The sequence below is a fragment of the Panthera leo genome, chromosome B3, assembly GCF_018350215.1.
Source record: "Panthera leo isolate Ple1 chromosome B3, P.leo_Ple1_pat1.1, whole genome shotgun sequence".
Classification (NCBI taxonomy): Eukaryota; Metazoa; Chordata; class Mammalia; order Carnivora; family Felidae; genus Panthera; species Panthera leo.
The window spans coordinates 58,855,135-58,999,313 of NC_056684.1; the positions used below are offsets into that span (position 1 = coordinate 58,855,135).

Consider the following 144,179-nt stretch of genomic DNA (forward strand, 5'->3'; position numbering starts at 1 on the left):
GACCTAGGGTAGGTCTTACTTGAGGGCATGGTCTTTACTCCCAAGTTGCAACCTTTCTAATCGTTTATCTGGATGCCACAATTGTTACAGAACTCCACCTTGACAGGCCCAGAAACCTAGTGTCCTGTAGCACTGCTTTCATGCCAACACTTTTTTAAATTAATTTTTTAATGTTTTTATTTATTTTTGAGAGAGAGAGAGAAACAGAGAGACAGAGTGTGAGTGGGGGAGGGGCAGAGAGAGAGGGAGACAGAATCCGAGCTCTGAGCTGTCAGCACAGAACCCATGTGGGGCTCAAACTCACGAACCGTAAGACCATGACCTGAGCTGAAGTCGGACACTTAACCGACTGAGCCACCCAGGCGCCCTTTATGGCAACACTTCTTGACCTCTGGTATCTACGTTCCATTCTCAACTCTGTGGCAACTGCTATGGGGTAAGCATCAGGCGGTTTTGCTCTAATTATGTACAGTCCAGCCCTCAGCCATGAACTTGTGGGCACCCTTATAAGGATTTCTGGGGCTACCTCTCTGTATAGATAGCTCCCTCTTCTCTGATGTCCACCCAATTGATTTCCAACTGCTTCAGCTGCTCCCCACTATGATCTCTGTCGTCTCAGTTCAGCTTTTTTACACCCATAGGAAGCTGGGTGACTGTGGGGCTCAACTGCTTAAGTTTCCCTTATTTCAGAAGCTTAAGTTTTTTGCTGCCCCAAAACAGTCACTTACATCTTGTCCGGTTTTATAGTTACCACTAATTCAGAAAGGGCTAGTCAAATTAATCATAGTCAGAAACAAAAATCTCCCTTCCCTCATATTTTTTGGAGTGGAATTAAGGAAAGAAGAGCAGCTGTTCTCAGGTGGCAAAACTAAGAAAATGTGACCTGCTGGAAGTCTTGGTTAGAGTTTTGAGGGGAGAGCTAGTCTGAGTGAAAGAAAAGTAGCAAGTAGAGAGAAGCAGAAATGGGAGTTAGTGAAACAAAGTTGGCAGCGTTTAAGTCCTTGTGTCAATACAATTATCCTCAAGTCCAGCTGACTTCTGCCCTTTTTGCAGTTTATTTACATGGACCATTAAATTTCCCCTTTTTCTTTCTGGGACAGTTGTTTGAATTTTCATTTGGAACCCTTAGTGAGGAGAGTCTTAAAAGGAATTAGATATAGCCCAATTAGAACTGAATATTTATGTGAAGACTGAATAACCTAGACTTTGGAAATGTATTAAATAACATCACATGGTTTGATTGTCTTATTGAAGCCATGGGGTCAGACATGTGAGGGAACAGAAGTTTCCAAGGCTAGCCATTATGACAAGTGACTATCCCCCTCATAACTACACAGTTTTTGTTTTGTTTTGTTTTATAGATTCTCTGTCCTCATATTCTAGCAAATTTTATGTTTACAGGTGTATAAAGGACAAGTCAAAAAGGAACACAATCTTAAGATTTTTTAAAATAAAGGAACATATTTTAGAAACGATGTTGAAGTTGTATTCACATTTTCCTTAGAATCATCCCTCCATGTATATTTTGGATTTTATATTTTCTCTTTATGGGTCAGTAGCAAGTGACCTGAACTTAAAAGGTTCTACCTACCCTACCCTTTCCATACCTCTTCAGCCTCATTTCTCTCATGATATTCTAGCCTCATAATTATGTTTCAGTTAAGTTGAAAACCTTATTATTTGGAAACTTAAGAGACCTTGAAACCTTGGAACTTTGTTTTATTTTTAATAGTTCTTATCACTATTTAAAATTAGCTGGTTCTTGTGTTTACTTGTATATTGTCGGACTGGTCCAACTTGAATGTAAGCTCCATGAGAACAGAAACCTGGTCTATCTTACCCACTACAGTATTCTTATTACATAAGATAATGCTGGGCACATAGGAAGCATTCAGTATTTGTTACACTAGCACTACGGTAAACAACCCTAATATAAATTTTTCTGCAGTCTAGTTTAGCTTAGCCTAAAATGAATTCTAAATTTGCTCAAATTTTAGTGTTAAAATGTAACTATTTGCATCACATGAGTGTGATGTGTGTATATGTGTCAGAATCAGAAAAATAGTAAAACAAGTTTAATTTTAATTTATTAGAACCCAGTTAAGTGATGATTTTAAAAGCAGAGTTTCCATCAAATTAACACTTAATTCCGGGCAAAAATACATTTAAAAAACCTAAATCTTAAGGCAGAAGTAAAATATTATAAAAACCAGCATGTCTAATACAGACTGTAGAATGTCAGAATTTTAAGATTCACATAGTATTTTATAGCACTAAAATGTTAATACAGTCAGAAACATTATCAATTGGTCCAAGATCTCTCAGTTTATAAAATGTCTAGACTGCTAATTGAAGAAATTTTGCTATATAAGTAATAGCTACCATATAATTAAGTGATTGTTCTTATGACAAAGGAACTAAGGCAGGAAATTTCATGGTTTTCATTTGTAAAGATTTTACAGTATTAAATATAAAGTATTACTAGAAGTATGTTTTAGATTCATCTTCCCACTCTAATGCCCAAAAGGTGTACATCAATTCCCTTTAACTCCATTTTAAAAAATTCTGTGAACTATTATACCTATTCATTATAGGCCTGATATACTCAGCAAAGGCATAAATTGCCATTTTGATTTGGTAGAAATAACAATTTTAGTAAATCACTATATCTTTTCCTGGTCATTAAATAATTTCAAACTGAAGTCTAAGAATTTTTGCACTTCTAATAAATGAACAGCTTTTTTTACCTCTGTAAGTTTGAATTTTGACTAGAACCTGAGCACAAGGGGGAAAAAAACATTTCATGTTTATATGCAATTAACAGTAGTCCTTCTGAAAAACAGAGTTAACAACCTTAAATGTCTCCTTGTGATCAAAACCTTTTATTTTGGGGTGGATAAGATTTAAAAGATTTAAATCTGAAAACAGGGATTAACTAGCTTAAGCATTCTCCAGAATAGTGTCAAAAAAGACAAATGCATTTAAAATAATTCTGTAAGTCTAGCAAATATGAGGCTTATGGGTTCTTAACATATTAATTACAAAGATTCTTCATCTTTATTACAAACTCTTAAGCTATTTTAATAAAACAGTTGTAGACCTCACTGCACTTCTACTTATTTGTGTGTTAATAAAAATCTGTTAAAACTCCTTATAGTACTTCTGAAAAATTCTAGTCAAATAAGATCACTAAAACTACCAGAGAAGCTTTGAAATGCTGATTGCAGATTCATTTTGAAGTTGATTTAGCTTCTTTCAGAATCTGGCATTTAAATCATAAATATTTTCACCAACTTGGACTCTGAAAATATAAAAAATTTAGCCAGTGATGGTTATCGTTAAACAGTACCAGTATTATGTGAAAAAAATAAAAATTGAAAAGATATTGTCAATCATGCATTTCACAATTTCATGAACTAAGTAAGGTATAACTCATAAATATTGTTATGTCTTTGCAGGTTACCTCAACTTCCATCAGGCCTCAGCTAAAAGTTAATCTGCCAAAACACATCAGCACTCATGTAAAATAAAAGGAGTAGGGAAATGATTTTGCACACATGCTGCCCAATGTTTGGCTTCCAGGTTCCAACCCCTCTTTTATGTGACTAGATATAACTCCATGAAGAGCATGAGATGAGGGGTAGATAGAACAGAACACCTGTTGGGCTAACAAGAATATATTAGTGTATAAAAAGTTTTTCAGTTGAATAACTGTTCTCACTGGGGTTATGCTATGTGCAACATATAAACCGTACAACCAATTTTTACTATTTGTCCATTTGTGGAAAGAATTAGGCTCAATAAAATGTAAAATATACATTAGTTCATTTTAAATGCAAAGATTACAGTTTTGCTTACTTTGTTTTTGGCTCAACTGTAATATAACAAAAAAAATCTCTGCTTTAATAATACAATATGAAAAAGTTCACATATGTACATGGGTACATTTCTTCATTAAAATTTTTCCTTAAATCTATCTCAATGTATCTTTACAACGGATACAACTGATCTTTACAACAAAAGTCAGAAACAACAAAGTAGAAATCATTCCATTTTACAGCACTTTAGGTTTTCTGAAGTTTTCCTTTAGGGCTTAAAGAACGTCATTGAAACGTTGTTTTCCATAGTCTGCAGGATCCATTTGAAGTTCTCGTTCCTCATCATCTGTAAGGAAAATAATTATGTATCAAGAATATTATTTTTAAAATCACTTGCAGAAAACCAATAAAATAAAGCCTCAGTAGTTTTCTATTTGTTATTTTATACCTTCTAAAATAGCGCTTTATTTCTTAGTTGCTTGGCTAAACAGTGAAAAGTCTGTCTTCCAGTCTTCTAATATATTGGAAGATTACTTAATTTAACAAATCTTTTGATGATAGTAGAGCTAGATATAGTTAGCCAAACTTTAGGAACCCACAAACATTGAGGAGTTGGTTCTTCTATATAAAATACATTATTTCTACTAAATGAATTAGTTCTATAAGTTAGTTTTTGGAGTGCCTAGGTGGCTCAGTCCGTTATGCATCCAACTCTTGATTTCAGCTCAGGTCATGATCTCATGGTTGTGGAATTGATCCCCCCACCTCCACCCCCATCAGGCTCCACGCTGAGTGTGGAACCTGCTTGGGATTGTCTCCCTCCCTGTCCTTCTGCCCCTTCCCTGCCTGCTCTCTCTCTCTCTCTCTTTCAATGAAAATAAATAAATAAATAAAATTTAAAAATAAAAGTTTTAGAAACCGTTCTGTATACATTTTCATGCCCTTAAGAACCAAAACTTTTTTTCTAATTACAAAATCAATCCACACTCATCACATAAAAATTGGAAAATAAAAGATAGGAAAATAAAAGCTACTCATAATCCCAATATTTAACATTATAGTGAATTTCTTTGCTCCTCTGCAAAGAGCTTAGCAGCAACTTCTTAAATGATATACTAACCAAAATTTAACTTCTTCTTTACCAAAAAGAAAAAAAAAAATATTACATAATATTGTTAGTAAGATCCTCAAAGTCACTTTGAGTAGCTACATTAAATGACTCTTTAGAGTTTGACTTATTTGGATATTGACAGGTTTTTCTGGGTCCTTCTTGGCTATCATCTGCCACTTCACATTACTGTTTATCTCGCAGTAGCAATCCTTTTCTAATTTTGTTACAAACTACAGGTTTTGAAATAAGACCGCTCAGAATATTAAAATTATGTTAGAACAAGAATGAAAAGTAATTTAATCAAAGCAAAGAGACTTTCTTTCTAGTATATGGCTTTTAATGACATCTGTTAGCTCCTCCAGAGCCTTGTTTTTTTTCTTTTTTTCTTTGTTTGGTTTTCTTATTTTTTTCTTCTTTTATTCTTCCACAGCCTTGAAAAATGATTTTTCATACTTTATAGTTCACAGTTACAATTACCCAACAGCTTAGTTTTTGATAGATTGAGATGTTACTATCATAATTGTCCAGAAATATAATTTTATATAATTTAAAGAGTTATATGAGTTATAAATAAATATAATTTTATATATTTCAAGAGTCAGAATCCCAATTCACATGTATACTATAGCTTTCTGAAATCTGTCTTTTAGATTTGATAGGTTTGCTACCCTTAACTTCTCTAGTATATCCTATGGTAAAATTTTGTTCAAGAAAAATGCTATGTGATATATGTACTGTGTATTTTACATAATGATGTGTTCTTATTTCTTCTTTATTTATTCATTTTTAAAAATGCCAAATAACACAACTTTTTCTTTCCTTTCAATAACTTTCCTATTAAACTTACAGAAATTCTCATTTAGAATTGCAGGCAACAATTTTGCATCATAGGCCAACAAAATTATCTTGTATCTTTAATAGTGTAATCCACTAGCTGTGATAAGATAACCCCAGATCTGTTACAGGCAGAGGCTGAAATTGTATCCGTAATCACATCTGCATTTTGAAAAAATGCTAATATCTTAACATAGAACTTGTTGGACTTTAAAAAATTATCTTTGGTTTTAAACAGGAAAATGATCACTGGCACCTCTCCAGAAAGTTCTCCTTAGAATCCATGTTATGGGATATCACCTTATGGCTATAAATACATCTTTCATGACTTCAGTAATTAAATGAAGACTTAATCACCACAGAGGGGTGGGAAAAGCAGCTATACAAAAGAGAATTCCTAAAAATTTAACAGGAAAGTTATTGAAAGTAGGTATGTTGGAAGACTTTTAAATGAAAAATTATAAAGAGAAGGTAAGAGCAAAGCTCTAGGAATAAAAACACTGAATTCTAGTTCTGGCTCAGTCCCTTAACAAATCTGATCTAGTTTCTAAACCTCTTTAGACCTTTAGTTACCTTCTCAGTAGAATACGGATAGCAACTGTTTATCCTATATCAAAATAATAATAATAATAATAATAATAATAATAATAATAATAGTAATGTATAAGAAGGAGTCTTTACTTCCAAAGTCTTCTATAAATATACGGAGGAGTTTGTTGGTTTTATTAATTCATGCTTTTAATCAAATTTTAATACTGTGCCTTCACATTATTCAGAATTTCACAGGACTTTTGGAATATTGCATTTTTCTTACACTGAACTATTATTTACATTAACTAGAGTCCACTTTCAGTATAGCTATTCTAACCAGAATTCAAATTTCTACTGACAACCTATTTGCATGTACAGTATTTATAAAGTATGATGAAATTACCTAGTCAAATCTGATATAGAATAACAACCTGAAAACTAAATATATATATATATTTTTTTCATTTTACAAGGCAGCAAAATCTGTAAATAGCTCATTAACATAAAATGACTATTAAGGAAATAGAAGGACATTCATAATTTATTAAATAATTCCTAAATTCCCTCTGAAGTCAAGAAAGGATCACCTCCATAAAGCAAGCTCTACCAAATAAGAACATCTTGGGGATAATAAGGCAGTGAGGCTCCACTAAAAAGTACACGTTAATCCACAAACCAAAGTGTAATTATCCTCCAAAGCAGGCAATCCAAAGAAAAATATTCTGTATTTGCTTTAACTTCTTAAAAATTATTATTCAACAAACACTTATGTAGTGCTTACATTGTGGAAGACCTGCCCTAAGTGCTGAACAAATATTTGAGTCATATAATCTACATAACAACAGCTTAGTTAAGTAACTATACCTCTATTTTACAGATAAGGATATTGAGGCATAGAGTTAGGTAATTCACAAGGTCACAGAGCTGGTAAATGCTGGAGCTAGGATTCAAATCCAGGCAGTCCAGCTCCAGAATCCAGGCACTCAAGCATTAGGCTCAGCTTCCTTCCATAAGCACATAAATACAACCATAAATAAATATGCAGGTCATACTCTGTTAAAGAAACTTGGAACTTCTATGGGATTAAAGATAAGAGTAAAGAGAATTTATAAACATCCATCTCCTTATTACAATAAAGAATGAATTAAAAGACATATCCATCAGATGCAGAGCATTTCCAGAGGTAATCTTTTCATTGGGTCACTTAATTTTTTTTTTTAATTTTTTAAAATTTTATTTATTCATTTTTGGGAGAGAGAGAGAGCAAGAGCAAGGGAGGGGCAGAGAGGGAGACACAGAATCCGAAGCAGGCTCCAGGCACTGAGCTGTCAGCACAGAACCCGACGCGGGGCTCGAACTCACAGACGTTGAGATTATGACCTGAGCTGAAGTCGGACACTCAACTGACTGAGCCACCCAGGCGCCCCTCATTGGGTCACTTAAAAGAAGGCAGGAAAAAATTTTTTTTACACCAATGTAAATAAAATAATATTTTTTTAGGCTGCTTCAGGAAACCAAGAATTAAAAATCAAAATAAACCAGAATTGTAAACACAGGAAAAATAGGCCTCACTTAATTCTACAAGAAAACACTTTACAGATAGTAGTGTCCCAAATGATCAATACATATGAACAAGCATCAGAGATAAAGCTGGCAGATAAACTCTATTGGCAGAGTTGCTGCCCAAATCTCCATTGACCTTAGCTGAATCCAGAACCTCAGCACTATAAGTGGAATCTCTAATCCTAGGGACCCAACAGATTGAGGAAAAGCAAAACAAAACAACAACAACAAAACTCCTCCTAATATTAGAAAGAGTAGAGAAGAGCCCCTAATAGTATTTCTGAAGTACATGTTTCAATTTTAATTGAAGTTGACACAATGTCATATTAGTTTCAGGTATACAACATAGTGATTCCACAAATCTATACATTATGCTATGTTCATCACAAATACAGCAACCATCTGTTACAAGCATGTTTCAATTTTTGATATCTCTGGCTGCAGAGTCTTAATGGCAGTAAAGATTTTCTTTCCTGGGTTTGGGGGAAGATATGTTTCAGGCACGCTCAAATCTGAAACACATTCTCCCATTATACCTGTGTTGTATATAGTGATTCCACTGTGAATATGATCACAGAATTTTAGAACTGAGAAGGACCATCTATTGTAGTTCAACAGTCACATTACAGATGAAGAAACTGTGGCCTAGAGAGTTAAAGTGACTTGAAAAGCAATACTCAACGGCTGGTCTCCTAACCTAATGTTTTTCCCCCTACTCTTTTCTACTGCCTGCTTTGGCTACAAGTGCAAACTGGCCTAGGAACCCAACCGTTATTTCTACATTGCAACTATGAAGAAATGTTCTTAAATTCTAAATATTCTAACTTAATAATAAAATTTAGAATCCAAATTATTGAGGAACTAGGGAACAACCATAATTCCCCCTTCCCACTTTCTGGACAGTTAATACCATACCTAAAGAATCCCTGAAAGCATGTTTTAAATTATTTGGCTCTCCAATACTCTTTTTTAGTCAGTTCACCCAAACATCCCTCTTCACTAGCTGCAGCTGGTGGCTTTGTTCCTATCATAAAGGAGTCCCCTTGGTAGCTGTCCTATCCTTCTACTGCTGTCATCTAGTGAACCCCGAAATGGGATAAAAATGTAAGTGGCAACCCCCAGCTCGAGTAAGATTGAGTTGCAAATGAGGAAACCCCAAAATCTAACAATCCCCTCCCTACTTCACTGAGGGTATCACCTTAGGTCATTTCCTTATATTCCTTAGAACTGATGCATTTATTTCCTTGTGAAAGGAAAGGAAGAGCAGCATGAGGATACTGGTGACCTAAAGTGGAAAGTTACAATGAAAACTGGGGATGGGAGAGGGAAAGGGAAAAGGGTATAGGAGAGAGAGAGAGAGAGAGAGAGAGAGAGAGAGAGAGGAGGCACTGAAGATAAATGTACCTACCATGGATAAAAGCCATACAAAATATCTGAAATTTTGTGATAAAAGTCATTAACTTTAAGATAGCCAAAAGCATAAGAAATGTCTTTCAGTTACAGCTGAAATTATTTGCTCTAATAAAACCCTCAAAATTATCCAATGATATGATAGAAGCTCTTAGGAAGAAAACTAGAGAATGTTTAAACTATAAACTAAATTTATAAGACCAGAAGTTAAAGTAAAGTTTAAAGTTCTAAAACTCAATGAGAAAGCATAAAATTATCAGTTAACAACACTGACCTATGTAGGCTAAGTACTATGGGGGGTGGAGGGTGGGGTGAATATGAAGGCAGAAAAGGACACAAACAAAATATAAGGCAAAATAAGTGACAATTCCTGCCCTCCAGAGCTTGGTAATCTAATTGGTGATATGATATACATGCATGAAAAAGCCTCACAACAATGTTATAAATAATTGCAAATAAAAACAATTCAAACAAACACAAAACAATGAAAAAAAATGGTAAAATTTATGAAAAATGGATGAGATTATAGAAAAGGTAGGTATAATTTATTCTAAAGCCCCAAACAGCATTTGAGAAGTTCTCATGAATGTATCCTTATAGAAGTCCTAGAATAATTATTATCTCTTTCTATTCCCAACAACCATTCTTCCAAAACTAGCATGTACTATCGAAACAATCCTGCATGGAAGTCTGAGTCTCTAAGTTTCCCTTTTTCTATTAACTACAAAGTATCTGAGGATAACTATAATTTCTTTTCAGTTTTATAAAAACAACTCTTGTCAATGAACATAAGTAAGATGTGATTACTTAAAAAGAGTTAAGGAAGAAATTGAGAGAGTTTACATTGGAAAATACTTCATGCATCACATTATAAAATAGAATACATCACACATTATTATGTTCATAATCAACTTCTACAGAAAAGAGAAAAAGTTCCACAAAATACTACTAAATGATATAAGCAGGCAGAAAATAGGCCTAAAAACTCATAATAATGTAATATACTCTGATATGCATGCATGGGTAGGGCTGCATGCACACAGGTAGATTCTGAACTTTTAATAAGTTAAAAGCTCAGAAGTTACATAGTTAACAAGGAAAATATGTTGAATCTGTGTATTAAACATAAAACAGACAAATCTTTTCAAACTGTTAAATATAAATTTTCAGCCTCTCAGAAAAAAGTTCAAAAACAGCCTTCCTATACTCAATCAGTAGTGACATATCTTATCTTCAGTATGGAGACTATTCTCTTTGGGACTTCCTTTATAACAAAAAGGCTGTCTGGTCAAAATATGTACCTAGAATAACGAAATGTTTTCAGATAAGAAATTGGAAAAGAATTATTTTCTGGGAGTATTTGCCGTAGGTAAAGCCTGGAGACGTTTAAAACAATTTAAATCTAAAATTTCTGAATACTTTTGAGTTTCAAATTATAACTATATCAATAATACATATAACTAAAATGAAAATACTTAAAATAATTAAAATCTAAAAATATGACTATCATAAAATTGTTTTCAAAATAAAATTGAAAAACTACACAGAATCTCTTTGTATTAAGATTGTAATTCTGTTAATAAGTGGGGAAAATTCTACACAAATTCAACCAAAAAATTTAGAGGTGGGTTTCACGGTCACAGCATGGAGGCCAAGCCCACGCTCACCTTGGACGTCTTCCTCTCCACCATCACCATCTTCTTCCTCATTGTAAGCCAGCTCAGCCTGCTTGTCTGCCTCGTACTCACCTACGTTACCATCATCCCCATTATAATCCGCCAGTTTAGAGCCATGCTGCGGATCAACAGGGGATTCATTCTCATCAAAGAATCGGCCTGTGAAGTAGGTAGAGGATTAATTCAAGAGTAAAGAGGAAAAAAAAAGAAGGGACCTACACTGGATGCCTCCAGAAAGTAGACAAGTGAAACCTGGCAACGTTTAGAGTATTGGTTATAAAAAAGATACATTTTTGTGAAGGTTATCCAAGACAAAAAGAAATAAGAATGAAGACTGAAAATAACTTTTTAAAAAAAGAATTTCCTTTTGGTGTTCATTTTAGTCATGCTTCTTAAGGCTTGAATATTTTCTTAAAGAAAGGGTATCATTTTCGGGACTGCTTTCCTAATAACCAGTGACTTCTCCAAAGTAAGTATTTGTCTAATTTACCACTTTAGAAGAACAAGAAATGTTTTTATTACTAGATACAATATGTATTTGAAATTTGTAGTTATTTATTTGCTTTATAAAATACCATTTTCCATAAATAATTTTGATCATTTTTTTTGTAAAAATAAACAAGTACCATGCAGGCTAGTTTCTTTTTGGGTGCTAAGACAAATTAACACAACTGAGGGCTATCTCAAGTTCCTTCAGTGATAGTGACTGACTATAACTGTGGATTTCCAAGGAGAGATGGCATAAAGAATAAACTATCAGAACTCCTAGTGGTATGTGTTTTGAAAAAACATCCCAAGTAATTCTGATTTATTCTTTCCCATTTCCTAAACAGGACTTTTAAAAGCCAATGATAGAGGAAGCTTAAGAAAGTTGAACTATGCGAGGCTGTTATATTGCACACATTCATAACAGTAAGAAATCAAAAAGAGCAAAAGACATAACATCCACTGTAGAAAGCTATTCAGCAACTAAAATTGAAAATGAAAATGTTAGGCACACTAAGATCTGACTCAGAAACACAAGTTAAACTCTACTTTGACATTAAATTTAAGTAGCATAAAAGTAAATGTTATTCCAAAATCTAAAATATAAATAATATCAACTTACTGATGATGAAAGAATTTAAGACTTTAAAAAATTATACAAACTTTCTATGGATAAGTCTAAAATTTTTTGAATTATGTTTTTAAGAAGTAAATTGAAATGAGGCATTCAGGAAAAAAATTAATGACTTCTTTGCTTGGAAAGAAAGGTTAAGTACAAATGGAAAGAATTAAGGAGGTATTGGTCAATTTTACAAACAGCTCACCACATCATCGGGGCAATATAATTTTAATTGCTGAGTAAAGAGTCAATTGGGGAAATAGTTGAAGAACAAATCACACTTACATAGGCTTTCAAGGATGGGGGCTGTTTACAATAGGAGACTTAAGTAACTGGGGCCAATAAAAAGAGCATAAAGTCATCTTAAATCTATTCCAGAATAAGGTTGGGTATGTACAATAAATAAATAAATGGAAAAGTTGATAAAATAGAGTTAGAGAAAATAAATGGATATAAAAGAATTAAAAAGGAAAAACAGAAACAAGAATAATAAGCTATTTGTGAGAAAGACACCATGTCTCCTAATGATAGTAATACAAAACAAAACATTTTAGTGGCTTTTATTATTATTTCTTTTTCTAACAATAAAATTAATGATGCCAATATAAGGAAAAAGGGAGATTTATAGAAATCTATATTTTCTTTTTCTTAATATGCAATATTTACTATGGACAAATTTAACCTGGAGTTGTTAAATCATCTTTATGCAATGTAAAACTGCTGTTTTAAATATACGAACATTTAGGGGCACCTGGGTGGCTTAGTTGGTTAAGCATCAGACTCTTGATTTCGGCTCAGGTCAGGATCCAATGGTTCATGAGAGTGAGCCCTGCTTGGGCTCTGCACTGAAAGTGTGGAGCCTGCTTAGGATTCTCTCTCTCCCTGTCTCTCTGTCCCTGCCCCCTTCCAAAATAAGTAAATAAACATTAAAATAAATAAATAAACATTTTAATATGCTAGTTCCCAATGAATTTCTCAAGGTATACCATTTCCTCTAAGAAATTTTTAAATTTTTTAATCAGTTATAAAATATAGAAGACTAAAAAGTTAACCTAAAAATTTATTGTAAAATATAGTTAATACTATCAGACATGGTACATTAACTAAAAAAGGGTCCACCTATACCTATTATAATATTGCAACAGAACAATTTATAGTATCTTTCTTTTATAGGTGTTTGATAATCTGACTAGCCCAAATTCAGCCCTAAAATTATAATATTAAAATTAGAGACACTAGACACTAGACAGAGATAACAAAAAAATCAATAACAATGCTTGACCACAGGGGCAACTGGCTGGCTCAGCCAGCAAAGTATGTGACTCTTGATCTTGGGGTTGTAAGTTTGAGCCCCACATTAGGTATAGAGATTACTTAAAAAAAAAAAAAAAAAAAAAAAAAAGAATGGATGACCACACAACTGTCCCTTGTTAAATAAGTAATTTGTGCTATCATATATGCAGAATTTTCATCTTTGGAGAAAGAGCTAACCCTTAATACAGGATTTCAACAGCATGACAGACAACAACAGAGAAAAAAAGAACCAGCTATACAAAGATGTCTGTCAAGTTGGGACATCAAACTTCACAATAAACAGTGAATGACTACGACAGCATAAATAAAAATACATAACAATAATCAATACAACAAACTGCTCAATTATATAATTGTCAGGCAACATATTTGTAAAAAGTGTTATAGAAGGGAGGGGAGCCTGGGTAGCTCAGTCAGTTAAGTAGCTCACGTCATGATCTTGAAGTTTGTGAGTTTGAGCCCTTCAGCACAGAGCCTGCTTTGGATCTTCTGTCTCCCTCTTTCTCTGCCCCTCCCCAGCTCACACACACTCTCTGTCTCTCAAAAATAAACATTAAAAAAATTAAAAGTAAATCTGTAAAAAAAAAAAAAAGAAAAAAGGAGTTATAAAAGGGGGAAATTTGTGTGGGTTAGAGCTAGAAGGGAAGGTTTCAAGAAAGAGGTAAATATACTGGACCATGACAGAGAGAAGGAAAGAAACACCTGAAGAATGAGTAAGAAGGTAGATAGAGTATTCAGGAGACAGTGAACAGATTAATTTGACTGGATTTATTTAGAAAGTGGAAAGAGGAAGTTTAGACAAGCAAATTTGGAATAATTATAGAAAAACTTTAAAGTTAGATATTTTCAAGGGCATCCTATATCCACTTCACAGGGTCATTGTTAGAATGAATGACAAAGTATATGGAAGTATCTACAATACTCTTTCATCCAATAAAGACTCACTAACATATGTGAAAGGTATTGTGCTAGTACTGTCACACAAAAATAAACTTATCATCTCCATCTCTGGTAACTTATTATAGGAAGGAAGACAAACAAGTAAACAAATAATTAGAAAGTGATGCTATGTGTGCTATACCACAATGATCTAGAAAGTGACATCTTAACATGGAGACTATTGCTACTGTTGGTTTCTATTTGATAGAGGAAGTCTGAACTTTGTGTAGGAGGCAATAGGCAGCTGTCATAATTTCTTTTAAGCTCTCTGAGAACAGGAATCTAATCTGATTTATGTACTACAGCATTTCCAGTGTCTTTTCAGGTAAGAAGCTATGAGGACTTAGACTAGAAAGATATAAGAGGAAATTTTAGGAACAGGTGAATCAAATACATTTAAGAATGACAAATTGAATACATGGCACAGTGGAATGGAAGCACTCAAAAAATGATTCTATAATCCTAGCCTAGAAACTAAAGATACTTGTACCCAAAATGGAACAATTGAGAAGGTATGGAAAAGCAAATGCTTTAGGTATACTGAACTAAGGGTTACAGTAAGATATCCAAATGAAAATAGTTTATAGACACATGGAAATATGGAACTAGACTCTAGGTGCAAAGTCAGGGCTAGATGTATAGGTTTAAGACTCATAAATATAAAGATGATATATTAAACTATGAGGAGCTAATTTCTATTAGGAAACAAATACAGAAAACAGCTATTAGTCAAAGGAGTGATCTTAGGTATTGACTATCTTTAAGAAGGGAAAAAGGAAGTAATGAGGATAAAGTTATCACATGATGGTGTAAAACTGTGATGTCTCAACAAGAATTAAATATTGTACCTTATCTCTGAAGCATTTTACCTATTTATTTAAAGATTTTTAATTCAGTTCTCTCTCTCAGTAACCACAATGTTAAAACTGTGCTCAGCTAGGTGAGTAATATGGTAATTTTATTTAGTTTGGATCCCCCAATTTCCTTATATTTTTTATAAAATTCAACTGTGTACTTGAATTTTATTTTCATCCTGGTGGCTGCTTGAAAATAATTAACTTATAGCTTACCAGTAACAGGATACTAGCTTCATCCTAACAATTTAAACATGAGAACATGAAGAAAGAAACAACATACACTCTAGCTATTGACAGTCTTTGGGTGGCATCGCGTTGGAAAACCAAATCATAAGAGATTGTTGATACACTTTTCAGTTCACTTTAAATATAATAGAACTTCATACAGAATGATAGATATTCTGTAAAACACCTTAAACATCAGGCTGCAAACTCCCAAAACCAGTAGAAAATGAAACGATGATGACAAATAACTATAACATTTCTCAATGTTACAGTCACAAAAAGGCATTTCAGTCAAGAGAATTAGACTGTATGTTTTAATCCTGTACTGAAAATCAAACCAAGATAAGTCACTTTTTTGCTTCATTAGCTCCAGTTTCACTTATAGGTTTCAATTTCTCAATTATTGTATGAAAAACAGGTTTATATTTTTCTAGTCATTCTTTTAATATATTGTCACTATTATAAACAAAATAAATCAATCGGAAATTTTACTCCAAAGGAGGGAACCTCTTTTTCTAGCCTTCATCTACTGGTAGTATCCACTTCGTACCGGTCATTTGGAAATTAACAAATTCAAATGACTCTTGCATCATTCAATTTAACACCTACAATGTTGACTATTTTAAGTATCCCTGAGGGTCCATGACATGTGATAATTTATAATCTTCTGAGACATGAGTTAAGAGTTGTGAATGCTGGAAGGGTGAAGTGTGCAAATTTTGACAAAAATGTTACTGCAGGCTTTCCCTACAAAGCAACATATAGGGAAGACTACTTACTGGCATTTGAACTATTTACTTTGATTTCTTTATGAGGAACATTATGGGGCAAAAAGACCATACTTATTTTGCATCTCAAGGTATAGGACCGGCATGCAGTAGTAGGCACAGGAAGGAATCTGTTAATTGACTGGATTTATGGAAGGTAAAGAGAAACCAGGGAAATGAAAGAAACATGGTAGCTAGAAATTACAGCTAATAGCATCTGAACAATCACCACCACCATTTCACCCCCATTCCCAATGCCAAGAGGTTCAATTGCTCTTTCCTCTTCTTCACATTATCCACAGGCTGCATTTTTGTTATTTTTTTTATCCTTAAGACTAATTCTATGAGGGGAAGGGAGAAGAGAAGGGAAGCACATGATTTGATTTGCATCAGGGTCAAATGCTGTTCTCCTTTACCTCTTGCTTTCCTCCTCCACCAAACCTACTGGACTACTCCTAAAACCAGCATAAAATAAAGGGGACTGAGGTGGGAACCAATTAGCTAATCTTTGAGTAAGTAATACCAAGCATATGTCACATATTTATGACAAGTACATTAGTCTTATGTACATTAAGTGGTTAAACACTTCATTTCAACTTCAGTATTCAAATATTCTTTAACAGAATAAACAAAACTATAATGTAATTGGGTAACAAAATTCTTTTTTAAGTTTTATTTACTTATTTATTTTTGAGAGAGAGAGAGAGAGGGATAGAGCATGTGCATGCGTGCAAGCAGAGAAGGGCCAGAGAGAAAGGAACAGAGAGGATTCCAAGCAGGCTCTGCACTCAGTGAAGAGCTCAAAGCAGGGCTTGAACCCATGAACTGTGAGATCATGAGCTGAGCTGAAATCAAGAGTCGCACACTCAACTGACTAAGCTGCCGTGGCACAAATTCTTGTATGCCAAACTTGATTACTTTCTGAATTCACATCATAAAAAAAAAAAATGTCATCTCAAAACATTATTGTAGCATACTGAAGAACAGAGCAAACCATTTATTCATATATTTCACAAAAAATTTTTTATTTTTTTGAAAAGTAAGCTCTACACCCAGTATGGGGCTTGAACTCACAACTCTGAAATCAAGAGTCCCAGGTTCTACTGATTGAGCCAGCCAGGCACCCCTACAAAAATTTTTTCTGTTTTGCTTTGTTTTAAATTTTCCTTTTTTTTTTAATGAATTCTCTTTTTAAAGAAATGTTTATTTGTTTTGAGAGAGAGAGACAGAGAGAGAGGGAGAGAGAGAGCATGAGCAGGGGAGTGGCAGAGAGAGAGAAGGAGAGAGAGAATCCCAAGCAGGCTCTATGCTGTTAGCACAGAGCTCAAAGCAGGACTCAATCCCACGAACCATGAGATTGTGACCTGAGCCAAAATCAAGAGCCAGACACTAAACTGAGCCACCCAGGGGTCCTCTACTTTTTATTATTAAATATTTTCAGATACAGAGAGAAGTGTCTAGAGAATATAATGTCCATGTTTCCATCATTCAGAACTTAGTCAAATTTAAACATTTTTTTGCCGTATTTGTTTTAGAACTTTTAATAAAGAAAACATTACATATACAATTAAAGTTCCCTAGCACCTCTCTCTAACATGAGCCTCTTACCTCAAAGATAACCTCTATCTTAAACTGGGTGTTAAATATCCCCATGAAACTTTACACATTCATTAATAAATAGTATTGATTCATAGGCCTCTAAATATATGGCATCTGGGCAGGAAAGAGTTAACTGGGCATGCTTTGTTTGCTGAAACCCTGTACACTCTAAAGAAAGGTTTGTCTTTAGGACTGTTGCTTGGCTGGAAGCTGGAAGATAACTTCTGAGCCTATGGAATGTTCTGTCTGATATGTGTGTTTCTTGGGCCAGGCTATACCAGCATGATTAAATTAAGTTTATCCTAACAAAGAGATTTATGGTGTATATTTGTTTTTGCTAGGTGGGGCGTGGAAGGGCTAAAGTCTGAATAATTGAGCTCAGTTATGCAAGCACTGCATGACATGTGGGCAGGACATGACTGATCCCTGAAAAAATCCCGGGACCCCAAAGATCAAGTGAGCCTCCCAGGTTGGAAACACTTCACACATAGTGTCACACATCTTTGCCAGGAGGATTAAGCAAATCTCCATGCAACTCCACTGTGAGGGGACACCTGGAAGCCTGCATCTGCTTTCTCCTGGATCTTGCCCCATGAGCTTTTTCCATTTGCTGATTCTAATCTCTGTCCTTTCACTGTACCAAACCATAACTGTGAATATTAATAATTCTTCTGTGTCCTGTGAGCCCTTCGAGTGAATCATCAAATCTGAAGGTGATCTTGGGACTTCCAACATAGCATAATGTATCTATTTTGCAACTTGCTTTATTCTCTCCTCATTATACTTTTGAGATTTATCCATGTTGATAAATGTGGCTTTGTTCATTCATTTGAACTCCTATATATAATTCCACTGTATGTGTATGGGACATATCCATTCTCATACTGATGAACATTTGTTTCTGATTTTCAACCTAATAACAAATACTCTTGTACAGGTCTGAAATTGTAGGTACATATTAGGTGCTGAGTTGTAGGGTATGTGGATCTTCTCACACTTATGATTGACCTTTTAATTAATAAAATTCTTAATTTGAATTAAGTCCAATTTATCATTTTTTAAAATTCATGGTTACACTATTCACAAAAAATAAACTCAAAATGGATGAATGACCTGAATGTGAGACAGGAAACCATCAAAACCCTAGAGGAGAAAGCAGGAAAAAACTCTCTGAACTCAGCCACAGCAATTTCTTACTTGACACATCTCCAAAGGCAAGGGAATTAAAAGCAAAAATGAACTATTGTGACCTCATGAAGATAAAAAGCTTCTGCACTGCAAAGGAAACAATCAACAAAACTAAAAGGTAACCGACGGAATGGGAAAAGATATTTGCAAATGACATATCGGAGAAAGGGCTAGTATCCAAAATCTATAAAGAACTCACCAAACTCCACACCCAAAAAACAAATAATCCAATGAAGACATGGGCAGAAGACATGAATAGACACTTCTCTAAAGAAGACATCCAGATGGCCAACAGGCACATGAAAAGATGCTCAACATCACTTCTCATCAGGGAAATACAAATCAAAACCACACTGAGCTATCACCTCATGCCAGTCAGAGTGACTAAAATGAGCAAATCAGGAGACTATAGATGTTGGAGAGGATGTGGGGAAACGGGAACCCTCTTGCAGTGTTGGTGGGAATGCAAAATGGTGCAGCCGCTCTGGAAAACAGTGTGGAGTTTCCTCAAAAAATTAAAAATAACCCAGCAATAGCACTGCTAGGAATTTACCCAAGGGATATAGGAGGGCTGATGCATAGGGGCACTTGTACCCCAATGTTTAGAGCAGCACTTTCAACAATAGCCAAATTATGGAAAGAGCCTAAATGCCCATCAACTGATGAAAGGATAAAGAAGTTGTGGTTTATACATACAATGGAATACTACTTGGCAATGAAAAAGAATGAAATATGGTCTTTTGTAGCAACGTGGATGAAACTGGAGAGTGTTACGCTACTTGAAATAAGTCATACAGAGAAAGACAGATACCATGTTTTCACTCTTATGTGGATCCTGAGAAGCTTAACAGAAGACCATGGGGGAGGGAAGGGGAAAAAAAAGTTACAGAGAGGGAAGGAGGCAAACCATAAGAGACTCTTAAAAACTCAGAATAAACTGAGGGTTGATGGGGGTGGGAGGGAAGGGAAAGTGGATGATGGGCATTAAGGAGGGCACCTGTTGGGATGAGCACTGGGTGTTGTATGGAAACCAATTTGACAATAAATTTCATATTAAAAAAATAAATTCATGGTTAGCTTTTTGCAGTGGGGGGAGGATTAAGAAATCTTTACCTATTCCATGTCATGAAGACATTTTTTTGTTTTCTTCTAGAGGTTTTATTAGCTTTAAAGTTTAAGTCTACAATCTATTTTTTTAAGGTGTATTTATTTTTGAGAGAGAGAATGAGAAAGTGTGAGCAGAGGAGGGGCAGAGAGAGGGGGACAGATGATCTGAAGCAAGCTCTTTGCTGACAGCAGAGAGCTAGAACTCAGAACCATGAGATCATGACCTGAGCTGAAGTTGGACGCTTAACCAATTGAGCCACCCAGGTGCCCCAAATCTGCAATCTACCTTGAATTTAATTCTGTGTATTGTGTAAAGTAGGAGATCTAAGGTTAATATTTTTCCATTTTGGTATCAAACTGACCCAGTACTACTTATTGAAGACTATCCTTTTCCCCACTGCATTGCATTATCAATTTTATCATAAATTAAGTGACCATATATGTGTGGTTAGTTTTGGCATACTCCAATCTGCTCCACTGGTCCATCTGTCTATTCTTGTGCCAATACTGTATTGTCTTAATTACCTCATTAATAATAGTTTTATAATAACTCTTGATATCTGATAGAAGTCACTAAGTTTCATTCTTATAGACTGTCTTGGCTATTCTTAGTCTTTTACATTACCATACACATTTCAGAATCACTATACCAATTTCCAACAACAACAACAACAACAACAACAACAACAAAATATATATATATGCTACTGGGATAATGAATAGGATAGCACTGAAATTCTAGATCAATCAAAGAACTGACACCTTTAAAACTTTGAGTCTAAAACTTTTGAGTAGCTCAGTCAGTTAAGCATCTGACTTCAGCTCAGGTCATGATCTCTCAGTGAGTTCAAGCCCCACGTCAGGCTCTCTGCTCTCAGCGTGGAGCCAGCTTCAGATTCTCTTGTTCCCCCTCTCTCTCCACTCCTTCCCCCTTCTCACTTTCTCTCAAAAATAAAGACATTTAAAACTTTGAGCCTTCCAGTCTGTCAACATGGATTTACTTATATGTTATCTAATTTCTGTCAATAATATTTTGTAGTTTATAGAAGTTCTTGTGAATATTTTGTTAATTTTTTTTCAAGAATCTGATGTATTTTATGCTATTAAAAATACTTTCCTGTGGAAGCTGGCTGGCTCAGCTGGTGGAGCACGTGACTCTTGCTCTCAGGATTGTGAGATCGGGCCCTATATTGGGTGTAGAGATTACTTAAAATCTTTTTTTTCTTTAATATTTTTATTCATTTATTTTGAGAGAGAAAGCATGAGCAGGGGAGGGGGACAGAGACAGAGGGAGAGAGAGAATCCCAAGCAGGATCAGTGAGTCAGCTCAGAGCCCAACACAAGGCTCAATCCCATGAACTGTAAGATGGTTACCTGAGCCAAAGTCAAGAGTGGGATGTTTAACCAACTGAGCCACCCAGGTGCCCCCTAAAATTAAAAAAAAAAAGTTTCTTTTTAAAAATTTCACTGTATATGTTTGTTGCTGACATGTATAAATACAATTAACTTTATACATTAGCCTTCTAATTAGTTTGCTAAATACTTATGTAATATTTACTGGGGCATCTGGGTGGCTCAGTTGTTTGAGTGTCCAACTCTTGATTTCAACTCAGGTCATGATCCCAGTGTTGTGAGATTGAGCCCCATGTCCAGCTCTGAGCTGGGCATGGAGCCTGCTTGGAATTCTCTCTCTCCCTCTGAACTTCTCCCCACTTGTTCTGTTTCTAAGATTAAAAAAAAAAAACAAACTTATTTACTGTATGTAATAGTTTGTAGATTGCTTTGAGTTTTCCACATTCAAAATTATGCCTGCAAGTAATATCAATTTATTAGTTTTATTTCTTCTTTTAATCTCTATACTGTTTATTTTCTTTTTTGCACTTTGTATCGTTGACTAGGACTTAAAGTGAAAAGTTGAATAGAAGTGATGATAGTGGTTCTTAGTTTTCATGATTTCAAAGGGAAAAGTTTTGATAGTTCATTATTAAGTGATATTTGTTATAGGATTTTTGTAAATACTCTTTGTCAATTAAGGAAATTACCTTTTAGTCCTAGTTTGCTCAGAGTTTGTTATTTATCACAAACACACGTTGAATTACTTGAAATGCTTTCTTTGCACCTATTGAGATGCACCTACTTGATTTGTCTCACATATTTTATTAATGTGGTAAATTACACAGATTGCTTTTCAAATATTAAATAAGCTTGCATTTCAAAAACAAACCCAACATGGTCATCATGTATGTCATTTTTATCTATCTCTGGATTTGATATGCTAACATTTTATTCGGTATTTTTAGATGTACTATGTTGGGAAGGATCATCTGTAATTTTCCTTTTTCATAATATACTTAGTTTTGCTACCCAACTTATTCTGGCTTCATAAAATGAGTTAAGAAGTGAAAAAGCTCATTTTAGATTGGTTGTACTTCTTTAAATGTTTGGAAGAATTCACCGGCAAAAACATTTGGGCATGAAAATCATTAAGGAAAAGTTTTAAATTACACATTCAATACCTTAAAAACATTTTTTTAAAAAATTTGAGAGATAGCATGTGCCTGAGAGGGGGAGAGCACAGAGCCTGATGTGGGGCTCAATCCCACAACCCCGGGATCATGACCTGAGCTGAAATCAAGAGTCAGATGCTCGAATGACTCAGCTACCCAGGAGTCCCCAGATTCAATATCTTAAATAAATATGGAACTATTCAGATTTTCCATATCTTCTTGTGTCAATTTTGTATATAGGTGTTTTTCTAGGATACTATTCATTTCTTCTACATTTTCAAATGTTTTGGCAGTAATGCAACTCATTAAATATCCTCTAATATTGTTATTTGTAGGGCCTATATTGATGCTTTTTCAATTCTGATATTGATAATTTGTGCCATCTCTTTCTGTCCTGATCAGTGCTAGAGGTCTTATTTTCACTTTCTTTTCAAAGAACCAATTTTTAGTTTTGTTGATTTCATTACTGATTTCATGTAGTGATCCCAAATTTATTATTTAAAAATTTTTAATTGTTTATTCATTTTTGATTAAAAAAATTTTTTTAATGTTTATTTATTTTTGAGAGAGACAGAGAGCATGAGTGGGGGAGGGGCAGAGAGAGAGGGAGACACAGAATCTGAAGCAGGACCCAGGCACCATGCTGACAGCACAGAGCCTGATGTGGGGCTCGAACTCACAGACAACAAGATCATGACTGAACTGAAGTCAGATGCTTAACTGACTTAGCCACCCAGGTGTCCTGTAGTGATCCCAAATTTAGTAATCTAGCTAAACATTCTTATTACTTATATTAGTGTCTCTTTTGGGGTGTGGTTAGACTTGATTACCTATTCAATTTACTAAATGGTTATTGGTTTATTCAGGTTTTCAAATCTTCTTGAGCCAATTTTGGTAAGTAATTTCCCAGGAAATTTCCATTTGATCTAAGTTTTCAAATTTATTGTCAAAGTTTTATTTTTATTTAAAAAATTTTAATGTTATATTTATTTTTGAGAGACATAGAGAGGGAGAGACAGAATCTGAAGCAGGCCCTGGGCTCTGAGCTGTCAGCACAGAGCCCTACACAGGGCTCAAACCCACAAACTGCGAGATTATGACCTGAGCCGAAATCCAACACTCAATAACTCAGCCACCCAGGCACCCCTGTCAAAGTTTTAAGTAAAATTTTCTTGTGACTTAAACTATATCTTCTGTTGTTCTGAATATTAATTAATCTTTTCTATTTTTCTTCATTAGTATTACTAGATGTTTGTTTATCTAGGGTTTTTTTTGCCCCTAATTATTCTTTATTTTCCATTTCATTTATGATTGCTCTTGTCTATTTTTTCCTCCTTTCTTTCTTCTCCTTTCTCTGAATCCAGATTGTTTGGGTTCTAATGCTGATTCTGCTCTTTAGCAGCTAAGTAATCTTGAAAGTGTTACGAAACTTCTTTGTGTCTGCTTCCAGTCTATAATATGGAAATAATATCTACACACTGATTTGTTGTACATTTACACATACACATACCTTTAGAACAAAAACTGGCACATACTAACCACTCCAATGTTAGCTATTATTAGTATCATCATCATTAGTAGTAGTAGCAATAGTATGACTATGTCGACCACTACTATTAATACTATTCAGGGTGAGGGGCACCTGGTGACTCTTGACCTCAGGGTTGTGAGTTCACCCCCACGCTGGGCATGGAGCCTAATTGAAATAAAGATTTAAAAAGTACTATTTTGAATGAAACTCATTTAATTTTTAGGATTTTTTTTTCTTACTGATTTCAAGGCCATAAATTTAGCTGTAAATATTACTTCAAACGCATTCGTCACATCTTGATATGTGTGGTACTTATATCATTGTTCAGTTCTATAAATTTTGAAATATCCCTTATAAATACACACCTCAAAAAAAAAGTTATTGATGACCAACATTTTTAAGTTTATAATAAAGGGATTTTAAGATACTATTCATAATATAAATAGCCTAAATTTTATCAAGACTCTCTGTGACCTAGTAGATAGTCAATTTCTGTAGTTGTTCCATGTATACTTTAAAAAGTCTCTCTTTATGAAGTATAGAGATCTGTATAGATTTATATATATTTGAATAAATTTAACAATGTTTGCTTCAAAATTCTATTTTTGATGACTTTTCAGTTTTGACAGAAGTATATTAAAATCTTTCATGTTAATTATGTAATTGTTAATTACTTTTTGAAATTGCAACAGCTTTTTGTCTATTTTCTGGCTATGTTTTTAGATTATTTCTTCTCTTTAGTAGGTTGTTCCTCTTGTTATTATGGAGTAACATTCTTCTTTTTTCCTTAAAATCTATTTTGTCACTTGTTAATACTTTACATTAGATTTCTTTAGTTTTCACTAATGAATATCTTTTTTGAAATTAAGGTAAAATATACATTATGTAAAACTTACCATCTTAACCATTATTAAGGGTACAGTTCAATGGCACTAAATATAATAATATGGTTGTATAACCATCACTACCATCCATACCCAGAACTTTTTTCATCTTTCCCAACTGAAACTCTGTATTCATTAAACAATAATATCCCCTCCTCCGCCCAGGGCTTGGCAACTACCACTCTTTCTGTTTCTATGAATTTGACTACTCTAGGTACCTCATACAAGTGGAATCATAACAGTATTTGTCCTTTTGTGACTGGCTTAATTCACTAAGCATAATGTCTTCGAGGTTCATCCATATTGCAGCATGTGTCGGAATTTCCTTCCTTTTTCAGGCTGAGTAATATTCCATTGCACCTATACCTCACATTTTGTTTATCCATTCATTTAACAATGAACACTTGGGTTGCTTCACCTTTTGGTTATTGTGAATAATGCTGTTCTGAATATGAGTGCACTAATATCTGTTCAAGTTATCTGTTTCTATTTCTTTGGGGTATATACTAAGGGAGAACTATCTTTTACAGTCCTTTTATTTTCACATTTTCTACGTGTATATGTTTAAGATTTAGTTGTAAACACTTTGTAGTTACATTCTGCTTTTGTATTCTTTTATGATCTCTTTTAACAGGTAACTCTAATCTGTTTATACTTATCATGATTTTTATAATTTTTTAAAAAGTTTATTTATTTTTTTTTGAGAAAGAAAGCATGTGAGTAGGGGAGGAGCAGAGAAAGAGGGAGGGAGAGAGAATCTCAAGCAGGATCCACAGTGCCAATGCAGAGCCCTGTATGGGGCTCAAACTCACAAACCATGAGATCATGACCTGAGCTGAAACCAAGAGTCAAACACTTAATCAACTAAGCCACCCAGGAGTCCTGATTTTTGTAATATTTGACCTTATTCCTTTGATTTTACTGTTTAGATTCTAAGTTTTCTTCTTCCTTTCTTTCAAAATTATCTCCTTTTCTTCTTCTACCCACTGTTAGATGGAAGTGGCACATTGTATTTCTATTCTTTTACCCTTAACTTTTTTAAGTTTTTATTTTTTATTTAGTTGCTTTTTGAAGTAGGCTCCATGTCCAACATGGGGCTCAAACTTATGAACCTGAGATCAAGAATTGCATGCCCGGGGCACCTAGGTGGCTCAATCAGTTAACCGTCCGACTTTGGTTCAGGTCATGATCTTGCGGTTCATGAGTTCGACTTTGGCTCAGGTCATGATCTCGCGGTTCATGAGTTTGAGCCCTGCATTGGGGTCTGTGCTAACAGCTCAGAGCCGGGAGCATTCTTCGGGTTCTGTGTCTCCCTCTTCCTCTGCCCCTCCCCTACTCACACTCTGTCTCTCTAAAAAATAAATAAACATTTAAAAAAATTAAAAAAAAAAAAAAAAAGAGTTGCATGCCCTGCTGACTGAGCCAGCCAGGTACCCCAACCTTATTTTTTTCCCCAACTCTTCATTTTTAAACATATTTAATTTATACATTTTTTAAACAAAATTACAAAATATTCAGTATTTCTATCCTCCTTCTGAGCAGGACATGGACCCTTTCACTTTACCCTTGACTATCTTCTCTTATTTGCTGCTTTTGCTGTCATAACACAAAAATGGTTTTAAGCCAAAAATTAAATTTATCAATAGCTTTGATCAATGAGTTCCCATTTTTTGTAGCTATTAGTGTCTCTTCAATTTTCTTTTTACTAAAGAATAACCTTTACTCTTCTTTCATCAAGTGTGTCTATAAGAGGTAAACTCAGTCTTGTGTAACTGAATGTCTTCATTTTATCCTCAATGTCCTCATTAGCTGATAGAACTTTCTATGTTAGTAGTTATTTTCTACTCACCACACTGAAGATATTATTCCATTATCTTTTGTCATTTGATTTGCTGATGAAAAATCTGTCAATGTAATTGTCATTCCTTAGAAATAATCTTTGTTTTCTGGTATCATTTAAGATTTTTCCCTTTATTTTTGGATACTATGAAGTTTTCCTACAATGCTTAAAAGCAAAGATCTTTATTATCCCACTTGACACTCAGCAGGCATATATGATCTGAGAACTCATGTATGTCTTTATTCAACTGCAGAAAATTCTGAGCTCTTCAAACCCTTCAAAATTCTTTTCAAGTATTGATTATCTACCATTTCCTCCATTCTCTACCCAAAACTCTTATCAGACATATGTATATCTTCTGTCTTAACATCTCTGTCATATATACATATGATATATATTTACATCTCTTTGTCAATCTCTGCTACATTCTTGGTAAATATCTCAGTACAAGATACCAAATCATTTATTTCAGTCAATTATGTTCATGGTCTAGTATCTCATAGACTGATTTTTATTTCAGTGACTGTATTTTCATTTCTAAAATAAATAATTGGTTTTTACATTTATCTATTTTTGCTTTTTCTCTGCCTGTTTCTTAATCACTTCTTTTTTTGAGTAAGTTATTTCTTATTTATCTCTCTGTGCATCCTTAAACATGTTTAGTTTTTAGCAGACTGCTAGATAAAATTGTTTTCACATTTCAATTGTTGATATGGTGGCTATGTCCCTTAGCATTAATATTTTTCATAAATTTTGGAGTTTTGGTTTGTTGATTGATTTTCAGTGTATGTGGGGTATTTGTTTTTCTCTTTTCCCCTCTCTGTGTAAACCCATATTATCTAGTAATTATATTTTTTAATCTTTTTTTAAAATTATTTATCTATTTTTAGAGAGAGACTATGTGCGCATGCACACACAAACAGGGAAGGGGCAGAGAGAGAATCCCAAGCAGGTTCCATGCTCAGCACTCAGTATGGAGCCGGTCGTGAGCTTGATCATGACCTGAGCCAAAATCAAGAGTGGGACACTCAACCAGCTGAGCCCCACAAGCATCCCTCTGGTAATTTTAAAGATGCTTTCACCCAGTTCCCCAGTCTAGAATGAGATTTATAATCACATTTCAGAGTTTATATTCCATGATGCTACAGAGGTAGCACAAATTCAGTAGAAAACCAATGGTGGTGTGGTATGACCATGCAGTATGGTCACAAGGCTGCATCTGTAAGTTCCTATCTCCATAAGCCTTTAGGTTGCTAAACACTGTAGTCCTTGATAGCAGCCAGCAATAGCTTTATTTTCTGCTTCCTCTGCCAAGGAGATGGGGCAGTAATCAGGTCCTGACTTTAAGCAATAAGCCTGGCTCCTACTTTATTCTTGTTGCTCTTAAGAGCCAAATTCCCAGAAACCTAGATTTTCAGACCCGAGCATCATAAGTCCATTGAATTCCTTTCATCATTTAGGTTTTTTTTTTGTTTGTTTGTTTCTTGACCACAGAAATGTTAACATTGTTTTGAGATTATCAGTAATTTTTAGTTCTCTTTTTATATATATTTTGTCTATCATTATGTGTGTGAGCAGAATGCATATGTAACGGTGAACATGTTCAATGTTAAAGCCATCTGGATAGGAGATTGAAAATTACTTTAAAAATCCATGTATATATAGAAAAATCATATACTCTCTGATACTCTAGCTTGTCTCTCCAGTGTTGTTTAGGAGAATCATTAACCTTGGTTAAATAAACAAACTCCTGGGGCGCCTGTGTGGTTCAGTTGGTTAAACATGCAACTCTTGATTTTGGCTCAGGTCATGATCCCGCAGTTCATGTGTTCAAGCCCCATGTCAGACTCTGTGCTGACAGTGCTGAGCCTGCCTGGGATTCTCTGACTCCCTCTCTCTGCCCCTCCCCTGCTTGTGCTCTCTTTCAAAAATGAACATTGAAAGAACCCCCAAAAAACAAATGAATTCCTGCTGCTACTTACACTGAGGCATGCTACACAGGAAAAACCCGTATGAGAAGCAGCTTGATCACTACCTATTGTTTGGAGTAACTGTCTTTGTGACTCTCAGCATGAGGCTGACATTTGAAATGAACTGTTTTCTCTATTCAAGGTATCTAAATATACAGGGTATATCTAACCCATTGGCAAACAGGTGGACCTTCCATGAATTTTCAGTTTCAACTACTTTGGAGGATATCTGACCCCCTCCATGAAGTATGCCTCCAGGATACTTTGAAATATCCCCAAACTGTATTTTGTGTCACAATATAGCCTACATTCTACATTTTAAATTAAACCAACCCAAAGAGATCATCCAAATATAATGAAACATGCCACAAATTATCTAGCCATTTTTGCATGAGGTGGCAATACAAAATTAAATTTATACAAGTATATCAATAAAAATGTTAACCTAAAAATCAAAAATACTAAATTTAAAACTGCCAAAAAATTTGTGGTGATCACTGTATAAAATCTAAGATTGTTCATCCCATATCTAGTTAAGAAAAATTATAGCTATAAATGCATAACCTTTTGCCTAACAGGCATTCAATAAAAGTTTTTTTAAATGAATATATTACTAAGAAAAAGAGATGTGAAGATTTAAGTATCTAAAACTAAAATATTAAAGTTTAAAACCTAAAAACTGAAAAAAAAGTGACAAGTCATGAGTAGCAAAGAATAAAATAAGTATAAGACAGATTAGAAATTAAATAATGGCAAAATTAGTAGTTGGGTTTTTGAAAGATATAAAAATTTAAACAATTGATAAATATAATTTAAAAAAGAGTGACTATAAAAGTTTTAGGACTAAGAATTTTAGAATAAAGAAATTAAAAATAAGAAAATTCTCATAATTATTTATTGATATAACTTATGACCAATTTACCATTTTGACTGTGTGACTATTTACAGAAATAAAAAATTCCAAAATGGATGCAGTAAGTTTAACAACATTTAACAAATGCTTACTACATACATGGAAGCTTCAGAAAATAAAAAAGAATAAAACAGTTCCTGCCCTCATAAAATTACCACTTTAATACAGAAGGCAGGTAAATGAACAGTTACAGGATTCAGGATACAGTATCCAACATTGCTGGTTCTTTAATATTTTGTTTTCTAGATTTAAGGAAACTTTTTTCTCTTTTCTCTTAAACTATAACTTAAAGCAATTTGATAAAAAAAAAATATATACCTTTGTGAATAAAGATGAAACAATTTCTTTTTCTCCCTACCTGATCTTGCAGAATTCAGAAACTAAGTGAGTAAATCTTATTTTCATGCAATAGTTATTTGGGTAAGTTCAGTAAGAATCTGTTCTCTTGCTATTAGGACACATTTGGAAACTTTGGTTATATTACCAAGGATCTGACTGAATATCATACTTGAGAATGATGCATAAAATCCAATATGACCAGGGGCACCTGAACTGATGGTTCAGTTGGTTAGGTGTCCAACTCTTAGATTCGGCTCAGATCATGATCTCACAGTTCATGAGATTAAACCCCATGTCGAGCTTTGCACTGACAGCACAGAACCTGCTTGGGATTCTCTCTTCTCTGTCTCTGCCTGCACCCCCTCAAAATAAATAAATAAACTTAAAAAAAAATCCAGTATGACCAGACAGCTTTACAATTCCAAGGCTGACCTAATTAGGAGCCAATATTTATAAAGCATCCCCTTGGAAAAACCAGTCTATACCGGGGATACAGGGTTCCCAGCCATACAAGTGAATCACAAAGGTCAGTTCCTGGCAGGCTTAGAAACCTCAGGATATCTTGGGAAGTTGGAAAAGAGAGGAATTCAAATAGGTCTAATAGGTATTATGTCTAAAGTCTGACGGTGAGTCCTTGGTTTGGCTTCCTAGCCTCCAGAGGCTTTTAAAACTTGAATCTGAGATTCTTTATGAAAACTTTTAGCAAGCAAACTCCAAAGACCTAGGTAAGCAAATACTATTCTTGTTGCACTTATGACCAAGTTTAATGAGACTAGCCTTATTTTGCAAACAAATTAGTATTACTTTATCTTTGATAGAAATAGGGGTGACTATAGTGAGAAAAAGGATGTTTCAGTAGGGAGCTAAATTCTAGTCCTAGCCATTGTCTTTAAGATTTTATTACTTACTTGTTACCTAGCCTGCATCTTGAATCCTTCTAGTTTCCTCCAGTATCGAGCTACCACTCTTCAAATTAGAGTTTCCAACTTTTCTCCCACCCTTCTGACTTTGAATTACTAAAACTTGAAACTGTCCTTTTCCCAAAGCCCTGCAAACTGAACCTGGACAATTTGATGTAAACTTGGCAAGAAATCACCACAACAACTCATGTATGGGCAAACTTTGTGCCTATTCCCGTGTGAGCCACTTAGAAAGTTCACCAGATCACCTGATGACATCACCAGAGACAATCAAAGTATAAACCAGGAAAATCTGTCATATTTCCAGTGCCTGTCTATATTTCATCTGAAGATGCTTCAAGTTCAGCATCTTAGAAAATCTTAACTGACTGCCTTCTGGACTACAAAACTGGTTCCAATCATTAACCTTTTTCTTATGTTTCCCTAGAAATGCTCAGGACAGAGACTGGTTCAGTGGGTTATGGGACAATCTACCAACTCAATTTATGGAATGTGAAATTTCTTGGAGAAGCTTCAGATAGAGTGGAGTGGGGGAGATGACATGGTTCAGGACATCCTACCCCCCAAATACAGCACCTTGGCCTTTTAAATATTTCAAGCTAAAGGAATCTAAAAAATGGTATGTGAAGGAAGGACCTTCTGACCTTCCCCTGAAGCATGTCATAGAACCCTCATTTGGAAGATACCCTCTCCTTATAATCTGGGGGGAAGGCACATCTTTATATCCAAGACAGAACAACACTAAGAAGAAGAATCTGAACAAATAGGCCTTACTACATTTCCCCGAGCTTACTATACTTACCTCATACACTTTGTCCTATCATCTTTCCACAACTTTCAACTTTTCATCAGACCTAGCATAAAAACACTTAGGTTTAACCATTTCTCAGTTCTTCATTTTCCTCTTAAGGGTACTGTGTCATGAAAATTTACATGAAATACATGTGCATGCTTTCCTCCTGTTAATCTGTCTTTGTCAGTTTAATTTTCAGACCCAGTCAGAGACGCTAAGAAGGTCAAGGAAAACTTTTCCTCCCCACAATAGTTAATTACAGAATAATGTGGAATATACACTAATGAAAGTATGTTCAATGTATTGAAGTAGAATGAGAAAGGAGTGATTGATATGGTCAAGATTGGTAAAGATATGAAGAAGGATTTTACCAAATAGGTGACAGCAGAGCATGCCTTTAAAGTATGATTAGGAATTTACTAGAAAGAGAACAAGAAAAGGAAATATTAAAGAATTTTTCCAAAACATCAAAAGTATAGAAGAGGTGGTGTGATACAATAAAAAAGCAGTGAACCTGAAGAAAAGGGACCTAGATAATAGTCCTGGTTAGTCCACTATTTACCTTAAGCAAATTAAACTCTCTGGACCTAATTTTTATTTTCTGTGAAATGAGGGAATCACATTAGAGAAGACTCCCAAACTTTAATGTAAATATAAATAAGGTCTAGGTAGGGCCTGAAATCCTTCTAATAATCACAGGTAATATGGATGCTGCTGCTCCACCGACCTACACTTTGAGTAGTAGGGCATTATATTATCTCTATTGGTTCCTTGTATCTTCAAAGTTTATTTCCAATAATTCTTCTAATATTTTGAAAATTTTCGGCCAATATGATTTTGAGAAAGATAAAACCAAAAAAGAAAGTTATAAGGCAAAAAAAGAAAATTATAAGGCGAAAGTACATTTAAATAATAATTTCCCCTTATGACTAAATAGTGTTTACTTTCTGAAAAATAAATATTTAATAAAGCCACTTTCACAGTTAACATGATAATATATCTTTCAAAATCCTTATAAAAGAATTTATTAGACATATGAATAAGCAATTTAAAGGTACAAGAAATGAGAAATACCAAAAAGTCAATTATAATCTACATAAAAGTGATATACAACTTGAAAATACAATGAAAAACAATCCCATTTTTAAATAATAAGAAAAAAAAACCAGTTAAATATTGAGACACCTATTTAACTTGGGAAGTCAGATATTCACTCAAAGAAAAGCAGAAGACTACAATGAAATATGAATAAATGGAGTCTTAGATGTAAAGGCTAAAGATAGTAAATAATACCACCCAATTTAATATGTAGATTTAATTCAATATACACTAAGGTTTCTGAGGACTACTTATAGAACTTGGTAAACTAAGTGAAATTCTTCTGGAAGAACAGAGAAAAAATAGATTTTTAAAGTTTTTAGGTTCAAATTATAATAAAGCAGTTTTCAAACCCATATGTGATATTGTGATTTATGATAAGAAATATATATTTGGTCTCCATCCCTTTTCTGGCAAAGAGCTCCTAAAACACTTGGAATTTCCTAAGGAAGGAGAGCCACAAGTGTGTCTTTTGTTATGTTAATGAGGCCACTATTGGAATCAGCCTCGGGTTGGAAACTGGTTGCCAAGACAACCATGTGACCTCCTAGGAGGGGAGAGGGGTTGGAAGTCGATTCAATCACCAATGGCAATGACTTCATCAATCATGCCTACATAATGAAGCCTTCCAAAAAACCCCAAAAGGACAGAGATCAGAACTTCCAGGTTGGTGAGGAGATGTGGGGAGAGTGGTACACTTGGAGAGGGCATGGAAACTGCACACTGTCTTCCCATACCTTCCTATGCATCTCTTCTGTCTGGGTGTCCCAAAGTTATACCGTTTTATAATCAACGGGTAATCTAGTAAATAAAAAGTCTCTCTGAGTTCTGTGAGCCACTCTAGCAAATTAATTGACTCAAGGAAGGGGCTGTTGGAACCTCAGATCTACCATTGTGGGACCCAAGGAATTTAACAAAAATCCCCTACCCCTGGACAGGCAGAGCAAGACTAACTCCATTTTGTGCTACATCCACCATCTCATGTATAACCCCCAATGACCTACTTATTGCTTAAGATACTCCCCCACCCTAGTCAAGCCACTGAGCACACCCTTACTGGAAACTGGCTCATATAGGAATGCGGAACCCCTAACCGCCAAAGAATGTAAACCCCGCCTTTTGCCCGCCAAACTTGCACGCCAATTCACTTGCACGCCAGAGTGATAGGCTAGTTCAAACAGTTACTATAGGGTAAATTGTAATTCAATTGGCCACCTGCATGTGGACTGGCATGACTATGCAACTTTCTGTGTGTGTTACAATCTCATTGGCCACTGGCCCCTATAAAACTGCTACGCCTTTTAACCTAGGGGTCCAAGTCCCTGCTCCGCTGTGTCGGGTATACTCGGGCCCAAGCTCGAGCTTGCAAATAAACCCTCGTGCGTTTGCATCGGTATCGGCTGCTTGATGGTCTCTCGGGTTCGAAATCGGGGGCATTACACCATTAGTTGCTCAGAAGCACAGACAACAACCAGGACTTTCAACTGGTGTCTGAAGTGGAGGAGAGAAGAGCAATCTTGTAGGGCTGTGCCCTTAATCTGTGAAACCTGAGGCTATCTCCTGGTAGATGGTGTCAGAATTGAGTCGAATTGTAGGTGTCTGAGAATTGCTTGGTCATGTGGGAAAAACCCACACATATCAGAACTGGCATCAAAATTGTTACTATATGCTAGGGATAAGGACAAGAATTGGAAAAAATGGAAATTCTAGAGACAGGTTGAAAATAGTGCAATAACTTAATATGTGTATGTGATAAACCAGACGTAAATACCATACCACAAAGGAAAAACAAACAATAAGAGTTCTGGGACAGATGGTTATCAGGATAGAGAAAAATTAATTTGGATCATTATATATTCCAAAGAGGTCAAATAATCAGGGGGAAAAATAAATGAAAATTGAGTAGTACATTTATGCCCTGATAAAGAACAGATGATTAAAAGAAATGAAAGTTCTCATAAGAGTCAAAATGGATATACCTGAATATATACAAATAAAAATCTCTAATGCATCAAATTCAGTTAAGTTTCAGGATACAAATCAACAAACAAAAATCAGCCATGATTGGAGAAATGTGGAGAAAGGGGGGCATTTGTGTACTAGTGGTAGTAATGTAAATTGGTACAGCCACCACGGAAAACAGTATGGAGGTTCCTCAAAAAATTAAAACTAGAATGATCCAGCAATTCCACTTTGGGTATTTATAAAGAAAATGAAAACATGAACTCAAAACAATATATACACCCCCATGTTCAATAGAGCATTATTTACAATAGTCAAGAAATGGAAACAACCTAAGTGTTTATGAACAGATAAATAGATAAAGAAGATGGGGCACCTGGGTGGCTTAGTCAGTTAAGCATCTGACTTTGACTCAGGTCATGATTGCATGGTTAGTGATTTCAAGCCCCCCATTGGGCTCTCTGCTGTCAGCGCAGAGCCCACTTCAGATCCTCTGTCTCCCTGTCACTCTGCCCCTCTCCATCATGCACGCTTGCACATTCTCTCAAAAATAAATAAACATTAAAAAAAAGTTGTGGTATATATATCCAATGGAATATTATTCAGTCATTAAAAAACAAGGGAATCTTGCCATTTGCGACAATATGGATGGAGCTTGAGGGCATTGTACTAAGTGAAAGAAGCCAGACAGAGAAAGGCAAATACCCTATGATTTCTGTTAGATATGTGGAGTCTTTGAAAAAGAAAAACCCCAAGTTCATAGACACAGTGGGCAGACTGGTCATTGCGAGAGGGGGAGATAGGGGTGGGAGGAATGGGGAAAGGAGGTCAACATGTATAAAGAAAACAAAATGCAGTTGATGTAAAACAGGCACAGAAATTTTGAATCATATTCAAAATACTGACATATATATATGTGTATATATATATATGTTTATATATGCTAATGTATAAGACAAGGGTATATTTTATATAAGGCATATAAAAACAGATACATAGCCATTATTTCTAGAATAATGAAAATAAAATCCAACATTCTAAATTTTAAGGTAAGACCCAAATATTACATATTTCTAGAAATTTCAATAAAAAATTAAAACCTCAAGAGCCAAGAAAAAAATTGGTCATATTTTTGTGTAATAGCAATGAACAATCTGTAAAGGAAATTAAGAAAACAATTAAATTTACAATAACATGAGAAAGAATAAAATGCTTAAGAATAAATTTAACCAAGGAGGCACAAGACTTGTGCACTGAAAACTATAAAACACTGCTGAAAGAAAATAAAGACACTCTAAATAAATGGAAAGATATTCCGTTTTCATGACTAGAAGACTTAATATTGTTCAGATGACAATACTTCCCAAAGTAATCTATAGATTCAATGCAGTGGAATCCATTTGGGGTGCCTGGCTGGCTCAGTTGGAGGAGCGTGCAACTTGATCTTGGGATCATGAGTTCTACCCACATGAGGTATAGAGATTGCTTAAATAAATAAAACTTTAAAAACACTAAAAATTAAATCTGAAGTGCCTTGGGGCATCTAGCTGGCTCAGTCCAGAGAACATGTGACTCTTGATCTCAGGGTCATGAGTTCAAGTCCTACATAGGGCCTACGTAGAGCTTACCTATTGGAAAAAAAAAAAAAAAATCCCCACTGCCTTTTTAGTGGTAATAGACAAACAGATCCTAAGATTCACATAGAATTATAAGAGATCCCAAATAGTCAAAATAATTTTAGAAAGAAGAACAAAGTTGGAGCACTCATACTTCCTGATTTCAAGACTTATCACAAAGTTACAGTAATGAAAACAGTGAGGTAGTGGCATCTGGGGAATAGAATTGAGAGTCCAAAATAAACTCATACAATTGATTTTCAACAAGTATGCTAAGAATGTTCAATAGAAAAAGAAGAATCTCTTCAGCAAATACTATGGGACAACTAAATACCTGCACATAGAAGAATGAAGTTGGATCCTTACCTCATATCATATATAAAAATTAGATGTGGTGGCTGGGTGGCTTAGTTAAGTATGTGAGGGTTGATCTCAGCTCAGGTCATGATCTCGTAGTTCATGAGATTGAGCCCCACATCAGGCTCTGTGCTGGCAGTGTAGAGACTGCTTCTCTGTCTCCTTTCTCTGCCCCTCCTACATGCATTCACACACTCTTTCTCAAAATAAATAAATAAACTTATTAAAAAATCATATAAAAACAGATGAAAACCCACACATAAGAGGCAAAACTATAAACCTTCTAGAGGAAAACATAAGGGGAAATCTTCATAACCTTTGATTTGGCAAAGGTTTCTTAGATATGACACCAAAAGCATAAACACCAAAAGAAGAGATAAATTTGGCTTCAACAAAATTAAAAACTTTGTGTATCAAAGGACACTATCAAAGAGTGAAAAGACAACCCACTGAATGGGCAAAAATAACTGCAAATCATTTATCTGATGAGGGTCTAGTATCCAAATATATAAAAGAATGCTTAAAACTCAACAACAAAGACAAACAACCCAATTTAAAAATGGGCAAAGTACTTGAGTAGACATTTCTCCAAAGAGGATATACAAATGGCCAATGAGTAGAGGAAAAGAAGTTCAATGCCATTAGTCATCAGAGAAACGCAAATGAAAATCACAATGAGGGGCGGCTGGCTGACTCAGTAGAGCAGGTGACTCTTGACCTCAAGGTTGTAAGTTCGAGCCCCACTTTGGATGTAGAGATGACTTAAAAATCTTTTTTTTCCCCAAGTTTATTTATTTATTTTTAGAGAGAAAAGGAGAGAGAGAATGAGTGGGAAGGGTCAGAGAGAGAGGGAGAGAAAGAATCCCAAGCAGGCTCCGTGCTGTCAGCACAGAGCCTGATGCAGGGCTCGAACTCATTAACCATGAGATCATCACCTGAGTTGAAGTCAAAAGTCAGATGCTTAACTGACTGAGCCATCCAGGTGCTCCCAAAAATAAAATCTTAAAAAAAAAAAAAGAAAGAAAACACAATGAGATACCACTTCACACCCACTAGGATGGCAATAGTGAAAAATAAAAAATACCCAAGAAGTATTAAGTGTTGGCAAGCACGTGGAGAAATTGGAATTGTCATGCATTGCAGGTAGGACTGTAAAATGGTAGAGCCACTGTGGAGAATAGTTTGGCAGTTCCTTAATAAAGCTAAACACAGAATTACCATATGACCCTGTGATTCCACATCTAGGTATATACTTGAAAGAATCGAAAATAGGTGTTCAACAAAAATTTGTAAATGAATGTTCATACAACACTATTCATAATAGCCAAAAAGTGGAAACAATTCAAATGTCCACCAACAGATGAATAGATAAGCAAAATGTATTCATACAACTGAATATTATTTAGCCATAAAAAATAAAGTATTGATATATGCTACAATAGAATGAACTTTGAAAACATCATGCTAAGTAAAAGTAGCCAGACACAAAACGTCACGTGTTGTATGATTCCATTTATATGAAAGATTCAGAACAGATGAATCCATAGAGTCAGAAAGCAGATTAGTCTTTGCCAGGGACTGTGGGTAGGAGAGAACAGGGAGTGACTGCTTACTAGGTACAGGGTTTTTTTGGGGGGTTGATGAAAACATTCTGGAACTAGATAGTTGTGATGATCACCTAACATTATGAATGTATTAAATGCCAATGAATTGTACACTTCGGTGAATTGTACGTTTTTCCACAAAATTTAAAAATTATTTTTAATTAAAATATTTTGCATGATGATTAAATATAATAAAATCTCATATCAGGAAAGGCAACGGAAAAGTAAAACTGTAGTAAAGATAACTGATAAGAGGTTAACATCTGATTTATTTATAAAGATTTGACACAAAGATACAGGATCAAACTCCAAAGCTGTCAGGCTAAGTGGTCAAATGGATGCACAGATTATATACCAACAAATAATTATAGTAAAATTCCTCATATAAAAATGGAGAGGCCACCAGAAAGTAAATGCTTATTAAAAAATATTTAAGGAATCATTATATTCTAAATGCCTTAGAGTTAAAAAGCCAATGTGGCCAGGCCATACAGAAATAAATTTAAACATGTCCAATGACACTGTGAAACTGTTCTACAGAACAGTCTGAAAATATGTAATAGGAACTATAAAACTGGTCAAGTACTTTGACCTAGTAATTTCAGTTTGGGAACTACTTTTAAAGGAATACACTTGGGGTGCCCAAGTGGGTCAGTCGTTTAAGTGTCCGACTCTTGATTTTGGCTCAGGTCATGATCTCACAGTCAGTGAGTTTCAGCCCCACACCAGTTCTGCACTGACATGGGGGAGCATACTTGGGATTCTGGGTCTCCCTCTTTCTGCCTCTCCCCCTCACAATCTCCCTCTCTTTCTCTCTCTTTCTCTCTCTCTCAAAAATAAATAAATAAACTTAAAAAAAATAAAGGAACACAAAAGTGTAAGCAGGAAATAATTTGAAAAAAAGGTACTCATAGTCATGACAACTAACATGAGAAAATATGAAATACTTTAAATAACCAATAAAAGAGTAGAGCTAACTGAACTATTATTATTGCCTAAACACAATCGAATATATGCATGTGTCTATATGTGTGTATATATGTATATGTCTATTTAAAATGACAACTGTGTAACTATTTGATAGGTTAAAATGTATGTAAAGATAATGCCAATGTAAATCACAAAACAGTGCTCCCAATGATTTCAACTTTATATATACACTGAAAAGAATTTGGAGTAAGAGTTTAAGACTCAACAGGCTCTTTTAAAGAAGTTGTAGAGAATAATAATTTCCTGGCAATTATTTCCAATCACATTCTTTATCCAAATATCATTAAAAAAATACAGGTATGGCAATGATAAAAGGTTTTATAGGGTAAACTATAAGTTTAGTAGAAAGTATTAAGTGAATTAAGATATTGAATTAAGATACTTTGTTTTGTCCTTACTATACACCTCTTTCTGGTAAGGTAGAAGTTTTCAGGCCAATTCTTCAAGATTTTGAGAAAAAAAAATTTCAATATATTTAAAACATTAGCCACATTTATTTAATAAAAATGTTTTTCATATGATACTTCAGTAGACATACAAGGATACACTTTAAAATATCAAGGAAGGAAAGTCAGTTAAATGGATGCAAAGTATATCTTCATATAGATGAAGAAATATGAACTGCCAGAAGACCAATTAAAAATACTCTGAAGAGATTTAAAAAATGTAACGTTGCAGTCCTCACTGTATGAGCAACCTGCGCACAAATAACTGTGCAACACTGCTCTGAATAGTTGTTGCCATAGAAGCCATCATGGAAAGCAAACAAAGGCAAACTGCAGCTTGTAGACATTGTCTGTTCAGACCCTTCCACGTCTGAACAGACAGAATGTCTACAAGCTGCAGTTTGCCTTTGTTTTTATGAATCCTTCATTGCAGCACAGTAGAGAATATTGAAAGGAGTTAACATGTCTACTAAGAGGGGATGAGTTCAATAAAATACTACAAACATGTATAATGGAACATGATACAGCCATTAGTTGAAGTAAATTTTTATATACAGGTATGGAATATACTCCAAAATATACTGTTAAGGAAAAATAAAAATAAACAACAACAACAACAAAAGAAGTTGAAGGGAAAAAGCTTTGTAAAGCAGAAGCAGTGAAAAGTGTAGTTTAAGGGAACTGACCTAAGAGACACTGTCTGGTCCAAACCCTCTCGACTACCAGAATTTTTCTTATATTTCCTAAGAATCTGCCAATTAGAGAGTTATACAAATTAAAAGGTATTGTCCACCTATCAAAATTGATACCTCTGAGATAATTAAGGAGTGATATTTTAGTACACATTACTATGAATTTGTTCAATTTCTTTCACTTTTCTCCTAATACCTAAATGAAGCAAATTGCAATGGAAAGGAATGCAAAAGGAAGGAGCATTGAGCCTTCTATTATGGAAGTCCCTAGGTCTTTATATCTCCCAGAATCCATTTTTCAAAACTATTTATCTTCTCCTCCTAGTCAAACTTTTAATTCATTAGCCTAACAAAATATATCTTTTCTCACTTCTCCAAAAATTTTTTAGTTATAAGAACTAATAGCATTTTTAAAATGTCAACTCACCTGAAGTTTATTATTTAATAGTGGAGAACGTGAGAAGATTTTTAAAGACTTCTTTAAAATATCTCTATCCAGACTCAGTAGATTGAGCCTCTGACTCTTTTTTTTTTTTATGTTTATTTTTGAGAGAGAGAGAGAGCACATGCGTGCACGTGTGCGCAAGACAGAGAGAGAGTGGGAGAGGGGCAAAGAAAGGTGGACAGAGGATCTGAAGCAGGTTCCACACCGACAGCAGAGAACCTGATGCAGGGCCTGAACTCAGGAGCCTTGAGATCATGACCTGAACCAAAGTTGAATGTTTAACCAACTGAGCCATCCAGGCACCCTAAGTCTCCAACTCTTGATTTCTGCAGTTTGTGAGATCAAGCCCTGTGTTGGGCTCTGCAATGACAGCACTGAGTGAGCCTGCCTGGGATTCTCTCTCTCCCTCTCTCTCTGCCCCTCCCCTGCTTGAGCATGCTTTCGCACTCTCTCTCTCTTAAAATAAATAAACTTAAAAAAATAAAATAAAATATCTCTATCCATTTAAAACTTGCTTTCCTTTTAATTTTTACCACCATCACACTTTCTCTTTGTATGCATATAAGTTTACTATACATTCATTAGACATTATAATAATGAAGACCTTAATTGAGCCTTATAAACATATTATATTTAAAGAAATCTTTTCAGCATAACATTCATCAACTGATTCTTACTTTGCTTCAACTTATGGAAATCACCGACTCTATCCTTGGTAGCCTGCTTTAGTATATCTGCTTGAATTCTGGGTATACTTTCCAAGTTCGGGCCTGGAATTAAACGCTGAAGAGGATTGGAAGGGTTCTGCTTTGAAGTTCCAGGATTTCCATTGTGGTGTCCATGAGAATCTATGGCATAAAAACATCAAATTAAGGTCCTATTTTGCAAAAGAATTTCACAAGACCTGCTTAGAAAACGTAAAACACACTGTTGTTTGATATTGAGTAGTCAGGTAGCTTTTTTTTTTTTGGCTTTATTATCAAATCTTTAATCAAATCTTACAGCCAATGTGATTTTAGCTGTGTGAAGTTTACTAATCATTCTTAGGTAAGTATCTCTGGTATTGATTATAAATAAACCTATCAGCCAAAGTGATACATAGTAGAAACCTGAAGATTTAACTGGCATTGAGACTTGTATCTTTTTCTTCCCTAAGTTTTTCTAACTCTACATTGCTATCAGAAATCTCTAGCCTCTAAGTCATTTTCACCTACACCGTGACTCACAACTGTTAACTTTTTTTTTAGTTTATTTATTTTTAAGTAATCTCTATACCCAGTATGGGGCTTGAATTCAGGACCCGGAGATCAAGAGTTGCATGCTTGTCTGACTGAGCCGCCAGGTGCCCCATGTTAACTCTTGATTCTTTTTTTTTTTAAGTTTATTTACTTATTTTGAGAGAGAGAGAGAGAGAGAGTGCACGTGCAAGCAGGGGGAGGGGCGGAGAGAGAGAATCCCAAGCAGGGTTCTCACTGTAAGCACAGAGCCCAAAGCAGGGCTCAATCTCAAGAATCATGAGATCATGACCTGAGCGGAAATCAAGAGTCAGATACTTAACTGACTGAGCCCCAACTCTTGATTCTTTCTTATTGGCAACTCCTGGATATAACTTTTCTCTTCCCCAGTCCCCTTTTCCCTCGTCAAAGCCTTCATTTAGATCCTTATTATAATTAACTTTAATCACATCAATTCTCATTTTAGGGGAACATTTCTATAAAATCAAATAGGTATTCAGTAGAAAACAAACATACATTCATAAGTATGGAATAGGGAGTGGAATATAGATGGATGTAGTAGTTAATAGAAGGCCTCTGTGAAATAAATTTGAACACATTTTGAAGAGAGTAAATACATATAGACTGGCAGAGATGAAAGGGAATATAGTCCAGAGTGGCAGAACAAATAGTTCTTTTGCTCTTAAAAATGCTTTAGACAAAGTGAAATTTTATTTTTAGTTTTTTAAGTTTATTTATTTATTGAGGTGGGGGGAGGGGCAGAGAGAGAAGGACCTATCAAATTCCAAGCAGGCTCGACACTGTCAGCGAAGTTTGACACTGGGCTCAATCTCACAAACTGAGAGATCATGACCTTAGCCAAAATCAAGTCAGATGCTTAGCTGACTGAACCACCTACATGCCCCCAACAAACTGCATTTTTAAATGATTATCTGTCCCTGAGTTTTGATCAATCATTGCAAAATATTTAACATTAACTAGAAGAATGAATGCTACTTCACCATGCTGTTAAATGACATGTTTTATTCCCTATACAACAATACTTGACCAGTAAAATGGTTTTCAAAAGGAATTTTAAGGCTAAGACTTCAGGGGCACCTGGGTGGCTCAGTCTGGTGAGAGTCCAGCTTTGGCTGAGGTCATGATTACACGGTTGCTAAGTTCGAGCCCCACATTGGGCTTGCTGCTGTCAGCACAGAGCCCGCTTCAGATTCTCTGTCCCTCTCTCTGCTCCTCCACTGCTTGTGCTTGCTCTCTCTTTCTCTTTCTCTCAAAAATAAATAAACATTAAAAAAAAAAAGAAATTAAAAAGAAAGAGAATAAGACTTCACACCTGGAACCATATTTGGGGAGAGAGGTTGTCCAGTTGGAATATGGGAGATTGCTTGATGACTTTCATACTGAGCAACAGAAATAGAGGGTTTCTTTAAAGCTGAAAGAAAAAAAGATCCATATTATTCCTATCGATATTATGTTTTTTAAAAACCAACCACTATGAAAAAATAAAATTAAAAAAAATAAAAACCAACCACCATGAACCTATTTACACTGCACTAATCCTATGATGCTTATTTTAATTTTGTAATCTTTACAGTTGGCATATTAACTAATTTATGGCTAGTAATTGATACATTGTATTACACATCACCAGTTTTGGTGATCAGTAAATCTGACCAGAATATAAAATAGTTAGAACTCTACATTTTGTTCACCACTATATCCCCAACACCTAGAATAAATGGCACATCACAAAAGCTCACCTAAGATTTGATGAATAAATAAATAAATGAATCTGTTCACATACAAGAAGATCTTTTTCTATGGATAGTATATATTTATTTATAAATAAAAATAGACATTTACAGATTAGGTGAAGCAATGAGAATATGTTACTCTGAGATGCTCAGATTTTAAATAAAAACTACACATAACTGATGGAACAAGTTGAATTTTATTTTTGAAGAGGGAACATTTACGTTTTGTACCAAGAGCTTTACTAATAAAGATGTACACACTTCTAGTGACGACTTTATTCTCCTTTACAAAATGAAGACAACAGGGAAAGATCATGTTCCACTCACTACCACTAATTCCATTGCTTCCTTGGGCAGCTTAACATGATAGAAAGTCAGAGAGCAAAGAAGGAAACGGAGACAGTGGCAGAGACAATGCTGTGTTTTCCTATTTCATCAGATTTTTCCTGGGCACAGAGGAAGATCAGCCTTCTTTACACTTAGGAGCCAAAAGACTAGGTTCTGACTGTGAGGATGTAAGTGAAACTGAACATACCACTTCCATGTATGATGATAAAATCTGTGCAAATCACATAAGATCTCTCTTCCCTTTCTGCCACAACTAAGGATGCTACATATGAAGATGATATCATATGCTGGAAAGAGACACTGCTTGGAGGAGAGCTACAAATCATCATCTGACCTGCATCAGGCTGTAATATGAACAATAAATAAATCTTTCTTGTTTTAAGCCACTGCAGTCTGGGGGCTCTTTGTTAATATATCACAGCCTAATCAATTCTAACTAGTATACTTGGATTATTTTCACAATCCTGAAAGTTTATTTCAATGAGTGTATTTCATTTATTATTACATAGATTTCTAAACTTAAAGCCCCAAGGAGTTTAAAATTCACTCTAAGAAAGCAACCTATTCAAATTTACAGAAAGTTGAGATTTTCTATATCTCATGATATTCCTATTACCTTGTTCCTATTTCTAGCTTCAATGTCCAACACTCACTTCTGCACATAAGACAGCTAAATAACAATCAGCTAACATCTTAAAAGAGCAATACTTTGCTGGGTTTAATTAACACAATTTTGATTTGCTAACAGACTCTGAGGACACTAAGCATCTGGTAGATATATTTGGAAAGAGAAGTCAGTCACAATCCACAAATCTGTTAATCACTGTTGGAGCCTAGCTCTGTCCAGCACTACTCAAACCGAAAGGCAAAAGAGGGCATCTTCACTACTAAATAAGAAGTAATTATAAATGTCCTTAGCTTTATATAATATTGCCTCATGCTCAAGAACAAGGTGAATATTTGGAGGCAAAGCTATGATTCATATAGGTGACAAAAAATAAAAAATGCAGGATTAAAAAGAGCCTCTGTAAAATACCCAGAGGAGTTTAGAACTGATATAGCATAAACAGAGTAGTAATATGGAGCCTTATAAGTTTGATATGAATAACACATGTTCCCAGAGAAAATTTAGAAAATCAAAAAGCATGAAGGAATTTAAAATTAGCTATAACCACTGTTATCATTTCAAGACCACCTCTCTAATGTTTTGTGGGTTGTTTTTTTTTTTTTGCTGTACATTATACAATACACCTTAAACAAAAGTAGGATCCTATCATACAAACAACCTTATAATCTGATTTTTAATATTTTATACATATTTTTCTTTGTTATCCCATTTTCTTCTATAACATTCCCAAATGGTAATGCTGAATCAAAACTTCCATTTTATAATTTATTTATTTATTTTTAACGTTTTATTTATTTTTGAGACAGGGAGAGACAGAGCATGAACGGGGGAGGGTCAGAGAGAGGGAGACACAGAATCCGAAGCAGGCTCCAGGCTCTGAGCCATCAGCCCAGAGCCCGACGCGGGGCTCGAACTCACGGACTGAGAGATTGTGACCTGAGCCAAAGTCAGACGCTTAACCGACTGAGCCACCCAGGCGCACCAAAACTTCCATTTTAATGTTACGTATACTTCAACTAAAAAAGTAATTAAAAAAAATGAAAAAATACAAACAAAAACTTCCAATGTAGCTAGAAAGATCTGGGTAAAGAACTGCCACAGGGATCTTGGAGACCCATAAACTGCATCAGCAAAGCTAGCTGGTGAACAGACTTTTACTACTTAGGAAAAAGAAATGTGTGTTCTATAAACATTTTGGTTTCTATGTTTTTACATTGACTTTTTGTTCACTTTCCTTTTTTGTTTCCTTGCAAATTTCCTTTAAAAAAACCTCAAGCCTTGTTTTTGTTGAACTAAGGAAAAAGGTAATTTACTTATACCAGGGCAAGATAGTTAAAGGCTTCCCCAGGGGTCAGAATGCATACTTATATTCAGTGGTACCAAAACAGATGAAGACCTAGAAAACTACTAGTGAGCCTGGAGACAGGTAGAATGCTAATCTCACTCTCCAATTATCTATAGAAAAGTTCTACAGACTTTTTTCTATACACATATAAGTATCTAATGTTTATTCCACAAAAATGAAATATTATTCTTGCTTTCTTGTAACCTGCTTTTTTCATTAAAAAAATCATAGATATATTTTTATGTTAATAAATACAGCTCCACATTATTCTTTTTAACAACTACATATCACACTTTATGGATATAACAAATTTAACGAATTAACCCTCTTTATAATGCTTATATAGCTCTCAATTTGTCATTATAAACAATTTTGTGTTGAGCATTTTTATACCTACATGATAAATTCTCAAGGAAGTACTAAGCACTGGGCTATAGCTACAGGCACTTCTTAAATTAAGAGAAATAAAATAATAAATGTGAGCTTAAAGACAATAGAAGTGTGGGGGAAAAATTAGACACTAAAAAGACTGCAAACAATAATTGCCATTATTAAGGAAAAGTACCAAAGATAAAATGACAAAGCCTAGTAATGATAAAGACAAAACACAGGATACAAAGAAACTTGGAGCACAAAGCTTTTATCCTATGACTAAGGCCCCGGGTTTTACACTTTTTTAAAAAGGAGAGTTATCAATATGGAAATTCAATCATTCAACAATATTTATTAAATGCCTATTAGATGCGGGGCGCCTGGGTGGCTCAGTCGGTTGTGCGTCTGACTTCAGCTCAGGTCCTTAAAATTGTTCAAATCTTCCAGTTTCTGTCTTACAGAAAAGCTTCACAATCCAGTGACTATGACTATGGAAAAGTAATATGGTATAAATAAGCAATGGACCTCTATTCTGGGAGCACTTTAGTAATACAGATACCACCCTAGACATACTGAACATGGGGGGTGGTACCTAGGTATCTATATTTATTAAAAGCTCCAGAAGTGGTTCTGTTGTATCACCAAAAGAGTCAAAGACAGAATAAAAAGCATGAGCTTTGGAGTCAGACAGACCAGGGTTCAAATCATGACTCTGTAATTTATCAACCGTATGATTTTGGATTAGTGACTAATTTCTCAAAGCCCCAGTCTTCATCTGAAAAACAGGGATAATGCCATTTATCCTGCATGATAGATTTGGAGACCAAGTGAGAATATTAGCTACTGCATTATGATACAAGCCTAGCAAATAGGTGTTTTATGTACACTGAAGTATTTTAGAGTCAAAGTTAAGTATTAATCCTTAGAATGAAGAAAGAATCCAAGGTTCATGTTGAAAAAACAGAAACATTTAAATGTAAAGCTACTGGCCCTAACCAATTTTTTGAGCCTCCTGATTACATAGTTTGATCACACTTAGATGAGTCCTAATGAATGTTTACTTATAGTAACATTTTGGGAAGTGATGAAACGCTATTTGGTAAGTGCCCATAGAAATATTAATCGTCCCGAAGCTGAACATTAAATACAAAACAATGATGTAACATTCTTATGTTACTTTGCTCTGCATAAATGAACAGATAGAACATGCTTATAATTATTCAAATATTGGCCAGTGGAACCATCTCAGCTTTCTGAGCAATATAGGTACATGTCAAAAGAGATTATTAAAAATGATGTTTTCGGGGCACCTGGGTGGCTCAATCGGTTGAGTGTCCGACTTTGGCCCAGGTCATGATCTCACAGTTTGTGGGTTCGAGCCCTGTGTCAGACTCTGTGCTGACAGCTCAGGGCCTGGAGCCTACTCTGGATTCTGTGTCTCCTTGTCTTTCTCTGTCCCTCCCCTGCTTGCACTCTGCCTCTCAAAAATAAGTAAGCATTAAAGAAATTTTTTTTAAATATCCCTCAAAAATGAATATGAAATAAAAGAGTTTTCAGATAAACTAAGTTGGAAAAATGTGTTGTTAGAAGACCAGCATTTCAAGAAGTGCTGAAGGAAGTTCTCCTGGCTGAAAGGAAAATAATAATCAAGATAGAAATTAATATCCACAGGAAGGAATGAACATCACTGGAAAAGTTAAACATGTGGTAAATATAAGACACCATAATATTCTCTTCTCCTATTTTCTTAAAAGGCTTTTTTTTCTTTCTTTTCTTTTTTTTAGACAGAGAGCGTGAGTTGGGGAGAGGGGTAGAGAGAGAGAAAGAGAATCACAAGCGGGCTCCATGCACAGCATGGAGCTTGACATAGGGCTGGCTCCTGAATCATGATCTGAGCCAAAATCAAGAATCAGCCACTCAACCAACTGAGCCACCCAGATGCCCCTTAAAAGGCTTTTTAAAGCAGAAATAATGCTGAAAATATTGGGACTTATATCTAAGTAAAATATATAACAATAATAGCATAATGGATGAGGCAAGGTAAATGGAATTATATCTTTGTAAAGTTCTAACATTTCACATGAAGTACTACAAGATAATTTCTAAATAGACCATGTCATATAAAGGGTGCATATAGCAATCCCTGGAATAACCACTAAAACACAATACTTTAGAAGTGTAGTTTTTAAAAAATGAGAGAAACAGGCAGCAATTAAACCCTCAAACCCAATGGATGCTAACTATCCTATTCTCCCTGGGTATTTTCTAATTCAAGACCCTATTTTGATTCCTTTATTCCTAATTGTGGCTACTATAAATTGTGGCTTCATAAAATATGACAATGAAAGAAAGGTCTTTCTTTTTTTAAGTTTATTTATTTATTTTGAGGGGGGTGAGGGGTAGAGAGAGAGGAAGAGAGAGACAATCCCAAGCAGGCTCTGTCAATGCAGAACCTGATGCGGGGCTGGAACCCATGAACCATGAGATCATGATCTGAGCCAAAGTCAAAAGTTGGATACTTAACTGACTGAGCCACCCCAGCGCCCTGAAAGAAATGTCTTTCAATTACAAACCAAAGTACCATTAGAAGTTTATATATTCTTGGTAGCAATTTCCAGGAATAAAATTTGATATGCTAATTTAAGAAAAAAAAAGCCCAATTTTATATAATTTGTTTCTTTGAAACTTTTTTCTTGAAGGGTCAGATAGTGAATATTTTAGGCTTGGAGGCCGTACTCAACTCTGCTGTTCTACTACAAAAGCAGCCATAGACAAAACATAAATAAATGAACAAGGTAATGTTTCAATAAAACTATTTGTGAAAACAGGCCAACCAAGCTATAGTTTGCCAATTCCTGTCTTACAGGATGTCTAAGAGATAAATTTATTTAAGTATATCTACAGTGATTTAATTTGATAAAAGTTTTTAACTTTATTTATTTATGTGAGAGAGAGAGAGAGAGAGAGAGAGAGAGAGAGAGAGAGAGAGAAAGCACGAGTGGGGGAGGGGCAGAGAGAAGAGGGAGACACAGAATCCGAAGCAGGCTCCAAACTCTGAGCTGTCAGCACAGAGCCAGACACGGGACTGGAACTCATGAACCGCAAGATCATGACCTGAGCTGAAGTTGGATGCTTAAGCGACTAAGCCACCCAGGCGCCCCTCCTGGTAAAAACTTTTGATGTATTTAAATTTAGATATTTCTTCTAAAAGCTCTAATCATTAGAGAAAGAATCTTAACCAAAACCAAAACAAAAACACTAACTACATTTCCTCTTTAAAACAAAATCTTTTTTTTCCTCTCAAACATCACTATAACTACCTCTCTTTAATTTTTAACTTTATTTTTTATTTTTTAAAATTTACATCCAAATTAGTTAGCATATAGTGAAACAATGATTTCAGGAGTAGATTCCTTAATGCCCCTTACCCATTTAGCCCATCCCCCCTCCCACAACCCCTCCAGCAACCCTCAGTTTGTTTTCTATATTTATGAGTCTCTTCTGTTTTGTCCCTCTCCTTGTTTTTATATTATTTTTGTTTCCCTTCCCTTATGTTCATCTGTTTTGTATCTTAAAGTCCAAATATGAGTGAAGTCATTTGATTTTCGTCTTTCTCTAATTTCACTTAGCATAGTACCCTCCAGTTCCATCCACATAGTTCCAAATGGCAAGATTTCATTCTTTTTGATTGCCAAGTAATACTCCATTGTATATATATACCACATCTTCTTTATCCATTCATCCATCGATGGACATTTGGGCTCTTTCCATACTTTGGCTATTGTTGATAGTGCTTCTATAAACATGGGGGTGCATGTGTCCCTTTGAGACAGCACACCTGTATCCCGTGGATAAATGCCTAGTAGTGCAATTGCTGGGTCGTAGGGTAGTTCCATTTTTAGTTTTTTGAGGAACATCCATACTGTTCTCCAGAGTGGCTGCACCAGCTTGCATTCCCACCAACAATGCAAAAGAGATCCTCTTTCTCTGCATCCTCGTCAACATCTGTTGTTGCCTGAGTTGTTAATGTTAGCCATTCTGACAGGTGTAAGGTGGTATCTCATTGTGGTTTTGATTTGTATTTCCCTGATGATGAGTGATGTTGAGCATTTTTTCATGTGTCGGTTGGCCATCTGGATGTCTTCTTTGGAGAAGTGTCTATTCATGTCTTTTGCCCATTTCTTCACTGGATGATTTGTTTTTTGGATGTTGAATTTGATAAGTTCTTTGTAGATTTTGGATACTAACCCTTTATCTGATAGGTCATTTGCAAATATCTTCTCCCATTCTGTCGGTTGCCTTTTAGTTTTGCTGATGGTTTCCTTTGCTGTGCAGAAGCTTTTTATTTTGATGAGGTCCTAGTAGTTCATTTTTGTACCTGTCTTTCATTTTTAAAAAATTATTTAGTTCTTGAATAGGTAATTTATCAAATTAAGAAACTTTTGAAATTTTGAAATATAAATCCAAAAGTTCAAAAGATTGTATGTTGAAAAGTAAATCACCTTTTTATCTCTGTCCTCAGTCTTCTTTCCCAGAGGTAATCAATATTACCATCTAGAGCAGCACTGATGCAATGATGAAAATGTTCTATACTTGCACTGTCCAGTACAGTAGCCGCTAGCCACAGGCGATCCTTAAGCACTTGAAGTGTCGCTAGTTTGACTGAGGAACTGACTTTTTAGTATTATTTAAGTTTGATGTAAAAATAAATACATGTGACTAGTGGCTATTATATTAGACAGTGCAGATATAGAAAAATCCTCCAAGAGAAGTGGTTTTCAACCTTAGTTACATAATACAATCACCTAAGGAATACTTACACATTCAGTGGCCAAGCTGCATTTCAGACCAAACACATCAAAATCTCTGGAGTGAGACACATGCATGAAATTTTTTTTTTAACTCCCCAGTGATTCCAATATATAGCCAAGGTCAAAAACCTCTATTCCAGAAAATTAATTATCTTGAGTAGCTCTATCTAACGCATATTAAAAAACCAAAAGGAATAACTTTTTCTAAGTTATTAATTAGAAAAGAACTTCTAATTTTTCAGGTACATAAAAATTTTTGTATCTACCAGAATTTTCCCCAAAGTAAATCATTAGAGGCAATTTTTACTATGGGATTAACTGGACCTTAAAACTAGAAAAAAGTTTCCAAGTAATAAATAAGATTTTTTTCTCTATTGATATTCATGACATGGTGAAGATACTTGCATTACAAACTACTAAAGAACACTCAAAGATCAGTAAGGAAAATAGCAAAAATCCAATAGAAAAATGGGCAAAAATGATTACCAGGTAATTCATAGAAGAAGGAAACCAGAATGGCTAATAAATATGTGAAAAGATGCTTAATGTCACTAGTACCATAGCACATTTAAGCTAAAATAAGATAGCATTTAATAACTGTCAGATTGGCAAAAAAATTAAAGTATAGCAAACTGAATCTTAGTGAGGATGTGGACAAACAGATACTGTCATATATTACTAGTAGAAGTATAAACTGATATTAAGAAGTTGACGATATTCTATGATGCAAGAATTCTTTAAAATTTTTTTTTTGAAGTTTATTTATTTTTGAGGAAGGGAGGGAGGGAGGGAGGGAGGAAGAGAGAGAGAGAGAGAGAGAGAGAGAGAGAGAGCGTGCATGAGTAAGGGAGGGGCAGAGAGAGACAGAGGGAAAATACACAGAATCCAAAGCAGGCTCCAGGCTCCAAGCTGTCAGCACAGAGCCCGATGTGGGGCTCGAACCCACAAACTGTGAGATCATGACCTGAGCTGAAGTCAGATGCTTAACCAACTGAGCCACCCAAGTGCCCCGATGCAAGAATTATTTTAATTTCATATCCTTGTACACAGTTTTGCAACCATTGTGCTAAGAATTGTTTATGGGTTACCAGTGTATTGAGCTATTGATCTCCTCAACTCTTAGGGCCTGGGACAGCTAGATCCCTAGTCACATTTTCTAGCCAGCAGCAGCCTCACCTTTATAGCTCAATGTTACTAGTCAAATATCAGTATCTAGAGACTTTCATGTACATAAGAAGACATAAACAAGAGTGTCCACTGTGGTATTGTTTGAAATAACAAAAAACTAAAAGTGGCCTTAATGTTTATTATAGGTGAATGGATAAGTTATGGTATATTTATACAATGAAATAATTATAACTGTTAGAAAGCCACAGGAATAATATGGGTAAGTCACAAAAGCATAATATTGAGGGGGAAAAAAACAAGGTATAGAATAATATACACAATAAGACACCATTTATTTAAAGTTTGAGGCAGCAAACAAAATAATACTTTATAGTTTTATAGATGCTTACAAATGCAGTAAAAGTCTAAAAACATATATGGAAATTGATACACACCAATCTCAGCATAGTAGTTACCTCTGGGGAAGAAGAGGCGGGAATAGGATCTGGTGGGTACACAGGGAGGCTTCAACTTATCAGTAATGTTTTATTTCTTTAACAATAACATCAATAACAGAAATATCTGAAACAAATGTGGCAAAATGTTATGTTATTTTTGTGGTTTTCTTCTGGGGGGGCAGTAGGTACTTGGCTACTATATTATCCTAGTTTCCTGTATGCTTGGAATGTTCTTTAATCTAAAAAAGTTTAAAACTAGTGATCTAAATGTGTAACTGTCTAACATCACAGGGACCTACATACCATAAAGGTAAATATCCAGGTAAAGAACAGTATGGGTTAAATGATAAGATTCCTGTAAGATCTTGGTAACCAACTCAAATCAACATTAAAAACAAACAAAGCCCACTGGGGTTTGGCTCTATGGTTTGGAGAGCTGAGAAGTTGAAACACTGTGCTAATCATAAGCACATGATATACATACTCCCTTGACTGTTTCAGAGCCACATTTTAAGATAGTTCAGCACTGCTCTGCTATGGTTTCTAGTATAGCCCTGGCTATCATAAATAAAAGTCAGTAACACATACAAATCTGTTTTAAAATGACAAGGACTTGTTTCTCCTCTACTTCTTCTGTGGGGTTACTGCCTATAAGGGACTCCACATATACACCAGAATTTGTACAGGCATTGAGAATTTTGGCATAGACTACATCACAGAGAAAAGACAACACTCAGTAAAAGGAATGACAAGAAGGTAACAAATATGTTTCTAATGATGTGCAACAATCATCATAATAACAATAGTAACTAAAATTTAGATAGCACTGGCTATGTGCCAGTCACTGTCCTAAGTGCTTTACATTTAAATCTCACATTCATGCTATGAGGTTGGAACTGTTATCCTATTTCATAGATAAGGATAAGAGTAAATAAATAGTTGTCACACACTTGTTAAAAGATGGGAGTCAAGGGTTTGAATTCAGGCAGTTTAATTCCAGATACCATTGCCTCACCATTAAGGATATTCTGGTAATTCAACCATACACATTTACTGGGACCCTGTTATGTGTAAAGCACCACGCTAGGAGCTCAAGGTACAAAGATATGATAGGGCTTTCCTTTGTGTAGGCATCTGACTGATTACACACCTCAAGGTTTCTTTTCACCAGTTACTATATCATAATAATCTGTATACTCAAAATACTTATCTAAATAATTAAGGATAACTGTTATGAACAATGATCTTCAAAGCAAAGCACCAACAGTTTAAAGAGGTTCAAAAATTAATCCAAAGGACTTCTGGTTTCTGGTTCTGTATACATGTAAGGAGCTTAGAAGTTGCCACTCTAACCTAACAACAAGTGAAAAGCTAATAAATAGGCTGAAAAATCAACAATTCTTTTTGGGTAAGAGAAGAGGACACAGGGCAAACCAACTATCCCTAAGAACGGAGACACAGAAAGGTGAATATAGGGAGTCATGACATACAAAAGAGATTCAGGAGCAGAAAGTGCCAGGGTAGGAAAACCTGAACTGTAACTGATGCTCAGTTTGGACAACTCACTGGAGGCTCAGTGTCAACAACTCAGAGAGAAAGATTTTGGGGGGACCCAGTCATAGGGAGGCTCCCTACAATATTGTGAGATTTACCTTCAGGGGCTCAACTACATTCCTGTAGTAAATATTGGGGGAAAAATTCCCTCAGGCAGGAAGAGGGGAAAAGGAACCATTTAGAAATACACCAGAGCACTTGGTTCTCCTTAAAAAGGCCTGCGCTTGGGAGAAACTAGTTAAATAGAGCCTAACCTCCTGGGGCTTTATCAGAGCCTAAGTGACCTGAAGAAAAATACCAAACTTCAGCCCCCTCCAGCCTTCCTGTCCCACCTCAGGAGAAGGCAAAATACTGAGAAAAACTTGTGAAGTTCACAGTCCAGAGGCATAGACTCACTGTAAAAGATTAGAAATCACAGGACTATAGAAGACTTCCCCTTCGCCCACACCTGACTACCACATTACTAAAGGCTTACTTATAGCAGTTACTATTACCTGGTACATCATGTCTGACTATCAAGCAAAAATTACAAGGCATACCAACAACTATGATTAATGTGCTAAAGACTCTAATGGATAAAGTACAAAGGATGCAAGAACAAATAGGCAATGTAAGCAGAGAGATGGAAATCTTAGAAAGAACCAAAAAGAAATGTTATAGATAAAAAAACACTATAACAGAAATGAAGAATGCCTTTGATGGGCTCATTGTAGACTGGACACGGCTGAGGAAAGAATCTCTGAGTTACAGGGTATATCAAGAAGATCCTCAAAAACTGAAAAGCAAAGAGAATAATGGGAAAAAAAATAATAATATCTAAGACAAATATAAGTGTAAACACATGCATAATGGGAATACTAGAAGGAGAAGAGAAAAAAGATCAGAAGGAATATTTAAAACAATAATGACTGAGAATCCCCCCAAATCAATGTCAGACACCAAATCATAGATCCAGGAAGCTCAGAGAACACCAAGCAAACTACATGCCCCCAAAAAACTACATCACAGCATATTATTTCAAACTACAGAAAATCAAAGATAAAGAAAAATTAATCCAGAGGAAGCCTCTAAATGCCATGACAGTGTAGACAGTGTCTACATATACAGATAATTTTAGTATCAATGATAATTTACACAAAATGTATACATTTTTTGTGTTCTTTCCATTCTAAACTCTAGTGCTACGACCATTATATGAATCAATACGGCTAATTCATACCGTAAAAATCAGACATGAATTTGTTGGCATCTTATCAAAAGTATTATTCATCTCTATTCATTCTAATGAAATGGTTGTGTGCTTTAAAAAGAAATTTTTTTTAATGTTTACTTTTTAGAGAGAGAGAAAAACAGAGTGCAAGCAGGGGAGGGGCAGAGAAAGAGAAGGAGACACAGAATCCAAAGCAGGCTCCAGGCTCTGAGCTGTCAGCACAGAGCCTGATGTGGGGCGTCAACTCACGAATCATGAGATCATGACCTGGGCCAAAGTCAGACGCTTAACTGACTGAGCTACCCAGGCGCCCCTGTGTGCTTTTTTTAATCAAGCAGAAGCAGCAAGATAGGATTTTTGCCCTATTAAAGCAATTCATATGTGAAAGACGTCTGAAAACCTCTGTCTGATAAGGACAATATACCTAAAAATGGTCTAGATAAGAGATCTAAGACCTCTTGCATTCCCCTTTCATGTTACTCTAATTCTGGAATCTTTGGTGGCCAGGTAATAAATTATGACAGTGGACCAATGAGAAAATAAATTGAGACACTACACACTTAGACTAGCAATGGTAACATTTTAGCTTGAAAACTAGACAAAAAGGTTGAAATTTATAAATTTCAACACAAACATATTTTTGTATATATATGTGACATGAAAAATAAATGCATGCTTGCTCACATATCTGAATTGGGTATTTCTATATACTAGAAACCTGCAGTTTATCCTTGGCAAAACTTTGGGAGAAGCTTAAAAAATAACTAAGGGTGGGACGCCTGGGCGGCTCACTCGGGTCATGATCTCTCTCACCGCTTATGAGTTTGATCCCTGCATCAGGCTCTGTGTTGACAGCTCAGAGCCTGGAGCCTGCTGTGGACTGTGTGTTTCCCTCTCTCTATGCACCTTCCCTGCTCACACTCAGTCTCTCTCTCTTTCAAAAATAAATAATAGAACACTTAAAAAAAATTTAAAAGAGAGTAACTAAGGGCAATGTAAAGAAGATTAATCAAGCTAAAACTTAGTGAGTCTAAGACTAGAGTAAGTACTACAAAATTCAGAATAATACATGGTCCTTGTTCTCAACATCAAATTAATGTTGAGCCAGTGGTTCTAAAACCTTAGCATAGATCAGATTCACCTGGAAAGCTTGTTAAAACACAGAGATTGCTAGGCTCCATCCCATGAATTTCTCATTCAGTATGTCTAAAATGGGACCTAAGAATCTAACATTACATTTCTAACAAAGTAATCTTAGGATACTACTGCCAAGGACCACATTTTAAGAATCACTGGATAACTTCATTGCTTCACAAACAAATCATGCTCATTCTAACTCTGTATTTTTAAAAAGTATTTATTTATTTATTTTGAGAGAGAGAGAGAGAACATGCACAAGCAGAGAAGGGGCAGAGAGACAGGGAAGAGAGAATCTCAAGCAGGTTCCACACTTTTAGCACAGGGCTCGAACTCAAAAGCCATGAGATCATAACCCATGCCAAAGTCGGATGCTTAAGCAACTGAGCTACCCAGGAGTCCCTGACTCTGTATTTTTAAATTCCTGGTATTGCTCTTGTCCTTGTCTTTATTTTAGGGGCATATACTATGAATTGGAAACCCAAAAGAATATGGACAGAAAAGAATCTGAGAAAACAACCATACAAATGAAAGGACTAATAGTCTTTCATTTGGACCTCAGACACACAGCAATTTCAGCCACATACAGTGAGCTATAACCACACAAGGGAACCCTAAGATTGAAAAGGAATAAAAACAGTCAGGAAAAATCAAAGACATGCTGTTATTTCCAATTTTTCAACATAATAAATTGGAGTCAGCAGGGAGAGGTATCTATGGTAACAAAGAAACATAGAAATGGTAAGAAAAACAAAGAGACATGGAAAAAAAAAAAAACCCAAACACTGAACAGGACTAGGATACCAGGAGTGATTCAGACCTCAAGTGGAAATGGATAAGGAGCAGACACATTAATGAAGAAAGAAACAGACACTGAACAGAAGTGACCATAAAAGAAGAAAAAGAAAAAATAGGGAACTATTTATTTATTCATTTATTTTTTTTTAATTTTTTAAAGTTTATTTATTTTTGAGAGAGAGACAGAGAGACAGAGTGAGAGTGGGGGAGGGACAGAGAGAGAAGGAGACACAGAATCCAAAGCAGGCTCCAGGCTCAGAGCTGTCAGCACAGAGCCTGAGGTGGGGCTCAAACTCACAAACTGCCAGATCGTGACCTGGGCCAAAGTTGAATGCTTAACCAACTGAGCCACCTAGGCACCCCTAGTTTTTATTTTTGAGAGACAGAGAGAGAGAGACAGAGTGCAAGTTGGGGAGGGGCAGAGAGAGAGGAAGACACAGAATCTGAAGCAGGCTCCAGGCTCTGAGCTGTCAGCACACAGACCGACCTGGGGCTCAAACTCACTAACCGTGAGATCATGACCTGAGCTGAAGTCAGATGCTTTATCTACTGAGCCACACAGGTGCCCCAGGAATAAACTATTTAAACTGTGGCGTAAATAACTGAAAGGACAAGCAAAGTCCTAAAAACCTATATAAGGGTATTACCATGCCTTATTAAAGCACACCAACAACACAGCAATCTGGGAACATTTGGTCTCATAGAAATGAGGTATACTCACTTTTAGTAATCACAAATGGCTCTGACATAGTTTAACTGTCTAAGCAGTAACTTTGAATCAAGAAAATGTTCAAATATGGTTCACTCTTATCAAGGCAAAAACAAGGACTTTATACATTTTAGCAAAATTTTTTAAAACAATTGCATCCTAAACAAGTCTGGGCAATTAATAGGTAGTTAATTAACAGACACATCAATCTTCCAGAGACCTAGGACTTTTCCCAAGTGATTATGATTTTTACTCAAAAAGAGAGTAGGGTAAATAGTCTGATAACTTTTACTTACTGGTAGGAAGATCTTCAACTTTTGCAAGGTCATTCTCTTCTATTCCAGGCATTCCCGCATCACCACCTTGTTTGATTTGTTCTGCCCAAGTAACGAAAGATATAATTCTTTAGTTTTCCTTATATAAATTCAAAGTGATTTGAAGGAATGTAATAATCAGTTTCTAAAGCAACAGGCTACACTGACTGCATATCTTTATATCTTGCTTTGGACATAGCTATAACTCTGAAACAATTTACTCTTTTTTTCGTCTGTCAAAATATTCAAATGTGAAACAGCACTGACACCTATTCAAAACTGAACTAAAATCAAACAGTATTCTTTATGACTGAAAATGCTCACTTCAAAATGAGAATATCCAAAAAGTCAATATCCTATTAATACAAAACAAAATAATAGTAATACCTTTCCCATGTGGAATATGATTGCTTGAGGGTTCTTCATTCTTATCTGCAGCATTCTCAGGTACTTTTGGAATGTTTTTAGGTACTGCATGATTGTTTATTCCCAACTCGTTTCCATCTTTTGAATCAAACTTGTTTGTCTCCTGCTGTTAAAGATTTGGTAACAGTCAATATTTTTCAGTTCAAGATTAAACAATTAACACAACTACTAATTAAATGTTCTGAAACAGCTCATTTTTTGAAACATATACTATGGGTCCAAATTCCAAACACTTGAAGATGTGGGATATATTATTTTCTGTTCAGTTTTTATACCTAATAAAAAATCAAAGACTAACACTTTTTAAAGTTTCTAATTATAGTAAATGGTCTAAGATGTTAGGCAGAGGTAATTCTCTCTGGCTATGCTGAGGGAATGATTCTGCAAGAAGATAGTCTTGCTGAGCACTGGCCTACGGTTGGGCATTGTCCTAGGGGCTGTGGGCAGGGTGAGTTCTCTATAGGCCTGTGTTGTAATCGAGCAGGATGGCAGACTACAGGAGGTTGGCACATGGAAGCCCCCTTAAGTGTGATAAGATGGTTAATGACATTGTCAAGCTTTTCCAGTAGCAGAAACAGCAAGGGTAGAAAACAGGCAAATTTCCTCCTAGGTGCACTGGCCACCCAAGCAAAGGAAGTAATGGCAGAACAATACACAGGTCAGTATTCCTTTCTTTTTTTTTTTTTTTTAACGTTTATTTATTTTTGAGACAGAGAGAGACAGAGCATGAACGGGGGAGGGTCAGACAGAGGGAGACACAGAATCTGAAACAGGCTCCAGGCTCTGAGCTGTCAGCACAGAGCCCGACGTGGGGCTCGAACTCACGAACCGTGAGATCATGACCTGAGTCGAAGTCGGCCGCTTAACCGACTGAGCCACCCAGGCGCCCCAGTCAGTATTCCTTTCAACATGCGTCTAACCCTATCATCTCCTTGGAAACTTCAATCTTTGGACCTGGTTAGGCCTGACTCAATTCTATCGGTGAACCAGTTTTGTCTTTTATACTGGTTGAGTGGCCTCAGTGAAAAAATGGGAGAGGCAAGGAGTTAAATACACATGCTAATGTTGCCACATAGGTCCTTGTACTTAATTACTTAATGTATATAGAAATGTTTTGTCAACTCTAAAACAGCATGCAATGTAACCATTAGTAACGTTATAAAAAACAGTAACATTAAAAAAATCGACAGGAAATTTGGAAAAACAAGAGCCAAACTGTAAGAATTTGTCACAATAAAGAAGAAAAAAGTGTTTTGACAATCAGGTACAGGTATTCCAGTGTGTCTGGCAGACAAAATTAACAATAAACATTTGCACTGTGCTTCACTGTTTACAAACTGCTTTCGAATCTAACGTCCAGAGGCGCCTGGGTGGCTCAGTTGGTTAAATGCCTGACTCTTGATTTTGGCTCAGGGTATGAGCTCACGGATCATGGGATTGAGCCTCACAGTGGGCTCTGCACTGATAGCATGGAGCCTACTTGGGATTTTCCCTCTCTCTCTCTTTGCCCCTTCCCTGCTCATGTGTGCTTTTCTCTCTCAAATAAATAAATAAACGTAAATTAAAAAAAAAAAGATTTGTCAGTAAAGTTGTATCCACTTTACCATCTGAGAAATATATTAATAGCAAAAATTATTTTTAAAAGTCAGATAAAAACATTTAACTCAAAATTGGGGCTCCTGGGTGGCTTAGTCGGTTGAGTGTCCGACTTCGGCTCAGGTCATGATCTCGTGGTTTGTGGGTTCCAGCCCTGTGTCGGGCTCTGTGCTGACAGCTCAGAACCTGGAGCCTGCTTCAGATTCTGTGACTCCCTCTCTCTCTGCCCCTCACATGCTCTCGCTCTGTCTCTCTCTCTCTCAAAAATAAACATTAAAAAAATTTTAAAAAAGAAAAACATTTAGCTCAAAATTGGTTTTAAGAGTTGACATTGTCTTTTTGCAAATGTCTAATTCACTCAACAATAAAAACACTGTAAGTCATTTTTTTTAATTAGGCAGGCTAGAATACTTAAAAATATAATGTTTTATGACAAAAGTACATATTTTTATTTTAAAAGCACATATTTAAATTACAAGATTTATAACAAGAATGTATTTTGATTTAAGTATTTTTTAAATTTACCTTTTGTTAAAAAAAATTTACCTTTTGTTCCTGCAAAAACTGGTCTGCTAACTTTTTAATATTTTCTTCATGCTGTGCTCTTAACTCCTTGATCTGTTGGCCACACTGAAAACTAAATTACAAAGTCATTCTTTTAGGCTATATTATCTTGGATTGACTTCTCAAAGTTGTCTAGCAGTGGAAAATATACATTTATAAAGCATTCAGTTAGCAGCAGAGTGGGCACAAAAGGACAAAGCAGGCATAAAAATAGATCACAGTCAAAATTCCTAGAATATTTGAATCTTTAATAGAGTATAAAAAATACTGTTAAGGCTAATTAACAGAAATTACAAAGATAAAAACTATTTTTATAAATCTTATTTATAAAGAAATAATTATCAAAGCCAACTTCAGTCACAGAAGAGAAAACCATGAGACCAAAATACAGTAATAATTGAGAAAACCTAGAATTATAAGAGGTGATAAGGAGTGGCAGCAGACGATTCATCCAACAGTTCTCATTTTCAACACAATAGTAAGAGTCTATGAACCATAAGAAGAGCTAGAATGAAAGAAACCAATAAATAAGACAGAATGGAGTCATCAAGAGAAAATGTGAAAGAACAAAATAGATAAAGATTGGGAATTTCCACTGGACAAGTGGTCAAAGAATACAAATATATCATTCATGCAAAAAGAAACAAGTAGTTAAAAAATTTACAGAAAAATGTTAACTTAAACCATTAAAAATGCAATTAAACTTCCTATATGTATATATGATAGTATTTTATTCTATACTAGCAAAATTAAGTCCAAATTGTAGAAACTAATGTTGGTGGGGCTATGGGGAAACATTGACATTATAAATTAGCACAACCATTATAGAAAGCAATCTTTCACATATGTGATAAAAGCAACAAAACAATAAAAAATTCTGTCTCAGGAATTCTATATTTGAGAATATACACCAGTGAAATAACATAAGAGGGAAAAATCCTTTTTGCGTAAAGATTTTTATAGCTGATATTCATAACAGTAAGATAAGGAAAACTACAACAGTCCAGCAATTGGGAGAGATTAAACAAACTTTGGTACATTAACATGCTGGAATAATATATTACCTCTGAATATGCTAACTCTTTAATCCTATTGATATGCTGAAAATTATTGAATACTGTCAGGTTAATATACTGATAACCTATAAGAGTAACAAATCAGAAATGGATAAACGGTGTTCTAAAATATGGTGAATCTTTCTAATTTTTGGTATGCAGTCCTAAAAAATACCCTTTACTATAAAATGGATTAAAGATGTAACAAAGATTTTTAAAGAGTGATTGCTACAAAGAGGTTCCCTGACCTTACCACCAACTTAGTGCAGAGATGTACAAGAGGGGACTGAAATGCCAAACAGAAGAAGCAGCTGGTGCCAGTCCCTCAGCTTATTCTGGGGACTTCTCTCAGCATTGGCTTCATCTTCTGGATGCCCCTCAAAAAGAACCACAGAATCTTCTTTCAGTCTTTGCACACTTAATGCAATGAAACTCAGGCCTTGCAAGATTTTCTGACTCACAATGTACTCCACTATATGGGCAGACTAAACACATCTTCTAAAAGGTATTCCCATGGTGTTTAACATACCAAAATAAGAGTTTGGATTTCAAAGAGGCATAGGAAGACAAGAGAAAAGGAACTTAAAAGACCTAAGAAAATTAAAGAAGAAAAACAGAAGCCAGAGAGGAAGAAATAAATTGTCCAAATGTGGGACACATATTCCAGATTCATAACTATTTGTTGCTATATGGCATCTCACCTCTCATATTCTAACCTCTTCACAAGGTAAGTAGTGTTCTTCCTATAGTCCTGAAGCTGGTCTTCTTGTCGAAGAAACTCCTGACGAAGCTCAGCAAGTTGCTCTATCCACACGATGTAAGAATCAAAGGAATAAAATTTACTTACTCTAATGTTTCTGATTGAGAAGTTATGGGGTTTTTAAAACTTATATACACTTCTCAATTTCTTTACTCAAACTCTCAGGGAATTAAACTATATAAATTAAATATAAATTATAAATATATAAATATATTATAAATATATATTATATAAATTTATATAAATTATATATAAATATATAAATTATATAAATATATTAAATTACATAAATTATATAAATTAAATTATATAAATTATATATTAAAATATATGAATTGTATAAATTATAAAAATTAAGTTAAATTATATAAATTATATATAAAATATATAAATTAAATTATATAAACAAATTATATATAAATTAAATTATATAAATTATATTTATATAAATAAATATATATTAAATTATATAAATTATATAAATCTAATTGCCTTTTATAACATATGCATAGACAATAAAATTTGTTTAAAAAAATAAGATAGCCTCAGTGGTTTCTATATCAATCAGAAATATTAAAAAATTATACATCTTGTCATATTATGTAGATACATATTAACTTGTGGAAACAGTGACAACAACAACAAAATCCTACTTAAAAAAATTTTTTTTTCAAGTTTATTTATTTTGAGAGAGACAGAGACAGCATGAGTAGGGGAGGGACAGAGAGAGAGGGAGAGAGAGAGACAGAATCTTAAACAGGCTCCGTACCATCAGTGCACAGCCCGATGTGGGCCTCAAACTCAAGAAACCGTGAGATCATAACCTGAGCTGAAACTGAGAGTTGGACACTTAACTGACTGAGCCACCCAGGCACCCAATCCTACCTAACTGTATAAACCTATCTGCTTTATAAAGTTGGGAGGGGGGTGCTCATCGGTGGCTCAGTCAGTTAAGCATTTGACTTCAGCTTAGGTCACGATCTCACGGTTCATGGGTTCGAGCCCCACATCGGGCTCTGTGCTGATGGCTCAGAACCTGGAGCCTGCTTTGGATTCTGTGTCTCCCTCTCTCTCTGCTCCTCCCTCACTCACGCTCTATCTCTCAAGAATAAATAAAAATGTTTATAAAGGTGGGGGGAAATCATGTTTTTTAGATATATTGGCTACGGATAAAGAATTCAAGGTTTCTTTTTCATTCTAAATCACATTTGACTCCCAGTTTAAGGTGCCAATTACGTGAGATCTCATTTCTAGTTTTGCTACTAATGCTAGGTCCCCATATACCCCTATTGCATTCTCAAAGCTCATAATTCCTGGACAAGAGCTGAAAGTTTTAGTTGTAACGAATAACATGAAATTCTAAGCTGGACAGTAGATTAAAAGTGGGGCCAGATGCTCTTTTGTGAACATTTAATACATAACCACAGGCCCCACATTTTCTAGAGTTGGTCCCTCTTCATGTGACCCTACAAATAAAAGTAATTCAGCCAGAGAAGAGAAATATCAGTTTCTTAAATACATGATTTAAAAATTAGCTAATAGCCTTAGAAGTAAGCTAAAGTAGAAGGAAGTCTTAATTAAAAAAAAAAAGTAACAGTAAAGTTTCCAGTTAAAAAAAAAAAAAAGAAGTCTTAATTTGTATAAATGGCAACAGAGGTCTTTTTGGTATAGGTAACATCTATTAAGACTAAAATGTATGTAACCATAATGTACAAATATTATAAAATCTACTTTTCATGGAAGACTTCTAAAATTAGTCTTATTACTTTAAAGGCACTCTAAAAATACTTGGGATTTAAGTTTTTAAAAAGCAAATGTAAACAAATATTTACAATGTAATTATATCCATGTAAAAAAACTAGATTAGAATAAAAATCCATCAAAGTATTACCAGTGATTATGTTTAGTGGTAGGATTCTGAGCGTATTTTTTTTTCTCTATTTTCTAAATTTTATTGTAGAATCATAACTGTGACAATGACAACAAATAAAAATTTTAAAGTTGGGTGAATATTTGTTGAGGCAGATAAATAGTTAAACAATATGCATAATAATAGTTTTTGTATAATAATCAAATGTGAAAAGTTAATGATTCACATAAAATGCTTGTAGTTGATAATTATGTTTATACATTCAAGCCACTTATTTTATTTAAAAAAATGTTTTAGATATAACATTTTATAAGTGTAAGCTATACGACATGTTGATTTAATTCGCTTGTACACTGTGAAATTACTACTGAAGCAATAGCTAGCACCTCCATCATCTCATATAATCATCATTTAAGATATACTCTCTTAGCAATCTTCGGGTACATAATATAATGCTGTTAACCATAGTCACCACATTGTTTATTATATCCCCAAGACTTACTCATCTTACAACTGAGAGTTTGTATACTTCAACCAACATCTCACTTTCCCCACCCCTCGAACCCCCGGTAACCACCATTCCTTTCTCTAAGTTTAATCAAGCCACATTTTAAATTCCTTTTTACTCTATTAATTCTCCAATATGTAAACATGGCTGATCTCCAAAGTTTTTCATCCACTAACTCCACCTCAGATAAAAGTAGCAAATATGATACCAGGTATCCCTGAATAAAACATTCTGTTTGTTACTTGGTCCCTGGCCCCATCTCCTAAGATTTAGACAACTAGAGGTAGCAGAAACTATGGCCTCAGCCATGGATATCAATTCTACAGAGACAATGAGATCTCGGCAGGAGGCAGTGACAAAAGGCCTTGTAGCTTACACATAGAGTTAGCCAGTTCAGTGAACCTGTGTTCAGGCAGGAAAGGTTCTGAAACTAAAGTTACTGCAATTAAAAAAAAAAGAAAAAAGAAAAAAAGAAAAAGAGCACCACCTAACAGCTACTAGAGAATGGCTCTCAATTGGTGGGCTTTAGGACTCATGCAGGCTTTTTCCTACACAGTAAAATAAATGAAGTAGCTAAGTTTACCTTCAGAATGAACCTGAGGCTCACTATGATTTTAAGATTTGGGATGGTTCTCTTCTCCCCACAAAGCTTGTCACTGACAACATTTGTAATTCCTTTATCAAGAAGTAAAGTTTTATTTCTAAATTGAGATAAAAGGCTTAAAATACAATTGACAAAACAAAAACGTCAATATGAGTGAGTCCATGTAAAACATCGAAACCTTTCCTGTTTAAACAGAGAAAAGATTATATAAAGCAGGGAGCTAATTGGTCATTTGAGCCAGTCAATACAAAGACCTGAAAGGGGGAAACATAAACAGATCAGAGAGCAATACTAAAGACAAAGTTTTCCTACATCACAATTTTACTTTCAACTGATTGCCTTGTGTTTTCTTTATTTTGGACCCAAATATACTCTTGTGTCTACTGGGGCTGCTCCAGGTCACCACACCAGGATTCTCAAAGTGACTTAACATACGATCAGGTCCACAGTTGATTGTGCAGGATGTTCTACTTCTGACAGTAACATCAGGGTATGTTACAGAAAGGCCTGGCCATACTCCTTCAATTTAACTTCAAAAGATTAGGGATGTAGTTAAGAAAGGGGTTGCCTAGGACCAATTTTCAAAGCAAAAAAAAGAAAAAAAATTTACTTCTAGAAAATTTTGATTTCAAATTTTCTCAGCAATAGGCATAAAAATAAGGTGAGCCATTCAAGATAAATTGGTGTATACTAGAACGTTAATTTGTTAACTCAGGGATCAAAAACTAACTCTCATTCCTTTCATTTCCCAAAAAAATAGCTACCATAAGGTTTAGGTCTTAGTGTGTATTAATTCCATCATATCTAGTATTAATTTCAACGAGGGTGCCTAGGTGGCTCAGTCAGTTAAGCATCCGACTTTGGCTCAGGTCATGATCTCACTGCTCATGAGTTCAAGCTTCACATCGGGCTCTGTGCTGACAGCTCAGAGCCTGGAGCCTGCTTTAGTTTCTGTGTCTCCCTCTGTCTCTGCCCCTCCCCTGCTTATACTCTGTCTCTCTCTCAAAAATAAACAAACATTAAAAAAAATTTTTTTTTAATTTTTCAAAGAAAATAGTCCAATCTGGATTTTATAGTTGACTTGTCAAGAAGTTTGCTTCAGTCGAAAATAGTTCCTAAGGAGCAAAAGTCACATTAAAAGGAAATTCAATCTTAAGAGTGCAAGCTTGAGTAACTGCACTAAACCCAAAATTTGTAGAGGTATGAATTCAAATCAAAGCCTTTTATTCTGCTGAAGAGCATCATAAAAAAATTTTCAAAATATCTTGGGATCGACTTCAATGCACACTGTACAATAAAGACTTTTACTCAGTAACATGGGCTGTCATTTTTTATAAGGTAGACTAGCAGAAGGCACTGGACTTCTTATTCAACTGATCTATTATTATTTAATAGAAACATACTTTGATGACAAGCAGACTCATTTGTAAAAATAGCAAGCAGGAAACAGCACTGACAGAGTGGCATCTTCTGTGTCATCCTAATGTATCCTGTGAGTCATAAAGAGTAGAACACGGACACAAATGCAGCAAAAACAAATGTGGCCACCCAGGAAGTGAATTTTTAAGAGAATGTCAAAGCTGTTCTACATCATAGTAAAAATAATCATAATTTCTATTTTCAGGTTATAAGACATTCCTAATAATTTGCTAGGTGAGAAGCAAAAACTTCAATAAATTACAAAGCCAGCTCAGGTTGGCTTCTTCAAGAGGATCATAAAAATCTATTATCAAATTCCACCTAAAGAGGGTCAAAATTGTAATAGAATAAAGATATATTTATGAAATTACAGAGCATGTATTACCCACACACAAAAACTTAGAGTCACTGCCTGCCAAGTTTTAAAATATACAGTGTTGGGGCACCTGGATGGCTCAGTTGGTTAAGGATCTGACTCTTGATTTCAGCTCAGGTCATGATCTCACAGTGAGTGTCCACCGGGCTCTGCAATGACTGCATGGAGCCTGCTTGGGATTCTCTCTTTCCCTCTCCCTCTCTGCTCTACATGCCCTGGTTGTGTGTGTGTGTGTGTGTGTGTGTGTGTGTGTGTGTGTGTGTGTGTGATGTACCCATGTGCATGCATGCACTCTCTCTCTAAAAATAAAGAAAGAAACATGTAAAAACAACAAAATAAATATAGAGTTATATTTATCACAGGGGTGCCTGGGTGGCTCAGTAAGTTGAGCATCTGACAATCTTGATTTCAGCTCAGCTCATGATCTCACAGTTCACGAGTTCAAGTTCTGGCTCTGTGCTGACAGTGCGGAGTCCGCCAGAAATTCTTTCTTTCTGCCCTTTCCTCGCTCATGTGTGCACACATCTCTCATAAATAAATAAACACCATATATATACACACATACATACATACATACAGTGTTGTAACCAAAGGGTGTGAGGGAGAAGAGGGGTCCTCTTCAGGTCCCAAACTCCACAGGCAGGTGATGGTATGAAGTAATGTAAGCAAAGCATAGAGCTTGTTCACCGTACCTATTATTTCTTATAAAACCTTTAGTCATTTCCTATCACTTCATCTAAGTGAAAAAATACACACACACACACAAATACACACACAGTATATCTATCTATCTATCTATCTATCTATCTATCTATCTATCTATCTATCTATCTATCTACAGGTTTCTTCCTGGTTTCTTTCCAGGTTTTCTTTCTGTTCTGAGTTTCTTTCTGTTCCCAGGGTAAACATGAAGCCTGGAGGACCCATCTAAAGCATCTCTAGACCTGAATGGATTATTTAGCAGTTGGACACAATACAGAGGGATTACCCCTTACCCTTTCCCTAGAAATTTGATAGCTTTTGAAGCTATACCTCAATTTTCTTTGAGGCTTCTTTCAGTAACATTTCATTGTATGAAATCTGTCTATATACAAGATTAAAATACAAATTTTAACTTTTAATGTGTATAAAGCAACATTAAAATTCTTTTATGATATCTTAAGAAAAAGTAAACATTTTGCCATCAAAGGAGCTTTGTTCAAAAATTTTTATTTCATTTAGCTGTCTAGCTATTTCTTAATTGTTGAGGATATTAGACATTTAGTGACCTTTGTTTATCTTTAATCTGTAATTAATTTTCTTACCCTTTAAATGATGTATATCTGCCATCTGATATGATATGTTGCTCTGTAGTTTAATCTGAAAAAAAAAATTTTCATTTTACTACAGAATATGGAGTTTTGCTCATATTTCCTCTTTTTTGCTGATATTCACTTTAAGTTTGATCATAAATACAAAAGAAAAATCCTTAAGTTATATATACCCACCTCTTTCCAAAAAGAATTAGAGAGAAATTTTGATTTTGTAATACTTTAAATTCGCAAAAGAATATTCATTTTACTTAATATATAGTCTAATAACTTTCAAACATTTAAAAATTTGAGTTGAACATTGCTTAATGGTATCTTTTTTCAAAATCTTACCAGAAGAAACCTCTTACTAACTCTATGTTAAAATAAGAATTAATTGTTTGAATCAGTTAATGCAAAATCAAAAGTAACTGATGCTTATCAAGCTCTCATACGATAACAGATACTACATAGGACTTGTTGTTGTGGTCATTGTCCTTCAAGATCCAGTAGACAAGAACAATAGGAACTTAAAACTGTAACAAAATATGACTCAAACTAATTTAATTTAACTTAGCACTTAATTTAAAAATTAAGACAAGGTCTTTGAAAGCCAGGATGTCATCCACAAAGAACCACTGTCCCAGATCTTGCTTAAACAGGTATCAATTGTAAAATGTAACAACAATATCACTACAAACAGGTTCTCTTGTCAACCTCAAAAGTAAATTGACTTTGAAAGTATACACAGATTCATAGTGATCAGAAGCAGGACCATGAGTGCCAAAATGATTATGATAAATACCTTTTCAATCTCTAAAGAGAAAGTTTTAAGCTTCTTAGTTCAAAATAATTATAGATTTGTAAGAAATTGCAAAGATAGCACAGAGAAGTCCCATATACACTTCACCCAATTCCCCCAATACATACATCCTATCTAACTATAACACAACATCAAAACCAGGAATCTGACACTGGTACAATGTGTATGTATAATTCTATGTCATTTTTACACACACACACACAGTCACACACACACACACACACACACACACACACACACACACACACTCACGTAACCACCACCAAAACAAAGATTCAGAACTATTCTATCATTGCAAAGATATCCCTCATACTATCCTTTATATTCAAATCTATCCTCCTTCCTCACACTATTTCTAAACCCTGGTAAATACTAATTTGTTTCCCAACTCTGCAATTTTGTCATTTCAAGAATGTTATATAAATGGAATCATATAATATGTGGCCTTTTAAGATTTCTTTTTACTCAGTATAACATATAGTTGCTGCATATATCAATAGTTCATTCCTCTTTATTACTGAGTAGTATTCCATGATATGAATGTACTACAGTTTGCTTTAGTATTCAACTACTGTATAACATGTTGGTGGTTTCAACTTTTTGGCTATTACAAATACAGCTGCTATAAAAAACAGTATACTGATTTTTACATGAATATTAGTTTTCTAGGATATTTCTCTGGGATAAATGTGCAAGAGTGAGGTTCCTCCTTTTCCAAAGTGGTCATGCCATTTTCATTTACATTTTAAAAAATTACTGTACCAAGGTACTAATGGGAGAGTATAAAAAAATTGGAAAACATGAGAGCAGTCTCAAGGAATCAGTAGGCAAGTTTAGCACCTAAAGCAGTATACTTACTGTAGGAATTCAGAGATGGTTCTTAGCTGATCTGATCAAGGAAAGCTTCAGGGAAGGAATTTTTACCTGAATTAGTCATTGAAGGCTAGGAAAAATTGTAAATAGGTAGAAAAGGGCATTCCAGATAGAGAGGATAACATAAGAAAAGGTACAAAGGCAAGAAAACATGAGACATGTATGAAAATATGATCAAAATATTGTTTGGCTATAGCACATGATACAGGAGGAAAAGCAGTGTGAAAGATGGTTGGAGAAAAAAGACCATGGAGGGGCCCTTCAGCCTTAACTGGGTCTTCCCCTAGAGTCCTGGCAGCTTTGAAGAATGAAGCTTAAAATATAATGTTGATATTCAGTCATAAAAAGGAATGAAGTACTGTTACCTGCTACAATATGGATAAGCCTTGAAAACATATATGCTAAGTAAAAGAAGCTAGTCACAAAAGGACATGGGGTTTCTTTTTGTGGTGATGAGAATGTTCTGGGGGCACCTGGCTGGCTCAAATGGTAGAGCACGTGATTCCTGGTCTTGGTGTTGTGGGTTCTAGCCCCACGCTGGGTGTAGAGATCACTTAAAAAAAAATCTTTAAAAAAAATGTTCTTGAATTAGTGGTGATAGCTGCACAGTATTGTCAATATACTAAAAACTAAACTGAAGTGTATACTTTAAAAGGGTAAGTTTTATGATATATGAATATCTCTATTTTATTTTATTATTTTTTTAATTTAAATTTTTTAAAATTTACATCCAAATTAGTTAGCATATAGTACAACAATGATTTCAGGAGTAGATTCCTTAATGCCCCTTACCCATTTAGCCCATCCCCCCTCCCACAATCCCTCTAGTAACCCTCTGTTCTCCATATTTTAAGAGTCTCTTATGTTTTGTCCCCCTCCCTGTTTTTATATTATTTTTGTTTCCCTTCCCTTATGTTCATCTGTTTTGTATCTTAGAGTCCTCATGAGTGAAGTCATATGATATTTATCTTTCTCTGACTAATTCCGCTTAGATAATACACTCCAGTTCCATCCACATAGTTGCAAATGGCAAGATTTCATTCTTTTTGATTGCTGAGTAATACTCCATTATATATATATATATATATATATATATATATATATATATATATATATATATACACACACACACACACACACACACCACATCTTCTTTATCCGTTCATCCATCGATGGACATTTGGGCTCTGTCCATATTTTGGCTATTGTTGATAGTGCTGCTATAAACATTGAGGTGCATGTGCCTCTTCGAAACAGCACACCTGTATCCCTTAGATAGATAACTAGTAATGCAATTGCTGGGTGGTAGGGTAGTTCTATTTTTAATTCTTTGAGGAACCTCCATACTGTTTTCCAGAGTGGCTGCACCAGCTTGCATTCCCATATCTCAATTTTTTTAATGCAAAAAGATAGAAATGGAAGTGCCGAGGGTATTATAAGGCACCATACGTGAAACTGGGAATAAAATAATGGACAAATTCTAGGCACTCAAGGAGTTTATTATTTTGGGGAAGCAATCAAATAGTTAATTATAATATAGCAAAATAAATGCTATTATTAGGTTCTGCAGATATGACAAGAGAACTTAGTAGAAGCACTTAAATCCTTAGGGGATAAAACACCTTAGGGGAGTGAGGAAAGGCTTCTGGAGATGATAGCTAAAATGTGTCCAGTAGGAAGAGTAGTGTTTTTCCAGGTGAAGTAGGCAGAGGGTAAGGAGGAAAGATATTCAAGGGATGTGTCAAAACTTAGAAGTGAAAAATACTACACACTACAGAAACTGCAAGCAGTTCTAAGCAGCGGAAGCTGCTAGAAACATGTGGCAAGGAAACATGGCTAGAAAGGTAAGCAAGGTCCACATTATGAAGGGTCTTGCCAAAAAATGTGGGTACATTCCCATGGCTATGGTCAACCTTTAAAGGACTTCAAGCAAGGTAGAGCAATCCAATTTGCAATTTAGAAAAGTCAACCTGGCTTCAGTAAGAGAAGTGGACCAGAGGGACAAGACTAGAGGGAGACCAGGTAGGAGAGTAGAAGACTACTGTTGTATTTCAGGTGAGAAAATGGTGGTCTAAGACAGGGGTGGGCAAATTATGGCCTGTGAGCCATATCTGGCCTGCTTCTGTTTTCATAGGGATGACAAACTAAGGATGGTTTTTACATTTTAAAATGGTTGGGACAGGGGTGGGAGGAAAGCAAAAGAAGAAGAATATTTTGTGAATTATACACAATGTGAATTTCAGTGTCTATAAATAAAGTTTTATGGAAAACAGCTACACCCGTTCATTTACATATTGTGTCCGGCTGCTTTGGAGCTACAGTGATTGTGACAAAGACCATATGGCCTGCAAAGCCTAACGTATTTACCATTCGGTCCTTTATAGAAAAAGTTTGCCAACCTCTGGTCTAAACTAATAGAATGAGAACAGAGAGATAAATATACATGGGAACTATTAAAGGGAAAGAATGAATATCTTGCTGATTGATTAGATACAAGGGTAAAAGAAGAAACAGCAAGGATGATGTTTAGATTTCTAAAGTAGGAAACTAGATGAGTAAGGTGGCAGTACTCCACAAGAGGGAAACAGGAGAAATAGACTTGGGGTGGGAGGGAGAGTGGGGGGATGATTTTTACAGATTTGGACCTGTTGAATATGAGGCACTTGTGACACACCTGAGAAGAGATCTTGTAGTCAGCTGGATATATAGGTCTGGAGCTTGGGCACCAACGATTTGAGAGTCATTAGCATATGAATAGCAATTAAAGCCACAGGAATGAGATCACTGATGGAAAGCTGCAGAGGCAGCAGGAGAAACGGACACCAAATGCTATGTGATCAGATGATCACTAAAAACTGCTCTCCAATAATGTGCAATTAGCCTATGTTTACTTTTTTTTCCCACTTCCTTTATTTTCATGATCTAATTTTTTTTTGCCCCTCCAAAGAACATAACCATCTTTTATTCTTGCTTTCAATAAGTTTGTATTACTCTGTTTTTAATCCATTTTTATGATGTTATCCCAACGTCTCTGCATTCTTTATTTTAAACTTGCTTTTGAAATTGCTACAGATATGCTATTCTTAAATGCTAGGCTATCCCAACGTCTCTGCACTCTTTATTTTAAACTTCCTTTTGAAATTGCTACAGATATGCTATTCTTAAATGCTAGGCTATGAGTGGCCTCAGCTTCCCTGCACTGTCTCCTTTGTATCCTTATATACTTTTAAAATTTTTTAATGAAGGAAGGGAAATTCAATCCACAGACCACAAAAATAGTATAGAATTATATGGGCAGTACTGCTTTATTTTTATCATTTTAATTTTCTCTTCAATCTTCCTTACTGAGAATGGAGACACTGATCCCAATGGCTCATATGTAAAGCCCTCACATTTCAAAAGCTGCTCTGGAACAATATATTTTACGTGGCACTCAAGAGAAAATCATAGCTTGTCTAAATAAAAGCCCTTTCTTAAGCCAAGCATAATGAATTTATTTTCCACCCCATTCCTTTGCCATGTAAGGATTTTTCAGTTAGCTTTTCGGACCCCCCTCATGGCATATTGTTCCCTTGGCATCTCATGTTCTCTATTATTCCTGTCAATCTTTCCAGCACAATTCTCACAATAATCTTATATTTAGTGTTTAGTATTACCAGCAAGTACCAGTTCCCAATTTCTCTCACGTCCTATTAACACTAGTGCAAGTTATTATTATTACTTGTACCTATTAACATTGTGCAAGTTATCTCACCTTCCATATGCCTTTGAACAGAAGTGCCAAGGATTTGCTCAAAGACCTCACAGAGCCCAGGTGGGAGATCATTAAACCTAGAAGTTCTCTTTCCTCTACAGCAATTTTACTATGCTCCTCACTTTTAGAATCTAGATGTCTGCTACTAAACTGTTTATCTTTTTCACAGTGCAATATTATAGGCATCTGACCCCTCTTCTCCCCATATGTATACCTCATCCCCCAAATTCTCATCTACCTCCTGAAACAGTTTCATAAGGAATTCTTCTTACATTCAATGTTATCCTTTTAAGGAAATCTGAATGTGTTTTTAGCTACTGTGACACTCCTTTGTACTGTTGCAAAATGTAAGAATATAAAGCAATGACTTAATTTTGGCTTTAATCTTATGTTTTCTACCATCTTGAGTCTGTTTATGAAGACTTTTTCATTTTGTTTCTGATTTTTTTTATTTGCTCTAATTTCTTCAACTTTGTTTTCCTTTCCTTTCATGCTTTTCATTAATCCTTTCTTCATACAGACAGGTCTCTTTAGTTCTTTAACTCCTTTGGTTTTAACCCTTCCTCTGAGAGCCTTCACTTGTTTTAATACTTCCAGCATCTCAACACCTTCAAAAGGAAGCTTGGCTTCCCTTTTGATCATTCTTCCTCATAGTTTTAATTTCCTTGTGCTCTAACATGAATTTGCTTATTTTCTAAATGACTCTGCCAAAACTTCCCAGTTGTTGAGAAACTAATTTGATTCTCACTATTGCATGATTGGAAAAAAAATATTTCACTCTGCCACAAAAACTCGGTTGAACTGGCAATGTAATAGGGAATACTTTCTTTTTTTTTTTTTTTGTATATTCCAGACAGCTAACAGTACATAAACTCTAAGAAGTATTATTTAATCCTTATTTTATGAAATGATTCTCGTCCGGCTTCACAGGTCCCTTTTGATCACTTTCAGACTTTTGCCAAAATATCCTTATTTATAATATATTATAACATATGAAATGATTTCTCTTTCAAATTTCTTTGGGGATGAGAGATCAGTGTGTGTAGATAGACAGAGAGACAGACACACATTCCCTTGCCTAATTTACATCTATGGTCAGACAGATTCCAATCCAGATTCCAATGTATCCTTCAAAAACCCAAAATGCTCAAAATGCCTTGCCCGACTCAACTCTACTGGGAAGAGCCTCATATTCAGTCTGGTCAAAAACAAAACATTCTTTTATCACATGCAGTTCTATTTCTAGTAAGAATGTCACCCTGTTTCTCTTCTACCCCCAAGGTTTATCAGAAATGGGAATTCCAGGGTGCCTGAGCGGCTCAGTCAATTAAGTGTCCAACTCTTGATTTTGGCTCAGGTTATGATCTCATGGAGCTCATGGAGCCTGCTTGGGGTTCTCTCTCTCTCTCTCTCTCTCTCTCTGTCCCTCCCCCACTTGTGTGTGCATGCTCTCTCTCTCTCAAAATAAATAAGTAAACATTAAAAAAATGAGAATTCCATGACAACAGGCACTGACTGCATTTCTCATTCATCCCTGTGTGTCCATCTCAATAAATGTTTGCTGAATCATTCCTTAGATTTTCAAGTTTTATACTGTGTACTACATATTCTTCTACCTTAAATGGTACTTTATTCACATTTATGTAATTCTTTTTCTTTTTTTTAAGAGAGAGAGTGTGCGAGCAGGAAAGAGGGGCAGAGGGAGAATCTCAAGCAGGCTCGACACTCAGCATGGAGCCCAACACAGGGCTCAATCCCACAACCCTGGGATCATGACCTGAGCTGAAATAGAGAGCCGGATGCCCAACTAACTGAGCCACCCAGGTGCCCCTCATATTTGTATAATTCTAATTATCCTTCAAGACTTCTTCTAAACTCCCTCATTTATTTCCCTTTGTTATCAACTTCATTGCCTTAGCTTTACTTCACCTTTCCCCTTCTGTAATACTGGTCTCTCTAGGGTTTGCAGTCCATCTATAATTGGCTGATTATGTATGCTGTCTTTGGCCTTTTCCATGTTAATCTCTTAAAATGTTTTTAATGTCATTCCTGAGACCTTTCTTTTTCTCTCTTCCAAGACATATGTTCTTTACCTCTTTTTTTTAGTAAGAATCATCTTCTCTTGATATTTTCCTACAGCACTTCTCACTCGTCCTCAGCTATTTCATCTATTTTCCTCTAATCTTTCTTCCTCCAATACCTAAAACATAATCTTTATATTTTTACCACCTCTTTCTGAAGTTCATTTAGTGCTTTCCCATCCCACATGGCTACTCTGAATTAATTTTGGCAGCTGTTACCAGCTCAGTGGCTCTGCTTTTCTTTTCATTCTGGGACCTTGAAAATGGCTCAGCTGTGTATGCTTCACTTTCATTATGACCTGTTCTTGGACAATCAGCACAACTTTGACCATTGATCCCAAAGGTTATATATAATTAGCTTTTTACAGATTTCTGGCTCCTTTTTTCTCCATACCAGAAACATTTTTCCCATTTATATCTCATACTCACATGATTTCTAGAGACAATTCTATCTTCTGTAACATAACTACCAAACCTGGATGATCCTCAGAATCACCTAGGGAGCTGTAAGAAATACATATTCTTACCTCCTCCACCCCACTCCAGTGTGATTTATAATAGTCTGGGGATCAGCCCAGAAATCTTTTTTTCTTTTTTTAATATTTATTTATGTAAGTAATCTCTACACCCAACATGGGGCTCGAACTCACAACCTGGAGATCAAGAGATACATGTACCTCCAACTGAGCCAGCCAGGCACCACGTCCCCCGTCCCCATTTAAATCTTTTTTTAAATGTTTATTTTTTTTAACTTTATTTATTTTTGAGAGAAAGAGGGACAGAGTGTAAGCAGGGGAGAGGCAGAGAGAGAGAGGGAGACACAGAATCTGAAACAGGCTCCAGGCTCTGAGATGTCAGCACAGAACTTGATGTGGGGCTCGAACTCACGAACCGTGAGAGCATGACCTGAGCTGAAGTCAGACACTTAACCGATTAAGCCACTCTGGCATCCCGTGAAATCTTTTTTTTTTTTTTTTTTTAAAGCTCAAGTGATTCTGATAAGCAGCCAGGTTTAGCAGTTACTCATCTATACTATGTCTTTGGCTGGGACCTATAGCAGCTGGATCAAAATGATATATTAATAATAACTGATGGGTATTAAATGTTTAAATTTTTTAATTTTTATTTTGTGCCAGATCTCTGCTAAGTGTTTTATAAGTATCACTGCATTAAATCCTCATAACCATCCTATGAGGTGGGCTTTACATTCTACAGACAAGGAAACTGTACTCTATTTCATATGCCTACAGTAGATACCAGATATTCTCCCAAGCAGTCCCACATAAGAGTCTGTGTTCATGACCATTGTGCATATACTAGATCAGCTAAGTGATTAAACTTCTTTTCTTACTAATATTATATTACACACATGTTATTCAGTCAACATTTCAAACACACTTGCAACTTTTACTTGATCTGTTAAAGAATTAGTCTCTCTTGAAGCAAGTATTAGTTTAAGCTATACCCAGTTACATTTTTAAAAAGAATAATCAAGGTGTTTGGTGTTGGTTGGCTATAATGAATCATCACAAAGTTCTTTTATTCACCCATTCATTTTTATTCAGTCATTTATAAAGCATTTACTAAGTATCCACTATGTGCTAGGCCTAGGGATATAAAGTATTTGGTCCTGGTCTATTAAGAAGAATTACAAAGAATCACCACCATGAAACAAACTATGTTTGTTTATTCATTCATTTGTCAGCCAGTCACAAGAGAAACATTTATGAAACACCTAGTAAGTGGAAGATACTGTTGAAGGCCTAGAAATATAGCAATACACAAGAAACAAGAGAGAGATCTGGGTAAAGAATACACATTTGGAGTCATCAGCATAATTGAAGTTTTCTGAATGAGTATGAGCACTTACGAAGAGAGCAGAATAAGTAGAGAAGAGGATCTTAGACAGGAAACTATGAACTAGTGGTGCCTGACTGGCTCAGTCGGTGGAGTCTTGATCTTGGGGTTGTGAGTTTGAGCCCCATGTTGGGTACAGAGATTACTTAAAAAAATAAAATCTGAAGACAAAAAAGAAAACTATGAACTATAATACTTAATGATAAATAGAGGTGCATCAAAGAAGAAGCAAAGAAGACTAAGACTAAGCAAAGAAGACTAAGAAGAACTGAGAAAAGGAAAACAGGAGAGTCTGGCATCATGGAAGCCAAGAGCACAGTGCACTGGGTAAAAGATGTTGAAATATTAGTAACAGGAAGATAAAATCCAGATATGAGCAAAGACAATTCTGTTTTCAAGAAATCTGACTGGGAGTGGCACTTAAGTGGCTCAGTTGGTTGAGCATCTGACTCTTAATTTTGGCTTAGTCATGATCCCAGGGTCGTGGGATCGAGCCGTGTGTCAGGTTCTGCACTGAGTGCGGAGCCTGCTTGAGATTCTCTCTCTTCTTCTCTCTCTGCCCCTCCCCTGCTCATATATACTCTCTTACACGTGAACACTAAGTGCTGAAGAGTAAATAGAGACAGAGATTGAATATAAGGAGACTGGATTAATAATAGTACAAGATCTTTGAAAAGATGGAGGAAATTAGATTCAGAAAACAGGTACCGAGGCTGGTCCTGGAGAAAGTAGGAACCTTTTTTTATTTTTTATTATTTTTTTTTTAATTTTTTTTTTAACGTTTATTTATTTTTGAGACAGAGAGAGACAGAGCATGAACGGGGGAGGGGCAGAGAGAGAGGGAGACACAGAATCAGAAGCAGGCTCCAGGCTCTGAGCCATCAGCCCAGAGCCCGACGCGGGGCTCAAACTCACGGACTGTGAGATCGTGACCTGAGCTGAAGTCGGACGCTTAACCGACTGAGCCACCCAGGCGCCCCAGGAAACTTTTTTTAATCCAACAAGGAAGGAAGACATATTGGTAGAAACGTAGGTATGCCTGCAGATTTGGTAATAAAAGTTTTATCAGTTCCTGTCCAATTTTGTCAAAAAGGATACAAGATCACATGTTGGGCTGGAGTTAGGGGAAGAGGAATTTAAATGGGGGATAGGAAGTGGGGGAGGCTTGAGGAGAGGAGAAGTTTGAAAGATGCTGGAATCGATAGGTGTCTAGACTACTGTAATTTGTAAGGTGCTATTGAAAGCCCAGTTGGGGCAGCTGATCATAAATTTCTACAAATACCAGTCTGGCTATATGATTTTCTCCAGCTAGGTTTAAAATAGATACGTAAAAGAGAGAATAATAGCAAGAAACTAAGCTGAAACAACAGACCATCAAATCTCAGCTGGATAGGGAGGAAAGTAAAGAGTGAACAAGGCTTCTGGAATGGAAGAAGGAAAGGATAAGTGGTCCAGGTGTACTTGTGAAAAACAAGTACAGTTCATTCAGCAGTTCTAATCTCTTTTTTGATACATTCTCCTAAGAATATGCAAGTTTGAAGTTCACAAACTTTAAAAAAAATGTTTTTTATTATGCAACCTATACACACAATGTGGAGCTTGAACTCACAACCCCGAGATCAAGAGTCACAAGCTCTATCAACTGAGCCAGCCAGGTGCCCCTGTAGTTCACAAACTTTGAATCTCAAGGATATGAATCCTATGTCAAATTTATGTCAGAATGAATTAAAAATCAAGGTCTTTAATTATCATTAGTGTTGGCAAATATTTCTAATTCTCATCCTAGGCACTCTGTAGGACTGTCCCTCCTGATTTCTTTGAAGTTGGGATGAGGGAAAGGCAATGAATATGAGCAAAATGACACGAATCACTTCCAGACATAAGTAATGATAAGGAGCACAATTTGCCGCTCTGTCATTCTACCATAGCAACCAATGTTTTGGATGGGGGCTGCTTAGTCTGCCTAGACCCTAGAATGAGGAAGATACAGAGCAGTGCCTTCAGTCAACCCACAAAGGACAAGTTGAGTGATAAATTTTAAGCCACAGAAGAGGGTGCAGGTGGAGGACTATGAAAGGGAAGGAGAGAATGAGAGGTGAGTAGGGAAAGCAAGGCAGACTTAGAAAGTATGAGAGTCTGGGTGGCTCAGTTGGTTAAGCATCACACTCGATCTCAGCTGGGGTTTGATCTCATGGTCGTACGCTCAAGACCTGTGTTGGGCTGTGCACAGGTGTGAAGTCTACTTAAAAAAAAAAAGTATGATAGCAAGAGTCTCCCCCCATCTGCCATACCCAGTTCATAAAGCATTTCCACTTATACATCTCACTAATCCTTAAAACTTGAAGTGTAAAAAATCAAAATAGTTTCTCCACAAATTAGAAGCCCTTCTCAGCTTCCACTACCTTCAGTGACATCATCATCCTTCTGGTTCTCCTGCCTCTTCTTTCTCCTCATCTTATTAACTATCCCACTAGTGCCTAGAACTGCATGCATTCACACTCCACACAAACTATCACCAAGTCCAGCCAATTCTTTTTTTGCAACTTCTTTCATATCTGACCCTTAACTCTTTCTCTATGTTCATGGCAACTGCCTTGATCTACAAATAAGAGCAGAGATCTTACTTGTTTGGTCACCCCTTTATTTCCTGGCACACTTTAGGCACTCAACATTACTGAACAAATAAATGAAGAAATTTAATTTACCATTAGTCTTTTCCCACTTTTATCAATTTCCAAATGGTAGTGAGAAACAGCTTTGCAAAAACTTGTTTTCTATCAAATCTTTCTTTTAGTCAAAATCCACTAATAGAATACTATTACCCATAGTGTGGAATCCAAAACTCTTCTACCAAGCATTTAATGTCTTTCAGAAGGTGGGTGCCATTTTAACCAATTACCAGAAATGGTCTCCTGGACAGAGTGAAGCTAGTTTTAACCATATATAATTTAAACTACTCCTCCCTATATCCAAGCATCATCAGCAAACAGAATGTCCTTTCCTTTCCTTTTTACTACAACAAATTTCATTCCCTCCTTTAAAATAAAAACCAAAACTTAAATTGACTCTACGAGAGCATGATGTTAATTTCTACAGATAAAAATTTCATTATATTCACTATCTCTCATCCCTCCAAATTTTCCCAATTTTTTATGCTATTAGGTCCTCATCACATCTTCCACTGCCAGGTCCCCTCTAATTTAGCATGTCCCAGCCACCTCCTGCCAAGACAACCCACCACTGCTGCCAAATCCCATTTTAGGTCTTGAGTATGCATTTAATTCCTTCCTATATTAATTTATTCAACATATATTTATTGAGTACCTATTTCATGCATATCATTGATCTAAGCATTGGGGAGACAGCAAATCACAAAAATAAACAAAAATCCCTTCTGTTGTTGGGGGATTACAATACTTAATATACAATATTTACTTATTATGATAAAAGAAGTCATACAATAGAATAGGAAGTGCTAAGTGCTGTGGAAAAAATACATTAGAGATGGAGAAGAGGGGAAGGCTTTAACAAAAAGGCGTAAATTTGAACGAAGACTTTCAAGAGTGAGAATTACCATGCAGCTATCTGGGAAAAGAATGTCCTAGGCAGAGGGTACAGCCAGTGTAAAAGCCCTATTGCAGGAGAATGACTGATACTTCAAGAACTGATCAAAATGGCTAGTTTGGTGTGAATGAAGTGAGCAACAAGAAGGGTAGTAGGAGATGACAGAGAACTGTGAGGGAAGCAGATGGTCTAGAGCCCATGGACCACTGGAAAGACTTGGGACTTTTTCTGCAATTGAGATGGAAGCCAGCAGGGCATTTTGGGCAAACAAAGAACATAACCTAATTGACATTTTAATATAATGCTGTGTTGAAAACAGATTGAAGTAGGAGCAAGGACAGAAGAAAGGAGGCTAGTTAAACTATAACCAATAATTTAGGCAAGAAATGATGATAATTTAGACCAGAACGGTAAAGGTGGTAGAGAGACAAGTGTCTGGATTCTGGATATATTTTGAAGCTACGCCAACAAGAATTGCTGGTAAATTGGACACGGGGGTGAGAAAAAGTCAAGAATGACTCCAAAGTTTCTGGCTTGAGAAGCTGACAGGAAGGAGTTGCCATTCACTGGGCTGAGAAAGACTGTGAATAGAAGTTTTGGGGTAGCAGAAAGATCAGGGAGTTGGCTCTGGACTGGTTAAGTCCAAAACCATATTTGCCATCCATGAGGAGATGATGAGTAGAGAGTTGTCTATCAAGACTGGAATTTAAGAGAACAGTCTTGGTAAAAGATATAAATTTGGAAATCATCAGTGTATAGATGATTTTTAAAGAAGTGGCAGGATGAGCTCTCTATGGAACTGAGTTTGATAAAGAAAAGGTTCAAGGACTAAGCCTTGGAGCATTCTATCTGAGGAGGAACCAGAAAAGAGAATGAGAAGGAATGGCTAGTGAGGTGGAAAGAAAGCAATATTCCCTGAAAGCCAAAATGAAGAACATGTTTCAAGGAAGAGGACGTAGTAATCAACTGTATCAAATGTTGCTCATAGGTGAAGCAAAATGATAACTAAGAATTGACTACTGGATTTTAGCCAAGTCTCAAATACTGAACCACACTTGGTCTGGTGAGGGCAAAAGCCTGATTAGAGTGGATTTAAGGGAATGTGTTTAAGCTGTCCAGAATAAGCTACAAGACTTAGACTTCCAACAATAATCTTTCTACCTAGCAGGAGGCCAAAACTGGGTTTCAGCACAAGTTCTGTGAAAGTTACCTCGGCTGATCACACTCATTACTTTCAAATAAAAAAGTGATGGCAGAGTCAGCCCTTAGTTCTCTGATGCTAGTTCCCCAGAAGTAATTGTACTAGAAAGCTCACTTTAGTTCTCAGGGCCTTGAGTGAGTATGTGTCCTAGATTTTCTAAAGGTTCCAATTTAATATAATTTTCTTCTGTTAATGAAGGGGATTCCTTATCTGTGCAATTAAACATTTAATTTTATGCCACTGTAATAGTTTTTATATTAAAATTTTTTCTCAAATCAAGAAAATTCTTTTTCAGCCAGGGGCTAAGGAGAAGGGAAAAGGAGAGCTTTGTTCAATAGGTATAGAGCTTCCGTTTTGCAAGATGAAAAGGTTCTAGAGATCTGTTGCACAACATTATGCACAACATAGCTAACATTACAGCACACTTAAAAATGATTAAGATAGTCAATTTTCTGTTACATGGTTTTTCACCACAGTTTTTTTTTTTTTATTTCTTTTTCAGACATAGTGTCCTGAATTTGGGAAATATGGACACTATGCTGTTAACTCAAACAAATCTCCAATTGAAGGCATTCCAGGCACCATAACAATATTTGAGGAGTAAATGTCTTTTGTTTTGGGGGGAAGCACCATTTAAAGAAGTAAAACTTGTTAAGAAATTTTCCCCACTAACCTGTAAAACAGTTTCTTCCTTTCTTTTAGTTAAGGTAAAAGATATCATATGGCATTAAGACACCAGCATAAGCTCTCAGAATGGGTCTTAATAAGTAGGATGTGTATAAACATAAAACCACCTTGCTGAATTTGGTATGGAAAGTATACATCCATATTTTTAGTTATATGCTTTTTCACGTCTTTTTAGATGGATCTCTAGTAACCGCCCTTTCGTTCCTTGATGTCAGTTGTTCTTTGTATCTTTATTAAGCCTCTATCATGTAATTAATACTGAACAAAGGGTTGCACATAAGGAAAGACTGTGATTATGCAGAACCCAGTAATGTAGTGCTTGAAAGAACAGGCTCTAAGGTTAAACTGCCTGGGTCTGAATTCTGAATCCATAACTTATTATTATCTTGGACATACTGCTTATTAAACTTCTCTGTGCTTTGGTTTCCTCATCTGTAAAATGAGAATATTATCTGCTTCACAGGCCTGAGATAAAGTGATTGCAACAGTGCCTGGCACATAGTAAGTGCTTAACAAATGTTAGCTGGTAGAAGATCTTTACTGTTCCCAGTACCTAGCATGGTGGTACCTCAAATTTAGCCTTTTTGGCTAAAATAATACACTGGGAATTTCACAGAATTTCCTAGCATATTATTTTATTCCTGATTCCTTTTTTTTTTTTTTTTTAAGTTTATTTATTTATTTTGAGAACAAGAGAGAGACAGAGAGAGGGAAGGGAAAAGAGAGGGAGAGAGAGAGAATCCCAAGCAGGCTCTGTGCTGTCAGCACAAAGCCTGATGAAGGGCTCGATCCCAGGAACTGTGAGTGAAATCATGACCTGAGCTAAAATCAAGAGTCAAGACACTTACCGACTGAGCCACGGAGGTGTCCTGCCAATTTCTTTTTTTGATAGCTCAGAGCTACTTATCCTATAAGTAAGTACATTTTGGATTATTTTCTCCTAAATGCCTCCACTAAAGCTTCAACGTTTTTCCCAATGCACAGTTGATGATTTTTCTGTTCATGACCCTTCCCCTTTAAGAATGCCATCTGTACACTGTGAACTTTTTCTAAGTCATTCATTAAAGATGTTAAATATGACCAGTCCCAAAACTAACTTCTTGTTCCCCACCATTTATTATAATTCTCCATCTGAGAAAGTAACAATGGTATGGTAAGAAAACCACTGAACTATGAACCACTGAATTATAAAACCAGAATTATGAACCAGAATTATAAAACCAGGTTTTAGTTCCAACTTCAGGTACTAGAGACCAGAGGTAAATAACTTTTAAAAATTTTAATTTTCTCATCTATAAAATGGAATTGCAAGTCCTATCTACCTTGGAGTTTAGCTATAAATATCAAACTTACCAGTCTTTCGACTCTATTATTCTCTATTCTTGCTGCCATTGTAAATACAGACCCACAGTTCTTGCCTAAATGTCTGTGTGATGTATTTCCTAACTGATCTTGGTTTCATTTTCTTTTTTCTACAATCATCCTTTACTACACTCATGACTATCTTTTCAAAAAACAAATTGAATTATATTGTTCCCTATGACCTGCAAGGTGAAATCAAAACTCCTTAGTATGGCATTTTAGACTTAAGAGTCTGGCCCTAGAGAGCCCAGAAATAACCCCCCATATATGTTCAACAGGCTTTTCAATAAGAATGCTAAGACCATTCAATGGGGAGAATAATAATTTCTTCAACAAATGGTGTCAGGACAACTATATAACCACATGCAAAAGAATGAAGTTAAAAAAATAAATAAAAAGAATGAAGTTAGATGCTTACCTTCTAAGGTAAGAAGAAAATTAACCACAAAAGAAAATTAACTAAAATGGATCAAAAACCTAAATTTAAGAGCTAAAACTATAAAATTCTTAAGACAAAAACATAGGGATAGATCTTCATGATTTCTGATTTGGGAGTGGTTTTTTTTTTTTAAAGTGTTTTTCATTTATTTTTGAGAGAGAGAGAGAGAGAGAGAGAGAGAGAGAGAGAGAGAGAACTCAATGGGAATGCGAAGACAGAGAGGGGGACATAAGATCCAAAGCGGGTTCCATGCTGACAGCAGCAAGCCCGATGTGGCACTCAAACTCACAAACCGTGATATCGTGATTGGAGCTGAAGTCAGACACTCAAACAACTGAGCCACCCAGGTACCCCTGGGAGTGGTTTCTTAAATATGACAACAAAAGCATAGGCAACAAAAGAAAAAATAGATACAATTGAATTGCATCAAAATTAAAAACTTTGGTGGGGTGCCTGGGTGTCTCAGTTGGTTCAGTGTCAGACTCTTGATTTCAGCTCAGGTCATGATCTCATGGTTTGTGAGTTCAAGCCCTGTGTCAGGTTCTATGTGGACAATGAGGAGCCTGCATGGGATCCTCTCTCTCCCTCTCTCTCTCTGCCCCTCCTCCGCTCAGGTGCACACAAGGGTGCACATGCACTTGTACTTTCTTTCTCTCTTAAAATAAATAAGTGAACTTAAAAAAAATTTAAACTGGGGTACCTGGGTGGATCAGTCAGTTGAGCATCCAACTCTTGACTTCGGCTCAGGTCATGATCTCACAGTTAATGAGATCAAGCTCCACATCAGGCTCTGTGCTGACAGCACAGGGCATGCTTGGGATTCTCTCTTCCTCTCTCTCTGCCCCTCCCCCACTCATGCTTTTTTTTTTTCTCTCTCTCAAAATAAATAAACTTAAAATAAATTTTAAAACTGTTGTGCATCAAAGGATGGTATCAACAGAATGAAAAGATAATGCACAGAAGGGAGAAAATATCTGCAAATATATATCTGATAAGGGTTTAATATCTAGAACATATAAAGAACTCCTACAACTCAGCAAAAACAAATAATCTAATTAAAAATGGGCAAAGGACTTGAACAAATCCTTCTCCAAAGATAAAAATGGCCAAGAAGCACATGAAAAAATATTCAACATTGTTAGACATTAGAGAAATGCAAATCAAAAGCACAATGGGTACCACTTCATATCCAGTACGATGGCTATTATCAAAAACAAAACAAACAAACAAACAAACAAAACATGTGTCAATGAGGATAAATAAACTGGAACCTTTGTGCATTGCTAGTGACCATGTACACTGGTTGCAGCTACTGGGAAAAACAGTTTGGTGGTTTCTCAAAAAGTTAAACATAGAATTACCATATGACCCACCAATTCCACTCCTAGGTAAATACCCAGAAGAACTGAAAACAGAGGTTCAAACAGATACTTCTATACCAATGTTCAAAGTAGTATTATTATTCACAACAGCCAAAAGGTAGAAACAACTTAAGTGTCCATCAACAGATAATGTATAAACAGAATTATATATGGTAACATTACTCCGTCATAAAGAGGAATGAAGTTCTGATACATGCTACAACATGGATAAACCTTGAAAACATTATGCTAAGTGAAATAAACCAGACAGAAAAGGACAAATACGGTATAATTCCAGTTACATGAAGTATCTGGAATACACAAATTTAGAGAGACAAAAAGTAGAATAGAGATTACCAGTGGCTGGTATATGGGAAAAGTTATTGCTCTGATGGGTGCAGAGTTTTGGTTTGGGATGGTTTAAAAGATCTAGAAATAGGGGCGCATGAGTGGCTCAGTTGGTTAAGTGTCGGACTTTGGCTCAGGTCATGATCACGCTCTCAGTTTGTGGGTTTGAGCCCTGCATCAGGCTCTCTGCTGTCACTACAGAGCCTGCTTCGGATTGTCTCTCTCTCTTTCAAATAAAACATTAAAATAAAAGTTCTAGAAATAAATAGTGGTAATGGTTACACATCATTGTGAAAGTACTTAATGCCATTAAATTGTAAACTTAAAAATGGTTAAAATAGTAAATTTTGTTATATATATTTTACCACAATAAAAAAAAATGTTAATAAAGGGTCTGGCCCTAAACACCTTCATCTCCAGCCACAAATTTCCTTCCTTCTCACCACCATGTACCTCACATGCCATTCTCCTATTGAACTGCCTGACCTGTGAAGGTACAATAGACTTTCAATCTTTCCTGCCTTCATTTATGTTCCTTTTGTCTTTCCCCCTTTCTAAGTTTAGTGAACTACTCTTCATCCATTAGGATTTATCTTCAGTGAATCCTTTCTTTCTTCACTTCCTGAGCAGTTAATCAATTATTCTTTTGTACTTTCAAACCCCTTTGTAAATAGTTCGATCATAGCATTAATCATGCATTATGGATTATTTCTCTCTGTGCATCTCCCCCATTAGATTGAGTTCCTTAAGGACAAGTATTGAATTTTATCATCTTTCTATGCCTAGAACCTAGCACATAGAAGATACTTTCCCAAATAAATGACTTCTGCATGTAACATAATTTTGAAAAATCAGAAAGCACTATGTCAGTAAAATGACTTATTTCATTTTACCCTGTGTGAATTTATTTCAAGTTAGCTTCCAGTTTATGAAACAAGTCCCTGAAGATATGCAATATATAATAATTTTTTTCACTATACTCCCACTAAATTAATCCCAAGGTTTTCTTCTATTCGTTTGAATATTAAATTGAACCAGAAAAATATTTTTGGGTTTCTACATGAACAAAATATTAATCTAAAGTACTAGCATACATTACAAAGATACATTCCATGGATGTTAGAAAGATAGGGTTCATAATGAGTAGTTTTACATCAGAATATTTTGATCACGCCTTCCAGAAAGTAGTGTAATCAGATATGTGGATAACATCTATGGTAGCCCCAGCACATATTTATGCACACTTTAGCTAAGAGGCAGTACAAACTGCTGAATCAATCATCAAATATTTACTTATTTAAATATTGCACACATAGGGCAAGTACCAAATATATACATGTTTACATGCTTTACAGATTTTTATAGTGAAGAAATTCACAATATAAAGTTGGAAAACACACACACAAAAAAAGAGGTGCAAAATAAAAGATGCAGTATAAATGTGCAGATATGGTCATCCATTCAGTAATTATTTATTAACTGGGTGTAAACCAGGTACTCTAAACATAGCAGATAAAGAGAGATGGACCCTGCCCTCAAGAATCTTAAACATGTATAGGGGTACCCAGGTGGCTCAGTTGGTTAAGTGTCTGACTTCAGCTCAGGTCATGATCTCACCATTGGTGGTTTCAAGCCCCGCACCAGGCTCTGTGCTGACAGTTCAGCTCCCTGTCTCTCTACCCCTCCCCTGCTCACACTCTGTCTCTCTTTTCTAAAAAAAAAAAAAAAGAATCTTGAACATTTATTAAGTAATGTTATGCCAAGAACCGTGTGAATACAAAGATGAATAAAACATATAGCCATGCCTGGCTCACAATCTAGATATGGAGAGACAATTATAAATAAATAATTATGGCAATTAATACTGACAACTTTCTCTCAAAACTCTTTCCCTTGGCCTACATATGACACCACAGTATCTGGGGCTTTTTCTTCCTTTCTGTCTGGCTACTCTTTCTCAATCATTCAAACCTGCTCCTCCTCTACTATTCCCTTATCTGACGCAAAGCTCTGTCTTACATATGCACCGTTTTATTCTACAACCTACCATTCCTATGACATCAACAACCATAACAGATTTAAATCTGTCCCTAGCCTATCCTTTCTATTGAGACCCAGAAATATATTTCCAATTACTTACTTGATATTTCACAGATTCCTCAAACTCAACTTACCAAACTTTGTACTTTTCTGGAACTAGCTTTTTTTTTTTAATGTTTTATTTATTTTTAGAGAGAGAGGGGGGGAGAGAGAGAGGGAGAGAAAATCTCCAGTAGGCTCCAAGCTGTCAGGGCAGAGTCCAACACAGGGGTCAATCCCAGGAACCGTGAGATCATGACCTGAGCCGAAAACAAAAGTTGGACATTTAACTGACTGAGCCACCCAGGCGTCCCTCTCAAACTAACTTCTTTTTTTTTTTTTTAAGTTTATTTTTTTTGAGAGACAGAGACAGTGCAATTTGGGAAGGGGCAGAAAGAGAGGTAGAGAGAGAGAGAATCCCAAGTAGGCTCCACACTGCCAGTGCAGAGCCTGACACAGGGCTCAAACCCATGAACTGTGAGACCATGACCTGAGCAAAAACCAAGAGCCAGACGTTTAACTGACTGAGCCACCCAGGCACCCCTCAAACTAACTTCTAATCTAAGGTTCCTACCTCAAGTCATAGCACCACCATCTGGTGGGTTGCACAAACCAATTATCAAGGGATCCATCTTTGAATGCCCATCGCACATCAAATATATGACAAAATCTTAACTCTATTTCTATGCTTTAATAACCCAGTGTTTCTCCATCAAGGTGCTACTGACATTTGAAGCAGGACAGTTCCTCATTGTTGGGACTCTCCCTCCCATTACAGAACATCTACCATTCCTAGCTCCATGTCTAAATGCCATTAATGCTCCCCCATCATTAGCACTAACAAAAATGCTCCCTGAGGCTTGTATTGACCAGGTTAAGAATTGCACTTTGTTTAGTTAAAGACTCCATTATGTCTTACCTGCAGTACTTAAAAAAAAATTATTTTTAAGTTTATTTATTTTGAGAGAGAGAGCACATATGCAGGTGAGGGGCAGAAAGAAGGAGAGATAGAATCCCAACCGTGAGTTCATGACCTGAGCTGAGATCAAGAGTCAGATGCTTCACCAACTGAGCCACCCAGGTGCCCCTAAACAAAATTTTAAATAAAAACCTTATAATTATTTCCATTACATAATTATCTTCCCTCCAATAAATTCTCTATTCTGTAGCCAGAGTAATCTTTTAAGCTCAATCTGATCAAGTACTCAAAACTCTTGATGCTTCTGGTCTTAGGAGAAAGCATTTAGTCTTTTGCCATTAAGTATATGTTAGCTGTGGGGCTTTGATAGATACCCCTTATGAATTTGAGGAAGTTTCCTTCTATTCCAATTTTGCTTAGAGTTTTTACAACAAATGGGTATTAAACTTTGTCAAATGCATTTTCTCCAAGATTATCCAGTCTCACCAATTTTATTTAATGTACTAGAGGTCCTAGTTGGTGCAGTAAGACAAGGAAAAATAAAATAAAAACCATCCAATTGGCAAGGGGGGGAAACTGTCTTTATTTGTAGATGACATGATCATGCATATAGAGAATTCTACAGAATCTACAAAAAAAGCTACTACTAATGAGTATTGCAGCTTTTTTTTTTTTTGGTAGATTCCTTAGAATTCCTTAGATTCCACTAATACTACAATTAATGAGTTCTAGTGCAGCAAAATGATCAATATACAAAAATTAAGAGCATTTCTATACACTTGCAAAGAACAAGTAGAAAACTGAATAAAAGATATAATTCCATTTTTGATAGCATCAAGTACATGAAATACTTAGAAATAAGTATAGTAAAATATGTAGGAGTCCTAAATACTGGGAATTTTATATAAAATGTTGCAAGAATTTAAAGAAGGCTAAAAAATAGAGAAACACCATATACATGGATTGAAATATTCAATATTGAATTAAGATTCAATTCACTCCAAATTGATTTATAGATTTACCGTGGGTTGAACTCTGTCCCCAAAAGGGTTGAAGTCCTAACCCTCCAGTACCTTTGAATGACCCTTACTTAGAAACAGTCATTGCAGATGTAATCAAGTTAAAATGAAGTTATACTGGATTAGGATAGGCTTTAATCCATTATGACCAGTATCTTTATGAGAAGAGAAAACAGATTAGGGAAGAAAACACCATATAAAACAACAAAGACACACAGACATATTGGAAAGACAGCCATAGAAGATGGAGACAGACCAGAGTTACGCTGCCACAACCCAAGGAACCCTTGATGTTATCAGAAGCTAGAAGAATCTTACCCCTAGAGGCTTCAGGGGGAGCACAACCCTGCCAACACCTTAATTTTGGAATTCCATTCTCCAAAACCATAAGATAACAAGTCTCTGTTGGTTTAAGCCATCCAGTTTGTGCTACTTTGTTACAGCAGCTCTGGGCAACTAATACACATAGTAAATACTCAAAATTTCTTTAATTTGTTGGAGAGATAACTTCTCTTATATAATATTATATAATTTTATTTTATATATGTAATTTTATATATTTTTAAACACATGTATAAAATACTGTGTGGCAATATAGTTCACTGGAAAGAACAAGGGTTGTTAGAATCAAACAGACCTGAATTTAGAATTCTGCCCTTCTTTTATCTCTCTTAAGCCTGTTTCTTCATTCATCAAATGAGGAGGATCAATGAAATAAAATATGTAAAAGTCTGTCCACCAGTACAGAGTTTGCCATTTTATAATGTTAGTTCCTTTCTTTTCTGGGTACAATGGTACAGTTAGTCTTGAAGAAATTTGGTCTTGTATTGCTTTCTTCAAAAACCCAAATATATTAATTAAATTGACAAAAATGTATTGAGCACTTACTATATACTAAGATCTTAGAAAACTGTCCCTACTTTTCTTTTTTGTCTCCCTTTCTTATTTTCATATTTCTCCTTTCAATTTGCTCCCATGTTAATTATATTGATTCTTGAAAATTGATGGCTAGGATTTAGTTATGCAGAGAAAAGGTAAAAGGACATTCAAGAGCTTACTTCTACCCAATTCATAGAGGAAAAGAAACAATTCTTATAGTGTAGCATGTAGTATCTGTCCTCTGAGTGATAAGAACTTTGTGAACTGTGACTTCATTAAGCAAGAACTATTTTTTGTGGCTGAAGACCTAAGGTTTCCCCATTTTAGCCTATTCCTTGGAAGAAAATTAACATTTCCTTTGACTGAAAATCCAGCATTCCCTCTCGGCACAGTCTAGTTATGCAGTATATTTCAGTTTCCCACAGTGCTTCAAGGTTCTCTTTCTGACTCCTAACTAACTTTATCTAACTTTCTTGCCCTATTTTTTTCCTGGTCAGGTAGCTCCTCCTTTGAACAATGTTGCCTCAGTTGCCTTCCATGCCTGATTCTTTCTCTCTGGCAAACTAGGTGCTTCCCCCCAAGGATGACTTCAAAACTTATCTATAGGAAGCATTTTTGTATTTAATATAAAATGATATACTTGTACCTTATAATTTCAATCCTATATATCTAATTTAAATTCACCTTGAGGCAAAATTTTTTCCCATTTGATGATTAACTAAAGCCTCATCAACTAACATTTTTCACTTTTAAACTAGACTCTCTTTAGCAATTTTGTACTGATCTGTCCTTCCTTCTTGAAACTTTTATTCCTTAGCTTCAATAACACCCATTTTCTCTCATCCTAACCCTCTCCTATTCAATGTTTATATACCCTGTACTTCCATCTTTAACCCTAATTTCATTTATTCATCAAATGTTTGAGTTTCTTTTGGGGGGCAGTACCTATGCTACGTACTGTGGATACAGCAGTGAATGAGAGACAGACATAGTATACATGATTAGAGAGCTTACAGTTGAGCAGGGACTATGAGGGGAAGACCTAACCCAAACTAAGGGTTTGGGGGAAGACATTCTTGAGAAAGACAGTTTTAGCTGAGTCCTAAAAAAAGATGAGGCTGAAATGAGGTAAAGAAAGAGACAGAGGTTTGGAGGAATAAGAAGCTTAGAAAAGATGAGAAGACAGTTTTGAACAGAGGACACTGAATGTTTCAAAGCAGAATAGGAAAAGCCCTGGAGGTTTCAGGATGTAAAAGTTCAGTATGTGCACTGGAGGGAACTAAAGGGAGAATTAATAATATTTGAATGCTGGAGTGTAAGGCTAGAGTCAGACTGTAAAAAGATTTGTAAGCTATGTTAAGAGCAATAGGAAGGCATTGACTGGCTTCTTGCCCTCCTTTTATGACATGTCTTATTCATTCATTCATTTACATATTTATGTATGTATGTATTTATTTATTATTTTTTTTTTTGAGAGAGAGGGAGAGAGAGGGAGAGAGGGAGAGAGGGAGAGAGGGAGAGGGGGAGAGAGAGAGAGAGAGAGAGAGAGAGAGAGAGAGAGAGAGAGAGAATGCATGCAGGTAGCAGAGAGGAGCAGAGGGAAAAAGAGAGAATCTTAAGCAGGCTCCAAGCTCAGCAAAGAGCCCAACGTGAGACTCAATCCCATGATCCTGGGATCACAGCCTGAGCAGAAATGAAGAATTGGATGCTCACAACTGAGCCACTCAGTCATCTCCACGACATGTTTTAATTATCTTTAAACAAATTCACTGCCCTATAATTTACATACCACAGATTGCATCTATATAAAGCATATAATTTGATGACAGTTGACAGCTTTATACAACTGTGTAACCACTACTACAATCAAGATAGAAAACATTTTTACCACCCCCTCAAAGTTTCCTTTCATTCCTTTGTCATCCATTCCTCCACCTCTGACCTCAGGTGACAACTGTTCTGTTTTCTATCACCATAGATTAGTTTCCTTTTTCTACAATACTTATATAAATGGAATCATAAGTATGTACTGTTCTATGTTGGGCTTCTTTCAGCATAATGGTTTGGGGATTCATCTATATTGTTGAGTGTATCAGTAATTCATTCCTTTTTATTGCTGAGTAATATTTTACTCTCCAGATTTATCACATTTTGTTCATCCATTCACCTGCTGATTGACATTTGGGTTTTTCTAGTTTAAGGTTTTTGTTAATATAGCTATTGTGGATGTTTGTGTATAATTTTTTTGTTGTGTGGTCATATGTTTTTATTTCTCTTGGGTAAATACCTAGGAGTGGAATGGGCTAGGTCATATGGTAAGTATATAATTAACTTTATAAGAAACTGCTAAGCAGTTTTCCAAAGTGGTTGTACACTTTTATACTCCCACCAGCAGATGAGAATTGTAGTTGTTCTACATCCACACTAATACTTAGTACTGTAAGTCTTTTTTACTTTTTTTTTTTTTATGGTGAAAAAGGTTATATTTAGATTTAGCCAGCTGGACTCAATTTAGATGATCCCAATTTTGTTGCAACATCCAAACCGTTATAGTCAGGAGCCAGTTGAACATATGCCTTCTTTTCTCCATCGGGCCTGATTATCAGAGTGTTGACCTTGGCCACATCAATGTCACAGAGCTTCTCCACAGCCTGTCTGATCTGGTGCTTGTTGGCCTTGACATCCACAATGAACACAAGTATGTTGTTGCTTTCTATTTTCTTCATGGCTGACTTGGTAGTCAGGGGGAACTTGATGATGGCATAGTGGTCAGCTTGTTTCTCCTGGGGGCTCTCTTTCAAGGATATTTCAGCTGTCTTTGGAGATGCAAGGTCTTGGGCCACTGAATGTAGATGATGTGCAGATCTTTTTTGCGTGTGACTATGGACGCCTTTCAGCACTGCTATCTTGGCCTTCAAAGCCTTTGCTTTGGGTTCAGCTTTGGAAGAGGCAGGGCTTCCTTCATCACCTTTGGCACCATCCTTGAGAAAAGACTGTAAGTCTTTTTAATGTAGGTCATTTTAGGGGTGCCTGGGTGGCTTAGTCGGTTAAGCATCTGATTCTTGATTTCGGCTAAGGTCATGATCTCACAGTTCATGAGTTTGAGCCCCACATCAGGCTCTGCACTGATAGTGAGGAGCTTGTTTGGGATTCTCTCTCTCCCTCTCTCTATGCCCCTCACATGCGCACTCTCTCTCACAAAATAAATAAATAAACTTTTAAAAAAGTGTAGGCCATTTTAATGGGTATAGAGTAGTGCCCCACTGTGGCTTTAATTTGAATTTTCTTGGTGACTAATGACATTGAGCACCTTTTCATATGCTTATTTGCCATCACCAGTCTTCTTTGATGAAAAATCCATTCAAATCATTTGCTCATTTTTAAAAATTGGGTTGTCTTATTTATTTATTAATTTATTATTGAAGTGTAATTGACACATAATGTTACATTAGTTTCGAGTATATAACAAAACCATCAGGACAATTATGCTGTGTTCATGACAGGTATAGCTACCATCTGTCACCAAACAATGCTATATAACACTACCATTGACTATATTCCCTACACTGTACTTTTTAATCCCTTTGACTTATTCATTCCATAACCAGAAGTGTACCTCCCACTCTTCTTCACCCATTTTCCCCATGGGTTATCTTCTTTTTATGGAGATTTAGGAAGTTTTTATACATTCTTAAATAATTTTTCTGTCTGTTAAATATACTGTGAATATGTCTTCCAATCTGTGTCTTGCTTTTTTTCTTTTAAAAAATAGTGCTTTTTGAGTTTTTAATTTTGATGGTCTGATTTACCAATATTTTTCCTTACATTCATGCTTTTTGTGCCCTCAAAAATCCATTCCTATCCTAAGTCACAAATATTTTCTCTTGTGTTAACTTCTAAAAGATTCATAGTTTCACCTTTTACATTTAGGTCTGTGATTCAAGTTAATTTTGTATATGTTGTAAGGTGGCAGTTATTGTTCTTTTGTTTCCCCATTCCAACTTTGTTCTTTTTTTTTTTTTTTGTAAACTGCTTTGGCTATTCTATGTTGTTTGCATTTTCAGATACATTTTATTTAAAAAAAATCTTTTTTAACATTTATTTATTTTTGAGACAGAGAGAGAGCATGAACAGGGGAGGGTCAGAGAAAGAAGGAGACACAGAATCTGAAACAGGCTCCAGGCTCTGAGCTGTCAGCACAGAGCCTGACACGGGGCTCGAACCCACAGACCACGAGATCATGACCTGAGCCGAAGTCGGATGCCCAACCGACTGAGCCAGCCAGGCGCCCCTTCAGATACATTTTAGAATCAGCTTGTCAGTTTCAATAACAAAAAGTCTGCTGGAGTTTTTATTAACGCTTATATTAGTTTTTTCCTAGCGCTGTCATAACAAAGCACCACAAACTCAGTGGCACTTAAAACTTAAAACAAATGAAATTTATTTCCTCATAATTCTGGAGGCTAGAAGTCTAAAATTAAGAGGGCCACACTTTCTCTTTGAAGATTCTAGGGAAAGATCCTTTCTTTCCTTTTTCTTAGCTTCTAGTGATTGCTAGCAATCCTTGTCATTCAAGGATTATAGATTTATCACTCCAGTCAAGGCCTCCATCAATTCATGGCCTTCTTTCCTGTATGTCTTTGTGTAACCATGTCCAAATGCCCTCTTATAAGGATACAAGACATTGGATTAGGGTCCACACTAATCCAGTAACCCATAACACTATGTATCAGCACTATGGACTATTAAGAACCCACAGGAGGGGCACCTGGGTGGCTCAGTCGGTTAAGCGTCTAACTTCAACTCAGGTCATGATCTCATAGTTCATGGGTTCGAGCCCCGCACCCAGGCTCTTGCTGACAGCTTGCAGCCTGGAGCCTGCTTTGGATTCTGTGTCTCCCTCTCTATCTGCCCCTCCCCCACTTGCACTCTGTCTCTCTCAAAAATAAATAAGCATTGAAAAAAATAAAGAGCCCACAGGAAAAAAATTTTAATCTGCTCCTTCCTCAAGGAACTTAAAATTTTGTTGAGAAGACAACATTAACATACAAGAAACTACTAGTGAAAATGAAAAACAAAATAAATAGTGTGGCTCAGTCAGTAAGCGTAAAGAGTGTATAAGGAAGGAAAAGCATATCCTGGGTCAGAAGTCTCGGACATAGATCAAAAGCTGGGCAAAAGATGATAGAATACATACACAGAAAAGAGGTAAGAGACTAAGAAAAGGAACAAAAGTACAAAAAACAGGAATTAACATGACACAGAAAGGCAGGTGGGAAGACAAAAGTAAGCAAAACAACATGTCTGTATCACATTTTGAGTCAGGAGATAGTGGGAGACAAGGTAGTTAAAGCCACTTCATGGAAGACATTAAAGGTTAGACATCATAATTAATTCAATGATATAAGCCCTCTGAAAGTAAGATTTGAGGAAGATCAGATTTGCTTAAGGGAGAGAACTGAATGAAAGAAATAGAGACCTAGGCAAGGAGACTAGTTAGGAAGCTACTGCTGCTTCCTTGTCAATCAATTCTCTATTCTGCTACCAGAGTGATGTTTTTTAGCTCAATTTGATCAAGGAACTCCTCTGTATGTTGAATCACTGAATATGAGATGCTAGGAATCAAAGACGACACCAAAATTTCTAACCTCCGTCTTTTTTTTTTTTTTTTCCTAACTTCATTCTAAATAATGGTTGCATGATCAAGAAAGTATAAAAGGGATATAGTTTGGAGAGGAAGTATGAATTTGTATGGTTTATGAATAATTTGAAGTAGCAATTAAATTACAGCTAGAATTTGGCAGATTATGACTGGTGAAACAGAGGCAAAGGCAGGAATTACCAGGTGCAGCATGTTAGAAGAACTGTAGAAGGCTGATCCTTAAATCACAGAGGAACAGGCAGACCTCCAGGGAGCCTGTTAAGGAAAATATGGGAGGAGTGAACTAAGCCTAACTAAAAATGGACCAGGAAATGGGGTAGGAGAAAAAGTCAAACAACCAGGACCAAAGGGTGAGGCAGGTAGGCTGGAGGTGGGACAGGATGTTGGGCAGGAACTCTCTTCATCCTGGAGAGAAGGCAGGATGTAGCTGTGGAATAAGGAAGTAGATATGGAATAATAGTGGCTAATACAACACTTACTAAAACATTTCTTTCTTTTTCTTTCTATCTCTCTTTCTTTCTACTATATAGTAGGCATTATTCTGAGCATGTTAATGATTTATTCATTTAAACTTTTAAGAATGAGAGGTAACTATTATTGTCCTCATTTTACAGATGAGCAAAGTGAGACACAGAGAAATTAAGTCATTTGCCCAAGGTTATACACATACTAAATGGCAGTGCCAAGAGTTGAGTCCACAGCAATAGACATCCACTGTGCCAAGGTTTTACATATACACATTTCGTATGTGTCTGAGCGTTGTATACACACACACACACACACACACACACATGCTAAGGATATTTTTTGGAGGAAAAAAAAGTAATATGTTTCTCATCCTCCTTTCTGGCACATTACCTTTTCCCTATTTAAACAAAGGTATATACTGACTCAGGGAAGATTGTGGTTGTTAAAGGGAAAAGAGACTATTTATTATTCCGCTTCAAACCTCAAAACTGACTTTTTATTTTGCATTTGTAATAATGCAACAATTTGGGGAAGGTCTGTTTCTACATTATAATGACTCCTTTTAATTATCAAGAACTTGACTTGGCTCATGTGGACCATACAGCTTTAATGTAAATTATACATTGGAAGAATTCAAGTTCAGATCAGAAAAATGCTCTTACACACAGGAAGGAGAAGGAAGGCCCTTTCTGACACAAAGAGGAAAAAAAGGCATTGTGCGTGTCACAGATTCCCCCCAAATCCATATATTGAAGCCTCAAATCCCAGAACCTCAGAATGTAACCTATTTGGAAATAAGGTCTTTAAAGAGGTGATTAAGTTAACATGAGGTCATTAGGGTGGGGCCCTAAACCCACTGTGACTGGAAGGAAGAGATGCCAGGGATTCGTGTGCAAAGGGGAACAAACATGTAATAACAAAACAGCAAGAGGCAGCCATCTGTAAGCCAAGGAGAGAGGGCCTAGACGAAACCAATCTGTTGTACTTCAGCCTTGGACTTTCCGACTCCAGAACTGTGAGAACATAAATTTCTGTTGTTTTTACCAATCCAGTCTGTACCATTGTATATGGGAGTCCTAGCAAACTAATACAACCCTCTAGGGGAGACTCCTTTAGGAGAAGGCAAAAAATAAGATAAAATATGGGGGAATCCCAGAGAAGTAGGGCTTGCTTCTTACTTCACTGGACAACTTAAGCTCCCTTAAGTTATTTCTGTATTCTAACAGGTTGAAAATGGCAGGATAGTATAATAAATTGGAAGAAGTCCAACATCACCTTTCTAATTCCTTTGGAGCAGGGATTCCTAGATTTGCAAAGCTAGCCTGACAGTAGCAGTGAGCACACCTAGCACCTAGATCTTAGTCTCTAATACTATTTTCCAATAAAAGGAACAAAGATTCCTTGGAGAAATTGCTGATTCTAGGACTGGGGCAGGAAATATATAAGATGGCCTGGAAGCATCTTGTAGTGCCAGAAAGCAAGTAGGGAGCATGTCACAGTGATGGGTATTATGTCAAAAGGGATACAGAAGGCAACTCAAAGAACTCCCAGTGGTAAAAATTATAACAATTTGAGCAAAAGAATAAATACAATGGCATTGGATTATAACTTAAAGTATAAAATAAATATCCATGAGTCCATACTAATATAAATAAATGATTGAATAAATTAATAAATGAAGGAAAAGAGACAAAGGTCCACACAGAAGAATTCCAAATGATTTATGTAGATACTCTGACCTTAAGGAGGTAGAGTATAATTTCCCACTAAGTGCGGGCTGCACATAGTAACTTCCTTCCAAAGAGTACATTATGGAAAAGGAGAAAAAAAAGACTAATTTTATGGTACTTTACAGTAGAGAAACCTGACAAACAGGCAGAGAAACCTGACAAACAGATCAAGCCAGGTGATCAAGGTTAACATCAACAGTGATAAGTCATTTTGAGAGATATACCATTAATATGATGTAATTAAGAATTACACTTTACCTCTGTGGTCTTCTTCCCCAAAACCATAAAAACCACAATCCCAATCTAATCCTGAGAAAAGCATCAGACAAGTCCCAGTTGAGAAATATCTGACCAGAAATCCTGTCAAAACTGTCAAAGTCATCAAGAATAAACTGTCAGAACCAAAAGGAACCTACAGACACATAATGACAATGTAATGTGGTACTCTGGATGGGATCCTGGAACAGAAAAAGGACATAAGGGAAAAAATGAGGAAACTGGAATAAAGTATAGACTGTAGTTAATAGCAATGTATCAAAAGGGGTTCAATAATTATGACAAATGTACCATAGCAATGTAAGATGCTAATAACAGGAAATACTAGGTGTGGGGTATATGGGAACCCTCTTGCAATAATTCCATGTATCTAAAATTGTTCTAAAATAAATGTTTATTAAAAAAAGAAGAAGAGGGGCGCCTGGGTGGCTCAGTTGGTTGAGCGTCCGACTTTGGCTCAGGTCATGATCTCACGGTTCGTGAGTTCGAGCCCCACATCAGGCTCTGTGCTGACAGCTCAGAGCCTGGAGCCTGCTTCAGATCTGTGTCCCTCTCTCTCTCTCTGCTCCTCCCCTGCTCACGTTCTGTCTCTCTCTCTCAAAAATAAATAAATGTTTAAAAAAATTAAAAAGAAGAAGAAGAAGAAGAAGAAGAAGAAGAGGAAGAAGAGGAAGAAGAAGAAGAAGAAGAAGAAGAAGAAGAAGAAGAAGAAGAGGAAGAAGAAGAAGAAGAAGAAGAAGAAGAAGAAGAAGAAGAAGAAGAAGAAGAAGAAAAGAAGAAGAAGAAAGCCTGAGCAAGGGACTACCTTGCCAACACTCCCTATCCACACATCATACCTAAGGCATCTCAGCAGGGCAAAAGAATTTTGGTGTGGAATATCTATTGGGAAGAGGGGAGTATACAGGAGGTGATGCCTCCATAGGATCATGATCTTCAAAAAGAGTAAAAGTACCTAGTGTCAGTCATCCAAACACCACTGTTGATACTTTGATAAAGACACTATTGATAAGATAAAGACCACTGAAGACCCCCAAAATATGCAGATCTGAGGTCACTACCCACATTGCCTTGGGAACATATGAAACTTAACCCACCCCTCAGACACTACCCTGACAATGAGAATGTTAACAGGACACCTTAGGATGCAATTAAGGAAATCTCAACTTGACTGACTTAAACAATAAGGAAACATTTTGTATCTCACATAACAAGTACCAATATTCTATTGCAACATTCTACTCCATAATGTTCAGTGCCTCATTCATTCTCTAGCTAACTCTCCTGGCACTCTGGTTGTCTCCATTTCAGGTATCACATGCAGAAGGCACAACATCTGGCAGCAGAAAAGACCACCTCTTCAAGTGAGACTCTTGAAGGATTCTTGTCAGATATTTTGTAGACTGTCTCTCAGTATGAGTCTGTCTCATGCTTTCTTGTGATTAGACTAAGGATTTTAGATTTGGGGTAAGAATACCATAGAGATGCAAGTGCGATTCTTTTAAGGAATTAGGAAACTTCCCCTCACAACTCACCAGCCACACATCATAAGCTCCTTCCTAAATTAATCAGTAGGAAGAATAATGAAATTACCATAATCACTTTAGACCAATCAGGACTTACTCCTGAATCACAAAGGCAAGTATATATACCAAACAAAATAGGGCTGGTCTGCAAAAATGAAGGGGGGTGTGAATGGATACTGAGCAGGCCACCACCAGTGTCTATAGGTAAAAACCCTGAAAGGCAGAGCCTTTACTCAAGAGAATACATTAAATGAACAAATCTGTTTTAAAATAGAAGAGACACTTTTCATTGTCCAATTTACTTCTTCCTCCAACACTATCACCATCCAGAGGGAATTTTAGATCTGTTATAGAAAATAAGAAAGTTTCAGGCTTTGTTTTTTCTACCATCTGACCTGTAACATGTCAAGTTTGATACTTCTACATATATGTGATCTCAGATCTGTATAATACCTAGGTAAGTACTCAGCTCTCCATCTTACAGATGAGGAAATGAATCCAAAGTAGTTAAATAACTTGCCCAACATCACAGTTAGAAACTGAATTAGAATTCTAAGCTGTATCTGCAGTCTTCAAAGCTTGAAATGTTTTTTAAGATACCATATACTTCCCCAGATATCAAGGGAGTAGAGGCAATAAACAAAAGACCTCTAACAGATAAATTTCATCTACAGCTCATCTAGACCAACATGACCCTTTCTGTTAGCAGCTCAAAGAATAAACATGCATAGCACTCCAACAAAGATGCTATCGCTAGCTCAAAATATGAAACTGACATACAAGTAAGAGATTTAGATTTGCGAGCCAGTTGCATAAAATTAACTAAACAGAGGGGCACCTGGGTGGCTCAGTCGGTTGAACATCCGACTTCAGCTCAGGTCACAATCTCGCTGTCTGTGAGTTCGAGCCCGGCGTCGGGCTCTGTGCTGACGGCTCAGAGCCTGGAGCCTGTTTCACATTCTGTGTCTCCCTCTCTCTCTGCCCCTCCCCCGTTCATGATCTGTCTCTCTCTGTCTCAAAAATAAATAAAACGTTAAAAAAAAAATTAACTAAACAGAAGTAGTTAAGATACCTAGGGCAACATTTCTCAATGCTTTGCTGGATTCTTCTGTACCATGATAACAAGTAGGCCATGAAAATAGTAATCTGTGATCAAATAAACTGAGAGACTAGGTGAAACAAAGTTAAACAGCCTTATTAACCAACAGATTTCTCAGAGCCTTTATACACCAGCAGGCATTATGAACTCTAAGAAGAGTATATTCTACTTATAGTATTTACAGTGCTTTAGGTTTATTTATTTATTTTGAGAGAGAGCGAGCAAGTGCAGAGGAGGAGGAGAGAAAGAGGGAGAGAGAGAATCCCAAGCAGACTCCTCACTGTCAGCTCTGACTCCAACCATGAGATCATGACCTGAACTGAAATCAACAGGAGGACACTTAACCAACTGAGCCCTTCAGGCGCCCCCTCTACTTACAGTATTTAACATTTATCTTGAAAAAAGCTCTTACCTTTTTTAATCCTGACCACTTATAAACAATTCCTAGGAAAGTATTCTGTTTAACACCATTTTGAGAAATACTACTCTAAGGGGGGCAAAGGCAAAGGCCCAAGAATACAATCCATTATTAGGGGGCTGGAGGCAAACAAACAAACAAACAAACAAATCCAATAAAGAATACAGTGAAGAAGGTAGGAAGCAAATATGGATAATTCAATATTATAGAAGCAAGAAAGGAGATGGTTTCTAAAGAGACAATCAACAAAACTAAACTACTGAGATATTAAATAAATTGAGAATAAAAAGTGTTTTGATTGGACTAGGAAAACTGTCACTTGTGACCTTTAGGAGAAAGGGGAGAAAAGAAGGATGACAGGCAGAATATAAAAGGTTAGGATGGAAATGATAAAAGAAGTAGATGAAGCATTTAGAGACCACCAATAACTGTAGTTTAGCAGTGAAAGTAAAAAAAGAAATTGGTTGGTTGGGAGAAGGGAGCATATAGAGCAATAAAAAAAAAAAAATTTAGAATGGGGGTCACATGCACCTGGTTGAAGGTAAAAGTGAAACCATACTGAAAGAAACATAAAAACAGATCAGTAGATGGAAGAAATGGAATCCAGAGTATAAATGACTAGAAAAGTCATCTTTCCTCTCAGCTTGGAGAGAATTTGAATAGCAATGCCTAGCCAAATCTGAAGACCTTCTTTTAATACTCAAAAATTTCATAGATTTCTTCCTACTCCACTCAAGAGAATTTTTCAGTCTTTAGAGTTCAGTGTATATAGCAAGGGTATAAATTTGCTGATCTGTTGCTCCTGTCAGAGGATGTCTGTTGTGGGGGAAAGCAGAGGGTTACAGAGCGGCAATTAACTAAGGGCCCCAATCTGCATGTAATAAGAAGGTGTAGGCAGGTGACAATAGGGAAGTTGGGAGCTCATGGGATTTTAATTTATAATGACTTACTATAAATGATTTTTATATACAAAATAAAAGCTTAGGAACACACAGAAAACAATGTGAAGATTACCAAAGAAGGGTCTAGAAAAAAAAAAAAAGGCATCTACTTAGTCCACCCATAAATTTCCACAACTCTGCTATACCAACAGAAGTGGCATAAGTCATAAATTTATAATGTAACTTCAGGGGCGCCTGGGTGGCTCAGTGAGTTGAGCGTTGGACTCTTGATGTCAGCTCAGGTCATGATCTCATGGTTCCTGAGCTCGAGCCCCGCGACCAGCTCTGCGCTGCCAGTGCGGAGCCTACTTGGGATTCTCTCACTCTCTCACTCTCTCTCTCTCTCTCTCTCTCTCTCTCTCTCTCTTTCTGCCTCTCCCCTGCTCATTCGTGGGCGAGCGCGCGCGTGGACACAGGCACACACACTCTCTCTCTCTCTCTCTCTCAAAAAACAAACATTTAACATAAAAAATAATAATATAACTCCAATATGCTGGTGAGAAAAAAAACTAGTAGCAGGTCTGGTTACAGTACAGCTTTAAACTTTTTAAATTTAAACTTTGTATGGCATTCCATCTGCATAAAACACCAACCCTAAGAGCTACTTAAGCATGGAAATTTTCATTTTTATTTCTTTCAAGAATAGCAAGGACACTGACACGAGATTCTGTTGCTTATAACATTATTATAGATTCTTCCTTTTTGGCTAATTTCATCAACAATTCAAATTGAGTACATAATTTTGGATTAACTATGCCCAAGTCACAAGTGTGGCTCATATACGGCTCCAGGGCCCATTTATCATAACGTTTGATCACCAAAAAAAAAAAAAAAAAAAAAGGCTGTAGCATCTGATTCTTCAACTACTTAATATATCCACCTACAGAGGTTAATAAAAATCATACTGCTTAAAATATACATAGGTACAGGAGTCTGAGGAGGCCCATTCTTTAAACGAAGAAATTAATATTGATCAGTGTGCACGGAATAAGGATAAGGCAACAATACCTACACCAAACCTGGCAGTCTCCAGATTTGTGTATCTGTAAACCTAAGGCAGCCACATAGGCCAGATGACTGCTACTGCCAGCTCAGCAGCTGAGCTTGGAGAAAAGGCGGTATCCACACACAGGCCACATTTGAGAACCAGAACTTGTGGCCAGTTTCGCCTGGTAGCGACTGGAGAACGTGGCAGTGATAAACCGGGAAAAGTCTGATAGAAAAAGGTTTACTGGCGGTAAGCGGAGCCTCCAAGGCTGCAATCCCGGAAGGCATAAAGCAGCCGCGGTAGGCTAATGCCCCTACGCCGGGTTAAAGGAAAGTAGGAGGACTGAGAGGAGAGGGCTCGTCCTTACCTTGTCATCCTCGCATCTTTTCCCCAGGCCCTCCCTGGCCTGCAGCCGGCTGCTGAGGCGGCCGTAGTCGGCCTCCTTCTGGTCGATCTGTTTCTTGTGCGAGTCCACCAAGAGCAGGAGGTCCGAATTGCGCTTCTCCAGGCGCCCACGGGCCACCTCGGTGCGCTGGACCTGGCCCTGCAGCTCCGCCACCTCCTCCTGAAGCAGGACGTGGCGGGAGGAGATACTCCAGTAGTTGAAGGCGAGGACCGCGATCACCACCAGCAGCACCACCAACACGAAGGAGGGCAGGCGGCCGGCCCGCCGGTTAGCCCCGAAACCCACCATGGGGTCGAACTAGGCTGAGCCCTGGGGCCTCGCCGCGGACACCTGCGGCCAGAATCTCAGGCCTCAGTAGCTGAGTTGCCTGGGGGACGCGGCCCCAGGGCCGGCCGAAGGAGGAGGCGGGCCAATCTGCCCGCCTGAGAGCCGGAGAAGGGGGCGGGGCCGCAAGCCGCAGGCCCCTCCCCGCCCCCCCCTCCTCAAATCGGGCCAAAGCGTGTTCCCAAAGCTTTGAAAACGACCCTGCCCAATCCGGGTAGAACCAGGAGAACTCAGCCGCCTGCACCCGGGACCCAACACCTCAGGGCTGGGGGGCGGGGAAAGGTGCCGGAAGGGGGCGGATTTAACTCTGGCCCCGCCCATTGGCTGGGTCCGGGTCGCTTAGGGGGCCATTGCCTAGTTTCCGCCGACGCCCCCTCTTCTCGCGAGAAAGTGAGTTTCTCTCGCCCTTTGCAGTCTTATCTCGCGAGTGTTATCTCTGTTGGGAAGAGTGTTGTGTTAATTTTGGCGCTTTGTGTTAGCTCTTGTACCTGAATTCGAATCCCTTCAATTTTTTACCCTGATTCCCTTGACCCAACGTCCAGGGAGTGCCTACCCTACCCTGACCCTCGTGAGAGTTTTCGTCTTTGAGGACATCTGCGGTTGCGACCGCTTTGTAGGGATAACAGTCGGTGAGATGCGGCAGAAAGGGCGACTAGAAGGGCTCTGTACTTGCTTCAGTAGATAGATTTTCTCGTCTGTGCTGACGATGTGGAGAATAAACAACAAATACCATAAAATAGTGGTGCTCCCAATATTACAAAGACAAATCAAGAAAAACTAAGCTTTATAACTGAACGGGGTGGTGCCAGCCAGGTTTCCAAGGTTACTCCTTGCACGGAAGGGAAGAACTTCAGAATGTGTGAGTTCTTAAACTTAGTGCTGCTTTTTGCTTTGAGACAGGCTTCCAAATAGAAAGTCCAGAAGCTACCTCAATGAATGATAACTAATGTTATTACTGACAGCACACTCTGAATTAGAAATAGCTCTTTTACAAATTATTTTTGCATGCCTAGTCTCATGTTATCTTCTCAACAACACAGTTATACAGATGAGGAATCTAATACAAAAAACTGTTCCAGAAACTTTCTCAAAGTCCCGTATCTTGTTTGGGACTTGTTAGACTTGGAGCCAGATCACTGTGCCCTTAACTTCATTGCTCTTTGCATTATACCAGGCTAACCGTTGCTATACGTTCAGCATTAATCACCATGAGGAAGAAAAAGCCCCACCTCTTTTGTTTTTTCTGCAGATTTCCTTTGTCGTGGCATAAAAAAATTTTTTTAAGTTATTGGCTGTTTAAGGAGAAGATGGAGTTGCTTTATTTTTCAAACTTCAGTTTCAAGAACTTCCATAAGAATAAAATCTCAAGAATGAAAAAAAACTTTGGTATTTTCATTCAAATCAGGGCAAAAAGACTTGTCATCTTTGAATAATTATCCTATGCATCCTGTCCGTTTCAAAAATGAAGTAACTTGCCTAGAAGTTAGTAGCCTGGAAGAATTATTGCACCTTTAAGAGTGATGATTTCTCTCTCATTGTTACATAAAAACAAGTAATGCCAAAATTATTAATCTTTAGTTCACATCAAACTTGAATTCTTTGCTCCAGCTTCATGAGATCACATAAATCCCCTTCACTCTCAAATGACAAGCAGACTTTGGCAAAAGGGAGCAAAGCAAAAATAGAAGATCATTGACTATAATGACCCTTCCCATGTATCCTTTTCCTCAACTTCATAATGGCCTTGCTTTGTGTAGCCAGCAGTTGAAAATTAACTATAAAATAGTATTAACTGCTTAAGATATTACTCTTGCAAAAATGTTTTCATTTTTATATGGGATTCTGACATATAAAAATTTAATATTGTACAAAACACATTCACATACATTTTTTAAATAGATGCTTAAAAGAACTATTTGTTTCTTAGTCCATTATTCCACTTTACACATGCAGAAGTAATGTGCTTAAAGTGATATGTCTGGCAAGTGGCAGGGCTGATCTTAAAAACCAACCCTATTTCGACTCTGCCCCCAGGGAAAAAATTTTTTTATTCCATTTTGATGGTTACCTCTTCAAGCTATTCTCCCTACTAAAGGAACCAAATCCACATATCATCATGACAGTGTATAAGCACTTTCCTATAGATGGTTCTGGATTAGGCATTAAACAAATGCAAGTAAAAGTCAATTCCTTAAGCCAGGTGATCAAGGTTAGCAACAACATTGATAAGTCATGTTATTAGTATGTATCCTTGATATGATGTGATGGGAGCACCACTCTGTGGTTTTCCTCCCCAAAACTCTTAACTCTAATCATTAGAAAAAATATCACACAAATTCCAATTGCCTCAACTGGACCAGTAATCCTACAAAGTGTCAAGGTCATCAAAAACAAGGAAAGTCTGAGAAACTTTCATAGGCAAAAGAAGCATGAGGAGACATAACTACTAAATGTAATGTGGTATCCTGGATAGGATCCTAGAACAGAAAAAGGACATTAGGGGAAGATGAAGGAAATTTGAATAAAATATGAACTTTAGTTAATAATAATGCATTAATTGATTGTTATAGATGTACCATGCTCATATAGGGTGTTAATAATGGGGGAGATTGGATGTGAGGTATGTGAGAGTTCTTTAATATTTTCACTATTTTTCTGTATTTCTAAAACTGCTCTAAAATAAAATTATTTTTCAAACACCAGTTTCTATCTTTTGGGATATCTTTTAGGTTATAATGTGTAGACATAAATATGTTCATATAGCTGAAAAGGCAGTATAATCACAGAGAAATAATGTTTTAAGATTTATTTGCAGGGTAAGCATCTATTATAAAGTGGCAGGTGAGGTTGAATAACAGGAATTTTGTGTTTAAATTGAGTTTTCTTTAAGGGCAACAATCATGTCATTTATTTATCTTGTGCAATCGAGACCCTTTTTGAGCTCAGAACACTATTTGGCATATGTCTTCAGTTTATGTTGACTCAAAAAATTTTATATGCTGCAATTGAGCAGAGGAGTGGATTATTTCATAGCTTATTCCTCAATATATCTTTTAAAGATTTTACTTTTAAGCAATCTCTACACCCAACGTGGGGCTCAACCTCACAACCCCAAGATCAAGAGTCACATGCTCTACCAACTGAGCCAGCCAGGTACCTCATTATTCCTCAATATTTATGACTTTGGGTAGGACTAGATTAGAGAAGGTGGCAGCTCATAGAAATACAAAATAGACAAATATGTTAGGCAAGTTCTTTCCATTGCAAATGGGAAAAAAACAACAACCAAAACTGGTTAAAGCAAAGAGTTATATATATTTTAGAAGCATACTGGAATAGTCCATGGTAATATTGAAAGAGCAACAGGAACTGGGGTACCTATAGGGAACTCAGTGCTTCCATAATTCAGTCTTTTTGTTTCTCCCCCCTGCTTGGCTTTATTCTTTATTTCTTCAGATGGTGCTTTTCTTTGCAGACAAGAAATATGGCCCCAACATCTCCAGGGTCACATCCTGCTAGTTCCATGATCTGAAAAGCAAGGGAAGTCTGTCTTCTAGCTTTCAGTACAAAAATGATGAAGGAAGGATTCTGGTTGTCCAAGCCTGATCATTACACACAACTTATACCCATCACTGTGGCCAGGGAGATAAGGTATTATGATTGGCCCAGCATAAAACGCTCTCCTATGGCCAGTAGTCAGTCTGATACCAAGAAACAGAAAAAAAATGTTGACTCAAACAAATACAACTGAGTTTCCTTTTTCTTGAGATGTATTATCTTCCTTCCAATTAAGAACAGTTAATAAGTGAATAAAGACATTGTGTTTCAGGTTGTTTTCCCCAGGAAACAGGCTCTGAGATGGAGATGGAGATTCATAATAGAAAACATAATAGGATGAAAACGGTATTGGCAGAGGGAGAGTTGGAATGCTATGCAGTCTCAGTGAAAGCTTCAGCCAATGCCAATAGAGCTCTAAACTTTTGCAGCCCTTCAGAGTTGTCCTGAGTCGGAGGGGTCCAGGCCTTTATATTCATAAATCAACCAGGTTTTGGATAGCAAGGGGAAAAGGCCACAGGCTATGTGCTAACTCCAGTCAATTAATAACAATGCCTGAATTACTGTACTAAAAATAAAAAAATTGACAAAGTGTATCTGAGCTAAGTGAGGAAGAATGCTATGATCAATTAGTAATTTGTCCACAGGCACAGGAGGGGGTATGATGTTATGCATGAGAGGTGGATGCTATGATGCACAACCCAGATCCCCTTTCAGGCATGAAGGACTTATTCCCCTAACTGCTGGGAGTGCTGCCAACAGAGAGCCTTTAGCTATCAGCCCTTTTCAGAATTGCCTCGGTTGAAGAGGACCACCTTGTGAACAGAATGCCCCGTTCCCATGGCAACCAACAATGAATACTAGTCAAGAGAACACACTTTTGTTAAGTTACTTCCTTACATCAAACCCATTTCCTATGGTTGTATAGCAAGAGACAATGTACTGTAGGGGTAATGTGGGCTCTGGAGTAAGAATGTGTGAGTTAAAAGTCTCTGCCTCTTATTAATTTTGTAACACAGGCAAGATACTCAACTTCAGTGCACCAGGTTTCCCATTTCCAAAATGGCATATGAGTTAGGATTAAATTTGGCTCCATATAAGGGGGAGAAATAACTTGAACAAGATAGGATTTTTTTTTCTTTCTTACATAAAATATATTCAGACACAAGCAATCCAAGACTGGTATGCCAGGCTCCTTCAAGCTCACTGTGGTCATCTCTACAGTACAGACCTCGTCTTCACTTCCAGATGTGACTTTCTTGATCCAGGAAGCATAAAAGAAGAAGGGCACCATCCCACCTACCTTCAACTTTTAAGAAGACTTCTCCAAATGTGCATTTCCACTTCCTTCTCATTGATTTGAACCTAGTCACATAGTCACCCCCCAACCCCTAGAGACCAAAGAGGCAAGGAAATATAGTCTTATAGCAACAATGTCTTCAGTTGAAAATTAGGGTCTCTTAGTAAAGGAAAAGAAGGAAAAGTATAGGGAAGCAAAAACAAATTCTGTCATATATGGGGAAAATAATAATGCCTATCTTATAAGGATGTTGTGTGAATTAAGTGAGTTAATATAGATACCATGCCAAGGAGAAAAGAAGATGGTGGAGTAGTGGGAGGACCCTAGGCTTGGTTAGTCCCTTGAACTCAGCTAGATAAATATCAAATCATTCTGAATACTCAAATAGATCTGAGGACTGACAGATCAAACTGCACAACTAGAGAGAAAGAAGAGGCCACATCATGGAAGGTAAGAAATGCAGAGACATGATTTGGTAGAGAAGTGAATCGCAGGTGCTGTGGAGGGGAAGGAGCCCTGGCTGTGGAGAGAGGTGTGAGAGAGAGAGGATTGCACAGGGGATGGCACACAGAAAACACTTGCCCAAAACCATTGACTGGGAAAACGAAAGGGGCTAATTTTTGTGAATTTTTACAACAATGGGGCTCAAGGACTAGAGTTTTAGAGGTCTGTGGCATGGCAGATGTGGAGCCCTGTGGGTGCTTCAGTGCTCCTGTGGAGAAGGACAGATAGCCTGGGAGCAAATGTAACCCTCTGAGGATCCCCTGGATGCACTGGGAAAGATGGTTTCCCTTTCTTGGAGCACATCTGAGAGAGGTGGCATTGCCTCTCCAGGGACAAAGGAGCTGGCAGGTACCATTTCTCTACCCAACCCCTCAGCATAAACTAATTTCAGTAAGCAGCACTGCACCAACAGGGCCTGCTTAAACCACTTATACCAAGCCCCGCCCCCCTGCACTCTATAGGTGCTGCTTCTCTGTCAAGTTTTCCTGAGAACCAGCACAGCAGGCACCTCCTGCAGGAGACAAGCATACCCCCCCCCACCCCCCACCCCCCCAGCCCAACTCCTGCATGCACCATGTCTACTGACCATAGAATTCTGCAGAGCTTCAGCTCTAGTGGAAATAGCTTCAGGTCTTTTTTAAACAAGCAGACCAGAGCACACCTAGTTAAAACTTGCCACACTCTGAACAAGGTCAAAACACTTCCCACTGCAAGCAAGGGGAAACTCCACTGAGAACTGACCTGAGGGAAAGAGCTGACAAAACACAACAGTGGAGTGCACACAGGATTCACAAGAGACACCTTCTGAAGCGCCAGGCCCTGGAAAGTATATGACTGCTTCTTTATAAAGCCCTTACTCTCAGGAGCAGGAAACATAGCAGGCTTTCCTAACACACATCAGAAGACAGAGATGTAGACAAAATGCCAACACAGAGGAAACCATCCCAAAAGAAAGAACAAGAAGAGGTCATGGCCAGGAATCTAATCAAAATAGATGTAAGTAATTTGCTTGATCCATAATTTCAGCAATCATAAATAAAGCAGCAGTCATAAGGATACTAGCGGGGCTTGAGAAAAGCATAGAAGAGACCAGGGAATCCCTTACCACGGAGATAAAGGACCTAAAAAATAGTCAGGCTGAAATTTAAAAATGCTATAATCAAGATGCAAAACTAACTGGATGTAATGACCACAAGATGGAAGAAGCAGAAGAATGAATAAGTGATATAGAAATTAAAATTATAGGGGCGCCTGGGTGGCTCAGTCGGTTGAGTATTTGACTTCAGCTCAGGTCATGGTCTCATGGTTTGTGGGTTCAAGTCCTGAGTCAGGCTCTGTGCTGACAGCTCAGAGCCTGGAACCTGCTTCCAATTCTGTGTTTTCCTCTCTGTCCCTCCCCTGCTTGTGCTCTGTCTCTCTCTGTCTCTCAAAAATAAATAAACGTTAAAAATATTTTTTTAAGAAATTAAAATTATGGAAAATAATGAAGCTGAAAAGAAGGAAAGAAAATATTGGATCATGAATGTAGACTTAGAGAACTCAGCAACTCCATAAAGTATAATAACATTCGTCTCATAGAAGTCCCAGAAGAAGAAGAGAGGGAAAGGGGGACAAAAGGTTTATTTGAGCAAATTATAGCTGAGAACTTCCCTAATCTGGGGACGGAAACAGACGCCCAAATCCAGGAGGCACAGAGAACTCTCATCAAAATCAATAAAAGCAGGCCAACACCAAGAAATCCCACAATTAAATTTGCAAATATACAGGTAAAATAAAATGCTAAAAGCAGCAAAAGAAATCCCTATCTTACAAGGAAAAACAGGGGTGCCTGGGTGGCTCAGTTGGTTGAGTGTCCAACTTCTGCTCAGGTCATTATCTTGCAGTTTGTGAGTTTGAGCCCCCACACCAGAATCACTATTGTCAGCATGGAGCCCACTTTGGATTCTCTGTCCCCCCACCTCTCTCTTCCCCTTCCCTAATCACTCGTTCTCTCTCAAAGATAAACAAACAAACAAAAACCAAGGGAAAAACATAAGGTTAGCAGCAGAAACTTGGCAGGCCAGAAGGGAGTGGCATTATATAGTCAATGTGTTGAATGAGAGATATATGCAGCCAAGAATACTCTGTCCAATAAAGCTGCCATTCAGAATGAAAGAAGAGATAAAGCGTTTCCCAAACAAGCAGAAACTAAAGGAGTTCATGACCATTAAACCAGCCTACAAGAAATATTAAAGGGGACTCTGAAGGGAGAGAAACACCAAAAATGATGAAGACTAGAAAGACACAGAGAAAATTTCTAGAAACAACAACTTAACAGGTAATACAGTGGAACTAAATTCATATTTATCAATAATCACTCTGAATGTAAGTGGACTAAATGCTCCAATCAAAAGACATAAGGTATCAGAATGGATACAAAAATAAAGATCCATCTATATGCTGCCTACAAGAGATTCACTTTAGACCTAAAGACATTTGAAGATTGAAAGTGAGGGGATGGAGAACAATTTATCATGATGATGGATGTCAAAAGAAAGCCAGAGTAGACATATTTATATCAGACAAACTAGGTTTTTGTTTTGTTTTGTTTTGTTTTGTTTTGTTTTGTTCTGTTTTAGAGAGAGAGAGGGAGTGCGAGTGGAGGAGGGGGCAGAGAGAGAGAGAGAGAGAGAGAGAGATAATCCCAAGCAGACTTCACACTCAGTGCAGAGCCTGACACTGGGCTTAACCCCAAGACCCTGGGATCATGACCTGAGCAAAACTCAAGAGTCGGGCACTCAACAACTGAGCCACCCAGGTGACCCCAGACAAACTAGATTTTAAACCAAAGACTGTAATAAGAGATGAAGAAGGGCACTATCATAATAAAGGGGTCTATCCAATAAGAAGATCTCACAATTGTAAATATTTATGACATTAACTTGGAAGCACCCAAATACATAAAACAGTGACAAACATAAATTGTCATAAATTGATACTAATACAATAATAGTAGAGAATTTTAATACCCCACTTACAACAATGGACAGATCATATAAGAAGACAATCAACAAAGAAACAATGGCTTTGAATGACACACTGGACCAGATGGACTTAACAGATATATTCAGAACATTTCATCCAAAAGCAGCAGAATACACATTCTTTTCAAGTGCACACAGGATATTCTCCAGAATAGATCACATACTGGATCACAAATCAGGCCTCAATAAGTACAAAAAGATTGAGATCATACCATGCATATTTTCCAAACACAGCGCGATGAAACTTGAAGTCAGCTACAAAAAAATTTGGAAAGACCACAAATACATGGAGGTTAAAGAACATCCTACTGGGGCGCCTGGGTGGCTCAGTCGGTTAAGCGTCCGACTTCGGCTCAGGTCACGATCTCTCGGTCCGCGGGTTCATGCCCCGCGTCGGGCTCTGGGCTGATGGCTCAGAGCCTGGAGCCTGCTTCAGATTCTGTGTTTCCCTCTCTCTCTGCCCCTCCCCCATTCATGCTGTGTCTCTCTCTGTCTGAAAAATAAATAAACGTTAAAAAAAAATAAAAAAAAAAAGAACATCCTACTAATTAATGAATGGGTCAACCAGTAAATTAAAGAAGAAATGAAAAAAAATACATATAAATAAATGATAATGAAAACACATGACCAAAACCTTTGGGATGTAGCAAAAGTGGTCATAAGAGGGAAGTAAATAGCAATACAGGCCTACCTCAAGAAGCAAGAAAAATATCAAATACACAACCTAAACTTACAACTAAAGGAGTTAGTAAAAGAACAACCAATGAAGCCTAAAGCCAGTAGAAAAAGGGAAATAATAAAGGTTAGAGCATAAATAAATGATACAGAAACAAACAAACATACAAACAAAACAATAACAACAACAACAACAACAACAACAACAAAAATATTGTAGAACAGATCAATGAAACCAGGAGCTAGTTATTTGAAAGAATTGATAAAATTGATAAATCCCTAGCTAGACTTATCAAAAAGAAAAGAGAAAGGACCCAAATAAATAAAATCACAAATGAGAGAGGAGAAATCACAACTAACACCACAGAAATACAAACAATTAAAAGAGAATATTATAAAAAATTATATGCCAACAAATTGGGCAATCTGGAAAAAATAAATTCCTAGAAACATATAAACTACCAAAACTGAACAGGAAGAAATAGAAAACTTAAACAGACTGATAACCAACAAAGAAATTAAATCAATAATCAAAAATCTCCCAACAAACAAAAGCCCAGGGCCAGATAAATTCCTAGGAAAATTCTACCAAACATTTAAAGAAGAGTTAATACCTATTCTTCTGAAACTGTTCCAAAAAATAGAAAGGAAAGGAAATTTTCCAAACTCATTCTATGAGGCCAGCATTACCTTGATTCTAAAACCAGACAAGACCCCACTAAAAAGAATTACAGGCCAATATCTCTCATGAACATGGATGCAAAAATTCTCAGCAAAATACTAGCAAATCAAATATAACAGTATATTAAAAGAATCATTCACCATGATAAAGTGGGACTTATTCCTGGGCTGCAGGGGTGGTTCAATATTCACAAATCAACGTGATACACCACATTAATAAAAGAAAGTATAACCAAGTAAGGATAGAGGGAATATATCTCAATATTATAAAGGCCATATATGAAAGATCCATAGCTAATATAATCCTCAATGGGGAAAAATTGAGAGCTTTTCCACTACAGTCAATAATAAGATAGGGATGTCCAATCTCACCATTGTTATTTAAAATACTACTGGAAGTCCTAGCCTCAGCAATCAGACAATAAAAAGAATAAAAGGCATCCAAATCAACAAGGAAGAAGTCAACTTTCACTACTTGCAGATGACATGATACTCTATGTATAAAACCCGAATGACTCCATGAAAATATTGCTAGAACTGATACACACATTTGATGAAGTCACAGGATACAAAATCAACATACAGAAATCTGTGGCATTTCTATACACCAATAATGAAACATAAGAAAGAGAAATGAAGAATCGATCCCATTTACAATTGTACAAAAAACCTTAAGATACCTAGTAATAAACTTAACCAAAGAAGTAAAAGATCTGTACTCTGAAAACTATAGAATACTTAGGAAACGAATTGAAGATAACACAAAGAAGTGGAAAAACATCCCATGCTCATGGATTGGAAAGCAAATATTGTTTAAATGTCTATACTGCCAAAAGCGATCTACACATTTAACGCAATCCCTACCAAAATACCACAAGCATTTTTCACAGAGCTAGAGCAAACAATCCTAAAACTTGTATGGAACCACAAAAGACCCCAAATAGCCAAAGCAATCTTGAAAAAGAAATACAAAGCAAGAGGCATCACAATTCTGAACTTAAGGTCAAGTTATATTACAAAGCTGTATGGTATTGGCACAAAAACAGACACATAGATCAATGGAACAGAATAGAAAACCTAGAAATGAACACACAACTGTATAGTTAGCTAATCTTTGACAAAACAGGAAAGAATATCCAATGGAAAAAAGACAATCTCTTCAACAAATGGTGCTGGAAAAACTGGACAACAACATGCAAAAGAATGCAACTGGACCACTTTCTTACACCATACACAAAAATAAATTCAAAATGGATGAAAGACCTAAATGTGAGACAGGAAACTGTCAAAATCCTGGAGAAGAACACAGGCAGCAACCTCTTTGACATCAGCCATAGTAACTTCTTACTAGACATGCTGCCAGAGGCAAGGGAAACAAAAGCAAACATGAACTATTGGGACATCATCAAGATAAAAAGCTTCTGCACAGTGAAGGAAACAATCAACAAAACTAAAAGGCGACCTATGGAATGGGAGAAGATATTTGCAAATTACATATTTGATAAAGGGTTAGTGTCCAAAATCTATAAAGAACTAATCAAACACAACACTCAAAAAACAAATAATCCAGTTAAGAAATGGCAGGAGACATGAACAGCTATTTTTCCAAAGAAGACATTTAAATGACTAACAGACACAGGAAAAGGCATTCAGCATCATCCATCATCAGGGAAATGCAAATCAAAACCACAGAGACCTCACCTCGCATCTGTCAGAATGGCTAAAATGAACAACACAGAAAACAATTAAATGTAGGCAAAGATGAGGAGAAAGGGGAACACTTTTGCACTGTTGGTGGAATCCAAACTGGCGCACCCACTCTGGAAAACAGTGTGGAGCTCCTCAAAAAGTAAAAATTAGAACTAACCTATGATCCAGCAGTTGCACTACTATGTATTTACCAAAAGGATACAAAAATACTGATGCAAAAGGACACAGGAACCCCATGGTTTACAGCAGTGCTATTGACAATAGCCAAATTATGGAAAGAGTCCAAATGTCCATTGACTGATGAATGGATAAAGAAGATGTGTATATATACACACACAACATCTTCTTTATCCATATACATATATATATAGGAATATTACTCAGCCATCAGAAAAAATGTAATTTTACCATTTACAATGATGTTGATGGAGTTAGAGTGTATTACACTAAATGAAATAAGTCAGAGAAAGACAAATACCATATGATTTCACTCATATGTGGAAATTAAGAAACAAAACAGATGAACACGGGGCAAAAAAAGAGACTGGCAAACCATAAAAGAGACTCTTACTATAGAAAACAAACTGAGGGTTGCTGGAGGGGAGGTGGGTGCAAGGACATGTTAAATAGGTGATGAGTATTTAGGAGGGCACTTGCTGTGATGAGCCCTGGGTGTTGTATGTAAGTAATGAATCACAAAATTCTACTATTTAAACTAATACTACACTACATGTTAGTGAAATTTAAATTAAAACTTAAAAAAGAAAAAAATAATAATATATGTACTATGTTTAGAACAGGCACTTAGCAGGTATTCAATACATGCTGCCACCATTATATTACTGTAGTAATGGTTTTCAGTTTGTGGGGAGGGCATGAACAAACCTGTATCTTCACCAGCCTATACATTGAATGAAGAATTTCTACAAAATCTCATTACTTTTTTAAAACGTCTGAGAAGATATTGTGATGAACACAATTGAAATTTATTTAAAATTACTTTTAAATAAAAGTAATTTCATCATAACCTTCATTATACATTTTCGTAATGGACACTATAAGTATAATTGCTATCACATAATTATCCATACAGTTTCTGACATTAAAAAAGAAGTTCTTATAGTCAAAAGATTGGTAATTTGGGTCCAGAGACCCATATTTTTGGTGGGACTGTAACCTAGCCACTATCAGTCTCTCCAGACTTATTGTTTCCTTCTATTTCTTACACCCTAGCTCTAAGGATATTCTGTTTCCTGAGCTATATTATATATCTGACACTTTTTTGGTTATTTCATATTGGAATACTTCTCCAAGTTTCTTCAATCTTTCACTACCTTTTATTGATAACTTTATTTACCATTAATAAAAATGATACAAATTTTTCAGTACTTATACAATCACAATTATATTGTTAATATAATAGTTAATTGAGAAACTACTTAATTCAAAAGGTTATTACAAAGTAAGAAAATGCTTTTTTTAAATTTTTTAAATGTTTATATATTTTTGAGAGAGACAAGAGAGCACAAGCAGGGGAGGGAAAGAGAAGGATGGAGACAGAGGATCTGAAATGGGCTCTATGTTGACAGCAGAGAGCCCCATATGGGGCTCAAACTCACTAACCATGAAATCATGACCGGAGCCAAAGTCCGATGCTTAATCGACTAAGCCACTCAGGCACCCCAAGTGAGTAATGCTTTTAAATAAAATTTTTAAAAACTCATTATTATGGCATTGGGTTATTAGAAACCTACTTTATTTAAGCCTTTATATCATGGAGTATGCATTAATTAATTGCTTGATTAATTAATCTAATACTCATTGAGTGTCTGTTGTGTGCCAGATAGTGTTGTAGGTAGGGGGAGTTGCAGAGCATACTGCAGGGGCAGAGGGTTCTCCTGAAACTTCCTGTCTCTTCCTCCTTTACCAATGCCTAACAGAAATAGTCCATCTCCTTTAAAACATTTTGACACCTCCCACCCCCTGCTGCTCTCAAGTAAAAGTGACCCCCATCTTAAGTGTGCTTCATGGTATTTTCTAGATTACTATCATAACAGTTTATTTGCTGTGACACATCATCCTCTTACTAGACTTTAAAAATTTTTTTTCCAACATTTATTTGCTATTGGGAGACAGAGAGAGACAGAGCGTGAGCATGGGAGGGGCAGAGAGAGGGGCGAGGTGGGGGGGGGGGGGAGACACAGAATCTGAAACAGGCTCCAGGCTCTGAGTTGTCAGCACAGAGCCCAATGTGGGGCTCAAACTCACAAACCACAAGATCATGACCTGAGCTGAAGTCAGGTGCTTAACCTACTGAGCCACCCAGGCACCCCTCTTACTAGGCTTTTAATACATGTTATTCTGTAGGGTCACATTAACAGACAGTATCACCAATAGGCTGTGATTTTGTTTTGATCTCGTACGATTAGGCTTTCCTCCCCTTGGCCAATGACTGCTCACTTCTTTCTTCCCAGTTTCTTTGGATTTGTCTGAAACACTTTTTGAATGTTCTCTTAAACATTTCATCCTTAGGCTTTTTTTCTTATATTCTTGAATTATGGGATTTTAGAACAGAAGGGGAATTTAGAGATTGCCTAATCTAAAACTTTGATTTTATAGATGAAGATGAAAATCCGGAGAAATAATGTGACTTGTTCACAATTGTTCTATTCTACCAGTTAATGGCAGACCTGGGATCAGGATGCAAGCTTTCCTCAAGATTCAGCACAAATCCGCCCTTTCTGAGACCTTCTTCTAAGTTCCAGGTCACCTCATATCTTGCTCTTATGAATTACTAACATATTGTCTATAAAATGCATCATTTTGTCAATGGTCATAGAGTATAATGCTGCTTTATATCATTACTCAATTCCTTCACTGGCCAGTTAGCTGTAAACCTCAGCACAGATTTTGATGCTTTTATTTTCTCTCATTTTAGCATGTAGCACAGTAGCTAGTAGATATTAAGAAAATAGGTTTTAAGTGAATGAATGGGCATATAGTAGGGATTTAAAAATATTTTTCACTGATTAACCACTGCTTCTCATATACCCTTTTAAAACGTAATTGTTCTTGTTCCTTAACATTTTGGTTGTGATTCCTTGTAATTTTTAAAAACCAGACTTAGATTCTTGGCAATCAATGAAAAGATGGTTATGTTTTTGCACAGTCTGCTGCAATGTATTTTTTTTGAGACTTGGCAGAAAACCCAAGGTTTCTGCCCTATTTTTTGTTTTCTCAGTTCATCTAATCTTTTAGATCTTCATGGCTTTCTCTTCTAGACATTGTTCTGTAGAGTGACCCAATTAAATGTGGCCCCATTTAAAGTAGTGGGACTTTATGTGGGACTGGTTTCAAATGATCATCCTGTAATTTTCCAAACCTTTATTTAATACATTTATTTTGGTTCCCTAGTCCAATGTACTTGCTGCCGATGCTAGTGTGGCATCACAATAAATCCTCCCATGCTGATGTTCAGGCAGAAGACACAGTTATGAGCAGAGCAAGTCATGTGTAATATATTGCCCTTTAAGCAAATCCTCGTTTATCCACTGCCTGAGCTTTAAGTAGAAGCTAAAAGCCTTTTTTTAACCTACATAGTTTTTCACTAAATCTGTTAGTTCAGCATGTTGTTTGTGTTGTTTTCACCAGTGCAATCCCCTGATCTATATCAAGTAAACATGATGATGGATTGAACTCACTTCATTGCTCCTGTTCAGGTGCTATGTTTTGATTTGTCAGTATCTTGGAGAAGTAGCACACTGCATGCCAAGACAGAACAGAAGCCAGGGTTTACAAAGGACCACATTTCCCCTTGCAAAAGACCACATGTTTAAAGCAGGGTAGTGTAGTAAATTTGAAATACTAACATGTTTTGAAATATGTCTCTCTCTCTCTCTCTTTATATATATATATATATATATATATATATATATATATATGTTACATTTCATATTGGTATACACAATGTTCTTTCTTTTGGCATTGGACATTGCTGGGATTATTTAAAATCCATAATAAAAATTAATGGGACTTTTGGGGTGCCCGGATGGCTCAGTCAATAGAGCATGTGACTCTTGATCTTGAAGTGATGAGTTCGAGCTCCACGTATGGAGTAGAGTTTACTTAAAAAAATTATTGGGGGGCGCCTGGGTGGCTCGGTTGGTTAAATGTCCAACTCTTGGTTTCAGTTCAGGGTTGTGAGATCAAGCCCGACATCAGGATCTGCACTGAGCCTGCTTAAGATTCTCACTCCCTCTCTCTCTCTGCCTCTCTCCTGCTCTCACCCATGTGCGCGCTCTCTCTCTCAACTTAAAAAAATATATTGGGACTTTAAAGAAAATTTATTAATTTCTGTGGCCAAGTAACTTATTTCAGTTGGTGACTAGGTCACACTGTATACACACTGTGCTATTTCATGCCTCCGTGCTTTAGTACATTCTATTCTTCTCCCCTTGAATGTACTCCCTTATCATTGTGTAAGTCCTTTACGATCCTATTTAAACGCCTTTTCCTGAATTGTTCCTTCTCTGTGCCTCTATTATACCTAATGTACATGTCTGATGTTATACTTATTATACCTATATTATAGCTATTAGTTTACATATTTATCATCCTGTTAGACTGTGAAATCCTTAAGATGAGGATTTTGTCCTATTTATCTTCCCATCATCTAAATCTGCAGGTAGTATATATTATGTTTGATGAATGAATAAAAAATATTTATTCCTTCTAGATGTAGTCAACTCATCCTTAGTCTTTCCACCACATAAAAGAAAAATACTAAACGTCTGTTTTTCCCTTTTTATTCCTTTTAGAAATGGAAATAATTTAATAGTTTAAGCTTTCAAGCTTATGAAAGAAATGCATGCTCAGAACAACAACAAAATAATGAGATGGTCAAAAAGGACTTCACTTTTGGAAAAATCAAAAGTGAAAATTGCCCATAATTCTACCCATCCAAGTGTAACTACTGCTAACATTTTAGTATAGATTTTTCCAGACTTTTTTCTATCTACATATATACAAACATAAAATATAAAACAAAAATGGAATATTATACATGCCATTTACTGACCTGCTTTTTCAGTTAACAATATCTTGTAAGCAACCTTCTGTGTTAAGTTTTAGCACTACATATTCAGTTTTGGTAAATGCATAGAAAGATGCATTTATTTGTTTAACAAATCCCTGTAGATGCACACTAAGTATTTAAAGTAGAATCTTGTGGTTGCGTGAAACAGACATTCCTCCCACACCCAAACGCTTAAAAAATATAAACAAGACTCATTCAAATTGTCTCAAGAAAAAGGAGTGTGTATTGTATAGATTGGAACTGGAACTAGAAATCCACCTATCAGGAATCAAGCTCTAGGATCAAGCTATTCTTTCTGATGCTGCTCTCTATCCTCTTTCTTCATGTCTCACTAATACACCCTTCTTCCTAGAGCATTTGCTTCCTTTAAACTTCCATTTGCACATAGTTTTGACTTGGCTTACTTCAGACTCTTAATTTGTGACACTCTTTCTGTTTGTGTTCCTGCTTCTCAGTCTATAAAATTTCAAACATTTTCATCCCACACCCAGAAGATAATCTTGTACACTCTACCATGTATCCCCTGGGTATAGAAACTAGAGAATAAGTGGCAAGAGATGAGGATGAAGAGATAAGTGAAAGTTAGATGACGGAGAAGCCCCTACTAAAAGGTCTGGATTTTTAACTAAGAGTAATAGAAAGCCATCAAAAAGTTTTGAGAGTGACACAGTCAGACTTATGACTTAGAAAGACTTCTCTAGCTAAGTGTGATTGTGCTTACAAGTTATAGATGGCAAGAAGACCAGTTAGGAGACTGTTGCAATAATTCAGGCAAGAAATGTTAGAGGCAGGGAAAAAGTTTTTAATTTGGACAACCAGATCATCAATGGGCCCATTCACTGAAATACGAAACTCTGGAGAACTGATCAGAAGTTTCTTTGTAAGTGAATTTTTAAAATTTTTTTTAAATGTTTATTTACTTTTGAGAGAGAGAGAGAGAGAGAGAGAGAGAGAGAGAGAGAGCATCAGCGGGGGAGGGGGAGAGAAAGAGGGAGACACAGAATGTGAAGCATGCACCAGGCTCTGAGCTATCAGCACAGGCCTGATGTGGGGCCAGAACCCGAACCACGAGACCATGACCCGCACTGGTCAGGCATCCAACCAACTGAGCCACCCAGGTTGCAAGTGAACTTCTAACTGTATATATAATTGCAGAAGTTTTTCCAGTTGAGAAAAATTATACATCACTTCACTCAGTCCTTGAAGATTTTCATCTGATAATTTCGGATCTTTCTACTCTCTCAAATCTATGCAACAGCTGTGTGGGGATGTAGTTGTTTTGAGTCTTAAGCCATGCAGCTAACTTATTCTTGTGGCTTTATCCTCTATCATAACAAAATCAACTTTCTCGACTGAATACCATGTAATGCCTTTAACTTCCTCCTGCCAATGTGTAAGAAATATGTGAGAAATAATATTAAGATATATTTTGATAATCAGTATGTGAAGTGCCATCCATCAATACTCCCTTTTTATCCTTTTTTTTTTTTTTTTTTTTTTTTTTTTTTTTTGCTCCCCCTCTGGGAGGTTTTTCTGGAGGAAACATCTGTGCAGACAGTTCTTCACTTCTGGAAAATATTAGGATGGCTGACTGATGCATTGGAAAATGAATTCCTTCGGAAAAGGGAACAAGATTCTTTGTTTAGTCAGCTAGCTTTGTCACAAGACACAAACCATTCCCTTGGTCGAAGAGTGAGGTGGTAGGTAAGGCCTGGAAAGTTTCATCATGCTTGGTGTTCCTCACACCCTGACCTGCCTTTTATTCCTCAAGAAGGATCTATCCAAGCAAGACAGATGTCCATCTCTCCTGAGAATGCTTGGAGCAGGAGACCTCTCTCCAGTACTTTTCTTCCTTTTCCACTAGGAGATAATTTGGGGGCGAAGGCAGATTAAGTCTAAGAATTCACTAACTTGAAATATTGCTTGTTTGGATACATGTCTTAGCTATAGTATTATTTATCTATAACTTTGGCTTAAGTAGCAGGATCAGACCCATCTCATCTAAATCCATTCAACTATTCCCCCAAAACGCTACCCAGGGATTAACAAGGATTTACCTCTTGCTAGGAATTAAAGATTGTTTATTTATCCTAGATAGGGGTTCTCCTAATTGGCTACATAGAAATAGCATTTCCATGGGATGCTCATAAAATAGATGGGGAGGTAGTCCAAGGAGCAAATCATTTTGGAAAACACTTCATTATCTGCTTTCTATTTAAAGATTCACAAATTACATTAAGATATTAAAGGCTATATAAGAAGTTCTATAATAAAGAAACCTACTGATTTTTTGATAACTTTATTGAAATATGATTTATATGCCATAAAGTGCATATTTTAAAGTGTATAGTTCAATGATTTTGTGTGTATTTACAGAGTTTTGCAACCATCACCACTTTGTAATTCCATATCATTTTCATTATCCCATAAGCAGTCTCTCCTCATTCTCTCTTCCTCTCTTTTTTTCCCCTATGGATTGCCTGTTCTGGATATTTTATATAACTTGAATCATACAATATGTGGTCCTTTGTGATTGTCTTCTTTTCATTCAGTATATTGTGTTTGAGATTTATCCATGTTTATAGCATGTATTAGTACTTTACTACTTTTATTGCCAAATATTCCAATGTATGGATATGCCACATTTTATTTATGTCATCAGTTGATGGATATTTAGTTTGTTTCCATTTTTTGACTGTTATGACTAATGCTTGTATGAGCATTAATGCACAACCTTTGCATGTGTTGGATAGCAGGCAGAGGCTGTGGACACATATCTAGAAGCATGTGGACATCATAAACTGTCACTTGGAGAACCAAGCTTTCATTGGGAAAATGTTGTATTAGCTTATGCTTAGTTTGTTCTTTTAGCTCAAAATAATGCATATAAATTATATCAGAAGAAAAGGAAGAACACAATGTTACAAAAATGTTTGCATGCTTACTACTTTATAAAATTTCTAGTAGAGAAGAAAGGAAACCTACATTTTAGTGCACCAAATAAGAAGGAATAAGTAGTCATTGGATGTCTTCCACTGACAACCTTGATTAAAATAAAAGAAGGCTAGTTACCTGGGAGGCAAGCAGCAGTAGCCAGATCATGTCTTAAGGACAGGGCGGGGTCAATCTTCAGTTCTGCTTGAAACTTGGACAAAATTCCAGGAGCAAGATCACCAAGAGTAGGTGATTGTTAAACCAGTGCATGTAATATCCAGGACTTAATGCTATCTTGAGTAAACAATATGGAGACTATGTTGAAAAACCACTTTAATGTCTGTCTCTTGAAGAGCTGACATTTTAAGTCATTAAACCTATTAATTAATTTGGGCCTTGGTTTTAAGTCCCCACCCCCTTTTTGCCATAGCATTTCCTAACTTCCTTGGAATTAATGTCCTGTGGAACATACCTTGAGAAATGCTGCTCTAGTTACCTCGTTTCTTAACTTCATTCCAGAAACAAATATTTCTCTTTAGGTCAAAGGTTGTGATCTTCTTCTAACAGCAATCATTTGAGACTTCATAAAACATCAAATACAGGGGTGCCTGAGTGGCTCAGTTAGTTAAATGTCCAACGCTTCATCTCAGCGGGTCATGGTCTCAGAGCAGTGAGGTCAAGCCCCACATCAGGCTCCACACTGACAGCACACAGCCTAGTTAGGATTCTATTGTCCCTCTCTCTCTGATCATCCCCTGCACTCTCTCTGTCTCTCTCAAAATAAATAAGGAAAAAAACCCATCAAATACAGAAACTAACAACCCGGCCATTTCCCCCATATTTGTGTCATAAGGACAGTTCAACTAATTTCTAACATAGACCTGGGGTCAAAATGATTCCTGCTCTTTAAATGAGCAAAGTCCTGAAATTTATTTTTTGTATTTTGTCCTCAAGTTTTTATTTAAATCCTAGCTAATTAACATACAGGTGAAAGTCCCGGAATTTAAAGACTGATCTAACACAGAGAGAGGCAAACCAAGACACAGACCCTTAACTATGGAGAACAAACTGATGGTTAAAAGAGGGGAAGTGGGTGGCGGGATGGGTGAAATAGGTGATGGAGATTAAGGAGTGCACTTGTGATGAGCAAGGAGTGCTGTATGTAAGTGTTGAATCACTAAATTGTACACCTGAGACTAACATTACACTGCATGTTTACTAACTAGAATTTAAATAAAAGCTTAACAAAATAAAAAAAGTTAAAATTAAAAAAATAAAAACTGACCTAACAGATAGATCTTACATGGAAATGTAGACAAACTGAACTGGCAGCTTACATGGTAGCCAAAGTAAACTCCAACCCCAACTCCAAAGGTTGGGTTGCTTTAAATCCTATCTTTACTAATAGAGGAGAACGGTGATATGAATTCTAAAAATAGGTCATTTTAAACTATTGAAAGTTGATTACAATGCACATTCTTTACAGTAGCAGATTTACCTTTCTAATTATGTTTCATTTACGCTATCGCTAAAATTTTCTAATAAGCCAATAGTTCTTGGCTGTTTTTGTTTTATGACACATGAAAAATGGTGATCACCAATGTGACACTCTTCTAAGGTTATCTATAATTCTCAGCACAGGCTGCAATTCTGTTTTTTCATTTCCCACTCATAAAAACATTCAAATGCAAATAAGCGAGAATAAGGTTATAAAAGGAATTACTGCTTACTTTTTCTGGTAGGGAGTTCAGTTGGACTTAACCAAGTTTTATTTCTCTTGGAAAAAGACCTCAAACAAGCCACAACCAGAACCAGATATATCACTAGTGAGTTGGGGGTGAGATGGGAGTAATAAAGGTGTAATAGCAGCCAAACTTCAAGGAGAGGTTGCCTCTTAGAAACTCATCCCAAAGGAAGGAGCAATTAAAAACTGCCTTTCTCAGCTTACGTCTCCTGCCTTTTGGATCAGCCTTTTTAATATTATAACTTGTACCATTAATAAACCTTGTACTACAAGAAGGGTTATAAAATGACCACTACCACAGAATTAGAGAGCAGAGCACTGAGGGGATCACCAGGAGGAAAGGGAATGTTCACAGTCCATCCTAATTTCATTTCTACTCTTTATCTGCCCAAGCCTTGCTGTATTTCACTAGGTTCAGAACTTTCCCATTCTTGCTGCTACCGTGCCTCCCAAGGCTGAGTTGAAAAACATTGAGCCCCATATTGATTCTGAGAGAGGAAAGATTCTTTTTTCTTTTTTAAATGAGATATAATTGACATATAGCATTATATTAGTTTCAGGTGAACAACATAATGATTTGATATTTGCATATATTGCAAAATGATCACCACAATAAGTGTAGTTAACATCCATTACCACATAGTTAAAAAATTATTTTCTTGTGATGAAAACTTTTAAGGTCTGCTCTCTTAGCAACTTTCAGTAATATTATTAACTAAAGTCACCACGCTGTGCATCCCTTTGATTTATTTATTTTATAATTGGAAGTTTGTACTTTTTGACCACCTTTACCCATTTCACTCACCACCCCCCACCTCTGACAACCACCAATCTGTTCTATGAGACTATGAGTCTGGGGTTTTGGGGGCAGAGTGCAGGGCTTAGATTCCACTAATATACAAGTGGAATCATATGGTATTTGTCTTTTCTCCATTTGACGTATTTCACTTAGCATAGTGCCCTCAAAGTCCATCCATATTGTTGCAAATGGCAAGATTTCATTTTTCTCTTTTATGGCTAAACAAGGATTCTTAAAAGCAACCCTAATGACATTTTGGAACAGTTAATTTTTTGTTGTGGCGGCCTGTCCTGAGCATTGTAGGATATTTAGCAGTATTCTTAGCTTGTAGCAATTAAATGTCAGAACATTCCCACCTCTCAGTTGTGACAATCAAAAATATCTCCAGACATTGCCAAATGCCCCCTGAGGGGGAAAAGGGCCCCCAAATTGAGAAAAAATTGAGAAAAGTCCCTTTTTCTTTTAATTCAGTTGAAAGAAGGACAGAATGTATTTAAAATAATATTTTCTAAAGAAACTAGGGGAACAAAAGCAAAATACAGAAGCATAGCATTAGTAAACAGCCATGATGTGGGCGGGGCACCTGGGTGGCTCAGTTGGTTAAGTGTCTGACTCTTGATTTTGGCTCAGGTCATGATCTCACCGTTCATCAGATGAAACCCCACATTAGGCTCTGCTCTGACAGCACGAAGCCTGCTTGGGATTCTCTCTCTCTCAAAAGAAATAAATAAGAAATAAAAAAAATAGAACAGCCATGATGGTTATACAATATTGTGAATATACATAATGCTACTGAACTGTTCACTTAAAAATGGTTAAAAAGATAAGTCATGTAATGTATATTTTACTATAATTTTCTAAAACAGCATAGCATTAATCAAGCCTACAGATTTCTGAATCTAATTTAACTAAATTTTAATGACAGATTAGCATTACTATTATAGTTTATCACATACCTAAATTGAGGTTCTTCTTAATGCTTTAAAACCATCTAGGGAACTCTACCCAAAAGCCTCTTTCTTAGAAAGTAAATATTTTAATTTCTGTCTTGCATCAGGCATCTGAGGCAAATCTCCTAGGCAGACACTAGGAGATTAGGACACTAGGACACTAGGCCGCTTAATAGCTCACAGTCCACTATCCGAAAGGATCATTACAGTAGAAGGGATCTTGGAGATCATCTTGTCATACAGATAAAAAACTTGAGGTCAAAACAGGTTGAGTGACTTACACAGGTTCATGGAGCCCTTTGAAGGTCATGCCAGGACCAGGACCCAGATATCTTGCTTAAAGTTCAGTGTTGTGCTGCTAAACCACACAAAAGCCCATTCATGGAAATACATTTTTATCAGAGACTGCCAGCACCTTTTGTGAATTACAGTAGTTTTTATAAAGGGGAAAATGTCTAATGGGAAGAAAATGAATGCAGATTAACAAGAGTGAAATCATCTAAATAAATATGTCATTGAGAAGTGACTGGGGAGCAACAGCATCTATTCTCAGGAAATTAGATATACTAGTTCTACTCAATGAGATGGACATATATTTGCATTATTTTAAAAGGTTTTGAAAACTGGCTTTCAAAAACACCTGTTTCAATCATGACAGTTTAATTTCTGTTCTCTGGACTTCCCTGGCAATGTTTTCTGCCTTTGTTCCCACCTCATCATAACCTGGAGATGCCTCCCCCTCTTCTCTACTCCTGCTCAAAATTCAGATCAAATGTGAAACCTTCCCTGAACTTCAATTTCCCTGGCACCTCCGAGAAGGAATTAAACATTTCTTTCTCTACGTTTCCATAGCAACTTACGTGTATAGGCATTTTACCTACTGTGGGTTTTCGTCTTGCAAACTGGATATAATTAAATGCATAGGGAATGTGAGTCACAGTGCCTAGACTGGCTACAGATTCTATGATCCAGCCATGAGACACAATTGCTGCTGCTTGTTATGTAGGAACATAAGGCTGAATGAATGGCTGACAGCTTACTTGGCCTCTTGTTTGTGAACTGGGCGTAAATTTGTTTTGCATCATATTTCACTCCTGCGTCATATGTCATAACAATGGGTAACAAATGTGATAATAATGTGTGTTAGAAGTGCTGGCTTAATGATAACATTGTGTAGAGCTAGGAAAATAAAGGCTGTGACTTGTGCAAAAGTTGAGAGTAGTAACTTTTTTTGAAAAGACATGCAATATCATTAGAGCTGTTGGATTTCGTATCATTAAAGTAAATGTTAATAAGATTTTTAAAATTATCTTTCTGGAAAATAAATGCTTAGAAAACTTCAGGCCAAAGATGATAACAGAAATAGAGAAGTTCCAGAGTGTGAAGCTAAAGGGCCAGGAGGAAGATTCAGGTTTGTTTTTGTCTGTTTTGGTCAACCAACCTGTTATTTTTTAGGCCACAATAACAAAAATATTTTTATTGCTGAAATTATCGAAGAGATGGCTCAATTCTCCCCATTAAAACAGTCACTTTACGTTTTAATGTTTATTTTATGTTTGAGAGAGAGAGATAGAACATTCAGGGGATGGGGCAGAGAGAGGAAGACAGAGGATCCAAGGTAGGCTCTGAGCTGGCAGCACAGAGCCCAGTGTGGGGCTCAAACTCAAGAACTGTGAAATTATGACCTGAGCCAAATTCAGACACTTAATTGACTGAGCCACCCAGGTGCCCTGAGACGATCACTTTTACAATGCAATTTTTAGATATTGTTTTGTAGGAACCCAACAGGTACAAATAATAGAGCAGTATCTTTGTTGATAATTAAATTTTACCTTGTAATATTTTATGTATCTCTCATCTCCATAAGACTGTAAGCTTCTCAAAGCCAAGAATCATGACATTCATTTTTGTTCCCAATCTACTCTTCACTTCAGAAAGGAGCACCAAGACTTGTGCAAAAGTATTCAATACTTTTTTTCCTGGGTGGAATTATGGGGATAAAAAGATTCTGAACCTTTTTCTTTAAACCTTTTTGTTGTAAAATATAATTCAATCAGGAAAGTACACAACACAAAAATGTATAGCTCAGAGAATTACCACTAAGCAAACACCCATGTAAACCACTACTCAGCTCAAGCAAAATAACATTACCAGAACCTTCTCACAATCACGATCTCCTCCGTTCTCCCAAAGCTAACCATTTTCCTGACTTTTCTAAGTGTGCACTCTTAAACATTATAGTTTAGTCTCGCCCATTTTTTCAAACTTGCTACAAATGGAAATACACATTATGTATTCTTTTGTATCTAGCTTCTTTAACAAGACATTTTGTTTGTGAGATTCATCCATAACATTGCATGTAGATGTAGTCTGTTCAGTTTCATTGCTGTATATCATTTTATTGAATAAGAGCATCACATTACATATTTATCGATTCTGCTGTCAATGCCATACTTGGGTTGTTTCCAGTTTAGAGAGATTACAAATAATACTTCCATGAACATTTATGTACATGTCTCTTTGGTTTATTATGTGCACACATTTCTATGGGTACCTGAGTGTTGAATTGCTGAGTCATAGGGTATGTGCATCTTTAACTTTGGTTGAGAAAGTCACATTGGTTGTATCACTTCTGCCAGCAGAATATGAGAGTTTCCACTGCGTCACATCTTTGCCAACAGTTGTTATGGTCATTGTATTTAATTTTAGCTGTTCTAGTGGATATGCAATACTATCCAAATGTAGTTTTAATTTGCATTTCCTGGATTACTAATGCGGTTGGGCAATTTTCATGTTTATTGGCTATTTGATATCCTGTTTTGAGAAATGCCTATTTAAAATCTCTTGCTTATTTTCTTTCTTTAAAAAAAATTTTTTTAATGTTTATTATTTTAGAGACAGAGAGACAGAGCACAAGCAGGGGAGGGGCAGAGAGAGCCGGAGACATATTCTGAAACAGACTGTAGGCTCTGAGCTGTCAGCATAGAGCCTGACGCCAGGCTCGAACCCACGAGCCATGAGATCACAACCTGAGCTGAAGTCAGACACTTAACCGACTGAGCCACCCAGGCGCCCCAATCTCTTGCCTATTTTCAATTGGATTGTTTATCTTTTTCTTATTTCTAGCAGTTCTTTATATATTTTGAATACAAGCCCTTTGTCAGTTATATATGCTGTAAATTTATTTTCCTTTTTTTAAGTTTTATAATTGACACACAATGTTACATTAGTTTCACATGTATAACAGTGATTCAACAACTCTATACATTAAATTTTTGTTTCCTTTTTTGTGGCTTGTCTTTTTATTATCTTAATAATGTCTTTTGATGAATGGAAGTTCTTAATTTTAACAGAGTCAAATTTGTTAACTTTAAATTTATGTATCCTGTTTTGGAATGCTTCCCTTATACCAAGTCATGAAGATTTCTATTATTCTGTAGGAACTTTAATTTTTTGCCTTTCAAATTTAGATCTACAATCCACCTTGAATTGATTTTTGTATATGGTATAAGTTAAGGGTTATGTCCCTTTTTTTTTCTCCCCAATATTCTTGTTCAAATATCCTATTTATTGAAAAGGCTGCTCTTTCCCTACTACTCTGCAGTACCACTTTTGTTAAGAACCAAATGTCCATCAACTGTGAGCTATTTCATTCTGTTTGTCCTTCTTTGCACCAACACCACACTGTCTTCATTCCTATAGCTTTCTACCATGTATTTATTTTTATTTATTTATCTTTTAAATGTGTATTTATTTATTTTGAGAGAATGAGGGAGGGCAGAGAGAGAGGAAGGGAGAGAATCCTAAGCAGGCTCCACACTGTCAGCTCAGAGCGGGGCACCAGGCTCAATCTCACAAAACGTAGCATCATGACCTGAGCCGAAATCAAGATTTGGTCACTTAGGGGCGCCTGGGTGGCTCAGTCAGTTAAACGTCCAACTTCGGCCCAGGTCAGTCAGGATCTCACGGTTTGTGAGTTTGAGCCCCAAGTCAGGCTCCGTGCTGACAGCTTGGAGCCTGGAGCCTGCTTTGTTTGGATTGTGTGTCTCCTTCTCTCTCTGCCCCTCCCCAGCTCATGCTTGCGATCTGTCTCTGTCAAAAATAAATAAACTTAAAAAAAGAATTTAAGAGTCAGTCGCTTAACTAACTGAGCCACCGAGGCACCCCTCTACTGTGTGTTTATACTCGGGAAAATAAGTTCTCCTTTTTAGTTGTTCTTCAAAAAGGTCTTGGCTATTTTTGTTACTTTGCACTTCTATATAACTTTTATTATTTTTTAAAATGTTTATTAATTTTTGAAAGAGTGTGAGCAGGGGACAGAGAGGGGAACAGAGGATCTGAAGTGGGGTCCGCACTGACAGCAGTGAGCCCGATGTAGGGCTCAAACCCACAAAACATGAGATCATGACCTGAGCTGAAGTTGGATGCTCAGCCAACTGAGCCACCCAGGCACTCCTGCACTTCTATATAACTTTTAGAACTAGCCTGTCAAGTGGCACTTTCATTTTCTCTCCTAAGGCTGACTTTCGGCTAAGTTCCTCTGGGATGATGTTTAAGTTAGAACTTTAATGGCAATACCACTTTGAAAGGACATGATATAATGGAAAAAACATGGGCTGTGGAGTCAGACTTGAGTTGGAGTATACCCCCACCTACATCTATGAATTGGGCCATTAGAAGGGTTCAGGCTTATTTTTGTCTACCTTGATCAATCATCTATTTTTCTTAGTCCATAATAACAGAAACATTTTTATTACTAAAATTACTGTTAAAATTCAGCACTGCACAGGTATGTTGGCATCATGATAAGCATTTTTTAGTTTAACCTAAGGCTAAGTCAAAACTGTCACAACAATGCTACATACATTGCATCTGGCAGCTGTGAGCATCATTACACGTGTATCATAACTATAGTTTGTGCCTCACCTTTTAAACTTTAAACATTTGTAGTTGCCTACAAACTAATTAAAAACTTTTTTATTATTATCTTTTTTACCATACACTCAGTGCATATATTTTAACTTACACACATGAAAAGCATATATGGAAACTATAAAGTTATAATAAATACTTGTGAATCTCACATTTGAAATCCAAACCATATACTCCTATTCATTCTGTCTTCTTATTTAAGCATCTTTGAGAATTTGGCCTCTCTAATTTATATTAGTAGTTTAATATTCACTTAAAATAGTCTCACACTCAGTATAGACAGCTGCATCCAGCTTCAATATGTGGTTATTTTGCAGCTCATTAATGCTATGAAATCTGTGAACATATTTATTTAGAAAAATTGGCAGGCAGGCAATTTTGTCTCCAAATCTATCTACACCTCTAAATGTGTATAACTGTGACTGCATATGGCCTCTTACACACATTCAAAAGTGAATTCCAGTCCGCTCCCAATTCTCTGAATCTCTCACACACTCACATACACACATATTCAGATACACATAAAGAAAAGGATCTAGAAAAAGAAAAGATAAAAACAGCTCCCATCTGATCCATCCACCATCTGTCCTTTTCTATCTATCACTGCAAAATGGGGCAAAACGCTCACTCCTGAATTCATTTCTCTCTTTTAGTCCTTATTCTCTTACTCATGCTGAGCTGAAGACAAAGTGGGTGTGCAAAAGGCAGTCCATTATTTCCCGCTGCATGATTTCCCTTTTCAGTGACTCCATGGCTGCCGTCAGCTCACAGGAGCCACCACGAGATGTTCTTTTATGGTTACATAGGGAACACTGAACACTTTGTGGGAGGTGTCTCACAGGAGAAAAGTGGAGAGTCTGTCAGCCACTGCTATTACTGCCATCCTGTCACCAGGTGGCAAAGGCAAATGTGTTCTGCCAAATAACCTAAAAGCTTAACAGAGAGGAAAGGATTTATAGCATCTGAACTTATACAACATGCTCATTTATTTTTTTATTTTTTTAATGTTTATCTATTTTTGAGGGAGAGAGACAGAATGTGAGTGGGGGAGGGGCAGAGAGAGAGAGAGGGAGACAGAGAATCTGAAACAGGCTCCAGGCTCTGAGCTGTCAGCACAAAGCCCCATGTGGGGCTCGAACCCGCGGACCGTGAGATCGTGACCTGAGCCAAAGTTGGCCGCTCAACTGACTGAGCCATCCAGGCGCCCCTACAACATACTCATTTAATTCATGCAATGTTTTATTTTTATATTTGGCTCTTCAGTTTTAGAATCTCATGTCTTTATTGTGTAATCTTTTGCTTCCTCTTCACCTCTTTATATATATATATATATGTGTGTGTGTGTGTGTGTGTGTGTGTGAATATGCGTATATATATTACATATCTATATAGCATAGGTCAGTTCAGTTCAGTAGGTATTTATTAAGGCATCACCAGGCATCCAGGACACAGAAATGAATAAGATATGATCCCTGCTCTCAAGTAGCTTATGGCCTAATGGTATTTGTCTTTCTGAAGAGAAGATTTTATACATGGGAACCACGTTTGTTACACTGTACCAATGGCTAATGCTGGAATAAATTGATCAACAAAATAAATAATGATTGTATTGTATTATAACCCAAATAATATAATAAATATCTACAAGTCCACACTGATATAAGTAAGTGAGTAAATAAATAAATGAGGGAGAAGGGACACATTTTACATAAAGTATTAAAACCTAACAGGACCCTCCAGAAGGCACAGTTCAGCCATAGGAAGCAGAAGACAACGAATTTGTGTATCATTTAATTTTTATATTTGAATTAAATTTTCTAAGTTTTAAAATTATTTTATTTATTTATTTATTTATTTATTTATTTATTTATTTATTTATTTTAATGTTTATTTACTTCTGAGAGAAAGGGAGACAGGGTGCAAGCAGGGGAGGGGCCAAGAAAGGGAGACACAGAATCTGAAAAAGGCTCCAGGCTCTGAGCTGTCAGCACAGAGCCCAATGTGGGGCTCGAACTCATGAACTGTGGGATCATGACCTGAGCCAAAGACAGACACCCAACCAACTGAGCTACCCAGGTGCCCCTAAAATAATTTTAGACTTACAGAAGAGTTGAAAAGATAGTACAAATCTATATTCCTCTACTGAGCAACTATGTATCCTTCACCTAAGTTCCCCTAATATTAACATGTAACCATGGTGTATTCATCAAAACTGGGAAATTAACATTGGCACAATACTACTGACTTAAGCACAGATTTTATTTGACTATCACCAATTTTCCACTGATAGCCTTCCTCTGTTCCAGGATCTGATGTAGGCTCCAACATTGCCTTTACTTACCATGTCTTAGTCTCCTTCAGTCTCTAACAGTTCCTCAATCTTTCCTTACCTTTCATGATCTTGACATTTTTGGATAGTACCAATCAGGAGTTTTGTAGAATGCCCCCCGTTTGGGGTTTGTCTGATGTTTTTTCATTCTTAGATTGAGGTTATATAGATTTTTGAGAAAAATCTCACAGGGGCTATGTACCCTCAGCACGTCTTGTCAGGATTATGTGATATTGTTATGTCTAATTACTAGAGATATTGACCTTGAACATTTGTTAACATAATATCTGCCAGATTACTATTTTTTTCTCTTTGTAATTAACAAATATTTTGTGGAAAATATTTCAGGGCTATGTCAACATCTTGTTTTTCCTTAAACCATCACCCATTAATTTTGCATTGCTAAAATTATTTTTATTTTAGAATAGTTTTAGGTTGACAGAAAGGTTGCAAAGATAGTATGTAGCATTCCCATATCCCCCTCCCCCATTTCCCCCTATTGTTAACATCTTAGATATGCATTTGCATAACTGCTGAACAAATATCAACACATTACTGTTAACTAAACTCTGTACTTTATTTAGATTTTACTACTTCATGCAATGGTTTTAATATTCAATCAATCTTACCCTTAGCAATTATTACTGTGGGTTCTAATGGTGATTTTCGATTTCCTTTTCCCTCGCTTTTTCTACATAATTAATTGGAATTCTTCCATAAGGAACAATTGTCCATTGTCCATTTTTTTCAACCATTTATTTATGCCAGTGTGGACTCAGGGTATTTATTTTATTTTTTGGTTTGTAATATCATATCATCATTATATATTTTGTTGATCAAATTATTCCAGCTTTAGCCATTGGGAGCTCTTTCAGGTTAGCTTCTGTGTCTTTTTGACATGCTCCTATCTCTTCTTTTCCATTTGGGGGGTGGGAGGCACTTTTTTATTTTCTAGCATTATACATGTAATTTTTATATAAACCTGACAGACACTCTCATCTAAGAGATGATGTTTTAATTAAATGCTTATTCTTCCTCAGTTGACATTTAAAATTTTTTTCTTTCCTTCTTCTTATCATCCAAACATTATGATTATCCCAAATTACACTGAAAGGTCAAGGTGTGAGAAGGGAAAAACGGTGAGACGGAGGTGGACAGGGCTTGCTTTCCTACTCCTTCCTTTATTTTTGGTCTTGGAAAATTACCCAACCTTTCTAAGTCTCAGTTAATTCACCTGCAAGATAGTGATAATGCTAATGATATTTACCTTGTGGAGTCATAAAGATTAGATGAGTTAAGTGTCATAAGATGAAAAAGTACCTTGTCCATAAAGGTTATAGAGTTATCTCTATATCATAACACAAGGGCACTGTCTCCTATCCTTTTAATTATTTAGTAATGGTTGTTAAGAAAATGTTTTTATGATTACACAGAGAGGCCCATTCAAGGGAGAACAATGAACAATTGAAATTGTACTAGCCAAAAAACTGAGCCTGGAACCAGATTAATGTATTTACTCAGATGCAATCTCATTTCTATAACTCTATTCATTCAGAAAACCCAAGGATTTGCCTGGTAATAAGCATGACCCCTGTGTCTTTCAGATATAAAATAAAGGCTTTGTCCCTGTTAAAATATAAATATGTCAGGATCAAATTATTTTTCTTCCAAAGCCATGCAATATGTTTCCTAAACCAACATAAACTGTCATGTGGAAGTAATTCAAGTTGTAGAGTCTGATTGTTTGCCCAGAGTGGTCACCCACCGTGTTCATCAGTCAGTGAGATGAATGGAGCACCCATTACACACAAAGAAAAGCTGCTGCGAGCGCCTGAGTGGCTTAGTCGGTTGAGCTTCCGACTCTTGATTTCAGCTCAGGTCATGATCTCATGGTTCGTGAGATTGAGCCACAAGTACAGCTCTGTGCTGATAGCATGGAGTCTGCTTGGGATTCTCTCTCTCCCTCTCTCTGTGCCCCTCCCCTCCTCTCTCTCTCTCTCTCTCTAAAAATAAATACATAAACATTAAAAATAAAACAAAACTTAAAAACCCCATAATCTGCTATGAAAATTTTTGATATATTGTAAACTCAAAATTTGGGGTAATACAGTGATGCTACTGAGAACATCCTGTTTCTGATTGTAGCCTGACTCGAGGCCCCTTTCCCCTCCTCCATGAAGTCTTAGCAATGGCATTCGGACAACTGATTTGAAAAGGATTTGCAACATTATCTAGAAAGCATAAAATACAGACCAGGAACCTAATTTACCATAGTAGCCAGAGACTCTCCTCTTTCTCTTGACTCCATTTCTGGCCTCATATTTCTTGCTCCCGGATTTTATTATTTTCAGCACCAATCCTGAAGGATTTGAACTACAACTTCTCTGAATAATATTGCCACACACCTGTCTTAAACAGAAAAGTGGCCTGTAGTTAGTCCACTCCTTCCTTGATTCTTATGATTGTGGAACGGTAAGCAGGCTGCACTATGGCATTTCAGCACTAAGTGGAGCCAGTCACCCAACTGCCTTTAAACTTGGAAATCAGCAAAGATTTCCAAGAATCCAAAGAATTCAGCCCACTTACCTGAAACCTTACTTCATCTCTGGGTTTACAAATGGACAGAGCTAAAGTTTTATGGTGAATCACCCATTTAGTATATTTGAATGTTCAAGCCTGTGTACAGATTCAAGATGAACAATTCTTTTCGCTCATCTCACATGGATTAAAGAAAATGGATCAAATAAACACAAACAAATGAAATTGTACGTTGTGATTGTTAATCCCACTACCCTTTGTTGCAAACTTCTACAAGACAGGGAACTACTAGTCATTGTGATACGCAGAGTGAAGTGAAAGCAAGCATTCTTATTTCTTTTCACAGATAAGGAAACTAAGGCAGAAAACAGTGAAATAAATGTAACAGTTCACCTCTTATACTTAAGATCTCAGGTACTTTCAAGAATTGGATGGTTTGCTCTGTCTGTGCTGAGTTTCTAGATGAGACTGGTTTGTGACTCTCCTTATTACCCCTCCACTGGTCTCCTACACCCTATAACTGACTCCCGCAAGATTTCATTGTCTATGTAAGGAAACCAGAAAAAATACTAATGGTTATAGTAGAGTGCAGTGGGTGCTACATAGGGTGGGGCTCTCACTAAGACTGCAAAAAGGCGGAGCATTTGGGCTAAACCTTGGAGGTAACCAACTGGAAAAGCTCAGCCTATGTGTAGCAATATCTAATAATAAGCTACAACTCAATATAGAAAGAAGGGTTAGATTGAATAGTACAGAATAGACCTGCCCTGAAGAACTCAGAGTGAGGTCTTGTTTGTCCACTTACTAATGCATCATTTCCATTTGACTTATTATTAAGGGAGGGACTTCTCTGGGCCTTCTTTTCTAATTTAATGGTTGTAAAGAGTGGAGTATCTTTCTATGGCCAGGTCCCCAAGAGCAGGTAAGAGAACTGACCTTGCTGACACTGTGAGCTCATCTCCTTTCTCTCCTTTCACTGTCAATCGTCCCACATCTGTAGTCCATACTCCTGGCCCCTACTCCCTCCTCTCTCGTTCTCTTACTGACTCCTTGAACTTTGACTTTTACCCCTGACTGCTTTCTATAAGATAAACCAGCATTCTATTTTTTTCAGTCAATTTTATTTAGTTCATATTCTCTTCTCAGTAACATTTATTCTGCTGACCACACTGTCTGATGGATGTGTTTCTTTAAAACTTTTTGATGGTCCATCACTCCTTTGCTTTGTCAGCATGTCTCCCTTTTTTTTGTCTCCAATTGTGTGTGCCCCTAAAATTGTGTCCTTGGCCTGGCATTATACTCAATTCCTTGCTCATTTTTTGTGACCTCCTATTCCTTTATATCTATAAACTCCATATATATACATATATATATATGCATATATATATATATACATATATATATGTATATATATATGCATATATATATATGTATATATATATATATATATATATATATATATATTCCATCCAAATTCTAAGACTTAACTTTTAACCTGTGCTTAATTCAAAAGACCTAATAGTACACAGGTTAAAAGTATGGATTCTGGTGTCACAATGTCTGAGTTCAAATCCTCACTCTACCACTTACTAGAAGTGTCACCTAGTTTCCTTATCTGTAAAGTGGAAATAATAAAACTTACTTCATTGGATTATTAGAAGATTATTATGCACAGAATAGAGTAGTATGCACAGAAGAGTGCCTGTTACATAGTAGCTACTATGTAAGTATTAACTCATTATTATTATGCACTATCATAACTCATTATAATTATGCATTATTATTATGCATTATCAAATTTTAAAATCTGCTCTCAGTACATCCCCATTGGCATATCCTTTGAAATCATTCCGTACTTTCAATTCCTACAGCTTTCTCCTTCTTGTAAAGAAGTGATTAAGAGTATGGCCTGTTGAGTCAAACAACAAGTTAGTATTTCAGTTCTAGTTCTTACCAATCATATGACCTTGTGTAACATACTTCATCTCTCCCAGCCTTCATCTCCTCATCTGCATCTATATCATAGAATTGTTGTGAGGATTAAATTAGGTAATATACACGAATGAGATGATACAAGTACAAGGTAAACACTTAAAATAGTAGTTATTCTATTGTTGTTACTGCCTGATCTTCTATATTCTGCACAAATACTACATTATCCACAAAGCCTCCTCCGATTGCTCCAACCACAATGCTACCTCCTTCTTCTGAACTTCTGTGGCATTTGTTATCTATATATACCACCTAAATGACAAGTTAGCATATATCACTGTGTACTGTCATTTACCATTTTGTAATAATTCTTAGATCCCTGGTTTAAGTGTAACCTTTTGAAGGTAGGGATCTTGCCTTACACCTCCTTGTAGCTTTAGCATCTAGCCTGGTGTTTGGCAAATAAATGGTGATACACAACCCTGTTCTCTTCAAATTTCAAGTGTCCAAATTAGAGTGATTATCTTTCTCCACAAAATCTGCTCCCCTTCTCAATTCCTTTGATTCTGTCTCTGTTAAGACATCACCTTTATTTCTAATCTAGTACAGAAACCTTTGCCACTTACCATGAATTTCTTATGTACAAGATCTCACTGGGGGCACGTGGGTGGCTCAGTTGGTTAAGCATCTGACTCTTGATTTCAGGTTAGGTTATGGTTTCATGATTCTTCAGATTGAGCCCCACATCTCTCTCTCCCTCTCTCTGTGTCCTTCTCCTGCTCACGTTCTCTCTCAAAATGAATAAATAAAAATTTTAAAAAGATCTCACTGAGGTCTATCAATTCTGTATGCTCCTGGCTCAATGTCTCTCACATAACACTTGCTCAAAAATGTTAATGACTCAAAATATAAATTAATATATATACAAATTACTAGATTTTTATTTTAACATTTTTTAATATTTATTTTGAGAGAGAGAGAGAGAGCATGCATGTACACGCAGGGGAGGGGCAAAGAGGAAGGGAGACAGAGAATCCCAAGCAGGCTCTGCTCTGTCAGCACAGAGCCAGACAAGGGGCTCCATCTCACAAATCGTGAGATCGTGACCTGAACCGAAATCAAGAGTTGAATGCTCAACCGACAGAGCCCCCCAGAGTTCCCTTAGATTCTTATTTTAAAATGTTTCAGATTTGCCTCTATTCTTTCCCTAATGACACCACCCTAGTACAGACCCTTAATGACTCAAGTCTAGAATATTGAAATCACTTTCTATCTGGCTCCCTAATATTCTTTCATTTTAATCTATCTTGTCTATGACTGATAGATATTCCTAAAACAGCATTTCTAATCACAAATATTACCTCATGTAATCCTCACAGCAATGCTATGAGGATGGTTTCTCAACAGCTTATGGAATCAGCTAATGCTCTGCGAACAGTTTTCAACGTTTTTCACAGGTTGGTGTCGCTTTACTTTCCTCGCAGCATTTTCACTCATCAACATCCCTCATTAACCCCATGTTCCACCCACCTGGTACCACTAATCTTAAACATTTTCCTTCATATCTACTCTTGATGTCTTATCAAACCTGGCTTCAATCATGGTATCAGTCATGAAACATCCTTATCTTCATTTTTTCACTTCAAAATTTACCCATCTTTTAAAAAGAAAACAGAATCCCTTCATAACACTTTCCTGGACTGTTGTAATCTTCAATTATTTCTTTCTTCTTCATATAATTCTCTTATAAACTTACTTAACTCCCATATAAAATCTTTATTATTCTGCCTACCATGTAAATATTTACTCCAATTTATTACTGTCCTATTGTTTTACGTAGGTTAGTTAGTATAGTCACCCTAGCTGTATCATAAATCCATCAAAAGAGTTATAATTCTCCGTGTGTTCTTCACTGTCTGAGCTGAGTACAAAGTAGAAGCTCAAAAACATTGAATTGATTGATACTGTGGAAGTAAATCTGATGAATTTAGTGTTTGGGGAAAGAGATATTTCTCAAATTTTGATCCAAGATCAGATCTATGATGTTTCCAAATAATTTCATTCAATGCCAGATTATGTTGTCTGTTTTACATTGACTAGTAGGTAAAATGTTATCATATCACTTATTTTAATAAAAACAAAGTTTGCCATTGATGAAATGTCTCTCCCATATTTAGCTTTTTAAATCTGAATGTGATGCCTAAAATGTTCCATAAAGAGGAATAAAAAATCACAGAAATCAAACACCATTTGAAGTTTCCATTTCTAAATGCCAGCTCAACAAGTAAATTCAAAGATGTTCATTTCAATCCTTCCAACACTAATACCATGGAGACCTCATGGCTGCTGTCCCTCATAATGAGTCCAGCTTCTGGACATGCCAAGACTGTAGAATTTAGAGGAATCTGTTGGGTCCAACTGCAGGGCTGGTTGGTGGTTGTTGTTGGATGCTAAGAAGGGGATTGTGCCATGAGAAAAAGACAGACACTCTAAAGTGATTTCCTTTTAAATCTTGTTAGAAATCTGAGATACTATGATCTGACATAGTGTGCTACAGGGTTTTATTCAGTGCTGTCTTAGGGAAATAACTGAGGTTTGTGGGGGTGGGGGTGACAGATGCCATCTTCTTCCATCCCTCCATGAGTATGGTAAAGGTTACCTGGACAAGTCTTCTTATGCTTCAGTAATCTTCATCTCACCTTTATGGATTTTGCTAAATATTTTTGCTTTAAATTGATTACTTTTATTTACATATATTTACCTAAAAGAAAAATGTCTTTATATCACTTTCCAAAATAAAAAAAACAGTTCCTGTTGTCATAAGTAGAATGTAATCATGACAATAAATACAACAAAAACCAAACCTTTTTATCAAATTCCAGCCAGATACTTTTGGGTTTTGTGTGTGTGTGTATGTGTGTGTGTGTGTGTGGTTTTGCTTTTTTAAAAATATAATTTATTGTCAAATTGGCTTACATACAATACCCAGTGCTCATCCCTTCTCAGTGCCCATCACCTATTTTCCCTCTCTCTCACCCCCTCATCAACCCTCAGTTTGTTCTCTGTATTTAAGAGTCTCTCATGGTTTGCCTCCCTCCCTCTCTGTTTGTAATTGTTTTTTCCCCTTCCCTTCCCCCATGGTCTTCTGTTAAGTTTCTCAAGATCCACATATGTGTAAAAATGTGTGATATCTGTCTTT

General features: G+C 36.4%; 2 protein-coding genes across 5 annotated transcripts; both read right to left on the bottom strand.

Annotated features, from left to right (window-relative positions):
• Positions 1–2,070: 2,070 nt before the first annotated feature.
• On the bottom strand, positions 2,071–106,565 carry GOLM2 (golgi membrane protein 2). 4 transcript variants are annotated; one of them, XM_042942170.1, is made up of 10 exons: positions 105,917–106,565; positions 69,214–69,268; positions 63,074–63,176; positions 61,300–61,390; positions 59,119–59,260; positions 58,714–58,794; positions 43,520–43,618; positions 41,629–41,799; positions 10,935–11,102; positions 2,071–4,164 (listed from the first exon to the last, which is right to left on the bottom strand). In XM_042942170.1, the coding sequence occupies exons 1-10, from the start codon at positions 106,241–106,243 to the stop codon at positions 4,094–4,096; spliced, it is 1,308 nt and encodes a 435-aa protein (XP_042798104.1). In that variant the 5' UTR covers positions 106,244–106,565; the 3' UTR covers positions 2,071–4,093. The 4 variants fall into 4 exon arrangements, with proteins under 4 accessions (XP_042798104.1, XP_042798103.1, XP_042798106.1 ...); XM_042942169.1 differs by having other exon boundaries at positions 59,119–59,263; positions 105,917–106,564; XM_042942172.1 differs by lacking the exon at positions 10,935–11,102 and having other exon boundaries at positions 105,917–106,564.
• Positions 94,828–95,432, bottom strand: LOC122222102 (60S ribosomal protein L23a-like). Its single transcript, XM_042942173.1, has one exon. The coding sequence runs from the start codon at positions 95,168–95,170 to the stop codon at positions 94,937–94,939; it is 234 nt and encodes a 77-aa protein (XP_042798107.1). The 5' UTR covers positions 95,171–95,432; the 3' UTR covers positions 94,828–94,936.
• Positions 106,566–144,179: the final 37,614 nt, after the last annotated feature.

Bases quoted from the DNA above. Each gene is read 5' to 3' on its own strand.
- LOC122222102 (XM_042942173.1), bottom strand. From the start codon at position 95,170: ATGAAGAAAATAGAAAGCAACAACATACTTGTGTTCATTGTGGATGTC.
- GOLM2 (XM_042942169.1), bottom strand. From the start codon at position 106,243: ATGGTGGGTTTCGGGGCTAACCGGCGGGCCGGCCGCCTGCCCTCCTTC. The intron at 69,269-105,916 runs GTAAGGACGAGC...TTTTTTTTTCAG, and splicing joins AAAGATGCGAGGATGACAAG to ATTAAACTACAGAGCAACAT. The intron at 4,165-10,934 runs GTGAGCGTGGGC...TTTTCCTTACAG, and splicing joins TGGAGAGGAAGACGTCCAAG to ATGATGAGGAACGAGAACTT.